Genomic DNA, 123,383 nt, shown 5'->3' with positions numbered 1-123,383 from the left:
GTTTATCTATTATAAAATTCGTCTACACAAAATATAGTAGTCTAAATAAATATTAGATTAAACGACTATTGCCAAATTTGAAGATGTAGATATTTTTGAAATAATGTCATATTTACAATTTCTTTTTTCAAATGGTATACAACATTACCACTTTCTTTATAAACAACGCTACGAGTTCCACGGTCCACATAAAGATACATTTTTAATTCAAATTGTGGGGTAAGTATTAGGCTACGATATACTATCGAAAAATAATATTATTATTATATTAATACAGTGACCCAACTCTTGCAAGAACAGTAACATAAATATTTCTGTACTACAAAATAAAACGAATATCTTGGAATTAGCATCATAGACAAACAAACTGTTAGCCTGCAAATCTCACTTTCAAACCATGAGAAACATAGCAGCAAACTCTAGATTGCATACTTTTCGTTCTTCTAAAAATGTTTAATTAAATCTTGAAACCAAACTATTTCTGTACAAAACCGTGATCAAACACGTTTGGTTATATATATAATTTTATAAAATATTTCGCTCCTTGTTATTGCTGATACTCCATGGTATTTAATTATCATCACGTTACACAAAGATCTACAAATTACGACCTTGCCAAACTTTATTACAAAGTTTTCATTCCAAATAAATCTCCCGTAACATTAACCTTTTAATAAAAATATATGATCTTCATTTCTATTCCCGATAACACTGATAACCGTAATCCTGTCCGGATAATACACCATTATTTAAACCTCGATTTATTTAACTGATAAGCAAATAAGATTTAACGAGGTATCACCAACTACCCGTTTACACCACTTAAGCCTCTTACAATATCATGTATCATATTGATTACTAATAGTAGGTGTAGACAGTTTGTTTAGATTTTAATATTAGAAAAAAAAATAAACAGTAATATAATATTAAAGTAGGCACGGCATGTGTACGGAATAATCAAAGAAATCAAATCCGTATTATGTTAAGCCGTTTAGGTAACAGGTATTAATAGATATTTGGGCGATCTGGTTTCGAGAGAGAAAGAGTAAGAAGGAAGGCGGAATGGCTCCTGCGATGATTGATGTAAAACGTAAGTATAAGATATGCGTCATGACGTTTAATAATGTTAAACTAATATATATTATGTAATATGTACATAGACAAAACTAAATTTAAAAAAAGTCGTCGGAATATTTGCTATAGTTACTTTTGATTTTTGGCATCAAATATCTGTCGACGGGTTGGTTTTAATATTTTAAAAACGGAAATGCACGTATTTACACACGACCGGCACACGTTTATCTTGATGGTTCGTTTCATCAATCGATTTTTATGTTTTTCTTATAGTGAATTTCATAATGTGTTATTTTTAATAAAGTTCTTTGATATTTGTTCATCTAATCTACAGTATAAAATTATACATAAGACACTCAAAACGCTGAATTATATAAAAAACTGTTTATAAGATATATTTTAATATAGGTTAGTTACATAAAAACGATATAACGTTCGTTGCAATATTGGCTATTTTTTACGCTCGTCTCAGATTCAAATTCAAAAAACTTAGAAGGTATGTGGATATATAATTACGAACTGTTTAATAGATTACAGAAATTTATTCCAAATTAATTAAAATTAATCAACTGGATAATTATTAATCCGGTGTTAGTATATATATAGCTAGGTAGATCATTACAATTATATAGCACTGAACTAAATACTATATATACTGTATTTAGTTCAGTGCAATATAGCCTATAAAAATACATAAGTGAAGCTTTGATATAAAAATAAAATCTGATATTTAAAGAAAGTGAAAGTACCTTTAAGTTATAGGTATCGATTGACAAAGATAAACGCGATAGAAGTGACTTTATTACCATAATTATTGCGATAGATGAACGAGTTCACGGTTATGAACATTTTATCGACCCACAAACGTCTTGAGCACACTGAAAAATTTTTAGTTTCATCAATCATCGTTCACGGTACTTATGTTTAAAAAGAAAATTCGGGATTCGAATAAATTAAAAACTTAAGTATACATGCTTCCGCAATAAAAACTCGAAAATTTCGAGAGCAATGTTGATGTCCCCATTAAATCAAAAAGACGATACCGCGATATTTAGATGGCGAATACCTATCCCCAAGAATTAAAAACAACATTCTCGTAATAATATAAGCAATAGTAGTCACAGGTCACCGTCAATTTTAGTTAATCACATATATTGTTATACCTATTATATCATTGCGGGATCGTGATTGAATATTAAATTGTTTTGTTATATCAACGAGTTCGCTTAGAAATAAAAAAGGTCCTACTGTAGAATATTATCACATTTAAATTGTCCATATTTACCTACTCGTTTAATGCATTTTGCACATAACTAAAGTAGATATCTATATACGTTTGCATCTTTTCAATACATATTATGGATATATTTTTTTAAATAAGTACTAAGAAAAACTTATAAATTTTTAATATAAATTTGGATTGGAGAAAAGTATAAATGGTACAATTTTCCGAAAATCAAGGAAATGCGATCAAATTAATATACAGAGTGCTTCACCGCGCAAGCTCACTCCCATTTCTTATTTAATACCTAATGCATTTATTTAAATTCTGATATTTTTTTTTCAAAAATATTTAAAGACCATATTTTAAATTCTTGAAATGTATTTTATCATTTAAGAAGGACGTCTGTTTTTCAAACAAAAACCCGCCTTTTTTTTTTTGTAAATTATTTAGTAGTTATTTTTTATTAATTATACTAAAGTATAAATATACTTCAATAAATAATAATAATTAAAAATTAATAAGTACAATATCATATACTTCATATCCTTGATATACACACAACACTATAGTTTTTCAGTGTCTTACTGCGTTAATTATTTAAAATATTATAAAAATTATCAATTACTAAATAGTGATCCTTATATGCGAATTATAATAAACAAAAAATGATCAAAATATTGTTCGCATATGGGCATGATGATGCGTGTCAATATATTAGATTGTAGCAGTAGAATGTTTGCTGTTTTCATAAAAACTAATTTATATAAATTTTTTTTGGTAGTTTCAGTGCCGCCTTTGAAAATGGCAAAGGTGCCATCAGGCACATTATCCTCACGCCGTCCAACATGTTAATATTTTATATTGAAAAAAAGTATCATACTATCATATTATCTAATTTTCATTTTTTTTAAATAAGTGTCATACACAAAGCTAGATAAAATTATTTTATTGTAAATCAGGCACCAGCAAACCAAACCTACGACGTAATTTTATAGTTGTTCGATACGTATTAAGTTGGTCTTTAAGGCCAATAACTGTCCATCCTAAACACAATATTATGTTACGTCGAAAAAAAAATTAAATCTTCTCACCTCGCATTTAAGTATACGCGGACTCGACAATGAGAAAGGTGCGGTATGTATAATAGTTTAACAAGTGAAATCGGCGCCGCCAAAGATAATACTACATTAAATATCGTCCAGGAGACGTCGTCGTCGCCGTCGGCTGAGACGAGTATATGTCCGGGCTCGTCTGGGCGGTTTGAAATGTAAAACATTCGTCTACCACCACCCCGACCCAATGGTCTCGTTTCCGATTTCAATCAACGCAGGAAAAAGTCCGTCGTCGTACGTTTTTGATTTTTGTTTTTTAATCCGTTAATTCTATTTCTCTCTCCTCCCTCTTAATTTCTCAACACACGACGATATCGTTCCGCGAACAAGCGCCGACGCACGTCATATTATTATTATTATCGTCGTGTAACAAACCGTGACATGTGCAGTCGTATATACAAGTGTATTATAAATATTACATATGTAATCACACGTAAAGCGAGTATAAATAATATTCGTTAAACCATATTTTGTAGATTTTAACCATTACGACTACATCGATTATTTCATTCGGTGTTTACGGTTTTGGAAAAAATGGTTTGAGTATATTATAGTAGGTATTTATACATGACCGAACAGGGGAACACCGATATTATAGGTAGGTAGTAAGTGGAAGTAATGCGATTATAAGCGATACTGTATAACGTTTTTACATAAGAAAAAATACAATTATTACTTTTACTTGTTTTTAATAATTTTTTTTTTTACAGGTCTTATGCAATGATCTGACCGATCGGTATTTTTAATTTCATGATATCAATTTAGTCCAAATTAGTTCTATTTTAATGAAAAATTTTACTTTACCCCTAAAATGTATACAAACAAGTTATTTTTAAATGCTGTAAAACAATATATCTCAGACCTCAGTATTATAGCTGCAGCCTGCAGGTATTTGTTGCTCAAACGATTGAATCTCCTATCGTTAAAAAAAAAATTACCATTATATAAAAAAGCATTGAGCAAGCCGGTATTACCGCTCTGCTGTACAGTTATTTAGTGTTGAGTGGGTCACTGTATGAATGTGTTAAAATTATTCAATGATAAATCGTTATATACGAAAAACGATTCGAAGCGGAGACAGCCCATCAGCCTGCATACTATCACTAAGTATACTTCATGATACATTCTACTAATTTTGCTAAAAAAATATTTTATTTTATCAGTCGTAATACAGTAGTTGAAGAACAATAACATCATTGCAAAATTAATATATTCATCGCTTATCTCAGGACATAAAAATGCCATCATACGTATTATATTGCCTAAATATGTTAAAATTTTTATTTAAAAATCAAAAAAAAAAAAAAAATGATTGATAAAACGAGTGTACAGGGTTAAATCGACCACCCTGCGTTAGTTGCATATATATATATGTGTATATCCTAGGTCATTGGGTCATTAACCGCGTTTTTAAATGCCGATTTTCTCCATACAACATAATTTAACTATAACTACTATGCCACAACACGTGTGCTAACTTAACGACAACTGTCAATTAAATGTTAACTTGCATAGCATAACCTATAACCATAACATATATAACCTATACGTCTATACAGTAATTATGATTGAAAAAAAATACTGTCGGAAAATTTTCCTTGAAAATATTTGTATGTACACCTATATACTGTATTCCAACGCATGGTCGTATACTGCGAATATTTTATAATTTTAGTACGCGGTGGGGGTGGGGGAGGGTAATGCACCCACAAAATATAATATGACATATTATATATATATATAGGTACATCATGCATAGTAAAAGGGAGATCACTATAATAATATATTGCATTAAAAAAATTAAATATTCATATACCTAATATCCTAAACTACGGTTACTAACTTTTAAATTAATTAACCCATTGTCTATAAATAAATATGTACACCATCATATTGTATACATTTTTGATATTGTTTCATCGTATATTATATCACAACAAATATCGTTCAATTGGAACAGGAATAAAAACCATACTACAATAATATATGAACCCAATCTATACAAGTGACATCTCGGTTTGATTTATTAAAATTAACATGCCCACGTCTAACAGTTTTATATTTTGAAATCGGGTGAAATACATGGAAAGGTAATTTTAACAGCAGGGTTTGGGGTATATATCTGTTGCACGGATGTAGTAAAATGGATGTAGTAAAACGTATAGCTGCGATCTTAATAGGTATGCAAATACGCGTTTTAATAAGTATTACTGCTGAGAATTTAAACGAGAAATTGCATTTGAAATGTTTAACGATTTTTTTTCGCATTTACTGTCCCTGTTATTCATGTGAATAAATTGTCAAAGATAAAATAATATTAACTTCCATTGTATGATTAACTTTTTTTTTTTAATGCTGTAACGCATAACCAGTTTCTAGGAAAAGAAAATATTTTTTGTTATATTCATATCTAAATAATAATATATAGTATTTTATTTTTTTTTCACATTTATATTAATGGGACTAAAAGTAATAAACTATATGATGCGTTTTTTCGTTTAATTTCCTTACTAAATTCCAACACCTTTCCCGGAATTCCAACCAGAAAACTCCAACGGTATAAAGCCTCCATTAATAATACAAAAAAAAAAAATACCATTGGGCATTGGGTAACTAACACAAATCTTACAAACCGTTTTCGTGTTTAAATCTACTTAAAGTACTCTTATTGTAAAAATAATATTTACTAATAAATGTTAAAAAAAATACTATATATCCACCGCACTAAAAGTAATCCGTGTACGTAGTGTAAATAAAAATCTTAATTTCTCAGTGCACAAAACGAACAGGTTCCATTTTCGTGAAGTGGACAAAACGATTGTACACGTCGTGTTAATATTATAATAACGTCATCATCATAATATTCACGATACGGATATATACTTGAAGTCCACTTGTAACCCGTAGCGCAATACAAATGTATTATTAATGTTTATCTGTCGAGGAGTGAAAATATCGAAAGTCTTGATATCCAAGACCGCCCGCCTCTTCAAGTGAATTGTACCTATGATAATATATACGCTAGCCGTATATTGGTGTGTATACCTACGACTGTAACTATAACTATATGGACAATTTATATGTAAATTTCGCACGATCCGAAGGAATGACTTTGTTAAAAAATAATATTTACAGCAATAATATTACACAATAATAAGTCACACACACGCGGACGTATAGTAATATATAGCAGGTACACTCCACAAGTGTATGCACTTATTATATATTTATTATAGTAAGAGTAAAAGTAGAATAATATGCGTACCTATTACATACGATGACATAAAATCTTTTACAATCGTATGGTATTTCGTATCGAGCCTATCGAGGTTATATCCTCTGAGTATAATATTTAGATATATTCAACACAGCAGCAATATAATATTGTGGTACGTTGAACTCAGAAATGTCTGGTTCTAGTGATACATAATATTATAGTTTGGGTAAAGGAAGTCGATTAACCCGATCGGTAACTTGGTAATAAGGATTGGCTCTAACCGATATCGCGTATAGTGAATTTGATTCTAGATCGTTGCAGAACAATAGCAGATGGATCGCATGTGTCTCCGGTAGCGAGCTTGTCGACTGTCGTCATCGGCAGACGGTGGAACCAGCAAGTTTCGGCAATATGTCTGTTTGAATTTGTTTTTCTCAATTATTTAAAATAAGTTGTTGACAACCTTAACTTTGATCACTCAATGTTATTAAACGTTTTATTCAGAATCTAAAACTGAAATATTATAGAAAATAAATTGCCTCCCCGAGGTACACGGTAGTCATACGTGTATATAGGAATTAACACTATAGATTAGATGAAACATATTGAGCATTTTACTAAAAATCGATGATAGCATACGAAATTGCTGGAAAAAAATGTTGAACATCGATCAATTAAACAAACATAAAGGTAATCTCATTCACTCAAAGTCTATATTATATTATATACATCATTTATTATATATATAATATCAAAAGTGGTGTAGATAGGTGTATTTTTTTACTCGAAACGTTTTCCCAGAACGTTTGGCAATAAGTCGTGTTATTTCAATATTATTATAATAATATAATACACGTACATCGTTCACGTACATTGACATAATATTATATTATAATATTATAAACCGCATAAACGCGCATTATACATTATGACAATCTACATTTATTAGTAAACGATTAATCATTGGTACAGGTATATATACTCGGTTCGGATACAATGGACTAATCGATGATAAATCGCATTTAATAAATCGACGCGTTCAGCGTGTGTGCATATAATGTGTATGTATACGCGCGCGTATATATATATGTATATGTATGGGCACCTATATAGCACATTATTGTGTACCTACATATTATTATTATTATTATTGTGGTTTTTTTTAAACCATTACGGAACGGGCGTCCAACTGAAATGGTGTTGAAGGTTAGACGACGCGATAAGAACGAACTGCTGCAGCGCAGCGCCGTGACAACGACATTATTGTTGCTGACTGTTGTGGCCAATGTGTTTTGGCGGCCGAAAATTACCAAACAATAATAGACGGCCGTGTAATACCGCATGGAATAGTTTTCAGAAAAATTGCAGTTCGTGTGCATACCTAAAAATATTAAAATACAGTCACGGCGCGATCGGCGTACCTACCTTTATAATGCTTTGATTATTACGCAGCGACTGTAAAACACTATATAGTATATTTACCTATATAAAGACTAAAGAGTTATTTTGTTTACGCACAAGACATAAACAATTCCAAATCTATTAACGTTTTGGAATAAGTTTTTAAATAATTTTAAGTAATCACAAACATAGGTGTGCGCAGAATTTAAAAGTAGGTAGTGCCCATATGTTATTATCGGCCTTCTATATTAAAACTATTTGACTTTTTAAACTTATAAATAGGTACATAATAGAAAAATACAAGTTGCATACATCACATATTATTGTTTCTGAAAGAGAAGTCGTGGACTCGCGGTGGATTGACATTAAAGTGAAAATAAAATCAAAGAGGGGAAAAAATGTATAATGTTATCAATAATAGATAATCACAAGTAAAACATCGAACAATTGGTTTCTCAATGCATAATTACAATTAACTCATAACAAATAACAATGTTTATAATATATAATACCATTGAATACTATAGTATTTATAATCAATGATAATACTATATAGTAACTATACACGTCTATACGATAAATTGTGCATAAACTTTCAACTGCAGAAACTGCTTTCAAATTCGCTTTATAAATATTATCTAGAAATGTCTTGATAATTTGAGTATATTTATTACAATAGGTTATTACAGTAATTTTTTTTATTATTTTAATTGTATAAATAAACGTTTTATATAGTTTAAGTGTTAAAATATAATAACTTTTTTTTAAATCTCATTAAATAAAAAAAAAGTTTCATATTCCAAAGAATAATATTTTTCAAAGTATATCATCGATACATAAAAACCAAATTTCGAAATAATAGTCATAATTAGGTTCTTAACTATAGGTATTTAAAGTTGAGTTGAGCGAAGTGGTATGACACAAGGATGCTCCGCAAAATGTCAGTCCATTACTCTACTCACTTAAATTTAATTAAAATACTTCAAAAACTATAATTTTGTTTCATCAATGTTGTTGTATTGCCGTGACTTCCAATTAAGTCAACACATATTTTCATAAACAATAAATAACGATTTTCTTACGTTAATGGTAATTATTAGGTAGCACCTATTATTTGAAGGTATTTGAAAGGTAAATTTTGACTAAAATCAGCTGACGTGACTACAATAATATTATACGCGAGATCATCCGATCCGATTAATACGCCGAATGTTTTAATCGCTATACACGATCACGTCACCTTAATTTACTGTGCACCGAGCTCGGAAAGAGCCTAAAACGATAGATGATTTATGTGTCGGACAACGGTTTTAATAAAAACATTATGACGGGCGATAGCATAAATAATATCGAGCCCGTCGAATTGGCGAGTTTCCAGCGGAATGACCGCCGCGTGTGTATATTATAATCTATTACACCTAATAATAATAATAATAATATTATTGCTTATTGGTGGCGATGGCACGTAGGTGCTTAACACACCTATAATATTTTAACGAAATACCAATAATCGAGTGAGTAAATTAAATTCTAACGCCGTTTTCGGGTGCGTCTGCCATAATATTCTATGTATAATAATAATATATAATACGAGTAATTATATTCTTTATACCTATCTGCCGATTGTATCGATTGATTTGTTACACTGTTACGTATCTATTTTATGTTACCTACAAAGAAAAAATAATTTAGTTTGGTATTGTAGTAAAAATGATTGGAAACATTTAAGCTGGACCAGAAGTGAGTATATTACATACGTTAAATCTAATAAAATAACACTGATGACCAATTATAAGTATTAAAAAAATAGCTATTGTTAATCCATTCTATTTGTTAAAACGTGTACATGGAACTTATAACCATAATATAAAATTACAATAACATGTTATGCTAAAGGTACAGACCAGATTCAACATTTTTAGGTTTTATTTTATTTAATATTATAATTATTCATATAATTAATTGAATCATATACTTTTATTGACTATTATTAAAAATAATATCATTTGCTTTAACGAAGTAATCAAATTTCCTGTTATACTTTTTGTCAATATTATTATTTTTAAGACTGGGAAAGTTACTACCTATATAATTATTTTAACTCGTCGAGTTATGATAATATACGAAAATATTAGGTAAGTTTAAAGTTAAATCTTACTTTATACATTGTAAATGTTACAAGATAAATAGCAAAACAAAAAATGTATAACCTTGATACTTAATTAAGTATCAAATAATCCTTTTTTTTATATTGTAAATAAAGCATAACAAGAAGTTAGTGTTGATGAGAGGCAATAATAACAAAAAGCTAAATACCAAGTATATAAAAATATGAAAATTGAATATAGGTACTCTTATTCTATATTGCCACTTATGGAAATTCGTAAGGATGGGCTAATTAGCTAATTTGATTAACTCGTCGAATTAAGATTAGAACCAAGTAACTTAACTACATAAGTAATAACTCAATGATATACACATATATATTATTTTGTTATTTGACTATTTACAATCTATATTCTATACCAACATAACAATATAAACAACTTTAATAAATGTAGGTATATAAATACATACGAAAATATTAATAAACAGTAAAAATAATAATAATACTTATAAGTGTGATTTACAGAAAATAAAATAAAAGATCCAATGGTAGATTCCTTTAACCCTACTAATTTAACTTTTAAATCATACAGGTTATTAATTATTAAAAGATCACGACACCGACGTATCTTTAATCGTCAAACTGGGATACCCGGTATCATTGCCGTTTTGGGAATTCAAATTAATATAATATATGCTTGAGTGAGATTAAAATTTTCTATAGAAATTGTTGTATTTATGTACGTTATTTTGATAGTCTAGTACCGTCTACTATTTTTTTCCCAATTCTCTGTATTATAATTTTTGCAAGCTTATTTTAGTCAGCGCTCTATCTTAGACCATTTTCTACAGAAGACTTGATTAAATGGCCCTCTCACAGACAGCCCGAATGATTTATATTGTCTTTGTTCGTTTGGCTGCATGCGAATTTAGATTTGGGTGAAATGTGCGTTCCTTCTTTCGGTGTGACGGCCGCCGCCGTTATATTGCGATCGCGTTCTTCTGCTCCGACACACAGCTCTTAATCGAATTTCGAAATTTTTTAAACGTCCATCGTATCGTGCACATGTGTATAATATAATATGTAATTTACAAAACTGCGGGGAATCGTGTCGCACATTTCTCACGGTCGGTTCGGCTAGCTCTCGAAATCGGCTATTTGTATACGCGTATAATACGTCGCACACATGTTTTCGTTTAAAACGCATTTTTCGTCATCCCGCCACCGGCCGTTGGCGATGCGATGCGATTCGATTATATTATATATAATATAATGTGCTACTATTATACGCGTGTACGTACATCATGACGTTATATATTATATACCATCCGTCGGTCGAGCGTTCGGCGTTTCGATTTTACAATTGGACGGGTTTTTTTTAATTTTAAATTTAATATCCCGCCGCAGCTCGTATTTCGTCGGCGGGCGTATAACTTGTCCACGTTACACCAACCCTTAAATCAGGGGATGAGAAGAGGTAAGGGTAGTTTTGGGGCGAGAGAAGTTTTTTAAAATTTTAATTGTACCGTTAAATTGTTCACACGCAATTGGCGCGAGAGCTATACAGACACACACACACACACACACACTATCGTGTAACACTATATATTATATTGTGCATGATAATATGATATACCGAGTGGGTGGCGGACAAGGCATTCCGCGCGCACACGGTGTATTGGCCGCTGATTAAATTCCGGAGAGATTTAAAAAAAAAAATCGCGTTTTAAAATCGAACGACTTATCGAGTGGTGATAGGATGGGGGTCGTCAGGTCCGACCCGGTTGGCCGTATATATATATATATATATTATATTACGACCGCCCGACGGCCGCTTTAAATCGACTATAATGTATATGTATATATATAATATATACACACACGAGTATACGACGACACGGCGGCGACGGCTGCAGCCCCGCGGATAGTGTATATATAATAATATAATACAGGCGAAACGTAATTCGCGTGAAAGCGATTTTTATTTCGACGGCGTTTCTGGGGTGGGTAGTGACGGAGGGGTTAGCGAGGGTGACTGCTGTCGGAAATTCTTTATACAAAACAACGTCGTCTATACATATATATGTAATTGTGCATAATATATATGTACGAATAAATGTATATTAGTATACATTCACACACACTTGTGTACATTGTGTCAACAGTAGTGTATACGCGACACGTACCGTATAGTTATTTTAATCGACCCCACAGTTGGCGGGAGGGTGTGGGTAGGGGTGGTTTTGTGTCGGAGACGAGAGCTTTAACTGTTTTTATTGCACATCACTTGCTGCATTTAGAGCGAGCGCCATAAACTGAAATCCGCCGACGACAGTGGATTTTTTCGCGCCGTGACCGAAGCGCGTCCGTCCCGTGTCACTCGAAGGACGTGTCGCGCATTTTACGACGACAATAATATTATTATTACACAGCAGATACCTTCGGTGTGCCGGATGAGATGCGCGGATATTGCTCGGTCTCGGTCTTATACTTCTTATCACTATAGTAAATAATAATATTAATTACGCTTGTTGTTTATCTAGCGCGTGTAACTGCTGATGGTACGAATAAATATTAAAAAAAAAATACACTTCTCAAATTTTGATGACCAATTATATACCGAAAAGCTAATTTTAAATATGAACAAAAGGAATAAAACATGAAAATTACAAAGAAAATGAATAATATATAAATAATATAATTTAAAAAAAATATATATGATGATAGGTATAAATATTAATATAAACATATTATTATATATATATGTTTAAAACATACAATTCAATTGGACAAAGTTGGCTAAAAATTAAAAATTAACTTGCAATAATTTGGTGGAATTTTGAAGTAAATTGGATACAGAAAAAAATTGAAAAAAATTATATTATAAATTGCAATAAGCGTAGCTTGGCTATGAAATTATGATCCAAGGATGGAGGGAATTTGAACAAATGTGATTTTTACGGTTTACGTTTGCTTATGTAATATGGGCAAATAATAATCTTTTTTAAATTTAAAAAGAGCTTCATTCAGTTGTTAATATTTTGCAATGTTAAAGTATTCAATCCAAATTATCTAGAATTATTTTTAAGGTACCAATGTCTTAAGTCATTTTAAGATGCAGTTAATTGTATTCTTTTAGATTAAAAATAATATCTCATGCAGCGTAGGTAAACGGTGCGTGAATTATAATTACAATTTACAATATTGTGTAAGTTACGCGAGATGAAGATTATCGCTATCCGTCGAGGGGTTATTATTACATGATAAAAATAAGTGTGTCTCTTTTTCTTATATTATTTTTTCGGAGCGCCACTTAATAAAAATTGAAAATTTCGTAATTGTCAAATGACGCATCAAAATAAACATACACAATTCATTCAAACAACGGTAGTTACTTTATCTATGGTTATACAAGACTAGGATGGTTTAAATTGAATATAATAGTTAGGTATAGCGTATGGACATTGATTTGTCAACACTGAATACTGGTTGACATTTTAACCTAGAAACTAACAATATTTCCTAGAAAAATAAAGACGTTAATTGGCTAGACACTGCCTATATTTGGAGTTGTCTAAATTACGTCTTTGATGGTAACATGTTCCTATATGTTTATAAATACTCCAGTTATGCAGACGACGATTTCCGTGATGCGCATACATCATATTATCGATCTAAAACAATTGCGATACATTAGTTATTAAATATAATGAAAATTATTTTATTTAAGTTAAAGCTTAAAAGTAGGTGTATACTTATGTAGGTAGAAGTATCTAGGATGTAAAATATTCACTTATAGGAAATTTAATAGTTTTAATTAATAGGTATGTTAACTGAATATTATAAATGTTAATGCGCCAAACAATTACAATTTCTTTTTAATTCTAAGTTTATTATAAAGTATTAGAAACTATCAAAATTATTCAATAATATATTAAATTGAAAATATTGGTGTGGCGTCGTCGTAAAACCTATCGAGTGCACAACCCATGGCCCTTTTATACAATAATTAGTATAATTGTGATTTTTTTTTCAAAAATTATAATCAAATCAATATCTTGGACAAGTAAATAATCATTCATATTTATGCATTTGAAATTTAATGTTGACTAAATTAAATATATACCTAATATATTACTTATTAAATAGTTCAATCCATACACAAAAATGCTGGCATTTCTTAGCATATGTATATAATATATGTAGGAGTACTTTCCAACTTTCCAAGTAATACACTTTTCGAAACTCACGCTCAAAAATATAAAGTTGTACCACGTTGTCACTTAGTTTTTGCTTATGACTTGATTATTTAACATAATTAAATACCCGCGGACCACAGGTTAAGAACCGCTGTATTATAGTATAAGTATACTTATCGGGTTAATTAGTAATTGTATTATATCAATATTTTAAATACCATCACTAATTGTGCGTACACGAAAAAGGTAAGACAAGGTAAAATAAATAAAATATACATAAGTGCAAATACGTATATATTATATTCGTTCAGCACTCAAGCATAATTCGTTTAAAAATAAGAAATATTTATTTAAAAAGGTACCCACAAATACTACCTATTTGAAACAAAATATAATTTATAAAAAAGTTAATGGTAAGACTATAATATTAAGTTATATTACGTAATTGTTATGCTTCAATGGTTGATTTTTTTGATTATTATATAAATTATATGATAGTGATAACATTAAAAGTTGGCCTGAAAAAGATAGTTTAATGTCATCAAAAATCAAAATGAATAAAAAATAATAACAGTAGAGTTTTGATACTGTAACACTACGTCAGTCTATCATATTTTTATCAAAATCCAACTACAATTATATTTTTGGATTATAGCTATAATAATTCAATATAATTCACCCAGCATTTGTAAAGTTGACTTTTTGCTCAGATTAAGTGTATAAAACGTAATACTTAATCTTTCCAACTACCTATATATAATTATGTATACAAATTTAATTTTGTTTTATTTATAGTATTGGCAAAATTCGGATTTATTTAGTAGTAGTGAAATTTTGGGATCAAAAAATGAAATGTGGTATCTACATGTCATAAATTCCGTTTCGTCCCATTTCGCCGACAAAAAAAAACCAGATTATATATGGATTGATAAAAATCCCATCGTTTTATACTCATCAGCAGGGTTTGGATTTTATAGCATTTGCTACTTATTATTGTATATAAATCAAAATAGCAGAGTTGGCAATAAATTTGTTTTATGAACCAGGGACTCCAATATGAAATTTTATTTTGCTGTTTTTTGGATATTTGAAGTATTTTAGATTTTTAGTGCTATTTTTGAAGTTTTAGTGCTATGTTTTGCTAATATACGAGTACATCATTTAATGCTTTATTTTGTATTTTTCATAAATCTCATTTATATTGAATAAAAAATAGTATTCATTCATGTGAATCCATAAGAAAAATTCCCACATTTTTGTTTCATATTAATAATTTATAAATAATATGATATTTGACATGTTATAATTGTATGCATTCAAGGTAAAAGCATAGGTATATTAACACATAAGTTTTTTGAAACTGTAACAGAAAATAGTCTTAGTTTTTTTTATAAATGTATAATTTCATAAAATTATTAAATAAATATAATACAATTTTGATTTAAATTTTTTGCTATTTTTAATATTTTTAGGACATATTTGTAAAACATATTTTAAGGTATTTTGGGTAATATTATAGGGCATGTTTTAGTATTTTTGGTGCTATAAAATTCGAACTCTGCTCATCAGAGTTTGGACAGAATATTAACAATAAATAAAGTTATTAATATAGTATCTAGGCGCAATTATCTACCATTTCCATCCCGATTAAAAATAAAAAATGTTGACGAATGTTTATTTAATTTTTAACCTGACGATACAAATAATTATTAATATTTTTTTTTAACAAAAATGATACAAAATTATGATATGGCCTTAATCCTTAAATTCTACCAAAAAATTGGCAAAATGTTCACATGCACAAAAATCACCTACGAGTTTTAAGCCTCATTCATAAATATTTCTAAATATTTCTAATCGTAAGGAGAAAATTTAATTTTAATTATTTAGTTTTTTTATTATTGTATACCAGTAGCCAGTAGGTATATTATATTAATGAATAAACATTTTTATTTTATTTATAATAGGTACAGCAGAATTTATATTAATTTATTAGTAGTGAAATTTTCAGATCAAGAAAATGATATGTGGAGCTTACATGTCACAAATTCGACCCAAAAATTAATGGAATTCACATGCACCAAAATCACTAACAAGTTTAAGCCATATACATATGTCCTATATTATCTAATCGTAGTTAGAAAATTTAATTTCAATTTTTTTTATTATTATTATTGAAAGTATACACCTGTATATATTTATGCATACTTGATTTTTTTTCTATAATATCGTCGGAGTTCACATTATTTTAGTAGTAATGAAATTTTCAGATCAAACAAATGAAGTGTGGAACCTACATGTTATAAATTCTACCCAAAATCAATTAATTGCCTAAAATTTGGTGGAGTTCATGTGCACCCAAAATAATCCATAAGTATATGTTATGTTTATAAGTATTCCTAACTACATCTAGTATATCTAATCACAACTGGAAAAAAATTTAATTTAATTATTTTATAGTTATTATTGAATATCTTGTAATGAATCAAAAATAAGCTTATACATTGTTATTGATGAAACTTTACCGTGTAATAATATATTAACCTGGATGTTATATGGTCAAGTGCTTTCAACGAATAATAATCGATGAGGTTAGGATTAGCTACAATCCTAACTTTACTTTTATTATGAGTTTAAGCCTATATATTATTACGATAAGTCGGGATCGTGAATATAGATTTATGAATGTTATTTACCTTAACACTTTTTTATGTTACACCTTAGTCTGCGTTATCTTAATCAATAATGATCTAATTAATCTGGATGAATATAATTATATATTAATATATTTTCTTACCTGGTAATCGTCCGTGGACAAGATGATTAATAAGATCTAAACGAATACTTCAGTATTGAAAGAGATATTTTGAAATGAAGTTAAAACAACTATGATTTGGTTTTAAATGTTAATTTATAACTTTAAAACAAGAAAAAAGATTAATGATAGTATTAAATTAAATAAGCTTGTGCTTAATGAGTAAGATGGTGTAGAGTTTCGCTGAACTGGCTGGCAAACTATGCTGCTGGAGATCCGACTCAGTTGATGGAAGCAGACTAATTTTTGAGAGTCGAAATTGGGGCTCTACTTATAGTATTGACCTTTTAACTTGTTGTACCATAATACATTGTTATTGTTTATTTTTACATTGGTTTAATCAAAATATGTTTTTGTACATTTTAAGGTACATGGGTACAGGTATATTAAGTTTTAATAGTGATGACATTTAATGTGTTATGATGATATCGTATCATGAAGCCGTGTAGGGCGTAATGATGTAGATAGCATTACAATCTGTACACATTTAGGCATACAAATTTGATTTTTTTTTTTTATAGCATCGGCGGAATTCACATTAATTTAGTAGTAATAAAATTTCAGATCAATAAAAATGAAATGTGGAACCTACATGTTATAAATCTACCCAAAACCAATCACTTGCTTAAAATTTGGTGAAATTTATGTGGACTTAAAATACACCCACGAGTATAAGCACACACACATCAAATCATTAATATACTCATCGCAAATTTAAAGTGAAAGACAGACCTAAGCCTGTTAAAATAAAAAGGAAAATGTGTGCAAAATACGAGTTGTAATACTAAGGATTTTCGTCATCATAGCCAAATTATAGTATGCGCAATCGAGTTGTGTTTTTTTGCGCAAACGAGTTGCAAAAAAGGTAAATGTGCACAAACGAGTTGTAGCCAATCGGGTGGTGACAAACTCTCCCGGTCAACATTATGCAAGTGTCATCTGTAGGAAATGTGTAAACTTTTCCTAGTTGTTTTAAATTTATTGCCACACTATGAACTAGTGAACCAGATTTTCAGACTGAAGTGTACATAAAACATAATAATCCAAAGTTGCAATAAACAAAATAAAATAAGTAAAAACAGTCATACCAAAAGTAAAGAGAAAACCATATCACAAAAAAATAATAGACTATACAGACCAAAATATAGATACCTTAAGTTTTTTGAAATCTGTATAATCATATATCATAAAAATAATAATTATTATTATATGATTGATTGTTTTTTAAATGAAATTTAAATGTACATTCAATTTATTTTATTTGGATTTTGACTATAATTATAGACCACGGTGACATTTTAAAAATTAAATTAGTAATATTGAGTAGACCCGGAGAGTTAATATGTTTTTCGTCAGGTAGTACGGGAGTAGACCCAGGAAAGTTTACAATGGGAGAGTTTACAATCACCAACATTTTCAAATCAAAAAAATGAGTGTGGAACCTACATGTCACAAATTCGACCCAATCGATTACTTAACTAAAAATTTATAAAAAAAAAAATCATAATAATAATTTGTATGAACTTAAACGGGCTAAAATCACACACAAGTTTAGGGTGAGATGCGTTGATGTAAGTTATTTCAATTATTATCTTTAAGTAGATTAAGTACAATCAAGTGATTTTTAAAACATTTAAATCTGCATGATTATGCTTTTTTCGTAGCGTCTCTACAAACATGAGGTAATCTTCAGACGGAAAATATAGTTTGAATAATACTATTATTATTACATACACCACATTAAAGTTTTGGCAAAACAAATGTGCAAATATTATTGGTCTTGTGTTTTACATTTTATACTTGGCAACCCATTAAGGGGTAATTATAAGATTTAAAGTTCCTTAATTGGCATTATAATATCAAAGGTAGGTAGGTCGTAGGTATGTAATATATTTCAATGCTGTCTTGATCTGTGCACGATAGTCGTTTAACAAGCTCAACAATATTTGTTACCTAATAAATAATTTTGAAATTTATGGGAAGTTCATATTCACGTTTCAACCGATAACAATCAAATAATACGCACGTTATTGTGCGTATAGCCTTGATAACGTCGTTACGGTCTACAAACAACAATATAGATGTTAAAAAATAAAAAATAAAATTATAACGAGCAATCGAAATGCTAAATAATAATTATTTGTTGTTAATTTTTTTAAACGCTGTTAACAGTTTTAATTGTATCTTTTGTTTGGGCACACTAATAATTGCCATCGATAAAACAATTGACGTCATCGAAAAGTCTAACGTATGAATATAAACAAAAAAAATACGCTTTACATCACCAAAACGAGAATGGCTGGCATTGGAAAGCTTTATTAGATTTATTCTTGAAACCGACGATAATGATTTCATCAGACACAAAATATACACTACTAGCAGCCGTCGCTGTTGAAAGAATTTAAAACCCAATTAAAATTCGTTAATTTTAACTAGTTCAATATTTGTCGTAGTAATTAATTGAGCTGGTTATTTTGTTTTATTTTTGAATTTGTCGACCAATTTATTTTAGTAGATATATGTAAGTAGATCGTGATCAGTAATTATTCAGTTGGTATTTGGAAATATAATAATAATAATAATGAGCAGGTACTTAAATATATACATAATTAAAAATCCATGTAAAAATATTTGAATAAAATGATCTATGTTAATTATCCGATAATTGTATTATTATTATTATTATTGTACAATCGAATTAAAACACCAGGCTAAGGATTGTGGCGTATAAGTAAATTGGTTTTTTCAGCAGCCGTCCTGAATTAGTCGGTTCAATACATGCGCAGGATCTGGACTCTACGCGGAGCGGATTAGAAAAGTATACCTATTACTAATGATTTACTACAAAACTATACAATCCGTATAGGTAGAGTGGTGCTACATACGAGTACTTAAAATCAACCCCGAACACGGCCCGAATATATGGGCGATTGTAGTGTTTTGCAAATCTCGAACTATATATACGCTGTGTATATTATTTATTTTATACGCGACGTATTTCGGGGGTCGAATAATATACCGATAAATAGATCACGCCATAGATATATTATATTATTATTATAGACACGGCGTGCGAGGCCGATACGCGCGTATAATAATAATAAACACGCTCCCCGCACGACGACATTTGGGTAATTCAGTCGAACCAACCCTATATTCGGGAACGAGATATATTGCACTCGGTCGCTGAGAAGGGAGTGCTGAGGACGAGAGATAGATAGAGAGAGAGAGAGAGAGAGAGAGAGAGACGGGCAGGCGCAGAGCAGAACGAGTGAGAAACACGAAAACGAATGACCGGTGAGAGGAGGGGAGGGGACGGGAAAACGGTCGCACCGACGCAAAGGCCGTCGTGTGTATAAGGCGGTACACACAATATATACGCGTATTGTGTAACGTACATTAATATATTCACAAAGGCGCGGCCGCCGTCGATTGTTGCCTTTCCGCGATAAGCTCTCCCCGCGAACGAGTACGTGTGCAGCCCTTTCATGCACTCGGACGGTTTTATGTACACACGCGCACGCACACACACACACACACATATACGTAAATACGCGTATACGTATATATTCATTTATACGGTCGTCGGGGTCGGTTTACACACGACATGACACTATATATACGCGATAACGATGTTAAGTGTTTCTCCCCTTCTTATATACACACACTATATATATATATATATATACGTATATGTATGAACTACCACTATACGTGTATGTATATATATATCATTATTATTATTACTATTATTATCGTGTGCGTGTTTTATGCGTTAAATTACGAATGCGATCTGTCTTCAGCGCCGCCGCCGCCCCTTTCTCTTTCCCCCCCCCCCCCCCCCCGCACGGTCCACACCCTTTTATTATTCGATTACCATACCTTAGCTGCTGCTGCTGCTGTTTTGTATACGATGGTCGCGATGAGGAGGACGAGGACGACGTGCCTTTTGCGTCCCCCCCAGCCCCACCTCCTCGCCAGCTATTCGCATTTATTCCAGTTACAAAACGAAGTGCTACAGTGGTATATTATACTATAGTATAGTTGTCGTGGAGTAGTATTATAGGTACTGCCGCGCCACGCTAATTCAATTCATCACGGACGACAATCCCGCACTGACACACACACACCACACAGTATTATAATATGCCGGCGACGATATTTTGTACATAAACGTTTTTAATTAACGCGACCCCGTTTCGACTTGTATTATTATTACAATTATTATTGTTGTTGTTGTTGTTTTCCTCCGACGGGCGCGACAGCTCCGACGACTACTCTACGGCGTGATTATCGCGTTATATTATAATCGTCCGGGAAACGTTTAGCTGGGATATTTCGCGGAATTCCGGCAGTCCTCCTTCGCCGTCATCATAATCATCGTATCCATAATAATTATAACGATGTCGTGTCCATCACTCGTTGATCGCTAACACCGCGTGAGCGTTGTATTTTTTTTTTTTTTTTAATTACAGCCAGTGACGAATCGCATTTTTTCACTCCGGTCAAGTCGTTGTTCGTATTGGAAAACCGGCAGTTCTCGTTTGTGATCTCTTACCATTGCAGTGAAATGTAAAATACCGTGATGAAATTTCAAAATATACAAAATACAAAATTTTAGTGAACAATTTTGTTATCCAACAACGACTGATGGTCTAATAATTGAATGATATATTATGTAATATGTACATAAGTCACCGGTGCTAAGAAACATGTCTGCGTTTATATTGTTTTATATACTATATGATTTTATCAGGCGACTGTGAACGACCGTTTTTCGTGTTTTTTTACTTGAACTAGGAACACGATTTTGAAATGTAAAAATGACACACGAAACGAGTTCTAAAGAAATTTTAAATAAAAGAAAATATCTTAACGATACAAACTTAACGAATAGGCGGTAGGTGTAGTCAGGTCAGGTTTAGGCTATTAAGGGTTACAATGTATGTAAAGCGCATATTGTATGCCAATAAAAGCTCGAATAAATAATAATAAAAAAAAATATTATCAGTATTTTAACCAATATTTGCCGTTGAACACATACCTAAATATCTATTCCCAGACTTCAATCTAGTAATTCTCGGCTAATATTGTATCATTAACTTCACAATATTTTTGCTTGATCTTCAATCATAAGATAACCTACCCATATCTATCACCAAATAACTAATAAAATCTCGTAAAATCCGAAGAAAATAACAAATAATAATTATTATTATGTTTGAAACAACATAAATCTGCAAATTCTCACCATGTACAACTTTGAAAGTTATTTAATACTATCTTGTTTAACTCTGCGCTGATTCATCGTTAAAGATACGAAAATTACGCATTTCGCTTGGAACACAAACGACTACTTATATAGGAAAGGGGACGAAATAAAATTTAGGGTAAAACATATATAATGGAAAATTACCAGGTACTTATGGGCACGTTTAAAAATACTTCAAATAACCTACCGTCTGTCTACACATTCTAAAAATATTGTTGACATTAATTCGTAGGACGATTTATTACTACACCCTTAGTAACAGGGCTTGAGACTTTCAGCCGGATCATTATTCTGATGTCACGGGATACAGGACTGCTTTAACGACGTTGCGTGAGTCATTATTACAGAATTAATATACAAAGAACCATTTAATTTAGCCTGCATATACCAGGTAGTAAAGTACTATTTTTTTGTAAAACTACAGTAATAAAAAAATATATAAATTAAATTACATTTTAAACGTCATTATTCATGAAAACTTAACATTAGTCGTTAATACACATTTTTCAAAAAGTTCAGTTATTCAGAGTTGTATAATCGCATTTGTTGTACCTAATTATTTACTTTACATTTTATAACATTTATCTAGTGACAAATGACAGTTGTAAATAAAAACTGTAAATTGAATAACTCAGGATCGTATTTTTAGTAAGTACTTATATTTTATTCTGCGTGGGGGTACAAAATTATGCACAAGTACACTTGTTTATGGCGGTAGTTTGTTGCTTGCCACAGTTAAAACAAGACGATAACGATTTGGTATAAGTGGGGTAATATATTTTGTTGACCTTAAAAGACGTCCGTGGTAGACTTTTCACCCATAGAGTTATCTATACATACATTGTAATAGTTGAGACATTTGATTCAAAATTTTGAAATTTTGAAATTCAGAATCAATGATACAATATACCCGCTGAGGAATATCTCAAGACAGCGTAAAGATACAATGAACGGCCAGGAACAAGCCAGTAAGTGGCAGAAGGTGGCAGACCTCATCGCGCAACTTGGGTTGGTATACAGAGAACAGAACACATCACGGACAGCCAGCCAAGTTGCCAGGATGTCGATACGTCATCTGCTACAAAACCCGGTACGAGCGGCGATCTACTACCAGAGCTGGGCAGATCATACTACCGAAATCCAGCGGACGTTACAGCTCCAGCCACTAACCAGACTACTGCAGTCGCACTCACCGAAACCGGCCAACTACCCGACACCGAAGCCGCCGCGGCCAAAACGGTTAGTGGACGCCCAGGGAGTCTGCAGATTACCCGCACCAGGGTCGAGGAAGAAGACGAAGGCGCAGTTGGCATGGAACAAACGTAAGTGCCAACAGCTAAAAGAGAAGAACAAGGCTAGGGAACTTACAGCAATCCAGCAAAATTATAATATTTTTATCATTATAATATAAAAACTATTTTAATTTTCAATTATATGAATGTTAGTTCCAGAAATTCTATGTAGATATACTAGTGCGTTCAAAAATTAAAAATAACTCAACAATATAATCAAACAAGAGTCTGACAAGTTATCTGTCGAGATTTATTGAAATTGGAGGGAATACGAAGAGAATATAAAAATACACTATTCATCATTGTGCTGACTGTAACTTTACTGCATTATGTTTTTGTGTCTTAATCGTTGCAAAGTTATATTTTTATTCAATATTTAATATATTGTAAAATGTGAAAATTATTAAATAAAATAAGGGTGCAGATAAGATTTGTTACAAAGGTTATATGTAAGCTTTAAAATATGCCGAAATAGAATATTATACATGGAGAAGAACAAAAAAAAAGTTTACTTAATTCTCCAGTTATTCTGAGAACTTCTATTTTAAAAACCGAACCTTTGGTTACAACGCCTCATGAGTATCTAGCTGAACCATGGTAAGTAGAAGTGACCAAATTTAATGCTAAGATTAAAATTAATGCTGTTCATTAGAGTGTTGATTATCTTATAATTGTAGTTTTTTCCGTGTACCCCAAACATCTGTACTAATTGCAATGTATCACTAAATTTGAGATTTTATTAATTTGCAGGTTATTCATACTTAAATTTAAATATACGTGTAAACACGTCTTTCTGATCTTATTTTATAATTTATACAGTCCATGCATACAAATAGAGAGTTATCGTGATGACAATCAACATTTTTACAAACAGTAGGTATACAGTAACTGAATACAACACGCGGTTGTTTGGATTATGTGGATGGAACGACAAATGAAAGACGTAAGTACCTACCTAGACCTACATCCGGATTGTACAAAAGAGAGATAAACAAACGGTTAAAAACTATAGAATAAACACGAAAAGTGAACCACCGACATGATTGTACTGACTCTAGTAACTCGAGCCAATCCAATCCATTGTGGAAAACAACAACATTTAATTGTGGTATTCAAGTAAACAGAGTGTTACATAAGTAAACGTTGTACCTTCAAGAAGTGTTCCGTTTTAGTGTAGTGGTCCTCTGGTCCGCAACAAGGGAAACAAATTTTGAAGAAAATCTCTTAGATCTAAAACATATAGTAAGCAAATAAGTATGTACCTAAATGATAAGTAGTTTCTAAATTATAAAGAAATACGAATATAACAAAATTAAATTATTTTTTTTATTTATATAAATATCTTGGTACTTATTACAATACATAGATACCAAAAAATGCACAGCATTAAATATATTATATTCTAACACTCACTTTATTGTTATGTATCTGATAACATCGCTATTTACTGCATAAACCAATACAAATTGGTAATCGTAAAAACATTTTAAAATTGGATACGAGTAGAATCACACAAAAATGACTATAGAGTATATCTTTGCGTAAGATCGCTGTTTAAAAATCTCTCTTATTTTCAAAACAAAACACATTCTGTAGCTGTTCGAGTAATTTTTACCTTTCTAATATATACCGCCTGCTCGTCAAGTGTATTGTTGTAAAACGTTTTTTTATTTTTTCAGACGTTTTCTAGGGGTTGTTTATTACTGTTTAAAACGTTAAATGGCTGTAAACTCTCCGGGCATACATGCGCATATAATACAACGACGTGTAATGTATACACGACTGTAGCTGTTAATGTAGAAGAAAACATTGATATATATCAGACATACGCACGGAGAACCCACACGAAAAAAAAGGGTAGGTATATTAGGTATATAGGTACCTCATATAATAACATAATGGTCGGACAAATGGAAACGAAACAAAAAACATCGACCATGTTGTATTCGGCGCGGCGCGGGTGTAATGTGCCCGTCGTCCTCGGGTAATCGCCACCGAAATCAGTCCCTCTCGTTTTATGATTATTACTTTTTTTTTTTTCAATTATATAAAATAAAACTGACTAATAGTAATAATAGACGGCGGTGGTGGCAGAGGAAAAATAATCTACGTTCTTCGATGGTATCCATTTTAATTTACGGTATGGAAACGAACGTTGACAAATATTATACCTACATTATGTAATATAGTTTACGTTTTGGAGGTTTTTTTTAAATTAATATTATATATATATACATAGTACATTTTGAATAGCGTGTGCTATCCGCCATGATTTGAACGTATTGACGTGAGCTTAACGGAAATTATGATTTTTTTTTATTATTTATATAACATCAGCGGTAATGGGACGAGGTTATACACGGCCAACAATTCCACGACCATAGTTATGCAATAGTTCATTTTCGGTCTAAGTTTTATCGTTTGATTTTCACATAGATATATTCTGCTAGCGTTTATAGCTGCAGGTAATATTAGTGAAAAACCAATAAAATTGTCATAATGTAATTTATGAATTTTGATAATTTTCAACACCAACAAGTGATAGCATCACTATAATTTTAACTCTTAACATTTAAAAAAAAAAAACTTATTTATCGTTATGTGGACATTTGATACTTAGACAGTGTCGTATTTATGGAATGGGATGGATATGAGTAGATAGACCCCTCTCTTGGTTATTTTTTTTTCACTTATATAGGTACCTATAATATTATTTTATAAATTTGTGGTGATTAATTATAATATTACAGAAACACAAAATAAAATTATCAGAAATATTACACATTATAATATTGAATATTGATATATATGATTACTCAAAAACTACTTGGACAAATGTTGATCAATTTTTTGAATAAATTCATTATTAAAGGAAAAAAATTAAGATGAGCCTGCTGGGTGAATCATCCTGTATAATTTATTTACATACAATTACTATACACAGTGTATCATATTTTTGTATAACTGTAGGTAGGCAAATAATTAGGAAATTGAATGACGTGATTTTCTATTCGTAACGAAATTACGTTTACTCAGCGCAACGTGCAAATACACAAGTATTTTTCAGTAGTAAAACACGAAACAGCGATAAATTTAATATGGAAGCCATTTACTAAATCACTGCAAAACGTGTATAAATATAATAATTTTCATAAACGGTGGGACTGATTATATATTAATAAGAAAATTAATGAACAGCAATTTATATATTTTCACGTCACGACGTTATAATATGGGTATGATTATTTGCATAATATATACGTAGGTAGGTATATGTATAAATATAATTATAGTATGTACCTACGTTATGATTTATTTTATAAACAAATGAAATGAATAAATATTGAATATGATAATTATTATCGGCCGCATAAATAAAGTGTATATAATATATCTATAACCCTCCTGTTCTATAGACATGGAAAAATAAAAACAATTATTGGAGGGATATATTGATTATTTTTGTATTTTTTACAATGCTTTCAAAACAAAAAGACGAGTATCAACATAGTATACAAATCTAAATAACCAAGGTTTATTTTTCACTTGTAATTTATGGTCATAATAATAAACAATTTTCCACTAGAATCAGAAAAAAATCACAAGTTGTTTTTTCATTTATTTACGATTTATGTCGACGTTTATACAATTCTACAATCAGGTATACTGCAAAATACGTCATTACGATAACGCAAAAAAAAACTTTTCAGATTGTCACCGATATCGGATGCAATAAATTGAATAAATACAAATAAATGTAATTTTATTAAATTTATAATCTTCACTGATATGGTGCAGTTAAACGTGAATGCAAGTTCTATTATATTCGGTTTCGGGGACGACTGTGACTCTCAAAAGTGTCGAATTCAGTCGATGAAAAAAGTTTGAAAAACATTATCTACTTGACCTGAATTGTCATCATTAAATTTAATTTTATACCGCGGTATCTATTTTAAGTTTAAATTACCTGGGACTTATCGATTCTACTTAAATTTATTGATTTGAAAAAACCAAATACACATCAACTCTCATCCTACTATGACATGGTATCTAACTTTGGGGTGCTTTCAAAGTATCTGGTAAAGTATTATCATCCCCAAACATATAAGAATATTAGTGCTGTGGTGACCTGGCCCCACACTATCTCCTGATTTATTATCATTGTATATTGTCGTAATTATTATCAATTATTGTGTATTATATTTTCTTGTTACCGCAACCTTGTTCTTAACCATTTGTACTTTTACTAATAATTATTGTACCAATACGTTAGGTATATATGTTCTATATTGTCGAGTCATTGTCAACCGCGGTCCGTCTAACGACACGCCCGAATAATAAAACATATTTTAATATTTTATTCAAACACTTAAGACGGTTTACAACTTATTTATTTCAAACTTAAACCTTTCTGATAACGTCTGGGGAACTAGTGTCGTCGGCAAATAACTATTTAGCCACGACCACCAAATTGGTGACCTCAAAATTTGACAGCGCTACGACAGGCATCTGGAGACGTCTATACACACGCATTAATTTCGCGTCCTCAAGACCAACACGTCGTCGACAGTATCAACCCATCGCGTACTCCTGTTTCGACCGAACACGTGGTACAACTCTCCGACTTGGTTTTAACATGGAAAACCCATCGTCCAACGACGTACCCACCGACGCTGCAAACAAACCAGCCACTTCGCAGGCGTCACTCTGGTAGCAGAACTTGCGCCAGTCTAGCAGCGAGCCGGCACGTGCTTGTGACGTCAACACGCTTCACGCTCGCATCAACGCGCTCTCAGATCTCGTTTTCGACCTGCAAGCGGAAGTACGCCGCCTCACCAACGCGGCTTAAACCACGTTCCAAATAATATTTACTATAAAAAGTGAATAAATTGCAGTAAATCATATTGACAAACTTCAAGAATTTCTTTTCGTTTTTAGGTCACCTAAGGTCTAAATGCATTTCTTACGGCCTCAAAATTCGGTGTCTTACAAGTCAGAAAAAAAAATAGTGATGATATCTCGGAAGCACGTTCGTTATAATAATATATTATAGTTATTGCACGTTTGTACATAATCGCAGAGGATGCACGCGAACGTCAGACGATAAAATAACGATAACCGCATCATACACGGTTGTACACTAATAATTATTATAATATACGCTAAATATTAAAGCACTGGCTCCCCGGCCTACATTACATTATAAAAGGTAGGTAGGTAGCCGCTCAGTTGAATACCTGTATCTGTGTTTATATACGAGTATAACGCTAATGAGAACAACTGCGGCAGTCGTATACAATGTCATCGGCTTGCATGTATATGGGTATTGCAATATCGTTATAAATAATAATATATATTAAATTATGCGTATAGTTACCTCCTGTATAATGCACGTTATAATATATATTCACATTTTTACAACGCGAACACACAATATTATTATATTACGGAAAACGGATGCCCATTAGTATTAAGTGTATCGTAAATACGTTATATATATATATTATTGTGTGTGTATATAGGTACAACATATAGATATGGCATAGGAACATTATTTTGCCCGAACGTATATTATTATTTGTGCGGCGGTTTCGAGCGACAGATACCCGATATAGGTAGAATGAAGTGCAAGTATGCAACACACCTCCCTCGTTCTTTCGAATAGAGTGGCTGTCGATACTCTATATGTATTCCTAATCATATCCAGTTATAAAGGAATAGTTGGTATGGTTGGTACGCTAATTACCTTTATACGAACCGGTCTTGCCAATAGGACTTAGAAAACAAAATTAGAAAAATTAATTCATAATATGTTTTTATGATATTTATTTGTTTTTATGTTCTAGAAACTTATGACCTGCGTTTTAACTAACACGATACATAGCAATGTATACGGTGGTCGGTGGTACACATCCTATATAGATTTATTTAACGCCCGAAGTTTATGCATTAATAGCTTTAAAACTAACAACTCTGGGCTCTTGCAATATATTATAATAATTGACATTCCAAAAATCCATTTGAAGTTGTTCTGAAGTAGAAACAACAAATTAAAAATAAATAGCACTAGATTGTTATTATATTATTTTATACACGTAACAGCTATAAAATAAAAAGTCCGACTGTTTTAAGTTTATAACGTTAGTTCAGAAAAGTATAATAATACTTAAAGCCAATTCTGGGAACTATTTTGATATAAATAGTTGATTATTGAATGGTGTGTAAAACCCATACCCAATGGAACGTTGAAATATAAATAGAAATAATTGCAAAATTTGTCACTAAACTGCATTTGTTCCTTAGTTGTATTCATATTTATTTTTAATTAATATTTCGGATAATTCGGTGATTTTATAGTTAATACAAGTAATTATTTATTATTGGCGATTATAATAATGGTGAAAAATTACTTCCAAAACGCACGCCGACCAAAACCGATTGCCTCCAAGCATCTGCTCACGACAACCTTACCTTATACCTTATAGTTATAGACTATAGTAAGGCTAAGGCAAGTCGATTTAAAAACTGTAATAATAATTTAGGTTTTGTAACTATGTAAAAGTTCCACCCACAGCTTAGCAATTTTTCTAATACGCATCTAGACAAATTTTAAGAGTATCTAAAAGAGACTAATATCTTCATAATTTATTTTATTTTATACTTCAACATTAATTGGCAAAACAATTTCCAATTTACAATGGTTAGCTATTTTGCTCAGTGTCCTTTTACAAGAATCAGTTCTTTAACCATATTTATTTAAAAACATCAATTTATTAATTCTTAAATTACCAATTGTAATAGTAGGTACACATTACAGTCAAAGGCCCAAGTGTCCAAAAAGGCTGCATTAGACACATAAATACAGCGATATAATTATTGCTATATAAGTAACTCTTAAGACACGTGTTTTCACGTAGATGTTATATAATATATTTTTGTGTACGTATTATATAAAGTACATTCATATTTCATGTGTATGTTATATGTGTAATGTTATATACTTATATAGATACTTAATAATATGTACCTATTAATTATCTTGAACTTTAACTTTTAAGTAACAAATTGTAATATTATTTATCTACTAATTAACTAGTAGAAGTATGTAGATAAAATTTACCTCGAAGTATAATATTTTTTATTGAGATAAATTTCATGCCGTTAAGAAGTCAGGCAAGTCAGTATCACACATTTTTAACTATGATTTGTGCTTAAGAAATTAAATAATATAAACAACTAGAAAAAACTGAAAAACTGATGAGATGTTACACGTTAGGCAGTCGTTCGCCAAATAAAGATACGGTAATTCGGGCAATCAGGCCCAGCGATGGTTCGGCGACGATGACGTCGATAATACGAGTGTGTGTATAAGTTTTACAGTAAAATCCAGTTATTTTTAACACAACAATTTTGACGAAATATAATATCAATTTTCTGATGGCTATAGTACCTACGGTGCTATTACGGAGATTTGTTATCTACACCGATCATTTAGTTACTTAGATCCAAGTTATTTTATTTGAACACAGGTTTGATTGATTTACAAATCATTTTGTAAATATTACGATACAATCCATACAATATTATATTATTATTATTACAATATTTTTTTTTCAAGTCAAAAATATATACACTTTTCAATTATTCAAACTATTATAGCAAATGTGATACTATAAATTGTGTAAAAGCCGTAATTTTATTTATGCTCAAAATAAAAGTTAATATTACAGATCTTATTTAGGTATATACAACAAGCCAATTAACAGTAATTGATATATGCGTAAAACAAATTGTCGAGTTATACAAATCGATTAAATATACTTATTAATAGTATTGATACTTCCACTTAATATTTTTGTTAATAGAAACAGTAATATTGTTTTCAGTACGGACATGAACATTTCACATTGGTGGCAATAGTTAATTTTTTTAATGCTACATTTTAACATTAATTCCGATAAATATTTTTAAAAAAACAATAGTTTAAAATAATAAATTTTTTTCATACAAACACAACCAGTGAAACACCAATATATTACATTTTTAAATTGTATAAAAATAATAACTTTAACATTAATAATCTTACTTATCTAATTAATTTAATGTTAACTCGTTTAATACATTAACTTGAAGTTCTAAATTTTAAAAATATTATATTTAATTCTGTGATGATCAATCATTAGGTATATTTACACAAATTGTTTATTTTGGTTCAAATTTACAAAAATCAATGGATTACAATGATTTGAAAATAATTTTGTAAATTAATTGGACTTTGTTATAGAGATGACACATAAATATAATTTCAATTAAAAACAGATTTTTTCAATTTTATTGTTATTATATAGTATAATATTTTGAAAATTAATTTAAAGAATTATGTATCATAAATATTGTTTGATGTATGGATGATGGATCCAAAAACAATAACGCTAGAATATTATAGAAATTATTATTATAATATTATATATTATAAAATCAAATTGATTCAATGTACCTACATATTGTATTTTATTTTGTATTATCAGTATTATCACAACTATTTATATTAATTATTATTATCTGCTAACAAATATTTTTGTAAATAAGTTCTTATTATTATTTTTAAAAAAAATTGTTATTTATAATTATTTATTGTAGTGTTCCATATTTTCAAAAATGAGTTTCACGAGTAATTTACTAATTACCTTAAATTATGTTATATAGATAATTAGATGTAATTATTTTACATTTAGAAAACATAAATGTATAGTATTACCATACGTACCATACTTTAGGGGGAATTATATTGGTTTCGAAATCTATATCTCCCTTTTTAAATGTATCGATTTTGTCACACATTCACAAAAATTTAATTTTTTATTCAATTTTTATGTATTTTTAAATATTTTTATCTGATAGGTATCGGTTATGGTAAATAGGAATCATAAATACTTTTATAAAGTATCCAATTTTTGGACAGAAAAATAATTGTGGTCACCCTATCATTGCTTTTTAAGGGATGTTGAAAATAGTTAAATATATATATAAAATATATAAGTCATCGTTGCGGACTAAAAACAGTTTTAGAGATTTTATTTACACCACTGACGCAGCGTAAAATCGAGTAAAATAAAATAATATTATAACTATGCGACGGTATTTACGGATAAAATCGCATTGTACGATAAAAGGATTGTCGTATATGTAGGATATCGTTTACGAAAAAACGGAAAAACATCTGCGCACACGTACATAACTAGCCTACAACTAACTCGCATACACGACAATAATACACGTTACAGAGGAATAGAGGATCTAAATAATAATAATAATAATATAATATAACGATGGGTGTGCGAGTTAACGATCGTTTTTAAAAACGCGGTGTGACACAATATTGTACCTACCTATACACACACACACACATTATATAGTTTATACCCGTATATCCTATAGGTATGGGATATTATAATGAATAATAATATGTAATTCTTCTACCCGTACGATATTTTACCTATACCTGTGCAACAGTATTGACAACTTGGTCGCGGTGCGTTATTTGGCGAGGGACCGATTAACGGCGGCGGCGAGCGTATCACATCAATATTTTGGTGTGGAAGAAACCCGTAAAAACGATTTGACGCGGTGCGCGCATGACGAGCGAGAGTCTATACAAGTATGAGGCTCGCAAGACGTCGATGTTATAACGAACAATATCGTAAAAGGTCCGCGAAGTCGATCCACATACGCTAATAATAATAATAATGTATAATGCGTCCGGGGCCGGAGCGGTCGTCGTTTACCACCCGGTGAGCGGCGGCGGCAGTTATACATATTATTATTATCTTTGTGCACATACATGTATGTACGTATATTATGATCTGAGCAAAAGGGGACTTTTTGGGGAGAAAAAATGTAAGACGGCGTGAGCGAGAGAGAAAACAGGGTGACGCGATTAACACGCCCTGTGCCGCAGGTTTTTGGGTGGCCGCCGCACCGCCGATAAAGTGAGCTGATTACGCGTTCGTATATAATATAATGTGTATACACGAGTCAGCGGGTGGGTAGCGGCGGCGGCGAGTGTGGAAAAAGGCGATCGTTACGCCGCACATGCACACACACACACATACACAAGTGTGTGTATACGTAACATCGGGTCGGTCATGGATGTGATGACCGTACGTGTGTGTCAAGTACGCTTCCATGTGCTGGGTGGTGGGTGGGTGGGGGGTATTGTGTTTTTGAAAATTCGGATCGTTCCCCCCCGCTGGTGCGTAACAAATCGCCACCGCCGTCGACGACCAACACACACACGGAACACTCGTACACAATGATAAAATTATATACGATATTGAGCCATTAACCTTGGACGATATCGATACGCGAGCGGACCACCTCACATCACACACTAACACACACGCGCTGGCATACCTTTGCACAATGCTCGGCGTACACGGTGTTTTGACACCTGGTCTCACAACACGGTATTTTATTATTGTTGTATGATATAGGTTTACGATAATAATAACAATAATGATAATAAGTGTAACATATCACATATATATTAATATGTGTGTGTGTGTGTGTGTGTGTGTAGACACGAATAATGTGTTACGACGAGCACTTCAGTGGTCCCGCGAGATTGAATCGGTTTATAATTATTGTCGTTAGTGATTATTATTGGGCGGAAGTCATAAAAGTGCTTAACATGCAAGGCTGGGCTATTAACGAGTTAAAAATTAAGATTTGTAAAAACGCCGAGTTACATTTTAACACGATTAACTAACATTTAATCAGCGAATTATACGAGTTAACTTCAAGTTAATTGTTCCCGTAGTAGACTATAGTACATCTTTCTGTATACGTTTTTTATACATTGACCGACTCGATTAAGTGGCCTCTAGATGATGAGTCAATAATCAACATAATATTGGTAGTATTTTTTCGTGTATAAAATTCAAATTAGACTGCAGTATTATAAATTATAATTATACTTCTTAATAATTACATTACATTTTTTTTTATTATTATTACTTCTTAATATGCCCCTTCGGGCGCTCATGTTCTATCAACGTTTTTCTCCATTTATTAGTGAACTCAATCTAATTTTTTCATATACAAAATGTATATTTTCTAAATGTTTATAAGCTATTCCTGTTAAGGATGGCCTCTGAATAAATTCATTAACGAACTAAATATATAGTTACTAACTTTGGGTTTGAATCTGACTAGTTTCAAGTTTGCTGCAACTGCAGCATATTATGTAACTGTTATAATATAATATTTTAATTGAATTTTTTTTTTTGCTTTTTAAAACGGTTTTACCCACAGGTGTCCATGCAGTGGTGACGCCAAAGACGGTTAGCGGGCTATACCTTCCCCCTCTTGAAATTTTAATTGAACACAAAAGTTTGAATTGACATTTTTAAATATTATTACATAAATAGTTTTAAAAATATATGTGTAATGCCAGAGTTTGGTTTTTCTATATTATACGTAGTTACACAGACTGTAGGTTGTTTACGAAATTACGAATTACCTTTTATATATTTTGTGTCGTTAGCGGAAATGGTTATATGGTTATTGTAGTACAAATTTAATTTTAGATAATTCTGAAAAATGACCATATAATATGGTCTATGGGCATATAGCATGTAGCGATTAGCGGCTAGAGCTATCAGCGTCAACGACGTCAATAAAGTATATATTTCAGGAATGTTATTCGATAATGAAAAAATACTAAATTAGTATCATTTAATTGCAAGCAATGTGAATGGATTTAACGTCGTTAAATTTCGGAGAATACGTTTTATTTTTATAGTTGATTTAGACCAGACAGTGTATAGTTTAATATTATTAGTATATAAACATTATTTAACAAATTATTTTAATACTGCAGGGCGTATAGGCTCCAGTTTATTTACCTACTATATTTGTTTGCTACTTAAAATGCTTTAAAATATACCGCTATATCCTATAAGTGACCTCTGAAAACATTTATTAATGAACTAATTACATTTTTCTATTTTTAGCAGGGTTTTAAACTTGGATTAAAGTGCTAACTCCAACATATAATTCAATTCTACCCTACTTTTCGCTTCTTAAAATGGATTTAAATTTCCAAACGTCTTTCCATTAGGGCCACGCCACACTAGAGCGAGTTTAACGCGCGGTGAAAATAACGCTCCATTTTTTCGAACGATTTTTGGCGTCACCATAGCGTTTATTTCGCCTTTAATTGACTCGAATTTGGTGAGCAGTACAGTTCATAAATTATGAACAATTATTTGTGAGGACATCAACTTATAAATTATTATATTTTATACTTACAGTTATATTTTAAAATTCAATGTTTTCGACAAAAATTACTTTAACCTACTGTATTATGAATTATATAATATTCATCAGCTGCCAAAGATAACCCTGAATAATTCTGAATTAATAAACTAATTAGAGTTGATAATTATTTGAAATTTAGAATTAGATTAGTCTGCATTATCGAGCTCATATGCTTCTACCTATATAATTTTATTAGTGTTTTTACTGTTTTTAGATTCTGAGCAAAGCAATTGAATGTATTGATTTTACAATAATGTTTTTTTTTTATGTAGGTACACAATAAGAAGTCAATTTTTATTTTACCATCTATTCGTATACTTTAGTTCGCCAGTTTGTATGCACGAATTTACATTATTCAAAAACAACATGAAACCCAGAGCAGTTAGCAGTTGGATACCCGAACTATATAATATGTATTACCCGTAGGTAAGACCCGCGTGTCAAGACCCACACTTTTTAACCAGTCATCGAAACGCGTAAGGAAAAAACGGCATTCGTGATGTCGATATTATTATTTTTCCGATACCTATATAAATCGCATGAGTAGCGTTACCAATTTCAAAAAAAAAAAACACGTGTAAATCCTAAATTGCGATACTTAAAACGTTAACGATAGGTAGACAAGATAATAATATTAATCACGTCGGACTTGTGTGTTTTGTTATTCGTCCTCATAAATATTATTATTATTTGTTAGTTGACTTTTTGTTTCTACGACATTTCATAGGTAGACACTTAAAACTATATTATATTTAAGTTCATCGAAAGCGTGTAGTGGCCTGTGTACATGTGGTTTGGAGGGGGAGGTACGAAAACTCCAGTGGCGATTACTGCTTATTTCGGAGAATCCAAAGACAAAAATTTAATAAATATAAGCATTAAAAATATATAGGTACATCTCAAACCAAACCCATTGCGTGCATATGAGCGTCATGATAGGTGCGTAGTTATAACTATCTAGGTGCACGGCTACACCAGTTACATTAATAATAATTTACTATATTTTAATATGTTATTTAAATTATGTTCGGTTCGTTATCGCGGTATCGTGCAGTTTTAAAAAACATAAAATAAATATATTATGTTATGTTTATATATTTTTAATGTTTATGTATTTTGTGCTCTGCGTTTCGAAGAAGAAAAACCGCTTTTACCGCCGTTGACTATTTATAATTAGTTAGATACTACGAATATTATTTCGTTTGGAGCCAAAATAGCTATTATATTATAATTTGAGTTTTGAAATGTTGAACGAGGTCTGACATATCATGTCACGTACTCACGTTATTCCTAGGCAAAACACAAATCTTATCTATAGAATATTTATATTTACTGTTCACGAAGTCTACACTGAAATAGTTATTTATATATACACACCTAAATGTCTAACAATTTCCATGAATCAGATCTACGCTGTAAAACTTAATACTAACTCGTTTAGTTTGTAATTATAAAAATTTAAAATATTTCTTCTGAAGAGAATAATACGAAGATTTAATAATTTGAAAATCGTCATTATTCATATTGCTATTATAATATTATGATATCATCTTATTGGGTACTTATAGCTAAATATAGTAATTATTATATATTGATTTATAAGTATAATTTATTACATTTTTCTTTTAAAAGGCATTAGGTATACAATTTAATTTTTCTTCACCTACTCATTAAAATATTAAAATATATAAATGAATAATTTGTATTTTTAACAAATGTCATAAAAATTTTAAGGGTGTGTTTTTTAATAAAATTAATTTTTTATGATGGGTACAGAGGGTACCTATAGAACGGAATTTAAAAATCTGATCCCTGCAAGCGGCATACTCGTTAATCTATCACTGTATAATTCAGTTTATTTATAGCATAGGTATTTAATATAATATATATTATATATATATATAATTTCATACATACTAACATACTACATAGTATATATTTACTAATCACTCTTCTGTATTGTATTAACCAAAATAAGTGACCCACTTAAATGTTAAAATTATGACGTTGAAAAAATTCTTGATAGATCATAGCTTTTACATAAAAAGGACAAGTGAAATACAAGAATAAACCAAGTAGTTGGGGCAATGGGGCATATTTGAAGCAACTATAGGTAATAAATAGTAATAGACAATAGTAGACTTAGCTTAAATTTTTTTCTTTTTATTTCATCAATTATTGAAATGCATACATGTAATATGTAATATACATATTTTAAGTCTCTATATACCTAGGTAATTTTTTTACTACTATATCATTAAAAATTGTAAATTAGTGTACATAAAATGTTAATTAATTGACAACATTACCATCTTCAAATTATATCTAGAACATTTTAATTTTTCTACTTGATACAATATTATTTTATACCTTTTTTTTTTTTTTTTTTTAAATTTAATTTTAATTTAATGCAATATATTTTGAATTTCGTAAAAATATATAAAAATATACAATAATAATCATTAAATATGCAGAAATATGTAAAAAAAAAAAAAATTGGCCAGTAACTTCAAACTATTATGATTAGTAAAGATTACTGACCAAAATCAAAAAATATTCAATTGCATAGAAATACGCGCTCTACTTATAAGACGTTATGGGTAACTAAAAAAATATTATTTTAGATTCAGAGCCGAGCGATGAAATGTATTGATTTTTTTTTTTTTTTGCTTATAAGTTATGAGTACAGAGAAGCCAAATACCTCGGCCTGCTACTCGACAGGAGACTCACCTGGGGCCCTCATCTAAAAAACAAAAGGAAACAGCTAAACTCCCGCCTACACGTCATCAGACCTCTCCTCAAATCAAACATGAACCTGTCCAACAGATTACTTTTATATAAAAGTCTCCTCCAACCAATATATTCATATGGAATCGCCCTCTGGGGCACTGCCAAACCATCAAACCTTAGGACCATCCAAGCTTTCCAATCTATATGTCTTCGCATGGTCGCCAAAGCACCCTGGTATGTCACAAACGCCGCTTTACATCAAGACCTCAAAGTACAATCCATCAACCACACAGCAACCACATTCTACTCAAGACTTCACCGCAAAATGCAAGGCCACTCCAACAAATTAATATCCAATCTTCATTCAAAACATCTTCCCGGCAACCCCACTCGCCGACTTAACAGAAATTGGTCGAGAGACCTTATCCAAAATACTTTACTTACTTAATTAGATTTAAGACCCACTAAAAGGTAGCTCAACTGTGAGCTTTCCTTCACTGCCCTATCACTGTCATCCCTCCTCCAATTTACTCATTGTACATAACTTGTATAGATTGTAAATATTCAATAAACGCTATATTTTTAATAATAAAAAAAAAAAGTTATGAGTACATGATAAATTGTTGATAAAATATTTCAATTTTCAAAAATGGTAATAGTTTTAGATATCAAACTGGATCTAGTTTGTATTTTGAAGGGGTCAAATTTAAAAATTCACACTACTTATTTTTATAATCGGGAATTTTTACGCAAATCCAATTTTTGACCATAACCGATTGAAATATTTATATTATCGTTTTTTTATTAATGATGAAACTATCAAAATATTTCAACTATTTCAACTATTTTAAGCTATTAAGACGAAAGCTATTAAGAAGCTATTAATACGTAAGAAATGTTGTTATAAATTACTTTAACTGAAATTAATATATTAATTGTACAACCACATTCCCATCAATTTTTAGTTACGAGGATTGTTTTATCTTTTAGTATTTCATGGAATTCAACATGTATAATTTACAAATCCATAACATTCAAAATCCGATTAAATGGCAAAGTAACTCGTCGAAATATTAAACTTTTAAATGGAATATATTTTGCGAGGTTATAGAAATTATAAATTTAATATAATTTATAAATGTCCAAAAATGCATAACTTATCTGTGGGACTTCAGTTGAAAGTATGAACGTGGGATTAGTGTTGGACAGTGATCCAGTTGATGATTCTTCAGAATCTTAATTCAGATTATTTTTATATTTTATTCTAAGGAACCAATTCCTTTGAATGATTTTAAGCCCAGTCATTAAGCTGCTGTTACTATAGTCTATTATGTTAATTTTACATTAAATGCTTCAAAGTGATTATAACGATTAATAGTATTAAATACAGATATTAAATAATATTAGTATGATACAGATCATTCTGTATTTCAAGCAATGCGTTGAGTATTATAATATGATTGTTTTAAGGGTTTATTGGTATAAATTATAATGCGCGTGACCATATGGCACATCGTCGTGTGTACCTATTATACAATACGCTCGGGTCATTCGACTATTGTCGAATATACAGTACCTATACAATATACATACAGATACAATATATACGAGTACATAATATTATGTACTTAGTATTTCTATAAAATGTCCTCTAACGTATAGGTTAGATCACAAACCGTGCACGGATACCAAACGCCAGTACTTATATACACACAATTTATATTAATCTACCTATACTTAATATACCTCCACCTCACTCTATAGAAAAGTACCCATATCGGATATACTTGTATAGCATAATATCCAATAATAATACGCATACGTATGCCATACAGAGATAATTATCGTATTATTTTATTATTATTACTGCAACCAGCCGTTTTTAGCACACTGCCGCCTTCTCTCCCATTGTTCGTCGGATCGGGAATTTATTGTCCACGATATTATCATATCAAGTTCACTATGATATTAAATACGCACAAACGTACGCATAAATCCGCATCCCCACGTCGTAGGTACTTTATATAATATTTTTTCGATCTGATGACACGCGTAAAGTATCCGTCTTATCTGTGCATATTTATGTATAATATACTTAAATGTATGAACGTACGTGAAAGACTTGCGTTTAAAAAAAAAAAAAAATATTTTTATGTCATGGATTTATATTCCTATTATTACTTAGTAAATAATATTGCTTATAATGTAGGTACAGCTTCAAAAAATGTATTTCTCAAAAAATAGTAATATTAAAAAAAAAAAATGCTGAAAATAAATAAAGAGATATGAAAGCTTGCAAAAGGAAAACAAATACAAAAAAACAAAGACATACGATGAAAAAGATTCAGTGATAGAATTTGTTAAAGATTTTGAGTGAAGCGATGAACATAATAAATAACAATTTTACAACAATGTGTGTTTATACTTACATGGTATAAGTAGTTGAAAATAGTTTGACTTTCAATTTTGAGGGTGGTCACTGATTTTAGATAGAAAATTGAATTATAATTTGTACTTTGGAGAGGCCAAAATCAAAAATTATCCATGTTCTTCAAAATATTCAGGAAAAACAAACAAACAATTAATAAAAACTATAATAATTAATGAATTGTATTAACTATATTAATAAAATGTTTAAGTAAATCCAATTTTCGACAAAATCGTTATATTAATTTTTTATAACCTGTGACATTGTTACGTATTTAATCAATTTTTAAGAAAATTAAGTAGGTATACAAACCTATATACATGACAGGTATAGTGACATAAATAATTAGGCAATTAGAAATATAAGTATACTTAGGCAAGGCCGTATCAGGGGGAGGGTTTTGGGGGTTCAACCCCCCCCCCCCCCCCCCGAAATTATTTTTCAGTTACGGCCTTGTACTTAGGCCAGTGTAAAGACTAAGTGGAGCACCTATTCTGCGAACTTAAGAAAACAATTAAATGAACTATGAAGACCACATTATATATGTTTCAGCGAAAAAACTTTAGGTGTTCACCAACAGGAAACGGATCGACTAGAATACAAAATATTATACACAAATTATCAGTACTCTACCTAAATTAGTCGTCATAGCCACAATCACCACTCTCATTGAAGTAAATTATATATGAGGAAGACTGACACAAAAGCTCGGCAGACAGTTAGGTGCACGGAAAAAAATAATTACAATATTATTTTAGCTAAGTAAAATACAGTTGAAACAACTATATTTTTACATTTAACAAATATAATTGTATGTTCAAGTAACTGGTACACAGTTGATTTATTAAAAACATATTCAACTAAAATAATGTTGTATTAGGTAACACACTGATTGGTTTAACTACAAATTTAGTTGAAACCATTTAACTACATTTTTTAATTGAATCAACTTCAAATTTTAGCTGATTAATTCTGTGAAAAATAATTTATAGTACCGTTTACTATAAAATAAGGTTATTTTTTTGAGATTATGACGTTATACTAATGTAACTGATATTCTTACTCTCTAACGCGACACGACACATTACGATTTTAAGTGTTCAATGTTCGATGCCTCTGTAATAGTCAATAATTGATGATAATTTACAAGTTTTACAAGTTTTTATAAGCTTTACACCCATTTATTTAAAAAAATATTGTTTGTGTGTCGTCGTTGAGTCGTCCAAAACTCCAGAAAAAAGTTACCTTGGACCTCTAGGTAAGAATATTTTATATTATTGAAATGCAATGAATTATTACAATAATGTTTTGCCTTGACCATAATATATTCACTAGGTTTATTGCCATTAACTACATTTATTATAAGTTGCAACAAATATGATTGAATTTACTATATCAACACTTAAGGAATGGGGTTTTGATAATTTAGTTGACCGTTTTATAGGTACCTGTGATAGTATATTTTAATTTGTTTTAATAGTACCTACAATGTTAAATCTAAATTATCATATTTTCAATCATTTAATTATTTGTAGAAGAAGAAATTGATTCAGAAACTTTTCTCTCATTGGCAGAAAATATGATTGCCAAATTATTACCAACGCTAGGAAAACAATCCAAATTTAATAAAGAATTCAATAAATTAAAGGAAAAAATGAACAAATAAAAGGTATTTTATTATAAGTTTAGACCATCATTTTAATTCTATAATGACTACCTACTTACTTATTTTTATATACTGTAATAACAAATAAATTGGCTTGAGTGTAAGACTCTCAGGTCGTAATTTACAGCCTTAGATATACTTATAGCTCATAGGAAATACTAAATTATAAATTGAAATTTGTTGTAAATAAGTATGTTAAGTTGAATAAACATTTATAGTATTGATAAAACAAAAGCGTTCATATTGGTGGATGATAAACTTTCAGAGATGAATTGTATCAACCCGTTTGAAGTTAAAATTTTAACGGCATTAGATATTTCTAATCGACCTAATTTGTATAATAACAATTTTTTCTCAAATGATTTTTATTTTTTGTAGTAGCTAATTAAAAAATGAATAACTGTAGATACTTGAAAATTTCACTAAATTTTTATATTATCATTTTCTATGTATAGACATATAGTATAGTTTTAAAAATACTTTATACCACGTTTTGAGCAACTTATATGGCATGAGAAATTTTTACTTAAATAAAAAGGATTAAAAACTAATAGTTATGTTACAAACATTTTTGGGTAATTAGAAAAAGTAGCAGATCTTATTGGAAATTTTTATAAGCGTACATCAAAATTGATTGAAAATGTGGAACAATTGCTGAAGAGTGAAGGACGTGAGACAATAAGAAGATTACAAAATATTGGATTTATTAGATGATGGGCTAAAGACAAAGCGCTTGAAACTTTTTAGAGCTGCATTATCATTTTCAACTTCTGTTAATGATATATTACCTAAAATGAAATTGAATTAGAAATCGTGACAATACTATCACAAAAACGATCACGGAAATTCAAAATAATGTATGATGAAACTGCAACAGATGAGTCAGTAAGTGCTTTTGAAAATGATAAATACGAGATTCGTGTTAATGTCTATCAAATTGTAATTGATACTGCATCTAGACAAATCGATGTAAGGTTAGGTGATTAAAATGAAATTATACAAGATGCTTCATACTTAATAATTTTTAGGAGATATTATCAATTCTTAGTGCATATTATAATATACTAAAAATCTAAAACTTAAAAATTGTATAATAAAATTAGAAGATTAAAAATATTACATAAAGAAATATTGTTTTAAATTATTTTTAAACAAATTATAGTTTTTAATATATTTAATTTTTAATTTTTATAAATAACATACATTTTTAAATTCATATTCTAAAGCAGAATATTTTTTATAGTACTTTGATACATATAATTTATTTGAAAAGCAGATGAGTACTTTAAAATTTAAATATTATTGCCTATTTATAATGATTCTCATTATACATACACCTGTATGAAATGGGAGGTGATTTTGATATTTATTGTGTAAACTATGAAATAATAATTAGGTAATTAATATTGAATTAAAAATTTATCAAAAATGTATCAGAATAACTTTTTAATTTTAAATACTATTTTTTGTCAATTTACAAGCAATAAGTACTAGTTTCAAGTTTCAAACTAGGTAATGATTGTTAGTTAATTCAAATAATTTTTTATTTGAAATTAGCAACTATTTACATTTTGAATTACATTCAAGTTGTTTCAAAACTATACACAAGATAGTTGTTAAATCGAAAAACTCTTATATCCAAATGAAATCATTAGGTGTTAGTTTTAAGTCTAGATGTAGTTATTTCAATTACTAAATAAGTATTTGATTAAACTCAGTCATGTTGATTTGACCTCAGAGTTTCTGATTTTAAATATAGACTGAAGTTAAATTGACAATATTTGATATTATAACAACTAATTGAACTAGTTATAAGTAATTTCTTATGAGTGTTAATGATTTTAAACTTAAGAGGACGTAGTACCCGCTTGTGTTGTCTCCGTCTTACACATGTGAGACATAGCAAATTTTCGTTTGCCAGTTTCAATATTGTGCTGTTAGTTTTGATATTAGAGTGAACTGACCTATTATACAATTTAAAGATAAGATTACTATACAGGGTTCCACGAAGCCTTTTAATGATATTATTATTTTTTTGTAAGTTATGAACATTTTAAAAATTAGTCCTCTTAATCAATATTAAATTAACTGCAGATTAGCCTTAGCTCAAAAATGACCCTCAAATGTAAATAATTTTGACATTTTTTGTAGTTGATTTAATCTCAGATTTTTATCCGTGTAGATAATGGGGTTATAAGTATTATTGAAAACGCAGTTATGTCCTAATGTTCTTCATACCAAGACTAATAAACTGCATATCATTTTTAAAATATATTTTTCAATAATATGTAAAATTAATTAAAGTGTGTGTGTAATTTGTTTTGTTTAATAAGCTTTTCATAAATGGCATTTTGTGTTTGTTATTTACAAATTTTGTAAAAATATGTATTCAAATAAGTAAACAAATAAGTAAATAAATAAATAATAATAATAATTAATAATTAAGTATGGATATTGGACATATCCAAATATACTGCATACTTTAATAATCACATCAACAATAACCATATTAATGATGGAATAACAATCTAGTTTGGTGTAACCTGCTTTTATTGTATCTTATGTATTGTTATCACAACCATATTTTATAAAATGGGCATGAAATGATTCACAGGGTACAGGGATTTGTAGATTTTGTCAATTCGGAAGAAGCTTCTGCTCATACTTTTTAGGTGGAAAAATTCCTTGTTCATCAATATATGTAAAAGTAAAATAGGTATACAGGTACACACGCTACACAATAAATAGTAAAAAGTAGATTGACTTTTTTAACAGAGTTAAGTTAAGTTATTGAGTTAAATTTATGATTTATTAACTGTTAACTTCTAACTTATCGATACTCAGATACGGTAGCAAAATGTTTTTAGGATAATTTCAAAATTTTTGCAGAGTTTACAATAACCCGTAGTACATTTAGTACTCGTAATATTCAACAATGAGATTATCTTTATAGGTACAATTAAATACTGTTGAAATACCTAACTAATTTTAAATAGTAACATAACATTCTTTTTCTTCGATGTATTTGACTAATTAAATAATATTTGAGTAAATAATTAAGTTACTTCAGAACCTCAAGGTTAAAATTATAACTTAAACAACGATTTTACTAATAGTTTAACAAATTGAATAAGTGAAAATGTTGAAATTTGTAATAATTTGTTCGAAAATATTGGTGTTATCGATAAAAATATCTATCAATACTTGTGATATTGATTTGATAAATATTGATGATTCAAATTGTAATCTTCTACCTTTTAACGAAGTCCATTTAACGATGTTTCAATAAATAATTATTACAATGATAATATCACTTGAAAGTTGAAACTAAATTTGTTATTGACATGTAAGGGATAAAGTTACAATTTCAACAATCTAAGAACATAGAAGAAGTTTCACTCATATTCTTGTGTGATCAACTTGTTAATTACGCAATAAGAGATGAAATTAGTTCAACAATCTTATCTTAATATGGTTAAAACCGTTGAATGTTGAATTTAATGTTTTAAATGTGAATATCATTACTTATTGAATATCAATTATTTTATAAACATTTTTATTTTTATTAATACAATATGAATCCGTGAAGTTCTTTTGACCCGTATACACGTAGGTATACATTAAATTATAAAAATCATATAATTTGTGTTACACTTCTTATATTGTTTTAATTCTATTATCATAGATGTATTATAGTAATAAAATATTAACATATTTTATATTTCAACAATTTAATGATAATATTATCTTGCTACTTCTCCGTTAGATTTAGAATGAAATTGACTTTTTCCCCAGAAATATAATATGAAGGCAATTTATAAAACCAACAACTGTTTTTATTGTTAGACTGTTCCTATATTATGGTGCTTTTTGCATTGTATAATAATAATTGTAATTGTAATTTTTTTTTTATATTATTCGTTATGTCAAAATAATATTTAAATTTTAGATTCTGAGCGTTGTGATGAATATATTTTACAATAATGTTTTTTTTTGAGTATAAGTACACAAGTACACCACAAAATGGTTCGATTATTAATCGTGAGGGTTATTTATAGTTGTAAATTGAATCTAATTTGTAATTTAGTAAGGTAAAAATTAAAAATTCCCAATATTTATTTTTATAATTGGAAAAACAAACAAAAATCTAAGAAAGAACGGTCATAATTTTTACACTACACCAAATATTGTTAAATTAATTTTTTAGCCATTTATAGCCATTTTCGGGCTGCATAAATATTTTTACAAATTTTATGAGTATTGGTATAAATATAAACATTCGAAACATTCAATGTAATTTTGATTAAGTTTTTAAGTATAATTTTTTTGGTCGTGGGAATAAATCGTCAAATGCTTTTCGCATACACTATTTACTATTTGTCGATTTTTTTTTTTTTTGATAACTATGATTTGATGAAAATTTTTATGTAACACATCAGCAACTATTATTTTGGCTTATATTCTAGAAAGTGATTTGTAATTTTCTACAATTTTTAAAGGTTTTCCATGGAAAATGTCCATAAATATCACTTTTTCAGACACTTGAGAGAAACACAATAACCATACAACACATTCGACGCACGATAGTCACTAGTTGACGAAGAATTCGCTACTAAAAATATAGTGAAATACCCCAGGTCCCCAGATATAGAACACCCGTATGTGTGTTTAACACAAGTCTGTATGATTATGTAATCATAATGATCGGTGAGAACTTTACGTTTTTACAGATAGACGATATAATTTCTTTTCGTATGTTATACCCGTATGTACGTTGTACACGTCTTGTTTATCTTAATTAGGCCTAATCAAACTATAACGTTATAAAATTATCAACTGTTAGCGACTGTTGTCGCTTACTTTATAATTTAATACGATATCCCTCATTAGTTGTTTTTATATCTGTATAAAAATATTAAAAATACATTGGCACAATTATTTTTTTAAATATTTTAAGTAAAAATTTGGACAGAATTACTTATTTAAATCATAATAATAACGATTTCAATTATTTTGTTATAATTTTAAAACATTATTCATACCTTGTGGTAACTTAAAAAGTATAATATATTTTTATGAATTTTACAATACGAAACGATATTTTTGATTAATTTTAACAGATAATATCTGTTTTTATTGTGAACATATTTTTACTGTATTTACAAAAAGATAAAATTAAATTTTCAATTTATAAACATTTTTTAATATGGTAGGTATAAATATATATTATTATAATAATTTAATAAATTATACGAAAAAAAATTTATATCAACTTATATTATACTAACTTAATTTATTTATATTAACTTAATTTATGTTATTTATAGTATAATTTATATTAAGTAAAATAAATGGTTATAAATTTATAATATAGCTTTATCAAATACAAAAACATATCACAAAATATATACTTAGTGATACACTGATACCTATGTCGGCTGACAGACAATATCCGCTCGGAATCGTTTTTCATATGTAATGATATATCATTGAATTCAAATTTAACACACCCTTATATAACTATTATAATAGTGACCCACTCGACATCTACGTACAGCAGAGCGGTACCCATCACCCACTTGAATACTTTTTTCATTCTAATACATTTTATCGTAATGGCCATCTCTCGAATGCTAATTATTAACTTATTTTTATTAACAAGAATATAGTTAATTTACTGATATCTATCAGACATCTAAGATGATTCTTATCATGAACCACTCATTATTTCAAACTCTATTAACGTTTTTTTTTTGTTTTTATAATTTTCACTTATTACGTGTATATGCAGCAGTTAATGCGAATTAACTCAATGCGTATTGAGTTAATTCGCATTAAAGAGCGGGTTTATATATGCACCTAAAATATCAAGATTAGATGTTGAATAAAATTATAAGTCAATGCGAATGTTTTTTAGTCCATGCTTTATGCTTTGGATTCCATGACCAAAATAATTATAATTTGACATTTTAAAATTCCCGTTAAAATATTAATTCGCACTAAAGCGTTCACATGAATTTCTTAATCCCCGGAGTAAGAGATAATTCGATTTGGCGAATCGAATTAAATAATAAATGCGCATCAGTTTAATGCAAATCAAAAATGTGTTTTTTGCACCTAACTCTCGGACTAACTCAATGCGCATATAAACGTAGTAACTATGTTTTAATTTAATATATTTAATACTTTTTCATTACACTTTTAACTGCCAAGATATTCTATTTAATATCCTTTATTATTGTTAATACTAAATATATAAATTGGTATTTCTGGCGTTTCGGAAATTATTCCATTATTCCATTAAAACTACTGTATACCATCCAGATTTAGTAATAAAATAATATTATCAAATTTACCTTGAAACGAATAATGATGAATTAGATATGTATTAATTATTTTGTTTTTTTATTATTATGATCCACATTATATTGGTTTACTTAAACAATTTACTTATGACATCGCCTATAATATTTTAGTAGTTATACCTAACTAAATATATAAGTTTTGTTGCACACAATACATATACACATATATATTATATATTTATATATTATACACAGGTAGGTATTTACGCCTTGTGAAATAATTTGGTGATTAATATTATATAGGTACCTATGTATACATATTATATCTATTGACATTGATATACCTAGTTGTTTTATATTATGTAGGTATATAGAAGTGATTAACAACTATATTGTCTTATACGCATAAATATTATATATGTTGTATAGGAAGTACTTTACCTGCTGTACTTTAAAGTTGTCTTTTAATGTTGCCTTCTGTTTGCGTATATATCTGCGGAAACGATATGGGTTTAAAATACCCGTGTAATTACCTGCACGTTCGAGACTTATTGGATCGTTAATCAGTTTTTATAAACACACACACGTATAATATATTATTATACTTATAGCTACGTATTGGCACAGAACAATATAGAAGCGACACTCGACCAGCTGATCGGTTTACTGTATCCCTACAGTATGAAGTATTGGACTCTAAAAGTTAAAACCGTATCCGTAATCTGATTAGAAGTTGGTAATGTGTATCCCTATTTGTTACGATATTATAAAAACGGAAACAAATTATTTATTATGTTTATTATTATTATACTATTATTTATTATGTATTTTAATAAATCTTAGTAAAATGAATAAGTGCTACTGTAATATTGTTATTTGACATTGGTTTATTGTTAAATAAATAAATAAAAAAATTATAACAAAATATATTTCTCTGTGATAATATTGATATTATTTATTAAGTGATAACGTATGTCACGCCCGCTGGAGACCGTGTTCAAGGCCAGAGACACCCAATTTGGCCAATATCAGACAGTGTCTATAGCCTGGTATTGGCAACATATACCGTTCACTACCTATTTGACTGCAATTGTTTGAAATGTGTTAGTCGATACAGTGAGAAAAAATTTATGGTTGCCATAGTGATATCAAGAAAATCTGGTACAAGTAGAAAAAATAATAAATTAGATTAGTTTAAAAGTGCTATTGAATCTTATTATCTATTACCTATTTAAAAACTAACAAATCATTCGATATACCTTTACATGACCACAGAAACGATACCTATTTTACATTTATATGAAATGATGATAAGTTTTCCCTCCAGTTTGTAAATGATACAGTTCTTATAATTTTTTTTTTTAATTTTGATATGAAAACAAAATTTCATTTAAGCGTCATAGCACTCAAATATTATTTACTCACTATTAATTGTGAATACAGTCATTGATAATAGGCTGTAGATTCAGATTTTATAGGTTTTGGTAAGTTCTGATAACTTAATATAATGATATGCGTTTTGATGATATTTATATTATAATGGTTTCTATGAAATGCGTTAAACCAACATATGTATTGTTTTTACCTTATAAATACTAATATATTACTCTATAGTCTATAAGATAATATACGTCTAACACTATCAATTTTTATTACTTAACTTAAATAATTTATGATTATAAGTTATATAATTTAAAACACAATTAAATTTTAAGGAAAAAGATAAGTTTGTTCATTCAAAGGATAAGTGTGTTAATTTATTAAGAAAGTTCGTTTTATTTATTATTTTTAATAATTTATTAATGACTAATTAAAATTAAAATTATATATTAGAACCAAATAAATCATTTAAACAATGAAATTCCTAATAAATTCGGCATCTTTTTTTCTAATATGGTTATTCGGGCAACACTGCGTGTTGAGCGTTCCAGTTTTTTTTTATAGTTCAATAAATTTATTTGATTATTTCAATATAAAAATTTTGTATTATTATTACATCACGTTTCATATTACCAGAATATACTACAATATAAATCATATCATTATATAAATCACATTTTATTTTTCATGAACTCTTAAAGAGACAGAACAAAATTTGTGAAAAATCTAAGAATTGAATCACTTTTAGTCAAAGAACAAGTACTAATGGTAAGTAGTGCTTTATGATTTGAATATTATACATACATACATAATTTTGATTATTAAACAAAATTGTTAAAAAACCATTTAAGAACTAACATTTAATTGGAAGAAAAGTCCTTTGTATAATTGTAAATTTAATTAGTTACCTTTGTGCAATTTACTAAGATGGTTGATGTATACTATTTTAAAAATAAAACCTCTAATAATTTTTATTTTTAACTTGTATATGTATATTTTTCAAACTATTCATATCAATCCTTTATAAACTTCTAGTTGTCCCCGTGTACTTCATTGACGTACAAAATGCATTTGTAACGCAAATTAAGTTGACTAATGCTAACATTTAACGTAATGCGTGTGGATAAATCATATTTTTGATTACAATATTATAGATTATAGACCAATGAATTCAATGAGTTATCAACTGAAATTGAAATCCTGTCTGTTAGTCTCTAAATAATGTAAAATCACCACTGCGAAAGAGACAAAAAATATTTGATACTTAAAATAAAGTATTTATTTATTAAAAATAATAAATATTAATATTCTGATTATTTGTATCAAAAAGTTTAAAAAATATAATATTTTCATTCATCATACTAAATTAGTTCATGCAGTAATGTGGTTACTGATATGTTATAACTATATATATAAATCGATGATTATTAGTCATATATTTTCATACTAAAACATTTAAATGTATTTGCGAAATAAATATGAACATTCAGAATTTTATTTTTGGGTTTTTTCCGTGGTTGAATTTATTTTAACCGCGATTTGGGGTGCTTATTTTTACGAGAAGGAGACCAAAAAAAGTATGTTTATATACATTGGTCATGTATTAATTATTAAGTATTAGTGTATATTATACTCCAACATAATATTTTAGTACCTATATACTATATCTGCAGTAACTTTTGTATCTTTAATATATTATTTATTTAATTAAACAAAAACATCATGAAATTATACATTGTTCATTATATGTATATTAAAATAATTTATATGTGACTGATACACCATTTAAATTTTTATTAATTTTCTTTTTCAAATGAAGATAAAAAAAGCAAAAGACGATTTTTTTTCAGAAGTGTCTTACTATATATAGTCATTGGTTATACTTATAATATTATAGATGTCGTGTCAAAGAATAAAAATGACAAAATATTATATATTATACATATATTATTAATATTATTATATAAGTGTTTTTTTAATTGAACTGTCAAATAACAATTGGGTAGGCCCGGGCTTAGTCGATGTTCAGTCTTGGCGATACTGTAATCGGTCGCCACAAAAGACAGATAAGCACGCTGGACGCGCTGCGTTGATTAAAGGACACATTATTAATTTTAGTCTGCCGACAACTGCGACCGAATACAGTGTCAATCGCCAAGGTTTCTAAGTGCGACAAGTCAGAACCAATTATAAAAAATATATTTCAAATTGTACGTTTAATAAATAATTCAAAATTTAACCTAGTTTGATTTATATTTATTTTTCTAAACATAAATAATAATATTAAAAACCGTTCAAATTACCGTGCGTTCGATTGTGCAACAAATTACAATTGCCGTACGGCCCGAACAGTCGACCTACCCTGTAAACACGCCACTGTGTAAACATAAAAATTTGTAGATAAATAATGTACATAAATGTAAATGTGGTAATACTATATAATATTATATGGCAAGTTGCTGGAGTTGCCCAATGCATTTACAACGAATAAAATTCCTGCGAGTAGTGAAAAATAATAAATGTAACACTATCAATTATACATTATTGTTATTTCACATAATTTTATTAAGAATTAGTTATACTTACATTTTTCTATAGACCAAATTAATATATTTATTATATTTAACATTATTTCTTATCTGCATGTTACAACGTAATTCTGAAGAACGGCCACTTCGAAAAACAATAAGGAGCTGGGTACCCTTTCGCGCGTTTACAGACTGTATTTTGGTGTGGTATTATCAAAACTATTAAAGTTAAAAGGGTAACAGACATATACCTTAAAACTAAAGCACAATTCACTTCAGAGAGTTCTCTGATGATGACCACCCATCTGACACGCACTTTGTACCCGGTCCACTAGTCGCTCTATTTGAGCATCTAAACTATTGCCAGCCTAGCTCCACGCTATAGACGCAATTATTACACCACACATCTCCGAAGTTAATAGACCAGCTAAACCTAACTCACTATTCGATTTAACCGTAGTTACCGCTCACCAGTTAATGGTACCCAACATTCCTCGACTGCTTGGAATTACATCTATACTGTCACTATACCGCAGCTCCCGTCGCGATACCAGACTACTCGAATTACGTTCTATAACATTTGATGGCCAAAGAAAGATCAGCCCTATACTAACATCAAGAATGCTTTGCCTGGCAGAAACCAACGCTATATGCACGCATGTAGGTGGCCAGTAACTAATGAGTGAAAGCAGTAGCATATAAATACCGGATGTGGATTTTTCGTTATTTCGGTACAGCTTACTGATTATCTATGGTATAAGATTACTTTGTATTACCTCTAATGTTGCATGTATCCGGCCCAACACTCTCGCACTTGAACAGGAACACCGTATATTATATATTCGAGGTTAGAGCGCACAAGGCAAATGGAATAAATGATAACACGTAGCAGATAAAATATTGAAATATATGATTATATTAATTTTTAATGTTATTATTATCGTCATCGTATTTTTACAGTGGATATATAGATATATAATATATATATATATGTATACGAAAGAATCAAAAAGACAACATAATGATAATGTTTAACTTCATAATGATAATTACACATGTGTACCTATATAATTATTATAATGTAATTAGGTATCTATGAAAAAATTGATGGAGTTAAATGTAAACATAATATGATTCTATGGAACATTGTATAGGTACACCTAAACACAAATACATATTATAGAAGTCGAGTACATACATATGTGGTATACATGTGTACACTGTATACAGACAATGTAATAACATATAAGTACATTTAGCGTAATAATATAATATATAATATAATAATACATAAATAGTTATTAATGACTAGAAATACAATTAAAAATAAAAATATGTAATTGTAAAATTCTTAAAAAATAAATCTAAATATTTCAGTCTACGTTATTTCTAAAATGTACATGTCTTACATGCTATATAGAGCCATATATTACTTGACGCGCGGGTTCAAGACGTACATCCTATCTATTACACCTACCATGACCGTTTATAACACGTATCTAAATAATTGCAATATTGTTTACAACTAAACATAATTCACACTGTCTATTTTTCGTCTTTCGTCCTATACTTCGTAGATATCACGATGAGACGCCGTACGATTACTCAAATGATATATTATAGCCTCGAGCTTATTGATCCTATACCTACTTACATTATGTACGTCTACACTATACGTCAACGTGTACCTACACTTTCTGAACTGACCGATAAGGACAGCGATTTTTTGTTTTGCGGGTTATAGGAATTAATTTGTTCAAACCAATCCCTTACCGACGTGAAATCGACATTTTAAATAAGTCGCACTACGGCTATTATAGTAACGAGTTAATCATTATTTATGAAAATTATAAAAACAAAAATGGCGATAGGATCTGATTCACTGGCATGTTATACGCTGTTCGTACAGTAATATTCTATTGCGATAAGACCCGCGGTGATAGGATGATCAAGGATTGCATGAAAAATAAATTAAATATTGTTTTATAAAATAAAAATCACCGATAATAACCATCGCTGCTCCGCGATTATCGTGCAGTAACCAAGTATAAATAAATAATGTATTTACAGCAACAATTAATGATTTCTTATTTATATTCTCAAATAAATTGGTGAAACAATTTTGATATTTATCAAAATACTCTTAACACTCTTTATCGAATCGGCGACTATCACGTGGCAACATAGTCGACTGTACTATGTTTTCAAAATGCATATTATAATATATTAGAATTAGAATTTTAACGGTCGAAAACGCGGCATGGCATGGTATTTACATTTTTGCGCACATAATATTATTATCATATAATACGCGCGCCTAAAGTTTATTGGCTCGCAAACGAAACGCGATTGTTCTACGCACAGAACAAACAGTAGTGAGTTGACTCAACGGTGATACACATATAACATCCTTACAGGTGTACATATAACAGTAGATAGATCATCGACCGACCGAACGACAACACGAATCGCATACCTATGTCGTTCGTGTTACTTACAATAACTATCAAAGACCTACGGAAAGACTGCTATTACCTTAGAGATACCTATATAATCTATAACATTATGCTTTATTTACACGACACGTTCTTCGATTATAATATATATATATATAATATGTACGATGTGTATGAACCCGAGAACGGGTCTTACAATTAAAAATTTCGTATAATTTTAACACGTTATACAACTATACATTGTATATGTGCATGGAAACGAAAACAACGTCTTAACAAAACAAAAAAATAAAAAACCGCGTCAACTATACATTAAAAATAGTATGCCTATAGCATATAATATCGCACGTATATTCTAAAATAAAATAAAATATGCGCAGATCTGAGATGGTCTGCGGGAGAGGAGACATGAGATTTTCGGAAGATGAAACGAAAAAGACACTAAAGGAAGTCGAAGAAACGAGGAAAAAACCGACGTATATACACTTATGTAAGCGGTGGTTATTGGTAGGAATGAGGAAGAGTGATGGAGAACACGTCATTTGTATTCTATACAGCGTGCGCAGTACCGTCGGAAGGAACTCTGGTTGACCCGCGTACAATGATTTTAGAGGAAAAACGATTTACAGCGGAATGACACTGCGTACAACCTACTGGTAAATTAAGAGCATCGGTGCCAGCTGACATTACGAAGACGCGACCGTCAGATGGTCGTCCATCTCTTCGTCGGACATGGCGACCGTGGTGTGGTTGTACAGTCCCTGCGCCATCAGCTGCAACGCTAGCGGATTCTTGGAGCCGCTGGACTTCTTGATCTTGGCACGTTTGTTCTGGAACCATATCTTTATCTGGGCTTCGTTCAGGCCCAGCTCATTGGCCAGTTCCTGGCGTCTGCGTTCCGTCAGGTATCGGTTCTCGTTGAACTCCTTCTTCAACCGGGACAGCTGTTCACCACTAAACGCGGTCCTGGGCCGTTTCTCTTCTGGACACTTGTCCTTCCGCTTCATCCTTCGCGAACGGGGTCCTGAAAATATTCCGAAAAATGTCCGATTATTATTTGACGAAACGAACACAAACTATATAATTATATATTAATTTCAGGTATAGGTATTTTTGGCGGTTGGCCCAACCACCGATGCCAATTTTTTAAAAACGATTATAAATGTCGACTGTTAAATCATTAATAATGTCTTTATTCACGTGATTACCTATAAGTAATAAAAGTAATCAAAGTTCTAAAAACTACTAAACAATTCTCGAAGTGTATTGTCTAAAAATATGTATGGGAGAAGTTAGCAACAGTGAATTGAAATATGAAATGCAATATGCATGATGTACTAAAGTGATTTTATTTAGATACCTAGTTGAATAGCGATCGATTTTTTTCGATCTCATAATCGTAACCCGAATCGGGACGTTTTTATACATTACATTTTTAACCGATAAATGGGTTCTTACGCTACCTTAAATCACCGAAAAAACAACTTGAACACCATTCAACTTCGAATTAATTTTTCAAAAAAACGGTATTCAATCAAAATCTATCCAAATAAACCGTCGTTCAACTTCAGAATAATCGCCCTGCCTACGATATCCGTGGTTCGGTATTTTATTCTTGGCGCACCGATGACATTTTTGAAAATAATACACATAGATCATATGTCATACTGAAACACGCGCGTTATATTAATTATCGCACAACGCGAGGTGTACCTCGTCCACGACTGTTCGCAGGTTTTTGGCCCGGCGCCAAACACGACGGCGGCGGACAGACGATTGTGCGGCAAATGTATATTATCATCATTTACATTTTATACGCGCGATGCACACCATCGACACCGCGATACTAAATTAATATCATATTATATTTCGTCGTACGCGTGCTGGCGCGTATAATATTAATATATTATGTTATTATAAATATGGCGGAAAACTGCGAGGCAGGCAATCTCTGCCCGAAGGTATACCCGAGTACAATAATAATATTGTACAATAATATATTATACGGATGAACCGCCTATAGCGATGTGTACAACGTAGGTATATAGGTACCGAGTTCCCACGTCAATTATTATCATCATAATATTGTATATACGCGTTAGGTTAGCTCTGAGTAGTGCATGTAGCATTATATACTCACTCGTGTAATAAATGATATTGTGATCGCCGCACGATCGCAATTAAAAAAAAAATCTAGCTAGTTTGCAAACATTCACGCAGCGTCGGTACTCGGTGGTAATAAATTAATACATTTTATTAATAATTTAATATTATATTAATACAATAACGGTTGTTAACAGAAATAATTACAACGACGGTAATGATAATACGGCGTTGAAATAGTAAAAATATAGTTCGGATAATTAAAAAAAAAAAAACAAAAAAATATATTGATAGGTAATTTTGAGATGCTCCACTCCGGAAAAATACCTTCTACCTTTTGGAACCCAAAAACCATAAAATCATTGAAAACTGAATAGGAACCATATTTTTAGATGAAAGTAATTGAGTTTAAACAATTTTAACTCGCAAAAGTAGTCTATGCCGGCCTGACTTGTAAAGTTTTCGCCAAGTCTGTTAATGATTTTTATTATATCAACACAGAAAGAACTTTAAGACCGGCTATTAATAAATTATAATTTTTTTTTTCATTTAATTGAATTGAATAGTTTATTAGTTTTATCAGTTATATGTTATATGTATTCTATCTTATGTTAAACTTTACATTTGTATTTTATTTTGATATTTGTTAGTACTTATGTGTGAATAATCAACATTGTTTAGGTAATGTGACCTAAACTCGTTCAAATTCCTTAAAAAAATAAATTTTGTTCTGCACGTTTACGAGTTGTTTGCAAAATAAAAACGTGAACACGTTTTATCAAATTCCAAACACTAGTTAACAAGGTCTTCATATATGGGCTACGGATAAAGAATATAGTTGAACCTCGATAGTCCGGATCCCCGGAAGTCCAGTGAACGCGGTAAATCCGGACGACATATTATTCCATAGTATATAACTTGTCCAAATTCCCGGAACACTATAATTGACCTACATCAAATACTTTTACGATTTATCTACAGCAATTCCATTATTTGGGATTCCCTATGTCCCTCTTTTGCTTATTGTACCGTGTCTATTAAATATTTTTTTTTAAATAAAAGTTAAGAGCACTAACTATTCCAAAAAAAAAAAAAATTACACATTGATTTACAACAAAGTATGTTCTACAAAGTAAATAATAATAGTATAATAATATAATTTTAGTACTAGAGTTCAAATCCGTGCATTTTTCCACACACAAAAAAGTTTAAGGAGTATATTAGTGTATTGAAATAGAATTGGGAAAATTTATCGAAATACGCGGATTCTCTTACCTCCTGCAGACTTCGGAAAAAAAGTTTAAGTCGATTCGCGTGTTTAAATGTTAAATAGTCAGTAATCAACGGTGAAAATAAATTTTCACGCACACAACTAAACCTACCAAGTAGGCAACCCAACTACGTTGGATCGTAGACAATTATCGATTTATTTTATTTATGACTAAAAGAGTTACCTAATTATGGCGTATTCAATTGTACATAAATGCATGATACACACATATAATTAATATTAGTATGTAATTTGCAACTTATAAGTTATATAAGTTATATAAGTTGAAATGGTACGACGGCGAAATGAAACGACGGTAAAATGATGGGAGTTGACCGGTAAAACCTCCGGATGGATATAGCCTGAATTCGTCCGGACTATCGAGGTTGGTATAGACTCATTATATATTATTTAACTGATATAAAATTACACAGCTGTAAAGAAGTTGGTCAAAATTCAAAGAACTTCAAAAATAATGTTACAAACGTTTAAAATATAAGCTACAGTAATTTATATTAAATAGTTTAAACTTGTGATATATATAAATGTGAAATCTATTTTATTTTTCACGGCCAATCTTCGAAACTACTGAACCGATTTAAATAAACGTTAAATCAATAGATTTGTCGAGAATCGGAGAATGTTTTTGGTCTATATAAGCTGTATTTATCTACACAAAGTGAGGCATATATCAACATGCCCATGAACTGAGGTAAACACTTAAATCGAATAATATACCGGATGTCTGGATGTCGTATTCAATAATTAAATAACTATAATAATATGTTAATAAAAGTAAAAATATTTTATACAAATATTTTGAGCTTTATAAATGTAATATTTCTATACTCACAACCATTTATATACTCTAGTTGAAACGAATCGTTAAATTTATACAGTATATATAATATATTAAAATTATTTCTTTGATTAAAATTAGTACTAGCAATAAGCAACAAATCAGTTAAAGGATGCTATATGCCCTTTGGTTAGGTCTTATTATACAAATCCAAAATTACATTTCATGGAATCGTACAAGCCTATACATATATTTGGGTACGAGAATTGGGGTTCAACTCAGCCATTCGACCCTTCACCAGCATCGCGCCGCGCACGGATATTCACGTTAAGTATACGTCCGACTTTCCATCCATAAGGATAACGGAGTTTTCGCGTCCCACCGCAAAACGTCAGACGTGTATGTATACTTAGTGCTTACGCATAACAAATGTAGGATGCCGAATATAGGTGGGTATATATAATATTCATGAGCTGTAATGAGGGTGTCTCTGCGCAACAGCTATTACACGGAGTTGGCTGAAACGTCAACTTGAATGCCTCTGGTTAATATATATAATATCTACCACAGCGAAACGTTTGCAAAACTTTGCGTTGTACTTACGAATCGTATAGGTTCACGGCTAACTAATCAAGGTAAAGGCAACCGCGCCAAATGACTGGGGAAAATATGTTTGGCCGACTTGAGGCGACAGTGATGATCACGCATAATAGGCGTGTAACATCTATACAACTTGCGCTCGACTATACTGCTCATTAGCATTATATCCACTTTACTACTTTAGTAATAAAATTGACACAGTTATACGTTTTTATAGCAATGAATAATATTATAATGTTTTCTATATCTATCATATTACTTGAATGTGAACTTTTTTCTATACTTTTTAATATTTGAAATCACTATAGTTCTTATAGTTCTTTTCTTTCCTTTTATGATCTAAAATTAATACAAAACCCAGACGTGTTTGTAATTTTTTATTTACATATACATAATATTATATTACGTATGTACTACTGTATACGATTTTCATTGTAATTATTCGACAATAATAATCCATGATGTCTATTAGATATACTCGTAATATAATTCATATCTCAATAACACAACAATATGTAGACATTGTATTTTAAGATCGTTCCCTAATAACAAAAAAAAAAAGAAAAGATGATCTTATGAAGAAAAAAAATAGTCATGATTTTATAACCGAAGACTTTACTCATTGGTGCATACATAATATATTTTAAACAAAGAACAAATTATAAAATAAATAAATATGCATAGTTAGTATAGTTACAATGGTATATAACAATGAACAATGTTTTTTTTGCAATTATTTTATTACGATGTCGTGCAATTTTTTTGTTTTTTTATTATAACATGCTATGAAGAGCAGAATTAAGAAGGCGGAGGTTCATGTGACCATCGAAGCCGTTTTTTACCGTAGCGAATAATAACGATTATTATAGAACGATTCAATATATACATAAATCGACTATAATAGCAACTATATACCGCCCGACGCCAATTTGCATTGATATCCAAACACCGGAAAAACGTTTAACTACGTAGATATTTCTATATACGGCCGAGCTTGCGTGTAGCACGTGTCTTATGAATAAACAAATGTGCGATCGGTCGTGTTTTAGACTTATCGCGTAATTGGAGATGTACCTTCCTAGTATTCATCGCTAAAGCCAATAAATGGTCGTAACCAATTTTTAAAAACGCGTACATCTGACAACGACATTAATCCGTGTAAGCTTAACTTTGCAGCAGATGTCACATAGGTACATATAATCATGCAACAAAGAAACAAAACTAAATAGAAAACCTTAAATTCGTATTCGAAACTACGTTAACCCAATCGAAATCCAGACGTAAAAATGTATAGTACCTACCAGTTCTCATTAAAAAAAAATAGTAGACTACTTACAAAAATAAAAAACGAAAATGATTTATTATTGTTGATATATACTTCGAGGTAGGATCTGTTACTACGTTATATATACTAGGACAGGTAGCTATTACCTTTGTGTGTGCGTGTGTATTTTTGGAAATCAAAATATATGACACCTGGTGGTACCATTATTAGGTAATCAAACACGATTTAGTGTGTCTTATTCTTCATTCGGCAAATATATTTTGGGGCGCCAAGCCGGAAGCCCTCATAGCTCACCACTCCCCGCAACACCGGCATACTATGTCCCCATAAGGATAACCTCATTATATTAGTACGCGCGTTGTATACAACACTGTCTATATATAGAAATGGCGGAATCCGGCTCGGAGTACCTTCGAGTATAATATTATATACCTGACGTCCTGACCTAACCACCGTTGGCCGGGAATTTTTCGATTCGGGTCGGCAATCGCAAGATACGTATAACAATATATATATACCTAACGTAATTACGACGACAACCAACGATAACATATTATGATATTTATTATACGAACCGCCACAAAAGTCGTTTCTACGGGGATGATGATATTATATATATATACATATATACATTGTGTTACACGTATTTACATCGTTATAACAATATGTAGTTCTACCTGATGATAATATTATATACCAGTGTTTCACCTGTGCTCCGCCGCTGCGCGCCGAGTGGGCGGAGCCGTCGGACGAACCCCTCGGCAACCCATAATACTACGAGCCTGTTGCACCGTCGATTATTATTTGGGAACCATCATGAAAAAATCTTACGTACCTATCATCTATTATACATACATATGTTATATGTATGTAAGTACCTGCAGCACCTCATCCTATGATTTTTTTAGTTTTTTCTCTTCTTATTTCCATCTCAAAAATGTTTCATCACAATGTGTGCGCTCATATATATGTATATGTATATGTATGTACGACAGCCGGAAGTCGTATTTTAAGTCTGACTCGAACACATTATTTTAATCACCATCATTCATCGTCGTCGTCGTCATCTCGCATTCATCATCGTCTAGATGAAATTAATTAGTTAAGCAATTAAGTTTGATTGAACTTTTTAACTTGAGGTTTATTCTTGACAGACGACTTTTACTGACGCTCTTAGTCGAATTCAACACCTGCTGTTCTCAATAAACTAATTTATTTAGAAAAAATACCATCAAAAGTAGCAATCAATTTAGAAATAATTTAATTTAGATATAATTATATAAATATACCTTCTATATGTAAAATCCGTCTATTTTTATTGAGATTTTTATTTCCTATTACTGTATACGATTTGTGTAGGTTATAGATAGGTGTGCTCAAACGGCACGCATATTATAATACATTTTTGCAGCATCTCAAAAATCATATTATATACCTACATTATATTATACACAGGAACATGACGTGTGCGTGTGTGTGATGATATCGATTAGACCGAACGTCGGAGAATCACGTTACAATACCGGCACAACACTTATCGCACTAATGCGTTTCCGTTCTTATATACACGTCTTTGAAGCGCGCGTAGGATCCGCGCAACGGATGACTGTCGCAATCGCACAAACCACACGGAATCGCGGTTTCGGAAGTGTATTCGCGGTGCTCGATCGTATAATAATAATATGCGCGTTTCATTAATAACGAACAACGTTTCGGGACGTCTGAAAGGCAGATGCCATTAGTGCGCGATAGTCCGGAAGTGGTCGTGCGTATGTTGTACACACATACACACATACACACACACACACACACACACGGTGTTACGGACGAGCACGATCTTTTTACTGCCTACAACTATACCTATCACTGGGGCGATGAAAAATCGCGTGTATAATAAAATATTGTACGCGCTATGTGTGTGTATGTGTGTGAAGACGACTGACATGTTCGCTATTATGTAAACGGGGGTAAATCACGACGTTTGACAAATGAAAACACCGTGCGTACATAAATAACACGATGACGACGTGTCGACGACGGCAGCGGTGGCGGTTTTCGGGGTGACGCCGAGGACGGATCGTCCCCGTCGCGACTCGAGCGCTCTGTTTACGCGATTTTTCGTCGGTGTCTATCGTCATCTGTTGGCGTTCTTAACGTTTCTCGTCGAAATCCAAACAAAACGTGACGACGTCGTATGTGCTTACGATATTTTTACGTACACCTATATATACCTACCAACCTATAGAGTGTAGTGTGCGATAGAAATCGAGACAACACCTGTCGTCGCTTCCTATTACGGCTGATGGCTTTTTAAACACATCGGAAGTAACTATAAAAAAATAATAAGATAATATATAATGCATAATACACGTACCGAGTAATTAACTAGCGGACTCTTGAAATATAAATCATTATTATTCTAGATTATGCGTATACATAGACGTCATAGACAAGAGGCGTGTGAGGGTAAAAGAACAAAACGTTCTTTAAAACCACAGCTAGGTTCCGCGTATGAATGCACGGCACTGGCCACTCACACACAAATCTATATGGATAATAATTGATAATGAGAATTAGAATGGGTCGGTATTCAAGAAATCGATACAAAAAAAAAATCATTTAATTATTTGCAACCAAAAAATGTTGCAAAAAAAGTTTTATAACTATAAAGTTTTATTCAAGTAATATAATGCACAATATTATTATTTTTTTTATTACAATTATCTTTTGTTTTATATTTAAATACGAGGAATAAAGAAATATGCAAATTCGTGTAAAATAAGTTGTTTTGTTTATGGTTTTTTGACAGTTTAATTATATTTGTATGTTTGGAGTAAATGAATTGTTTTTAAGATTTTGTTAAAACTATTATCATATAAAAGTTTAGATTTAATTTTTGTTATTTTTAAAGTCTTAACAACGCGAGTTTCAACACTTTCTCTCCCTAACAGAAGGTTTTATATCCTATCTATTCAAATACTCAACACCGCAGGGCGACCGTATAACGCATATACATTAAAGACACTGTGCTTAGGGCCTACGATAATATTAATCCGGATCTGGTACATAAGGTGCATCAATAATTTTTTTTTAAATATCCACTTAATATTTTACAGTAAAAATGAGGTTATCATTTGAAAAACGGATGTTTGTACCGCCACAGTACACTCCTTAAGTAATACAAAAAAATATCAAGAATTTGAATATATTAATATATGGTCTTTCAAGTATATTTAAATTAAATTGTATTTTCTTAACATCCAAAACTCATGATAATTTGAATAAATTCATTATTAAATGAAACAATGGCGGAGGGTAGGCGAACACGCTAGGTGATTCACCCTGTATATTAATATGTACTTATATACAACAACGGTAGTAATATATCGTCGACCGGTGACGGCGTAAATACGTTCCCGCGGTGACGGTACGGACAGACGCGCGCGGTTCTGGTATTCTGTTGTACGCACTCGTTGTTTTTAGACCATTAAACACGCGTTGCTGTCATGACGAGCGGTGAAGTGGGACGAAGAGCAATGAAAAAATGAAAAAAATACTAGTCCGTTCCGTCCAAACCGATTATAATCGAAAAATAAAAAATAAATACTAAACAGAAGAAAAAGTAGGACGCGCGGGGTCCATCTTATTACTACATAATATTATATTGTACAGGTTCATCATGGTAGCTATTATATACGCGTTTACGTAATGATACGGAAAAAGTAATAATAAAAGCGCGTCTGCCTATGTGTGGACGACGGAAAGAGACCATCGTAGTATAACATAATATCTATACCGGCTATACCGGACACGACCGACGCGACGACTCGTAAGATGTCCGATTATACGGCCTTCGCGGCGTGCCGTGTAAGCCCGTCGTAGTCGTATTTAATGGTGGGGAGGGGGCTCGGCCCAACTGAACTATGAAAATCTTGTACCGATACACATTAAAACACGACAAAATATTGTCGGGATGTTCGAATCGTAAAAGTGTCTGTTTTTATTAGACAATATAATATGTAAACCTTGGTACTATATAACTATATATATGTAAATAAATCTAATTAAAAGACAACTATGGGAATACAGTAGACATTAGACCTACGTTATACGGTCGATGCATTCTTCTCGTTTGTTTTTTTTCAACTGTGAAATATTATTTTATTTTACAAAAAGTATAAGTGCACGAGATATTTAAAAATAATAAACGTTATCCGAAGACACGATAAACGGTTACATTAGTGTTAACGAAATAATTTTAAAGTTTAGAACTTCAAATAAAAAAAAAAATCCATAGCGATGCGCTATATTGTACACCCCGCCCCCCATAATATTCTATCACCCTACTCCTATGTGGGTGGGTAGATTTTGGACGACGCCGAAACCCGTAAAACCCGACGAGCATAAAACCGTCCGTTGATGACGTGGTATATACCGCAGGTACCACCCCTCTATACCTAGACGGCGATCGACCGAAGCGATATAGTTTTAATTAAAACCCCGTGACGCGAGGATATTAATTTATTACGCTTTTCATCGTTGTTCCGACGTATTCATTTATATCGTATCGATTAAATTCTTTGTTCACGTACACACACATACACACACACTTGGTCGCTGATCAAAATGGGAGATGCGTTAGAGGGTTGTTTTTGTTTAGTATTTAGTGAGCGAAACAAATGTACAGCTATTATGGTCGACATATAGATGTATGGATGACTATAATAATCAAAATGCAGTGGAGGGCGGACGTCACGCGTTGTGAAAATCGCTCGCTAGGTCTAACAAACACAATAACAACTATGTACTTGCAGTGTTTAAAATTTTGAATTTTAATAAGAAACTTCGGCATTTATTGCACTGAATATCCATAAAATATGCATAAATAATTTGTTTAATTTGAAAAACCATAATAATTTGTAATTAATCAATAGCTGTGCCTATGATAACTGTTATAGTCATATGTATAATATTGATTATAATATTGCTATAATATTTAATTTTTTGAAGAAAATAATATGCAGTTAAAAATAAATACTTTATGTGGATAAATACGAAATAACTAGTTACACGACGGCACGACGCCGTGTATGTGCGCGTCAGACTCGGATACGAAATAACGATGGGCGCGATACACGAACACGTACTGATTTTTAATTCTTCGTACAATATAGAATCTAGTTATCATTAAAATTCTAGTCGTAAAATTTACCGCAGGCGATTCGATAATATATTTTTGACGTATTGTATGAAGACCGAAAATACTACGTATATTACCTGCGATAAAATAATAATGAATATTTCGATCTAACTGTGGCAAACAACATGTATTCAATGTATCTGTTTCGGCGAAGCATTTTAATAATTTCACGATTTATATTTTTTTCCACGGGCGAAGCCATCAGGATATTTAGTTAGTACTATATAACATTATAATAGGTATGTTTAAAATTTTAGATGAATGCGCACCGTATATACATGAAGATTATTTTTTTGTTCTATAATAGGTATACCGAAACTAATTATTTAAATGCCAAAACAAATTACATATAAGATACGTTGCATAAAGCGTATATTTTTTTAGAAGGTCAATGGGCCAATAATTTATTATTTAGCTACTTTTTTTTTTTTTTAAATAAAAATTGCAAAACAAATTGGAAGCTGTTCTGCAGTAGCCACTGTTGTATGCACCTCATATCAAATATATGAATTTAGTGTTAATAAACTCTCAGAATATACAGCCCATCATCCAACCGGTGCTCGTAAAGCGCGTGCGTAGCATGAGTCGAAGCAAATAAAAGAGGGGTGGCGAACGACCCCAAAACGCGCGATGGCGCGATTCATTGCATGTAGGGGAACGGTCTGCCATAGTTCAGTGTTTGTTGGTCGTCTAAGTAGACGCGTTTTTAATTTTTTCCAACCTCTCTGCACAAACACAACCCGCGGGTTATATCGGCGCAATAATATTGATAAACGAATTTTCTATGCTAGTCCTTAGACGTGAAATAATAACGTACCTATAGCTATACTCGTATTAATATTTAAAATTATCTTAAGCTAAATTAATTTTAATATCAATACATATTTTATGATATTTACGTGGTCTTTACAACGTACTATAATTATTTACTATTTACTTTTTGTATCGATTGATTTCTCGTAGAAAAACTGAAGGGTTTATGTTACATAATAATAGTTTGTTAAAATAGCAATGGAAAAAAAAAATATTTTATTGAATATATTATATATTGTACGGACATTATTCGAAGACGAACTTAATCGATACACAAGCACGGGCTTGGTGCCAACGACCAAACACCCTCCGTGTCGTCGAACGTGAGAAATAAAGTATTTTTTTCTGTATAGGTACCACCGTTCGTCATCGTGAAATGGGGGAGTAAAGCGCGCGACTGTATCAGCGTATAATACCTGCGTACCACCTATATATGCAGTATTCGGGCGATAAAATCAATAACACGATATACGCACACGAATGCGATCGCGGTGTATATTGTGTGCTCATGTCGTTCAACGCGTATAGGTCGATATGTGTCGGACGTCCGCGTGATATAATTTCGGTACGGTTTGGCGGTTCGTATACACGGTCGCGTCGTCACCGCAATAGGAAAATAAATAGGATAATAATATATCCGATAATATGCGATGCGATGCGACGTAATGAAAAACTGACTACCGACAAGACGTGTACCCCACACTCACGCACAAAGTGTGTGTACGCGTTGCGACGTGTGTCAGAGACCGATTTAAAATTCAAACGTATACGCGCGTACCTACTATACGTGTATTCGAGTGACGACTTTGTGCGGATAATCTGCACATACAGGGTGATCGGAATTCCGAGACGTCACTGCATACGGTCCCCTCCGCCAGCGAGTACACACGACGTACATAATATCATGTTTACCTATACATATATATATATCCCCCGGGACCGTTTTCGTAACACGTATATCATTATATTATATATATATATATATATAGTTACAATACATCGCTTTGTATATATGGACTTGTACGATCGCCCTGTATAGAGATCCGGACGCGCGCGACTGGCAGAGCCTATATTATAACTGCCTATATATAATAATATTATATACATAATAGTACGCGTACACACGCAACAGTCGTGGAATGTGTGTTCTGTACGACACATCGTCAAGTCTTGTCGTATACATTACAACGTTAGACGCACCGTTCTCGTCTATATTATATATTATACCATACAGCCAGGGCTACGGGCTACGAGTGCGTTAGGTACATGTTATAAACCTGTAACCTACACACTGACCTATGCATTGCGTTACCGCTCCAATACATTCCTCCATCAGTCGTATTATAGTAACAATACATATAAGATAATAATATGTTATTAAAATATACGGTCTTGCGTATAGCGTACGTCATATACGTACAGAGAGATTCACTAAATGCGCCCTTTATAAATATATTTAACATGCTGCAGTTCCACTCAGCCGTGATGTGACATAAAATAGTGAGCACGGCCAGTGAATCGTCTTGTAGAACAATATATTATTATGTGTACGTGCAAGTCCATATAACCGAGGGTGGGTTTGCGAAGTTAAACCACTGTCCTATACACGACATATTTTGTTTGAATTGGGTTAAGTAAAAAATAATTCAATAACAATTATTATTCGAAATTTCATTAAGCCTTATTACAGGCTATATCCAAACGAATGTATTATACGTTTATCGTTTATTGGTATTAATGGCATTATTAATTTATAGATTTCAAAATAAAATTAAGTACCTAAATTTGTTGACGTTTTTATTTCGTTCGCAAAATTAAAACCTCTAAAATATCTTCAAAAAAAGAGATGCCGGAAATCAATATAAACTAATAATCTTGTATCATACTCTTTGATGTATGAATCAAAAATATTTATTCTAAACGACTACCCTTGGGGTGCCAAGGAGCTTAATACTTTAACCATTATGAAGGGCCAAAGCCCGCCTTTTCCCTAAATCAATTATATAAGGATATACTTGATCCCTTAAATAGTTATATTTACTATATATATAACGTATAAATAATTTTAGGGGATAGGCAACTTCGTCTCGTATTTACAAAACATCGTATTATACTATTATGTGCACCAAATCATGTCATCATCGCAGCGGTTAATAAAATATCCGAATTATATATGCATTATCAGAAATGATGATTAACTATATCTGTATCCCGAAGGTAAAGGACACAATATTCTTTTTATGAAATTGAGGTAGCTCCGTGTCCTTGTTGAACATTTTTACTTCTATTTCAAAAGAGGTAAAAAGAAATTTAATACTACGAAAATAACGGCAGTCAAAGCAAAGAAACAATAAGTGTTTTAAAGAATGACTTATAGGTAGGTATCTACCTTACAAGTGACGACAAGTTAAATTAATTTACTCCTTTGAATAATGACTCCTGCAGAAAAGTTAAAAACAAACATCTATTGTACAAAATATTATATTCCTTGATGTTCTAAGACTATCGTAGTGCGTCATTTTAATAATGAGAGCGTCAAAAAAAAAATTTAGTTCGTAAATTCAATTAGTCAAATATCCAATCTGCAGTAACGAAGAAGCAATATTAAAAATTACGAGAGAGAGGGAGAGAGAATATAATATCGACGTACAACAAATTATAAAACTTAAGAACTTTTTATAAATAAATATATTTTTTCTTTTGATAGTAATAATTTTTCTAACCGTTGGATAATGGTATTTGGTCCACAACGTCTAACTTCAATAAATACAATATAGCAACACTCTAAATCGTATTCGCGGCGTCTTGTTGCGGCATATAGCGTCACTATAGGTAGTATTCTCTACATTGTATAGTATACACACGACTATCGTCCGTAACGTGCCTACCCATATACTATAATATTGTACCTACGTCTATAATAATATAATACTCGTGCGCCGGTTGTTTACACGACGGAATGGAATTATATAATGTACCATAATACACGTTATATATAAATTATGGGTACGCCGTACAATAATAAAAATAATATTATTATTATCATCGCCGTGTATGGTCGCGGTGGTGTGCGCCGTGCGAGTCGTACGCGGTATGGAGAAAAAAAAAATAGCCGGCCTGGACGTTGCTCCGGCCCGACGGGGCGTGGCCCGTGTCGACGCCGATAGCCCCGAGGGTTCCGAAACGCACACCGGGCACGGGGAAACGTCGCCGCTGGTCGCACACACGGCCGCCGCCGCCGCGCCGCACGTATAGGTATATACCGCGCGCGCGGTACACGGGTAGGTACCAAAGCCGCGGTATAGCTGCAATGATGCCTAGAACGCGCGTATAGTCCGCCACGATGCGGCTTTTTGTCATCCGCTGCGCGGTCGTCATCGTCTGCACAAAGACGCAGTGGTATATAATAGTAAACGCGGGCGCGTCGTGCGGGTCCGTTTAAAATTCTCGCTTTCGGGGAGGATTATGTATGGGATTACGACTGGGTGGAAAAAAGAAAAAGAAAAGTTATTGCGGATCGACAATGGAGGGCGCCGACCTATAAAAAAAAATAAATAAATAAATGTGCGGCGGCCGACAATACTCTGTGTGTGTGTGTGTGCAAGGCAGCAGTTACTTTGTTACCGCAGCCCCGCCACCCCGCCACCACCACATCATCATCGTTTCATATGGCGTTGCGATATTTATTATATCGTACACGTCTTCTGTCGTCGCGGCCAATATTATTATAAGGGGGACCGCGGCGTGCTGCACACAATATTCGCATCTGCCGCACCGTAAAACGTGTAATATTTTACCGCGGCGGACCGTATAGTGCGATGTAACCATCATCGTATACACGACGTGCGCGCGTGTATAAAGTAATATGGCGGCCAGAAAAATGTCTATGCGGCGAACGCAGTTCGTTTTCATTGCGATCGACCGACGATATTTTATATAGGTAGGTAGCGTAATATCGTCTATGTATCGTACGTCGTGTTATAATAATATATAGAATATATTAACACGTGAGACCTCGCGGCGACGCACCGTTGTATAATAAGATAAATATCGCTACCCGTACGTATATTATACAGAGTGTAGCCGGACGCATGAACAATAACAGCCGACGAATCCACCGCGATTAATCAATCATTGCGTTTTTTCATTTTTTAACACAATTGTTATTATAATTTAATATTGATTGAAAAAATTAATTTATAGTTATTACATAATATATAGTTAGTAAGCTATACGGCGTTGTCTGGAATATTGTATACGAGACTTATAATAATAAGAATGTTTATTTAGCTTGCTTTTTGATGGTGGGTTTTTTTAGGAATTTTTCTAAAGGGATGGTTTATTTAATATAAAGTTGTTTTATTTTTTAGTTCTAGTCGAAGTGTATGATTTAGAAATCGTATTACGGTACCATGCCTTCGGTGAGTGTCAGTACTTGCAGGATGGTACCCGATTAGCCTGTCTATTTCCGCGGTGTAGCAGATCATACCCGGGAAACGGAGGAGGATTCGGCAGGATGGGTTTGTTCGGTATAAGTCCCTTCCGCCATAATTGCTTTTCGGAAGTTGTTGCCTAATAAGGTTTATGGCACGATTCCTGTTGGCCGATTTGTACGGAAGCAAATAGCACTGCTGTGGTCAACGCTTAACCTGCATAGACTTCTACCATGTACAGGCCAGAGGAGGTAAGTTATTTTACTTCCTTTCTTTCGATTTTTCATTTTTTGTTCATTGATTTCGTAGGCTGCTAAGAAATCGTCCTTTGTCGCTTCAGCGTTCTCCATTAGGAGTACGACTTTCTGCAGAAATAACCTTGGTCAGGTTGTCGATTTATGGGACAATCAGTCCCGTAGATGTATATGACAGTTTTGTAGCTTCACATTGCTATAGGTCGGCAATTCTTAAAGTGTCATACTTTAAACGTTATGGTTTTAATGTTTGTTTTTTAAAACAAAAACATTTTAGAATTAAGGGTCAGCGGCCAACGGCTAATATTTCCATTTCACGAGTATTGTAATTTATGAAATAGAACCCTACCGTGAAGTTCGCGCTTAAGGCAATTTAGTTGATTTAAGAGACAGTATAAAAAGTATTTTCTAATCGGGTCATATATCACTCACCTCGACGTTTAAATTGTAATCGTAATCAATTGTGAACTATCTTGATATTTTAAAGGTGAAGTCTAAAATAGATCAAGCATTCAGGCGACACGCAACAATACTATCTATATGACTGTAAGAGAGTTATGAAATCTACGCTGTAAAACGTCGTTCATTTCCGAGGCCCAGCTATTTATAATCAGATCATAAATCATATACCTATTATGTACGTGAGATTAAAGACACGTGGGTGAATCAATCAAGACGAAAACCAAAAAATATGTTTTATAATTTCCTACCTCCTGAGTACCTCATCATTAAAAATAATTTTTCTAAAATGTGTTGTAACATAGCCATCGATTAAACGCTACGATTGGCACATGTAATTACAATGTATGTTGATAGTAAAGGCCTTGAAAATATTTTGACGATCTGTCACGGGCCCTCGGCACAACTATTGCAACTATTGTGCACATTTGACTTAATTTTGTGAATATGGCTGGTGCGTAATATAAACATAGTCAAATTCTAAAAAAAAAAATTAATAGCCGAAACTACAAATTTGCATGTATTTCTTTGTATCATATCGTTTATTCTTAAATAACGTTCTAACAACGATGATACCATTAAAAATATTATTTTTATAAAACCAATTTAATTTTACACCGATTTCCCGATAAAACTATATTAAACGACCAAATAATTGTTGTACTGTTTTTGAATAATAAGTAGCTCGAAACTGAGTGCATCGTTTTACATGATGTATAATCGGCTGCAGTTGGTCGATGTGTCAAAACGCGTTACATTAGAAATGTAGGTATCGACATTATAATATTCATAGTGCTCGCCGGCGTATCAAAAATATATTGTCGCCGTTAATAATCGACAAAACACGACTGGTATACAGAAAATTAGTGTTCACTTCATCCCGACTCGAAAAATGTACACTGCAAACGCGCACACATATACGGCCGGCCGGGCTGAAAAATGAATAATATAAATCGCGAACCCGCACACACAAGTACATTGTGCACGTGCGTGCGCGCCGCGTAACCCGATATTATTTTAACGCTTTTATTCCGTCCGAATGCCCCTGATATCAGTCTAAATAACTATATTCGTGCCGCGTGATATGGTACGACGGCGGTGTACCTACGCGTGTTGTGTACGCGGTAATATTATAATAATATTACGGTGTCAATGGAGAACGGCGCACGCACGTGCATATTTCGTATAATTAAGATATTATTATTATTGCCATGTTGTTAGGTAGGCAGGCACCGATAACGACACGCATCAGTGCATAACGTAGACCGCGGCGTATATATAACAACGACCTTGACGGCGATCGTTTTCGTGTGGGTACGTTAGCCGTAAAAGTGTAATAGGTATCGTAATGATATTATTAAATGATTCGCCACCGTCGTGGTGTGTGTGTAATTTTTCGCCGTACACACACACCCGGGGGATAACCTCGAGTCGGTTCAATAGTTTCAAAAAACTGCGCGAATATCGACGTTTTTTTTGTCGAGTACACGAGTACTGAGGGTATCTAACCTAACCAGGCTTATTTATTTTGGGAATACTCGAGTTGGGTTAGTCCTGCCTATTAGCGTTGATGAAGTGACACCACACGAAGGTTGGCAAAAAAGTCTCCAAAAATGTTGTTTTTTCTGTTACCTTACTCTAATGCATAAAATCATTATTCACATCTTCCACATAGCTTACGATAAAAAGTACAAAACCTGCAAGCTTTTTTTGTCCCATAACCATAATTTGCTAGTTACAGGCATGGTATGGTATGTTATGGTGTAATGTAAATGCCACACTATTTTTTCTATTTTTAATTAGGTCGTTAACTTTGAATCATTAATATAAATGGTTAAAATAAAGTAGTAAGTATTTAAAAAACCTTTGGAAAATATTTGGCAATTATTTTGATATCGGACCTCGCGAATTATAAAGACGGCGTTGAGTAGGTATATTTACGGGACAAATAAAAGACTGAACAAATCGCGTAAACCTTAATAATGCGATTTTGATAACTGTTGTATAGATTATGTGCAGCGAGTGTGCCACACCGCGAATAATGCGTTAACGTTAAATGTATCGTTTGTCTACCGTATAACCATATACCATGTACATTCGTGGTAGGCATAGCCATAATTCGAAGGTCATGTAATTTTCTATTATTTACAATACCGCGGTCGGGTGTTGTTTTCATAGTCTGCATGCTCATATAGAAGTGATTAAATGTTTGCGCTATAATCGTTTTATAATTTCGAGAAAATTCTAGGCGAATCATTCATTATAGATTCAATTTAGAAATGGTTTTTTTCAAGAACTGCATTAGTATGGAACACGTCCCGGTTCTGCATCATCAAAACAGAACACGGGTTTATCCAGCATGCAATTAATAATATAATATTTTAATTAATCTTTTATCAGCACATTACGTGTAATCCTCGTCGTGAATAAGCTTATAGTAAAAAAAAATTCTAATTAAAAATAAGAAAAATATATCAAAATATTATATTAAATTTTTTTTGCGGCCATTCGAAACACTTTTATATAGTCATCCTTCGCTTAAATCATGCATTGTCTACAAAAACTATAATATATTGTTATGTATTATATTATACTTATAAATTTGTCTGCAGAATAAAATTATGGACACGTTTCTACCTAAATATAAATTTCAACACGTCGCGTACACAAGTTTATAAGTCTAAGTACACCACGTTGGCATATAATACGGCTTATGTAAATGTTTTAAAATGTAAATCGACAAAGACCGGGGGTGCGTGCGTACGTTATTAACAATAAGGCGGACGTGCACGTCATCGTAATATTATTATTATATACAGTGTGAACCATTTAACGTCGTCATGCTAAGCTAATTTCGATAGATAATAATGTTTTAAAAGTTTAAAGTGTTCGTCGTACAAAATTCATTGTTTTATTTTAACGTTGAACTTTTAAAAATGTAAAATCATGCCACATTAAACTCGTTCGATATTTGTTTCAATATTCAACGTATTGCAGACCCGATTGGATTTCGTACCCACCGATCTGCTGAATTAGAATCAATTCGGATGATATTATCCTTTAAAAAAAAGTCCTATGTGCCGCAATAATCATATTCTGTTAATACTATATATATTATACATATACATAAGCAATATGATCGCCAACAAAGTACGCCTACATGAAATTACGTAGTTTGTAATCGTTCTATTTATATGTATAGTGATGAAGGAGTTGGCGCGAAAATAATTGCTCACTCGACTATAGATATGAACGAGCAGATTAAGAGAATCATATGGAAAAATGACACCTGTAGACGATAATTTTTTACACCTGCATGGCACTAACGAATTAACCGAGTGGTAATTAGCAATTACTAATTGGCATGTCATAATAACCGTCGTATCAAAACTGTAGCTCGGGCTAGCTGCTTTTGTAAATGCTGGCTGCGAAGCTAATACATAATTCAGAGATATACTTGCGCTGGGGTGCAATGGCGCTAGAGTTAGGGCGAATAGGAAACTAAAACCAGGATAAGAGGTTCCGCGCGGGTTTTTATGGGGAAAAAAAACAAATTATTGGTGTTTTCATCGTGTATAGCGATATGACGATATCGGGCCGTGTGGATTTATTTTTTAATAATCGAAATAATTTACTGCGAAAATGAGCGAGGCGCGTTAAATGGATATCACACATATATCATTGTATTATATTATAATAACGGGCGGGATGCAAAAGCGTCAGGCGTTATAATGTGCACGGCGGCGTGAAAGGGTCATGGTGTGGGCGGGAAAATGGGGACGCGAGAAAGGCTTATCTACGGCGCACGCATAAAGTTTGTTCACCAAAAGCAGCCTTTGCGGTCGTCTGCACACACAACGATATATTACGTCGTATTATATATTATTATGCAAAGTACATCGTGCGGTAAACGTCTGTAGTCGGCCGGTGTACATAATGTATACTCGTTGATATATTATATTTATAGTTGTTGTCGTCAACGGTTTTATTTTTACAAATTAATATTTTCGGAATACGATTTTGTGGAAATTCAGAAACTACAGTTTTAGTTTCGAAACTATTAGACGATCGTAAATTATTAAGTTCGTTGTTGTGAATTAATATATTATTATAATACACCATTTGAGGTACCAACAAAATTTTAGCGGACAGATTCAAACTGCTTTTGGGTCATTTTACAGGGCCAATAAATACTAGGCGAGAAAGTTTGAATTGGTAGGAATATAATAATAAAATTATCTGTGTATGATTTTTTTCTGTATTAATTCGAGGTACCTAATAAAACGCAATGTTATAACGTTTCTTATTGCATGATTTTAGTTCTATATATAACATTATAATATAGGAGTTGCCAGTTTGAAAAAAAGAAACTTTTTTAAACCGATATTATGATTTGTTTTTGAAGAACTTAGTCGACGACATTCTGAGCTTTTGGTTTTTACTTTTATTACGCACTGCAGTGACTGCGATATTCGCGCTGTAAAAAACAACCATTACAAGCGGGGTGTATGTCTGCACACGCACACGTCGGGTGGGCGTATTATAAATTGGCATCATAATGTTATATAGGACGCGTCTCGTATATAATAACTACATAATATGATAATTTATAACGACGATGAACTGTGTATAATATGTGTTGTAAATTATAATACACACGCCCGTATTGTATCTATATATGGTTATATTATACACGTTTAGAGGGAGCGTTTCGCGTCACGAAAATTCCTCGGCCATCACATGTAATATCATGTATTGTGGATATATACCGCGCAGTTGCGTCGTTCGTTATAATATTCGCTTTTGGACAGACCCGGTCGTTAGGTTTATACCGCTGGTCGTCGTATACACCGCGATCGATTCAAAACGAAATAATCGCGTGCTCGCTTGTTTTTCGGAAGAAAAACAACGCCGTACTACACGAAATACCAAAAAGTAATTTTGTTAATGCGCGTATAATGTAGTGCTTGGGCACTTTTCCACTATCGCATTCCGCACAGTTAACTCAGTAGTCCTGTTAATGTGCCCCACTAGCTGGATTGAAAATGTCATATTTTTATGATCGACCTGCGCAAAGCCGATATCACGATTCTATTATACCATATCGTACTTTGCACGTGCTAGGGTGTTCCGATATATTTCAACACAAATAATCACCGATTGCGAAATGGCTCTTTTTTTGATCAGCATAAGTTATTTTCCGCATGCACAGACGAAAGAATGCGATAGAACTTTTTTTTTGTTTGCAAATCTACTTTATAAACGTGAGACGGTTATATAGGTCACGAGTGAAATGGATATTTAGGTTCAAAGTTTGAATCACTTAAATGTGATATAAAAGTTGCAGCTTACTGATGAACTTGTTTAAAAGACTAGATATTACTCTGAGGATATATTTTTTTCCTGCAAATTTAGTAAACGTATATGAGTCGTATGACAATACTATATATTTTGTACAGTTAGTGAGTTAATATAATGACTCATTATAGTTATTATTATTAATGAGTTATGTTCAGGTGTTATAGTAAACTGATTGCATATCGTGTGATGTGCATCATTATTGTTTATTTTGATCTATCGATTTTGCATCGTTTACTTAACGTCAAATAATCTTAAATGATTTAAACATTTATACATATATCATAATAATACATATGTTATATTTTAACCGGGATTGATTAGAAGTAGCCTGCAAAATTGCAAGTTGTTTCCTATAAATTTAAAGCTAAATATTATTTGGTTTTCAAATAAAGTGTAAGTATTTCTGAAATTTAAAAGTATATGTACGTAGGTATATTATTACAAGAGTAAAAATATGAAGTGTGCGATACTATGAAAAGTCCATAGATTTTATCATATGTAAGTATACCTAAGTATTATGATTAAGACTATTACTTAAAATTTAATTGAATAAGCAAATTTATTTTAGATTTTATACATATTATAGGTGAATTATAAAAATAATTATACCTATTTTCAAACTTATATATCAAAATTTGGTATTTAATGTTTTTTTTATGACGTATAACATATCAATATTTTTATACTCTTCTATATTGTTTGATATGATGAACGAAGACCGGCAATATAGCCATATAGGTACCTAATACCTACATGTGGTATCATATTCAACGACTGACGACTTACACGGTGGCACTATTTATGTTTTATATAATTATATCTATATAACTGGTACTTTATATATGCCGACATACAGTATTATTATAATACATATATAAATACCTATTTGCATGCATTAAATAAGTCTGGTACACACGTCTATTAATGCATGTGCATATAAAACGTATAGGTATACCTACTCCGCGGGGTAGTGCATACAGGTTACCTATGTATTAAACGGCCGTGGTTGTAGTTCTATACAAATGCAAAAACGGCCATTAGAAGAAAGAAAATAAAAATTACACGAGCTCATAATAAATGTTTAGGTATATATAATAATACATGTATAATATTACTTATGTCCATGCCCATATAATGTTATATCGGTTGGTATACCTACAATAATATGGGATGTAATATTCTCCCTTTGTAAAACGCGCGATTCAGTACCTATATATATATAATATATATAACGCATGGATTTTTTTTTTATTATTATTTTCTTTTGTTTCTCGTGATCGCTTTTTAGAGTTGGCTGCCATTATTATTATTACAGATAGTAATACCTAGATGTACATATATGCGTTCGTACCTACTAATATATTATATAATTCTATACCTACCTATATCTACAATTATAATATACATTATTATAATAAACGTATATGTGTACATATATATTAAAGACGACGGCGAGTAGGTACTACCGCGATGTATATTACGATAATGTAGGTATCTGCTATATATATGTATGTACACATATACACCAATACCCATAGAGTATTATTATTATTTTATAAACTGACATTAAAATAAGATCTCTTCGGAGATTTGCCTGGTTCGTATACCTATATATTATATACATGCACATTGCACATACTGTAAATAGTCTGTTGTATCATCCGATCGGCCTGTACATACTTATACATATTATTAAGGCAAGTAGGTACACGCGGATGAATTATTATCGTTATTAAGCGCATTCTCTCTAATACGCGAGTACCAAAGACAATATTATAATACCTAATATATGTAGGAATATTGTCGTCGTGGCTTATGTATTCGCAATAGTAATTGCCTAAACAAGTTGAATTTTTCAACACTGCTGAATATTAAGAGTTAAAATACGCATTCACTAGCTACATAACACGATATTAGGGGAAAAAACCGAGGTAAAAATGTCCGGGAAAAAAAGTCCCAGAAAAAATTATTTAAAATAAATTAAAATTAAATTAGTTCTTAAAAAAATTATTAAACAAAAATGTTTTATTGAGCTTAGTTATTTTTTTCAAATAGTACGTCGAATTAAAGCATTGTATCCACCAGAAATATGGAACGTGCGCGAATTGACATTAAATGAGGAACATCGAACAAACAATATTTTGTGAGAACTGGAATAATAGATTCAAACATGTAGTGGGGCATAACCATCCTACGATATGGAAGCTAATTGATAAAATGCGACTGGAAATAAGTGTCGATATTGCAAAAATAAAATTAAACGATATTGGGCTAACATCTAAAAGGAAACAAAATACTTTGGAACACTGTCTTCAAATATTATGTCAAAGATCTGCAGATAACGAACCAGTCGAACTGATATTACAAAATATATCACATTGTTTACGAAAAAGGAATAGGGAGTAGTAACGTTAATGGTAAATTACATGTGACAATTAACTTATAATATGTACTCAGTAGTCAATAAATATTATAATCATAATAATTTAATATAATATAAGTAATTTTAAAATAATGATAATATGCACAATTATGTATAGCTACCTATAACCTTTAATAAACCTAAATAACCTAATAAATAATATCATTTTTAAATTATTTTTTTCTTGGACTTTTCCCGTTTTTCCGGACTTTTTTACCGTTTACCAAACAACATATAGGTATGTATTATATGTATTGTATGAAATACGATAATATCTATCATAAAATATGATCAAGTAAGTACCTACCTACATAATCTGTCCTTTAATAATTAATACGAAATTGTATACACAATATCATTATCATATTATGTTTATTTATAACGGATAAAAAATCAAGAAAAATGAACGCAGTGCATGCGTATATGTTTTTAGCCGATTGAATTATATAATTAATATTTTGAAACCGTTAAACATGATTCCCGTAATGGCAATTTGTAAATTTATGATTCTCTAATGTATATAAACCATAATATAATAAATATCAAGATAGAAAACAAACAATAAAAATATAATGGAGTAGGCTAATGTAGTGTGTGCAAGTGTGTAAACAAAATAAAATCACCCAACAGACCCTAACGGTTTCCCACACTTTCGATGTGATATTATTATCTATTTATCGAGTTATTATATGTGTGGTGTGAACATATACGAACCTAATAATGTAATGAGATTTATGAATAATTGACTGCATGGTTATATGTGTAAACGATTAAATGGATATAGTGTATATACCACAACAAGTGCAGTAAAACAAAACCATATAATATGTTTACACACACATCGTTTATATAAAAATGAAGCGAGGGGAATGAGAGATTTGCGAGACACGTGCAGGGGTTTATTGTGAAATCATAAATGGTTTGAGACGAAAAGTGAAATTGAAAAGGGAGCAGAGACTCGGGATATCAGAATGGAACTTTAAAATCGATTTGACCAACGAGGGACTATGTTGTCGTTGATAAACATAATACAGTAAGCTTGACGATTATTACAACACTAAAAATGTATTGCTTGTAACGTATAGCCTTTTATTTAATATACGATGTGCCTAATATTAAATATATATGAATGAATAAGTGTAAATTATGTGTCTTGATAAAATGTATATATTTCAAAAACCAAAAAACAGAATATTGTATATAGATAGTATATATAGTTAAAGAAAGTTAACAAAATTGTATTTCTATATTAGTCTCATACAGCGTATGTGAAGTGAAATTAGTTATAGCGGGACCTCACAGATAAACAGAACCGAATATTTTGTAAATAAAGGTACATGATTGAAATTCGTCGATCAAATGTCATCACTCCGAAGTCAAAATCGTCCGTTCTAATGCATAGAGTTTGTATGGTTTTCACGAATTGATGATTACATCGTATTCGTAATTTATTATTTCTAATTTCTATGATGTTCAGGTAAGGAAAATATTGTATTTTTACCATCATAAAATAACATCCTATATATATTATGTTTAAATAATGTAATTTTACATTCTAATTATTGCACATCCACGCTGGTGATCTTAACAAAATTGGATTTGCGTTGGGGTTTGAGCATCATTTGCCGAGTGTTGTTTTCAACAGTATTTTTGGGTTTACATCGCGGAAAACCATAAAATTATTCATTGCAATCGCAGTGTTTGCATATGATATTTTCAACCGAAGCAAATCGAAAAACGATATACAGAGATAAATTAATTTCGATCCGGCCACAACCGGATAACGCAGCTATATTATAGTGTATCCGTATAAATGTATAAATAAATAGTATCGAGTAAACCGCGGTCGTGGTCGTCGGCCGTGCGCGCGTGGCTAAATAAAACAATCGGCCGGCCGACGCTGTGCGCGCGCGGTAATTGGGCGGTGAAACGGCAGCCGGAGAGACCGTTCGCGTTTTATCGATCATCGCGCTCGTCTCACACACACCCACGCACGCGCGCGTGCAAATAAATGTATATATATTTATTCTATTATTCCGTATTACGCCGACGCCGTTCGGTAATACGTATGAACGTATATATATATACATACGTGTGTGTATAAAGGTCTGACGGCGAGCCCCGCAAAATGGTTGTCGCAGAATGATTATTCGCTCCGACGCGGAAATCACCGAGAAAATTAAATCGCTTAGGTGTACCGCATCACACAAAAGTATGCGTTCGCACAAGTCCGAGACGTGATATTTAGTTTAGCCAATAACGCTTTTGAGAAAAAATAATATGTTCGAACATAATTAATTACATTAACGTTTAGCTTTTGAATTTCCTAACCATCATCTTTTCGTAAATGCACCAACCGCGCAGACCGTGTCGTGCAATTCGTTATAAATATCATACGCAAACGACGCAACAGCGCGCGTGTCGCTCTCGAGTCAAATTTTAAATTGTCTGTTTCGGCTACTCAATCGGACTCGGCTTTGACTCTGGAATTGTATCGTGACGAGACTATACGAGAGTGTTACTACGTATATACAATAATAATAATTATTATATATAGGCTGCAGTTACCTATAACGTACAAACGAAACATGAGATTAAACTGTAGATATGATGAAATTCAATGATCATAATATAGTATTATTACATATAGGTAATATGGTTAAACAACTTCATATTGATCTAATTAATTCGAAACTACAAGAGTGCGCAATCGTTTAAATTGACGACTATGGTCGATAACGTAATGCGAAACGTGAAAGGGGAAAAAAATTGAAAATTTTAGAAAACCGTTTTCCTGTACGTATGACATAAATACCATATCGTTGCGGTTTTACGTCAAATCATAAAATGAGGTCAGGAATAGTGTACACGGTTACACTTTAGGTACGTATACATGACAAAAATGCCAAGAATTTCGAGAGGCAAGAGCTACTTGAGATTATATTATAAGAACGATGCGAAGTGCGACGTATACAACGTGAGTTTAATATACCTTTATTGTTTATACATAATACACCTATATTGGGATCACAAAAAAAAATAAAATCGATCGTCTCCGACCACGAATTCTCTTTGACGATTTAATTTCTATATTGATTTCGATGTATTTCTTTCGCGTCATATAATATACAGGTACATTAAGCTATAGGTAAAGATTAAACATCGGTTATACCGTTAAACGTAATTGATTTCACTGTAAACGTGGGTTGACCTTTTGACAAAATTAATATACATGTATCACACTTATATAGCAATTAACGTTGGAACGCTCTCGATTTAATTGTATACAATTATTTTCTAGTACACTTACGTAAAATTATGACGTGATTATTGCAGCGCGACGGCACGCCGCCGCGGCCACACTAAGATTTTTAAACTTACATCATCTATTTATTTTAATAACAATATTTGTTTTTAAATGGAATTTAAATTAAACAACCTAATTTAAAAGTCGAATGGTGTGTAGTTTGTAAAACATTATATAATATGGTTAATTAATAATTATCATGAAGACATATTATATAGACATAACTATTATGTTGGTTTTCATAATAATTTTTGAAATTAAAATCATTTTTTTTTAAGTTTTATTTCCTCTTAGAATAATGATACCATTAAGTGGCATTTCTATCACAATAATTTCATTTTTTCTTCTTAAAAAACTATTATTGTAAAATGTATATATATATATATATATATATTTACGGATTGTATATATTTAAATAAATGTTGAAAAAGTGTTTGTACATAGGTACTTAGTCAAAAATGTTCTGTTACATATTTTAATTTTAAAGTTTACTTTTATTTTTACCTTGAGGTTATCATAATGAACTTAAATAAAGTTTAAATGTAAATAATATAAAGCGACATTTTCTACATTATTTTAACGATTACATTTTTACATTAAGACTGCAATGTTATTGAATGTTTTCACTTTTTAATTTTTATTTTCTGTTGAAGTTTAACTTAAATACTGTTCAATGGTTATTTATATATTTACAAATAACACAAACAAATTTTAGCCGTTATTATCTTATTTTTTATTTTTTTTTTTTTAAATAGAACTTGAATTAAGTTAAAATATGTAAATATTGATGTTGCTATTCTTAGATAAAATATATATTAATGAAATGAATTATTTAACAAAACATTTTTATTGAACATTAATTAAATATCATTTATAAATAACCATATTTATGGTTTTTGTTTTCATATTTCGTAAAATTTTAAATTACGCGTACCTATATGTAAAGCTGCAGGCACAATAAGAATACAATTTGTTTTTTTTAATGGAGTTTTAAACCGTGAACTCTGAAACGTGTTCGAGCAGGTTCATTAAATATACCCCGTGTATAACATGGACAAATTCAATAACGGGTTCGGGAAACCAGCAGATATCCAAAAAAAAATAAATAATTGTTACCCGAGAAAAACTGGTCCCGTTTTGAATAGCTGCTGTAGTTTTTAAAATGCGTGTTGTGTACAAAAATAGAGTAAAACCAAGTGAACTTGGAAATCATTAAATTTGTTTATGAAATGTTTTTACGCGTGGTATGTTATTAATAAGTATTTGTGTTTCGTGTATAAATGGATAAAAATAACTTTAAAACACAAAAGTTCTTCTAATATCCGTTTATTATACTACATTTTAACTTATTGTAAAAGCAATATTCTAAAATGTTTTCTAATGATAATCACTACGCCATCTCAGAGATAGCGACAATTATTCACTACATTATTATACTATTGCATTATTATTATCTACGTCTTATTAGGGCCTTATTAAAAATGTAGTTTTTTATACTTGCTCAATTGTTTGAACACAAAATAAAAATGAAATATGTACTATATGTACTATACAATTTTAAAATGATTCATTATTAACTCCTTTACGCGTATAGGTACATCTAAGATTTAAATTATTTGTATATTTTTTATGTGTTTTAAAGTTTAATGTAAGCTACATAAAAGTGTTCCGCTATAAAAAAAAAAAAAACAATTTCCTGGATACAATCAAGAATACTATTAAAAAGTAATCAACATCGTGCGAATATGACAAAGTTGAAAAAAGATACTATAAACGGAGAGCAGTTAAAAAAACAAATGTTAAAAACTAGAATGATGAAGAAAAATAATTTGCTGTTATATGTTAGACAATTTATTTAATCGACAGAAAATTAATATTACCGATTATATAGTAAAGTTATTACTTATTAATATTATAAATATTATGCTCAAACTTTATTTTATATCTTTTATACTACATATTTGTATTATGTGTTATAAATCAAAAATACAAATTAATATAAAATAAAGTATAATTTGTTTATTTCAATCTAATAATTTTATAAATTAATTATAGAAGCTCAAAAAGACAAAGATATTTGTTATGGTCGAAAACCAAAAGGTCTGTAGAGGATATGGCATATATACAATAGTAGACGAATGTCCGATTGTTGCGTATATTGACTTATTGTGTAAAAAATAACAATTTTGACATTTTTTTCTGTCAACAATGAACGTGACACCGTCTCGGCGAAACGTGAACATTTTGCAAATTTTACAACGATTTTGCAATGGCCTACAACCAACAGTAAGTATAAAACATAAGCTTATATTATATTTATGATACGGGCGTTCTCCGAATAATAATCGTACGAGACCTGTGAAAACCGGTGTGAAAAGACACGCCAAATTTTTATTGTGAATTTTCTCTGCAAGTTGCTTATAAATAAATATAATATACGTATTCGCTATATAGAAGAATTGATAATAGAATTTATGGTGGTTCGTAAATTCAAACCAAATTATTGATATCATTTTAACCACAAAGATTATTTTAAGAATCTCATAAGATTTATTTGCTTTTTTTAAGTATAAAATACCTTAAAGAAGTGCATTTTTTTCCCAAAGCATCATATTATCATCGTGTTTAATTTGACCGACAATATGTTTATAAATAAATACGCAAACACACATTTTAATATATGTACGATCGTTTTTATCGTAGAAACGAAGAATCTACCTACTTATACAGGATTGTGGAAAAAAAAAATGAAAAAAATGTATTCTCTCGGTTAAAATGACGTGTATCGCTATTCCAAAAGTGTCGGGTGAACTGCATGCACGCAGTAGTCTTCATATTATGACTGCAGCTACACAATAAGACCGCGACTAACCTAACCTGATCAATTCCGCATGCCGTAATACGCCGATTGATCCACGTATACACGACGACTCGGGATCAACGAGGATTTTAAAGTCAATTCTTGACGGTGAAAGGAGAGGGCGACGGTGCGGTGGGGGTTTAAATCGAAAATATCATTATTTTTCAACAACAGTACACGAAAAACCACTATTATATGTATATTGTATATTATGCAGTATGCACGTCAGCCGTCGAAACCGATTCAAAATATGTATACGCGGCTCCCGCTGCGGTTTCGGCGACATAAGGCCCGTATAATATACAATAACAACATACGAGCGAATGCGGAACGGGAAAAAAGATAAATAAAAAAAAAAACCGCCATTGTCGTGAAATAATATAATAATATATTATAGTATATAATAAAATTGTCTTTTGTCGCCGCCGATGTGGTCCCGCTCGCGCCGCCCGGGGACCATTATACGTCGTTTGTGTTATTATTACAATCATTTATTTATCGCGATATTATATCATGTCATTATATTACACATCATATACCGTCGGCGATGTGCGTACATGTGTTAAACACGATGCCGCCGACGCCCACCCCTACCCAACCGAAACGAGGGGGTGTGGTGAGAAGCTGCGACGGAGATAATGTCAAAAAAAAAACACGAGCGACTATTACGCGATTAGGGTGGTTTTGTATACACACACACACACACACACACACGTATTATTTATACACATTTATTGGGTGTGTATCTGTGCGAGAGCGTGAGCGTTTGGGGATTTGTCGCATGTATATAACAGACGGAGAGCGCATAAACCACCCCCGTAGTTTTTATGCACACACCACAACTTCGCGTACATAATACAAAACCACAATTCGACGGCGCATATATATTGTAAACGATCGTCAGTACACACGCGTATTATTAGGCATTATTGTATTATGAAAATCAAACGTTATTTCGTCCTGACGACGTTCACTGCATATTTCCTTTTCTATCGGTTTAATGAGAAGAAACGTTAGCTACATAAATTCGATTCACGTGTATACAATAAACGCAGGTACAATGAAATACACATTCTGTTAAGTTATTTTTTTCTTGAGATTTTTATTTTTTCTACGTTTAAATTGATTTTTGGCATATATTAAATACATTCTTAAACAATGGCATCTGAAATATTTTATATAGTTTAACGTTTGTTTTTACATCATCTGATCTTGTGATTTTTAACCTATATAACTAATTCATAGAATAAAATAAAATTACAACCTAAATACCGCTAAGTTTTAAACTATTTTTTTTTCCAAATTTCTTAGATAATTGTTTGTATACTTCTTTCGCTTTATTTGAAATGCTTTTTAATAGTATCAGTGCTAAACATTTAAGCTGACTAGTGTACAGGGCGGGAGGAAAGCAACCAAAAATATTTGGAGGTGACATAATTTATAAAATTCTCATTTTTGGCTTTAATTACAAAATCAGGACACGCGAGGTTCTTCATTATCTAAGTGGTTAATTATAATTTTGACCTCGAATGACTTTAAAAATTAATTATACCAAGTAGATTTTGTGCATAGTATAATACATTTGACGATTAATTGTACGGCGGTGTCGTTTAAAGAATTCTGCGGCAAATTAAATTACTTAGGTACATCATATTCAAGAAGAGTTTATATATAGGTACTGGTTATTTTAACGGAATCGTGCAGCAAGCATCACAACTCAATACCCATAAATTTATTGTCAAGACATTAACAAACCGCGAAAAACATTTCGGTAGGTCACACAACCGTTGTTTTTATTATAAAAATGTTGTGTTTGCGCGTCAACACGCTGTGATTACTATATAGTATAGGGGAATCGAGTATACTACCTCTTTACATCAGTATTTAATTTATGGTCAGCGGCTATAGATTAAGGGGTTACGTGATGCAATCTACATACGTGGCTCTGTATTGGAACATTATAAAGATTGTGCGCTATTATAGACGACAACGGTCATCACGACCTCCGTATAAATGGTGATTAATTGGAATACGCAAATTTTTGTCATCATTATTGACCACCATAATATAACTAATAATTATCCGAATAGAATATCCGCGTTAGTAAGTATAATGGTATTTATTTTTTTCATTATAGACAAACCAGTTAAAAAAAAAAAATGTCACGAAAAAATAATTTCGAGACACTGCGCGTTTACAAATTCTCTCTACACATGCGATGACAAGTCACGCGATCCCACAATTAAATATTATTTTTCAATTATCACATCCGTAGTGTATTGCGCATATACCCATCATATACCTATATATATTATATTAAATAGGTACATAAACATCGTGAATATTGTGCAGGGCCAAACGCGCGAATATCATTGTAATCTGCACGTTATTCTAAATGTACCCAAACCACACACACAAATTAGGTATATACCGTACGTACTACATGTACTTCAATATATATATTTGTATACACCAAAAACCACTAACCAAGCGATAATCCTCGGTGATAGAGTTGACTTTTCTGCGCTGATGATAATTAGTTAAATCAAAAATTATTTTATTATATACGAACAATAAGGTTAATAAAAGTCAAACGGCTGAAGATTAGCCGAAGCCAGCTGAAATGATGCTAAATGTGCAGATATCACTGCAGAATCGTATATAGTGTCGACTTATAGTATTATATGTACTGTACCGTGGGCGTATATAATATATAATCAATTATTTGATTAGTACGCTTCCCGTTTATTGATCATCGCGGTAAACCTAATAGGAGTCTATTAATCAACTTACCACGAAATTCTAATCACATTGACCAAAATCTGTGACGGACCGCGATATCGCCGGGCAGGAGTTACTAATTATATAAAACATTATAGGGAGGTTTTTATGCTCAAGAACACGATATAATATAAATATATATATGTAAATAGGTACTTGCAGTACCTATATAGTTATAAAGTATTTGGTATTTTCAATTTTTCCATAGATAATAATAGGAAAAATTTCTACCGACATATATATTTCTTGATTTACGGTAAAAATATTTGCACTATATGCTCGGGCTTTGGAAATGTGCGAAAATCAACGACAAGCCATACCAACACGTATACGTTCAAAACGCGTCACACATTATATTGTGGGTCACGAAACACCAGAGATTATATAATGTTAGGTTAGGGTTCACACCGGAATAAGATTTTTTTCCCCGAAAATAACTAGAATTTAATATTGGCATATAATTTTGAATTATAATATTGCGAATGTACGACAATAATAATAATATAGGCAATATAAGCGTTTTAATATATTCTTGTGATGAATTCACGGCCTTCAAAATATTGTATTTAACAGTCGCCTCGCTGAACAACGGCGTCGATTATCGACATATAGACTATATTAAAATATATTATCAATTTTACACATCTTTTCGGTTTCTATATAGAGAGCGCATAAGACACCGTTTCGAAATAATATCGCGAATTGTCGCGTGGAATGTCCGCCACCGCCACAGCACAGGGTCGCGACATTTTAAATACATTCATTGACATGCTTATTAAATAATAGCTGTGCGCATTATAACTTTATAAGTATATAGGCATAATATGACTTTTACTTTTCGCCTACCATTACGCAACGCCGCATGTTTCGCGGGCATAAAACGTTAAATGGCCGATTTATAATAATATATATAATATAATAGGCGAACAACGGGAACAAAAACATTCGAACACACACACACACACACACACACACATGTACACGCTTCGTGTGTATCGGTCGTATTTATGTTAAAGCAGTCGTCAATCATTCGACGACGACAAGTGCAACGAATATATCATTACGAAAATCGGCTCAAGACACGAATGCGAAATATATTATATTAATGTATATAATTATATCATTATGCGAGTGTGTATACATGTTGGTACAATAACACACCTACGCGTATCATATTATATTGTAGACATCTAAACATAATAACGCTGCAGTGTATAATATAATATTATTAAACCAGTGCACATTAATATATTATATATACCAACATAATCGTTAATCGCATTCAACGTGTGCGACAATATAATATCGTACGACCGTATCAACGTGTGTACATAATATTATGTATATATACGACGGCGGCGAATAGAGACGGTTTATTTTTTTTCTTTTTGATTTCTTTCGTATTTATCCGCATAAATTATACGTTATACGCGTATATTATATATATACAGAAACGAACGGAATCGAAAATCGCGCGCGGATTATTTTTTTTTTCCCATTGCGTATACGCGACGAATGACTTAATTTCTCGTATGTTAATTTATGTATTTAAACGCTAATGACTATATATATATTATATATATTATGCGTGTGTGTGTGCATACTTAAGCATAATGTTTAAATATACGATTATCGTACGACGTTTAGAGACGTTCGAACACATTATTATGTATATATAGGTATATAATATAATAGACTATGTGCTATAGCAAACGAATTATATACAATACTCGTAGTATAATAATATGTAATCATATTATGATCTGCGGTCTGTCCGGTCGATTAAATCGCGTTGAAAACGATTTTGCGCGTACATATAAATAATATATATATATCTAATATAATTTACATAATTGAGCGACGGCGGCAATCTGGCTGCCAGAAATAGGCAAACACAGACGGCGAATAAAAAAAAAAAACATCGCAACAGTCGATGACGAGTTCATTATCACATACCTAAATTATAATTTCAGGTATAATATTATGTAATAAAGCCGTAAAACCGAAAACGACCTTTCGAAACCAATAACCATGCGGACAATTTATACTTTTGCAACATTGCAGAGCAGAAAATCGAGTGCAAACTCAACGATGTACATATAAACCTGATAATGAAAAATGTTTTTGCACTTACCCGAAGACGGTCTGTCCGAGTACCGGGTGCAGTACACCCATGCCGGCCACATCTCCTTATCGTTGGATTGCTGGTCGCCGCTTCCCGTCGCGTCCGATCCCGCGGATTCCTGTTCATTGCCCGAGTCGTCCGGCTTGTGGTGGTGGTCGCTCCGGCCGCCATTCGCCGACTTGCTGTTGTCGCTGTCATAGTTGTTGTTGTTATTGATGATGACGGGCGAGCACGCCGGCAACGGCTGCTGTGCCGGTTTACGCTTATTGGCCTTTTCCGCCGCAACAGCGGACACCGGCCGTTTTGGTCCGGCAGCCACGGCTTTGGGACGGGTCGGAGCGGGCCGATGCAGCGACGGAATGGACTGCTGAGAGTGTGGCTTGTTCTGCAGCAGAGTGTTAAAGTGCATTTTGGCCACGGAAGGCGGCGGCGGCGGTGGCGACACAGACGACGGCCTGCCGTTGCGGTAGTGGTGTTGCTGCGGCAAAGGCTGGTGATGATGGTGTTGCTGCTGCAGGTGGTGATGTAGTTTGCTACCGAATTCCGGTCTGAGTATGTTGTCGACGGAAAACGCCAACCGGAACGGGCTGGGCGAGCGGGGTGACGGCGAACGGTAGCTGCCGCAGTTCTTCGTGGTTCCGGCGCCGGCGGCCGTCGGGGGCCCGTACGACGACGATACGTCCGACGAACCGGAAGTGCTGGCCGGCCGGGAAACATAACCGGTGGCCATCATCGGCGGCTGCAGCGAAGACGGTTGTGGCGGCGGCGGTGGAGGCGGTGGCTGCAGGGGTTGGTGCGCTGCCGACTGCACCACTTGCGGCGTCGGAACTACCGGATTGTTATGATGGTGGTGTAGGTTGGCCACCGTACCGGTTAGCTGCTGTTGCCTCGCGAACTCGGCGTGTTGCGACTGTAAGTGCAGCGCCGCGGCCGTCGGACGATCGTCGCTCATTTCAGGCGATCCACCGCCGGCGGTCGGGTGGTGCAGGTTGTGGTGCTGCATTTCCCGGAAATACTCGGCCGCGGCCGGCACGATCGGTAGGAAGTTGAACCGGTACATCCACGAGTTGAACGGAAACACGGGCGGAACGTGACCGCCACCGCCGGCGGCAGCGGCGGCTGCCGCGGCCATGGCCATCGTGTACTCGACCGCAACCGCGGCCGCTGCGGTGGACGGTGGTTGAAGCGGACCGTGATCGCCGTTGTGGGCGGCGTGTTGTTGCTGCTGGTGGACCCACCGCGGCACGTCCGCAGTGGCTTGCTGAGTTTTCTGAACGTTTGACGACGGTTTTTTCCTCGTGGAGGGTTGCTGCAACGGTGGCGGCGAAACGTGACGGTTGTGGAGCGGATCGGCCGTCGTCGCGGCGGCGACGGTCTTGTTCTGGAGCGGCGAACATATGCTCAGCGGCTTGCTGCAGACCAACAGTGACGATTCCTCGGCCACGGCCTTCGGAGTTCGATTTTCGTCACCGTCCACAGCCGCCTCGTCGCGCACCGGACGGAACGCGGACACCGCGACGTCCGGCTGCGACTGCTGTTGCGGCGATGACGTTGTCGTTGACGACGACGACGACGACACCACTTCTTTGGTCTGATCGCTGCAGTCGTCCAGCCCGGGCCGCCGGTTGTTGTCCGTCGGGCCGGGGCTCGAAGCGTTGTTCGGGCTGCAACGTTCCGTCTCCAGGGCCATGACCTGCAGGCCCGGATCCGTCGCGAAACGATAAAAGTCGACAATCGCGGGCTTGCGTATATACGATAACAGGTCAAATCAACACGATCTGACGTCGTCGACAATGCGTACGATAATAATAATAATAATAATAATAATATAAACGTTATAAATAGCGTTTGTTTGGCGCGTGTGCGCGGTGACGGTTTCGCGGTCGGCCGCGCGTATTCCCGAAAAACGGCGGCTACGGAGGCGGCGTGCGACTCGTCTCCGCGGCTCGATCTGTTGTAATCGTCGTCGTCGGAACGAGTCTACCGGCGCGTCTGGTCGCGGGCCGCCGTGGCCGCCGCACAGGCTCCGCCCGTCCACCGTGCCATGGTTACGCGGGGCCGGCGGGCCAACGGGCGCGACCACCGGGCCACGCCCCCCGGACCCGCCGCCCAGTGCTATTGGCCGGCCGATTGAGCTGTTCGTTCACCCCGCCGCCGCCACCTATATACGCGCGCAGGACGACACCACTTCTCCACGCGTACATCTCTCTCACGCGCGCACGCTCGCTATATTGTCGTCGTCGTTGTTGTTGTTGTTATTATTATTATTATTCTTTTCATGCTCTTCTGCTGCTCCTTCACCTCAACACCTCTCGTTCAACGCCGCCGCCGCCACTGCACAGCCGTCTCCTTTTCACAAATATATATATATATATCACACCGATAGATACGTGTGTGGGTAGTATTATATATAAGGGATCCGCAACGTCACGAATGCATATAGAAGACAAAACGAGAAATGTAAATTAATGACTGCGAGTGTGCTGTAAATATATATATATATATACATACCTTTTACACACACACACACACATCTAACGCATAGATATATATTATATTAACTGCGTATACGGAGAAATCGATCCGCCGTCGACAGACTCTAAATAAACATATTATTATTATTATTGTATATTTACAGTGCGTGTAATGTAGAGGGACCTGGGCCTCGGTAAATAAATTAACCAGATTTCCGGATAGAACGCGAGAGACCCAATCGAACGACGACCGACACACGCTGCACGCAGGTTTAATACAGCTATAGGTATATATATATATATTATGCGGGTAGTTAACGCACGGGCGCGCAATAATAATAATAAAAACTCCGCGAAGCTATCGCTTGAACCTGACGGCGTGTGTATGTATGTATATATATTATTTTTAAATAATATAAAAGTATATATACCCGTCACAATAATATATTACATGACTAGCGGCCGGGCGGCGGGCATCGTAGGTTTAATACCTGTTATAACTTTAGCCGTATAATATATATAGGGTATAACACTACAATATATATTATTTAGACAGGTTGCCATAAATTCTACCTATATACAATTAAAAAAGATATGTATAGTAGTATAAAAAATATCTGGGGGTCTATTTTGGAAAACTAAAAAATCGCAGACGAATAAACCCTTTCAATCTTATAGATTATATATGATGGAAGGTATTCGACGGAAAAACGAATTGTTTTCGAGATTATGTCGATAAGTAATAATATACGCGGTTTTTTACTAGGTAAAATTGATTTATTGTCGGAAATGTTTTATTGATACTAATAAAATTATTATCATATTATTATTATAGAGATAATAACAATTCTTATAGATTCTTTACATCTATATGATAACCTGCAATTATATACTTATTATAGGTATATATTATTATAGGCGCACGGGTGAGGTCTATATGTGCGGCCTATAGCTGTGCCGTACCTGTGGCGGATTCTAAACTTAATCAATCTGACAAGCACTGAAAATGATTATGATGCTTATTTGTTTAAAACATTTGATATTAGTATTGATGAATTAAAAAGTGAAATCAGACTATTAAAATATATTCCAAATACAGAATAAATGCTTAAAGGTTCATCAACGGTGATGCGACTATTACTCAGTGGCTTCAATAGCTATAGGTCAATCCGACAGAGCAAATATTTTTAATTATTTCTATAAAACAATAGAATTATTTATTATAATACGCCTGTCCAAGTTGTTCCGGCGAGAGAGCTTTTTCTAAGCTAAATATTTAAAGTCTAAACTTTGGGGAAGTATGAACCAAGAGCGTCTTGAAGGCTTATACTTTTTATGAGTATATTGAACAAGAATTATGTATAAAACTTGATTATGGAGAAATAATTGAAAAATTCAAAATATTAGTTCCGATTAACCTATTATAAAGTAATAACTACCTATGTGTTTTTGTGTAACAGATTTTTTATTTGAAAATATTTTTTTTCTTCTTTAAATGGTTTTTTTTAACTGTAGCGTATTATTGCCACAAAACAACCTCTACCTAAACTGACTACTGAGTATCAGAGTACCTATACCTATTAAGAAAAAAAACTGTGCTATATTTGAATCAAAGTGCTGCGCACGCCTATGATGGGTATTATATATACTATATACTGTTTTCTTGATTTTATGTTAAACTTAATTTCGTCTATTGACAGTTGTTCTCTGCGCCAGATATATCTAATGTTACTTTCTGTAACACTTTACTCGCTAAATTTATTTGATTTAAAATTGAGTGCCAAATTACAACGCAACACACAAAGTTAAAATTTTTTATTTTTTTGGCTAAAGATTCAGCTTCTAATCGGGTAATTTGATCAAAAGATATATCCTGACTTATTTCGTGCGTTCTCGGTAAACGGAGTATCAATAGTATATTATTATTAGTTATTAGTGTTATTACTTATTAGTTATTACATATTTATTTTTCTATATTTTGAACAATGAACATATAATTCAGCATACTATATTATATTATAATAATTAAATTATTTTGGTTCATTCGAAATTTGCCGCCCCCACATTAGTGCCGCCCTAGCCGGCTGCCTATTTTGCTACCACATTGAGCCGACCCTGTATTTAGTTATATATTGCTAAATGCTAATGTCCTAAAATAAGTAAAATAATTAGTTTATTATCTTGAAGCCTATAATAAAAAAATGCATTATTTATTCTAATATTTTAATACAATTTAGGTTCCAAAAACCAAAAGATGGGTTATAGGGAGTTTTACAGATACAAACGAATTCAGTGTTATACCAACACATTGGTTGATTAGGACATCAAGTCTAGCTAGATGGCCGGACTATTATTTATTGTAAATGGCCACCACCACCGACTACTGTTACTAGTGACATCATTAATATAGCAAGTGAACCTCAGATTGATTGGCCAAGCTATAAGATTCATTTGGCAAATAATGGTAAAGAATTTAGTAAGTATAACTGTTATTCATATAATTTACACAGCTCCAAGTCATAAAATATACAATAATAATAACACAATACTAATAATAAATAATGATTTACAAATTTCAATTATAGCTAATTTCAAGAAAGCATGGCATCACAAATTGGTTTTGAGCTCAGACTCATCTGCGAACGAAGTCGATGAATTAAAAAATAAAAAGCCATGTAGTCAAGCTCAAAAATCTAATTTTAATAAGGATTCAGATTCTTTTGAATCTGAAGAAGAAGGTAAAGTATATGTATTATATATATATTATGGAGTATGGGGTATATAACATGAAAATATTTGTAATGACGGTTTAAAAAAACTAAAAATTATATTTTTTTTAGTATATAATATATTGGTGCTGCAGGGTGTAGAGAAGAATACACACAAAATATTATCTACTGCCAACTCCAATCAGCAAATGGTAAATTATAAAAGCTATAATATATTCACATAATTTTTGAAGTTGGTTCAAGATATAATAATCACATGGTTTCTCTTAGTTTCTATATTTTAATTTAGGGTTTACAGTATTTTTTATACCTATTATAATTTAATTAAGTTTAACTTAATTTTATCTTAACATTCTTAACCATTCAAAATTATAAATACATAATATCAAACCTTAACTCGATACCTAAACCATACTTTATTTTGTATATTTTTATTTTTATTATAATTCCAAAGAATTCCAGTCAGATACCAAGTATCCAAACTAATAGAATCCTGGAAGATCCACAGACCGTGGAAGATTATGGCTTTAATCAGTATGACATGCCATGTCCATTGTCCATATGCACTAAGTAATAGTCTAGTAGAAACCACTGATTCACAAGCCTCAGACAAGCAAATGGTAATTACAATATTAATTATTAAAATAGTAATAAATTTACTGATTAAGTTCAGCACCTAATAAATAATACTTAATAAATAATTTATAGTAATTTTAAGTGTTCAACTGTAGTATAATAGGTATTTCTAATAAAAACTAATATGAAAAAAAATAATGACCCAATCTTATAAAATGTACAATTTTGACTAGTTATTTTTTCCCCATTTAAATTTATGTATAATTTATGTATATTATACTGATTTAGTAGATTTTTTGTGGGAAGGAGGGGTGAATGTAACTACTTTTATTATTACCTATTTATGTTTATGTTATAAGCATATAATACAAGTGTTGACTACTTGCACATACAAAATAAATGTGGTAGGCTTAACATAATATGGTATATTATAATGATTAATAAAATATTTAAATGTATATTTGAAAATTTCTAAAATATTGAATAACATAAGTAAATATTAACATTTAATTATTATAAAATTAATATATTTATATACTATATATAGTATTATACGAATGAATACAAATTTAAGCTATAGATAATTTCATAAAACAAATATTGAAACAATTCAAAAACAGCACCCTCGTGGCTCATAGACGATGCAGTAGTTGTTAAACATCGTCGAAAATAAATGAAAAAGTCAATAATTACTAAATTATGTACAAAATATGTATAAATTTACCAAATACGCAAAAATATGTATTATTTATACTTAAATATATGTAAAATAAATTTGGGTTTATTTCAATTAGAATGATCTAAATCGTACACATTTTTTATCAGTTTTAAAATATCTCATTCTAATAAAAATATGTATTTACAATAAAATCCGTTCGCTATACTTATCATACAGTTTTGCTTCTCGTACGGAACTATACCCCACTTTCTCCCCACATATCTTAAAATTAAAGATTATTTTTTTTTTAACTACAAAGTTAAAAGTTAAAGTATAAACATTTATTAATTTCTCATTGTTTTTTTATTTATCCATTTATCAATGTAATATAATATTTCTCGTTAAACGTGTATTTTAATTTATGTTAACTGATTTACTGATTAAGTAAATGTCATCTGTAGTCCTATAAAATATATTCATAATACTAATTTAATAGGTAGGGGATGAGACCCAAATCTGATTCAATCCAATAAATAAAAAATGTATTTACCTTAAAAAAATATTGTTACAATACAATGTTGAGTACCTATATAAAAAAATAAAATATTATATTAAAAGCTGTAGGTATATAATGATATATTGTTACAATATAACAACACTGCAACATTGTGTGGTATAGTACTTTAACACATTTATAGAATGTTAATTTCAATAGTAAAATAATGTATAACAACGTAATATTAAAATATATGCATGTAATTTTTGATAGTCCATACACATTACTTGACCACCACATTGCATTTCAATCGCAGTGAAATAATGTACATAATATATTATATGTTTCAAATTATGTGATTATGCTATTTCTTGGATGAGGTATTAAGTGTTGCATCAATGTTTCTTTTACATCTATGAAACTCGCATTGCGATGTTACATGTTCCAATAAAACATTGCTGGAACATTGATACCACAATGCATTGTACAGTGCGCATGAATTATTCAAATCTGAAAGAGCAAAAAAAAATCAATAAGCTCCGATTTTCAAAAATAGTAAAAAGCTTATATTCTATCTTTACACTGTTAAAATTTAAAATATTTTTATTTAATGTTAATTACAAATCACAATTTTATTATTTAATATAATAAGTATAATAGCTAATTAAATAAGGTACTACCTATTTTTAAATTAATTTATTAATTATGTAAAACATATATTTTAGCTTCACTAATTTGATGAAAGCACAATGTTGAACCAGAATTTATTTTATATCAGCTATGTGTTAAATTATTTAGTTCTATGAATATTATTTTTATTTCAAAAATAATACATTGTCAACTACAGATATCCTTATTATTATATATGCACTGCAGAAGAATGTAAAATAAATAAAACATATTATTTGCAACAACAAATAATTTCTCTGATATTGATAAAAATTACTCTAACGGAGATTTTAAGATTTTGATGGTCAACTAAATGTTGATGTTGATTTAATAAAAAAACTTAGTGGTATATTTTTACTTCTGAGTCTGTAAGACTTAATTTACTCGTATATTTATGTTTACATACTTGAGAAATGTCTTATGGTATAATCAATATCAGAGGGGTGGTAAACATTTATTAACAGTTATCCCTAAGATAATGACTAAAGAAATTTAAATATAATGTATATTATATTGCAATTTTGGCAGTTGACAGGGAAACCAATGGTATAAAAAAATTAAACTTTTCCGAGACAAACACATACATATAAGTACTTACTAGTTAAGTTATAGGTTAAATTTTTAATAATTTAGAATTTGTAAAGTATTAATGATATATATGTATTTTATTAAATCTATGAAGGGTGTAATCCTAAAGATTATTAAAAAAAAACTCTGTATCAAAGTTATTTACTAATGAGTATAATAATGAGTATGCTATACAAAATGTACTTGAACGAGTCGTGACAAAGATGTCGTATTTCCTGGTTTTTAGCATTTTTTAAAGAAACAAGTAGCATCGCTTCAGTTATCATTTTTATAATTTTAATTAGTTTTACGTATTTATAATAATTAACTCATTTTATTTTTCTAGAATTACCTACTTGTTACCAAATACCCTCAAGTAAGAGAGAAAGAATTTTCTAGTAAAATACTTAGTTGTTGGTTTTCTGGAGCAAAAGATAGAGATGGAAGAAAAAAAAGTATGGCCAGGAAAACGACATCCTTAATGAATTATTATTGTATTTTATTCCATAAAAAATATTATCTATGTTTAAACATTTTGTGATAATCTTATGAATTTAACATAATAATATAAAAATATTTAAAAATCTAGGAATCAGTTTTAAGTTTTTAAAAATGTATTGGTTTTATACCTGGTTAACTTTAATAAAGGGGTATTACTATATATTCATAATACTATACACAGAAATAAATTATCATAAAACAGCATTATATACAATTAAAAACACATTTTTAAACCATTGTGGGATACAATCCATGGTTTGAAATACAATAATTATATACTATTGGTATTTTTTTACTTCCTAGTAAAAATATAGATACTTATACTGAAACATTTACACATCTCAAATCTGAATTTCTAAAAAATAATATCAATTTTTCACTTATAATAATATTTGATGAATATATGAAAAAGCAATACACTCATCGTTATTATTAATTGTGTGGCTATCAGTTCAATTGAAAGGATGCAGGTTTCATTTAAGTCAAAGTTGGTGGAGGAAAATTTAAACAGTTGGTTTGAATCAAGAACACAAAAAAAGGTGAAGTTTACCATTTAAGTTTTTACCAGTTTCTTAATTTTTTAATTTTATATTTATAACTTTTTTATTATTTTTAATTTTAATTTTTATATTACACTCCTATAATTTAAACCGGCACATTTTCATTTTGCTTACTTCTAATTGCATAACAACGACAAAAATCAATATGTTTAACCTGTCGAACGCCATAATTTTTTATTGACAGTCCTAATAAGTCTTGGAAAAATGGAAGGAAAATAATGTTTTTACATTGGGACGCAATTTGTGTAGTCGTTAAACATCACCAGGTCGCAATTCACGTGCAGCGATAATTTAGGATAAAATATGATATGATATAATATGTTATCGTGATAACACCGATAACTAATAAGTACGTTTCTATGATATAAATATTTAGGTACTAATTATTTACTACGATAATTTTAATAACTGCCTACACCTATAATTGTAGTATATAATATCTATAAATAAGTATAATACTATGAAATATTTAAAAATTATTTTTTTAACGGAAATGTATATTTAAAAAAAATGTAATTATTTATATACCTACCTATACATATTTATTTATAGTTAGACATTGTTATACAATGATTAATATAAAAAGAGATAATGTAATAATAATAGGTACTTATATAGTACCTATAACAATTTAATTAGGTATGCACGAAGCCTGCAACACGGTATTATATTATTCGAATTTGATTCACGCGTATTATCCATATCACGTATATGTATGTATAATATAATATGGTTAACACTGGTTTATTAAAGTGGGCTGCGACCATATAGTTATATCGATAAAGCAAAAAATCAATTGAAACATAAACGTATAACACAACACGTCCAGATCTCTGTACAAAACAGACGCGCGGTACATAGGTATATACTTATATACCCGCACAATACATTCGGCTCACAATAATATACAGTATATAATATTATTATTTAGAATCGCATCGTAACGAGGGGAACTACTACCTAGCTAACCCATTATATTACACACTTAATAATTACGTCGAACACGTAATAGTGCCTATAATACCTATACACCTATATACCTATATTATAATATTATTATATTCATGCGGGTAAAACGTCGTTGTATCGGTACATTAATTGAGTAATTTTTTTCGCCCTGTTGCTCGAGTCGTATAAACATAGTGGTGTTACATACGCAACATTATATATTATATTATTATATTCGTGTAGAAACACGACCACCGAGCCGTTTTAATAAACTCGTCGAAATCCATAAATAGGCATTGCCGCGCGACGGTTATACGCGTACACTTTATTATTATTATTATTCCCGGTATGCACGGTATTTATAATACATTTCGGAGACGCATGATGTGCGTGACGCAACCACCTCGGGCGAAAAATCATTTAAAAAATTCATAAATAAAATACCATTTTTATTTTTTGTTTATCTTTTTTTAACGAGCAATAACATTATTTTCTCACACCGTACACACAGTACACGTGTGTATTATATGCATATATACATGATAAAATATAATATACTATATACAGATATATATATATAACCTAACCTATATAGGTATACGCACACGTTCGTGATCATATATTTTATATCTCACATTTCAATCGCATATCGTACCCGCTACATTATATTATGTATATATATATACATACACGTATAGGTTCTACGACGGAGCAAAGACTTTGACAGTGTAATTATTAAACATTACGTATTCATCAACAACTCTTATATGGCTAATTATGAGTGAATATATTATAGCATGTATGTGTGTGCGTGTACAAGCTTACAAGTTAGGCACCTCTAGTGGTGGGCAGAAAAAGAATTAAAAATTTAAATTGCTATTTCTTCGAAAATATTATATTTTAAACAAGTATAAAAAAAATATATTTGAATACACGTCACATAATATATGTAATAATATATATATATATGTATATATACACCTATAGGTGTATTAAGTGTATGGTATTCGAAAAATAAAACGTAATGACTAATAAGCATAGTAATCGATATAGGCGAACGAAGATGAAGAAAAACCGGACGATAAAAATTGATAAATCAATTACTTAGTATACCTATATGTTTTATTGTTTTTCTTCGTAATAAAATAATAATTTAATGTTGAGTATTAATAAGCCAAGAAAATGTAATAGGTATAGATGGGTATACCAGATGGTAAAGCTACAACGCGACATTTCAATTATTATAATATTATCTTAATATTGTCTATTAATACATCGTTATAACGTTAAAATGTATGTAATAAGTCATGACGTGTACATGTCTAATTTTAAAACTATATTTAATAAATTATAATTATGTTTTATGTGGGCACTATATAAGTAAAAATAAATAACAAAAAATGGTACAAGTGAACCATGTTATTATACATATTATAGGTACACAGGTACCACTTGAATAAATAAAAACTGTGCGGAATACACCAAAGTCCAAAGTAGATCATCATGTTGTGTAAAGCCTTCACATACAGTTCATACCAATAATTGTCGTAGATCAGTTCAGTCCGCCATTAGAACTTCCAGACTGCTTTCGTAAGAGCTTTACACTACAAAAAATACAACCAAGTATTTAAATTTCTTCAGAAATAATTTAGTTTCATTATTATACATGCTGATAAAAACATTTTTAATTTGTATTGTTTGATTTCATTATATTATGACCAGGACCAGTAAACCTAACTGAGATGTAGCCACAACTATAAATTGTAGTTCGTATAATAGACGTCATATTGTTCTAATGAGCTTTTAAAATTTTTACTCAAATATATACTTACAATAAAACAATTAACTATACTATTGATATGTAAATGAACCAATTTATGAGCTCTGGTTTATAATTGGTATGATTATTTTTTAATATTTTGTTTAAATTTTAGAAGTACCTACTCACTACTAAACATATTACATACAGAAGTGATAATAAAAGAATTTACATGTAACCTAAGTCGTTGGTCCTCAGGAGTGAAAGACAGAGAAGGAGGTAAAAAATTAAGGCTCCGAAATTCGAATTGCATGCCGTAGTGTATCCTCAAGTTTATTTTATCATGCACTTATACATGAATTTTGTGACCATTTCTTAGAAACGTATGTAATGACGGCTAACAATTTGTTTCTACCATTTATTTGGACTGAATTTTCTAATTCTACAATGCGTACTACTAATGTTTTGAACCATTCAATTCCAGACTGAATATCATGATGACATGATTTATTCTCTAAGTCGCTATAGAATATTTCAATTAGTCGATGTGTTAAGAAAATACAGTGTGATATATAGGTATATGTAAAAAAGTATACTTTTTTACATATATATAGTTCAAATTTAAATAATAAACATTGAGAAATATTTGAAAAATAGAAATGTATAAGTATTCAGCGATGACATAATTTCAAAATAATGAAATTAACAGAATTTTATTTTTAGAAAAGTTACCAATCTAACCAATGGTAACTTTGTGTATGAAAAAAATTATAATTGTTTTTTTGTGAACCAACAAATTCATGTTTGAGCTTATCTTTAAAATACGAATCTTCCAAAACCCTTTCTTAATGTGCACTTAATACTAATATTATGAAACGAAAGTTATGTTAAAAATTCGGGTTTCTACCTCTATATATAAATTTTAGACTACGTTGATTTTTTGTCGATCAGAAATAAATACTTTGTTTTGCGAGTATATTGTGTACCTATTGTTTTTTTTCGTTATGTGGTCACTGTGTAAATATTTCGTTTATAATGCTCAAAAGAACATCGATGATGTACTGTCGTGATACGTCTTATTCGAGACATTTAAAATCATAAAAACTTATCTTTTATACTTTATGTGAATGCCCTTCACGAATCCAATAATTTTAAGGTTTATATATATATATATATCGATGTAGCTACTTTAGACCTAAATCCAAGTGGTTTTTTTACCCCAGTCCGCTCCTGATTACGAGTCGCTTACTAATCGCTTATACTTTTTTCTTAATTTTTTTTTCTGTTATATATTATGTTTGTTTGATAAAAAGTGCCTTTTATAATGTAATATTATTATGTCAATCGTCCGCGAATGTTGGTCGTGACTTGTGACTAATTTAATAATGCTGTAGCGGTATAATAATATAATATAGGGGAGTGCATACATATATCTAGTGTATATATATATAATCCACACTGCTGTTGCAGGCTTGTGCCGAATTACAATAATGCATGATAATATGTATGATCATTATATAGATACGAGGGGAATAACCTCGCAGAGCGCCCTCACTGTTCATTCTGAGTCAATTTCCGCTTATGCTCATCATATTAAATTGTATATATTATGCGGAAAACACACGCACACTGCCAATTACAATAAATGCGCGGTATACATAATGCATACACCCTGTAAACAAAATCAATGGATGGCCAAACGACCGACGACCATGAAGGTATTATTATTATAGGTATGTACTAAACGATTGTAAAGAGAAAATATATGTTACTGATATATTTTAAGTTATTTTGTTTGTTTGTTTTACGTTATATATTTGATTAATGCAATCCAAATATATGTATTTAATGTAAGTACCATATATTTGTACTTAACTGAAATTTAGTCTGTAAAATAAAGATTATAATTATAATTATTATTATTGAAATTAAAATAAGATTGAACTTTTTAATTGTTTGATACGGAGATGTTTAAATCATAAAACAGTGTTTGTTATATATTAAAAAAAAAAAAAACTAAAAAAATTGCGCGAATACTAAAAGAATTTATTTTAGCACAGCTCTTATTAACAATAGTGGCCATTAAGATACATTTGATGGAGTCTGAATCCTGAACGATTAGGCCAGTTATTCCGGATGTTAAAAACTGTATCTTTCTTAGTTGTATGGACGAGTGTTCAGTTAAAATATAAAATTTGATGTTTGTATGAACCCCATAGCATAAATAGGGAGGTGGTTTCTTTTGTCAAGTAGTAGTTGTGTGATATTTTTGTGGGGCCATATTATTCTAAGTCATGTCAGTCATGATTACCTACTCTAAGGTTTAAATGCATTTTGCTAAACATGATTAAATGTTGCACTGAATTACACTGTTTGTGTCATCAGTGTTCGTTTCCACATATTATATTAGACGCACACGACTACACAAGTATTCTAATACAAAGTACAAATTCATATATTATGTGCACACATAAATACACAATAATGTTAAATATACGAATGACGGATGATAACTTCAAATAAGTTAATGTTTTTCATTATTATTTTCTCTCTCTTCTCCTCCCTCTATCACTCTTTTAACTTATTCCAATTTATGTAAATGTATTCGTTATTAATTTGTCAGGCGCGCGCGTTATAATATGCGTCACGACCATAGCGAAGATTTTCCTTACCAGTCTCGCGTTCGACCGTATAGGGCGGTATTACATCATATTATACCAGACACCCGGCGTACTGTTACCTTTACGTGTTGTCATTATTATATTAGATTTTCGAGGCGACAGCCCAAAAACCGACGTGTGTAATAAACGTACGATAGTGTTTGTTTTCGTTTTATTCGAAAGACCATTCGACCGAAAACGTCGTACGAACCCCAAAAAAGGTGTTTTTTTCGACCGAAAATACGGTCGAAGTGACGGCTGTAATAGCTGTCATATATTATATTCTAATATAAAACGTTTATAATAATAATATACTCACATTTCTGTTTATTAAAATACTAGGTGCTGTAGGGCCTCGGTATGAGTGAACATCGCTTTTTTAAGAGTACCATTAATATGGAATGTATTTTGATTTCTAATCCCATGTCTTTAGCGAGGAGCACGTTTTGTTATTATGGTTTCAATGGTTTGGTAAAATGCAAATCGGTATTCTAATTTAAAACAATGAAATATATGCGTATAGGATGTACATTTAATATATTTAATGCATTCTTCACTTCGCTGTTTGATGATTACCTACTAATAATAGTGTTAAGAATATGTGTATGGACAGTAATAGTAGGATATTTTGTTATATTTTTAATGTTAGAAGTCTCAATGTTATTTAAAATTTAAAATTTAATTGTTTTTAAAACTTTCTTAACTAAATATATTTTGTTTTCAATGAATAATACCTAATAGAAAAGGAAATTCCTATAAACCTATTTATGTTAATATTTTTAATTTGTTAATTTGTGAACAGTTATAATTATTTTGTTATGCTATGTTGGAAGTCACAATGTTATTTTTTATATATAAGAAAAACAATGATTAAATTAAGTGTTATTATTTTATACTTTGGTATTATATATTGAGATATCACCAAAGTATGGTAACGAGTTCTTGATAATGTATCTCATTAGATACAAGTCTTATACTACGAGCTTTAAGTAATGTATCTCACCAGATACGCAATACAATAATTGTTGATATGATTGATACTATATCTTATAGGAAACTTCTTATAACTCAAAAAGTATATATCCAAAATTTTTTTTGTAATTTTTGAATTAAGTCCTCAAAATATGAAAAAAACGTACGTTTATTTATAATGTCACCAATATTCTAGTCTTGCTGAGTTAAGGATTAAAGTGATAACTAATAAGTACCTAAGGATGTGAGTACGGATTAATAGATGAATAATTTATAAATATTAATTAATTAATAAATGGATGTATAGAATATTGTTTATACGAAAATTACACTCATTAAACAACATATACTTAAATTAAAACTTAGACGTATTATGGTTTTAACCATGGTTAAAAGAAAAGCACTTGGATTTTTTGAATATGCATATTCAAAAAATCCAAGTGCTTTTCTCTAACATTAGGCCTTCTTATTGAATCTGGTGATATCGACGCAGTCGTAATCAAAATTCTTAACATATGGATGAGTCAAACTGAAAGCAACTTAAAGTACCTTCAAGGGTCTTACCAATTGAAATCATTAATAAGTTCTGCCTTTCACACGAAGAAAACAATAGACTTTGTCCTATACTCACGCGTTCTAAACGTGGATGAAGACTAACCAGTCGGGATAGCATTCCGAGATTGTAATACTGTCATGGTTCCAAAATTTTGAACCGAAGCCGTCTGATCAAATATTACACAACTATACGATGTAAATATTACAAACTGTAATAACTTAGAAACGGATTTCATATACCTATGCAGCTTGGCGTGCATCAGATAAGCTACCACAAACCTACACTAATGTATGGTCATCATACAGGCACGTAGCCCAATCCAATACCAAGAATAAGAAAATTAAATTTTATTATACTCTAAGACAAATTTACGGATAGAACGTTACATTACCAAGAACAAGAAATCCAGTTCTACTGTTACCATAATCTTATATTAACCTAATTTAAGGTAACTTTCTTAATACGTATAGATTTTGTTTTATTCATTTATAAATAAATTGACCCTACATATCGAGAGCAAGTTCGGTTTTTGTCTATGTTACTAACTTTATCTATAATGGGAGGATATGGACGCACCAACAAGTTGTTAGCTACGCCTCATAGTGAGAGTGACGCCGGTTATGGAGTGTGTTAGTTATGAGATGTAGAAAAACAGTTACATTGTAATGCTTTAAATAAAGGCTTCCTTTGAAGCGTGAGGAATGGGAAAGAGCAACCCTTAGCTTTATGAAATCAACTAGTGCTGCTGAAAAAGTTAGAATTCCGAAGTCAATGACTACCAGGTAACGAGATGTAAAGAAATGTGAGTGAAGCGTGCTTTTCGTATAATCCAATATACTTGAGTGAGTTTTTAGTCTTTATATTCCGAAGGCTTTTTTAAGAGTTAAGGTAGCATGATGTTATAGTCATAATAATCTGTTGTTAATGAATTTATATGGTAATTGTCAAACTTTTGGCTTTTGACAAAGTCTTCTATTGATGCGGGTTCGTGATGCTGGGGATGTTAAACAGTTATCTAATTCGACGCAAGTATGAGAAAAATAAAGGATGCATCTCAGGACACTTGTTATGTATAATTTTCTTAATTTACATGATGAAAAGTGGTATGATGTGTGGAGGTGGTTAATATTGGCATTAGGAAATATTCTTTTTTATAACGAAAATATCAATAAGGTTTTTCGAGTTAATACTCAGTCTGAGTTGTCGTTATTTCGGAGTACATACGCTAGATTCAATCAAGTGCCAGTGGAGAAATGTAGTGTTCGAAAAATATGGCACTCCGTGATAGAGATTGAGAATGTTCTTAATTTTATGTCAGCATACGCAAATATTACCTCTATTTATCATAACTTCGTAGTTAATCCTCAGAGTTATCTCCGGTTAGTTCATCAAAGCGGTGAGTATATGATTCTACGCCACGGGTTCGAGTCCATATTATGAGGTGATGAAAATACGCCCCGTGTACGAATGTTTTTTCGTTATAAAAAAACAAAAATAGGTTATATGAAAAATAAAACAAAATAAACTATTTATAACCATCAATTGTATTGCTTTAACATCAGTTTCATACAAATATATATATATATGCGCGTAAAGATGAACCTGTTTTTTTTTTATTATTATTATCATTATACGTTCTCAGATTTGTATAAATTTTAATAGTCGCGCGTAAAACATATTATGTGAAAATTACACACATCCGACACATATATTCCGTGTATCTGGACACTTGTGTGTGAATGTTTTATGCGCGCGAGTTGTTTTATTACACGGATAATACTTCAAATGTATTGACAGCCGTTTCATCGGGAATCGTTTTACACGAACTTGTCGAGGTTTTAAATATTTTAATGTGTAAAAATGCATATATATATATAAATAAACATAAATAATACGCATACTATAACCGAGTGTGTAATGTGTATACATAGCCACATTGGTATCTACACCTTTATTATTATTATTGTACCGAAAGCATTATACTTCACGTCGAATCGTGTGTGCGTGTGTGTGTCATCGGGGGGTAAAATTATTGCGCGCAGCACAAACAGAGAGACGTTAAACAACTGCCGAACCGAACAGATATGACCGTGTGTATTGTATGGGATATAATATTATAATATTATTACGACGACGATGACCGGTTTTTATAGCACATCCTCTGAAGACTCGGAGGTTTAGTGTGTGTGTGTGCGCTCGCGCGCGCGTAATAGAATACTAAATAGTTTTAACGTATATGAATAATAATAAAAACAACCGACCGCGACAACGATTGGCCGGTATGGTCTTACGGAACGCCATTTTATATTTCGTGTAGAGAACCTTTAAAAACAAAAAAACAAAAATCGATTAGCCCACCGCAGAGAGTGGAAACGAGTAGATATTATTCGTAGAAGACTAGAGCCCATCACAATAGCATATTTAAGAGACATAGTTTCGAAAAGGTTAAATTTGGTCATTCTCCGCCGCCGGGACCGCACGTTAAAAAATCACAATGCTCGCCCGCGCCGTACACATATATGCGATACGATATATTATAAAGACTTTGCTCTTCGTATAGATATCTGTACACTCGTTGTGAATATAATATATATATATATATATATACATGTGCCCTGCAGTGTGCGCGTAAAAGGCGTGAGTGTGACACATGAAAACGTGTACGTATACGCGTATATAGTTTTGGGTCAGTTTGGGTGCGTGTCGAATTTTCTGTTATTTTTATTGTTGTTTTCAATTTAAACTGCGCAGCAGAGTCCGTCGGCGACGCAAAGGGGTGAAACTTATTGCTGTTTAACGTTATTTAGTACATGCACACACACACACACACACATAGGTACTGCAGCACGCTGGAATACATACATAAACTGGTATGCAGGCCACCCCATTCGCGCCGACACCCTTTTTAATTTTTCACGCGAACGCAACAAAGACAAAAAAGGTCACACTTAATTACTTACGGACATGATGACGTAATTCTTTTGCCGACACAACGAAATGAAAAAAAGTACATTTTTAAAATGCCCTAAATAATATTACACAAACTATTAAATTCTTAAACAAATACAGCATGCTTATGCCATCTATTCACTATATATATAGGTATATTATGCAAGACATAAAGCATTAAAAAGTTAAAGTTTAGTCACTTTAAACTAAATCACATAACGGGTAGGAATAATTCTTTTAAGCCTATAGAAAGTTGAGTGTCCATATTTTCTGCAGACAGCGGGTAGTGGTTCACCGCAAATTCTCAGATAATATACTATAGTATAGTGATGATGGTAAACGACACGACTTTTGAAAAAGTACAAATTGCAGTCACCGCGGGTTCAACCTTGATCTGGCGGTAGCTACATCTTTTCAATGTCTGCTGTTATTAGTACGCTGCAGTATTGTAAATTTAAGCGTGAATATATTATCTGATAATAATGTTGGTTGAACAGTGGCCCTATGCGTCTTTTTGCCAGAACTGGATGCGCCAAATGCATCAAAAACTACTTTAATTGTTGATAGGTATATAGTTACCTTTTTTTACTACAAATTAACGATTGTGACAAGTAATTACAGCGGTTTATGCAAGTCCTTCTGCAGTTAGGTTAATCTTTCTCTATAGTTGCTGGCTCAGCTGTATAGTTTGCGCTCAGAAACTTTAATTCAGTCATTACCTACTGAGTTTTTAAATACATTACGGCGGGTGTCTTGACAATAGCAATCTCATAAAAAATCTGGTAACAAATACAGCCGCCTACCAACGTTTTTCTTCATTTTTGAATTTTCATTGATCAGTTTTATGTTTTTCACGTCCTTCTGTTCGTGTGATTATGACGAGCGATTTGGATCGCGGACGCTGATCGACGTACGAGCTATATATTCTGTACTTTTTGATTTTCTATACTTGATATATAGGTATATGGGAATATTATAGGTTTATAGGTTACAGTTGTTGTATACGTGAATTATTGAATAAATAACTCGCAATCTATATTTAATATTTATTACCAACGCTCGAGTGTAGGTACATTGCTTTGATAAACGTACAGTGTGTTTTGTAGTTTGATTTATATTATTTATTGAATAAATCATAAAGATACCTGTACTTAATTAATGATAAATCAAATATTGAAAATTGTGGCCCTACAATATGTATATAATATGGAAATAATATTTTATGTTTTTACACACCAAATAATGAAAATGTTATTAAACTTAAGACATTAAATAACAACATTTTTCTGTGGTAAGGTTTATATTATATATAAATTAATTATGCTTGTATTGTGAATAGTCACCTGTTACTCAATCTGTAAACAAAAGTATACCTTATATACAGTTATTTACTACAATATTTCAATATTTATGTTTTTATTTTATTTTTGAATCGAATGCACATTATATTGCAAATGTTAAATATACATTTTTCTATCTGCGTTGTTAGGTATAATGTTTTTCATTGATAATATGCAATATAGTGCAATATATTATGTAAGGTCATAGTATTCATTAGCTTCAGCGATATGTGGCCTCAATTGTTTATGTACTATATTATATATATTTCAGTATAATCGTACAGGTTTGAAAGGATTGGAAAAAATTAATTGATCATATTTTTATATTATAAAATGCATATTCATCCAATCGTCAGGCATTGAAACATGTAGGTACCTACGTTTTCATCGGATTTTTGCGGTGATGGTATACATTTAAATTCTATAGGTATACACAAATACATTTTAATTAATTTACAGCAGTGTAGAGAACTAAATAAAATTTACTGGTAGTGTTTTACGAGCGTAGGTTTGAAAATTTTAGTTTCTATCAAAATCCAATATTTTTTTTTATACTATTATAAAAACAAGAATGAGAAAATAATATCGTTCTCACCAACTATACTATAATATAATAATAATCATATAACTATGATGACATATTTTATTTTGTGTACGACACACAGAAAGTTGCTGCCAACCATCGTTAACAAACTATTATCGCTGTAGATGTTGTTATTGTCATATATTAATAATAATAATATTAACGATGTATAATTTGGAAAATATTTCGTTTTAAGTGATCATATAATAATATTATGTCGTTGCATCCGTGCACAACAACGAATGCCGGGAAATACATATAGGTATACAATATATATTATGTTGAAATGCATAATATGACGATCGTCTTCGGTCCACAATATTATTATTTATACATTTTTTTATCGGTATATGTATATTATATTATTGTTATTTTTTTTAAGGTTCACAGCGTAGTGGACCAATAGATTTACGATAATGTGTCCAGTAAAGAAGTATCGTCATAACTTCGTTTAACGCCACAAACATTTAATGATAATGTTTATAGTCGTAAAATTAATATGTATTATATGAGGTAGGCATATATGTATGTATATAAAAAAAAATACTCAGTAGAGATCAGTGTTTGAATATACGATTTATGACACGATCAAGCTAAGACGGCCGTCCGGCACTTTAAACCAATAAATTCACACACACACACAGGTGCGTACACTGTATATAATCTGTATATATTAAAATAATAAGTAATAACGATGGACGATGGTAGACGTACCTACGTCTCTATAATATAATATGATTTAGTGATTTTAATAATAAATTCCCACATTACAAACCTATACATATTGCCCCAAGTATAACAATTTTCAATGATAAAGGTTGATACATGTTTAATTTTGATTTAACAGTTAATAATTAATTTTAAGTATTTTCATGGCAATAATTAAATATTTAAAAATTAATATTTGTAGTTCATTATTTAATAAATAAACATATTTAGTATGATGACTATTAAATGTAATGTATTGAATTCAATGCACATTAAATATTTTAACAATGATTAAACATAAATATTTATTAATGTTAGTTAATAGTGATTAAATAAATAATTAGAAAAATATATTTAATAAATATTTACAATATTGTATATAAATAACAATATTAAAAGTTAATTATTTGATTAAAATTAAAATTACTTTATGTCTATATACTTAGGTGTTCGCGCGGGAGTGTCAGAATGGGCAGCTGCGAACTTTGAGACCATTGCACCTCACATCATTACCTACAGCTGTAAAATAAAATGAACTTCTTAAATTGTATATAATATTTTATAATATTTTTCTATATAATAATAAATATGTCATGTTTAAATGTTTAGAATTTGATACAATTATGTTTGATTAACATATATTCTTTTATGAGGTAAAAGTAGAAAATAGTAATCAATTTGCTTACCGTCATATGCTGCCTTCCTTCATTCCAAATAATATTAATATATTTCCAGATGGATGTAAATATGTAACAGTACGAAGTAACATTTAGGTATATTTTGTTGCACTGCATTATATTGTATACATAACCATTGAGTATATATAGTACTATATATACTCAATGATATAACTTACAAAATACCCATATATTTTGAACTATTTTGACAAATTTAATAATTAAAACATAGTTATTTAAACTTATTGTTTGATAAATCCTCTAAACTATTTATGTTTAAAGTATTTAATGAGTAATATTGTAAATTGTAATTGGAATTGATAAATTAATGTTTTTATTTATTTGTTTATAAATTGGTGTGTAAATCATTGACACTACTAAAATGTTTAACTTTTTAAAGTTTAACTGAAATTAAATACAAATGTTTTTTTATTAGGTTGTCAAACAATTTAGCATTGATTTCTTTTTTAAACCGTGTAATATAAATGGTATCTATATATTTTGTTTTATTTTTGTTAAAATCACGCTGATTCAATATACTTAAGAGAATTTACATATATTTTTTATTTATTTAAAATTTATTTACTATAGTATTTATGTTATTATTAGTATTAAAGTGCTAATAAATGTTTTCTACAATAAATTAATATTAATTTCCAAAAAAATGTGTTTTATTAGTATTTATTATAAAAAGTTCAATGTTCAAAAATAAATTTGTATGTCTATTTTTTTTTTAATAAAACGTCCATATTATAGTTATCTTAAACATTACATAGATGTATTGAGGGAAGATTACTTTTAAACATCTTGGCGACAATGACAACTTTAATTTATGTTATAGAGATGTAATTATATTACGTTTATAAAACATTGATATATGATTTTTGGAGGGATGTTAAAAAAAGATGTTGATAAAACGTATTTTAAAAGACATAATTGCAGAGTAAAAATAGTTTAACAGAATATATTATTCATACGTGTATCCTGTATATGTAACGCAATCTATGATGTTTCAGAAAAACAACCCAGTAACATTATTATTGAACAAATAATTGTTCAGTGGGATATTAGCACATAATACAATGCTTATGTCTTAAAATGTTTTGACAAATTTAAGATAGTTGATAAATATAATCATCTCAGTCTATCAATCACGTGTGTGTAAATCTATTGCTTAGTTAATTCCTTAAACCTAACGTTAATTATGTATGTTTGAAATTTGTGATAAGAAATATTGTAATTAAAAATTAAGTTTATTTTCTTATGATATTTATAGTATAATAATATTCTGACTGTAAATGTATAAAAAAAAAATGAATTAATATTATTTTATTTTCAGTAGCCAGAAATTTTGGCATTTAGTACAACTCATTTTGTAACAACATAAAGCTCGTACTGGTAGGTAGTACTAAATTATGTAGTTGAACTTAATAAAAGTATTGTAATTTGTAGTGCCTGAAGACTGAACTACAACAAACACGCTGGACTATATATACATGGTTGCATTTACATTTTATTGTTTGTATCAACCAAACTAATAAGGTACCTACAACAAATCATATTGTATGGTCTACAAAAACAAATAGTTGTGGTAAAAATTTGTTTGGTATTCACTATATTCTTATTGATACCTATCTATAATTTAATTTAGTTGTAACCACTACATAGCTCAGTTAACCAAATGGAACTAGTAATTTTAACTAAATACATTGTTGTCATGTGAGTAACCGAAAATTCTGGTAGTAGCAATCATATTCTAGTAATCATTGTCCCTAAAACACGTTTATATTAACAAGTTAAATGTTAATTTTTGCTTTTTATTATATATCTGAAAGTAGCTAGATACAAATTAAAAATCAGCGTGTGTTAAATACAAATATTGAAATTAATTAAAAAATATTTACATTACACTCGTGTCACAAGCGCAATATCAATTATAAGCAAACTTCTTATCAATTGTAATCCTAGTATCATCGAAAAGTATTAAGTGTTTTACGGATGATATAGGGTGGTGATATCATGATATATTATGTTATCTAATGATTACATAAATTTACACAGTTTAAAACTTACTATTGTATTTTAAATATCAATTATTTTATAAATTATATTTTTTTATAACTATACACTACAGATTGTGATTTTAATTATTTATTTATTATGTTCAGATTATATTATTGGTGTACTTGAGAATTGATTTATTTTTTATAGCATTGTGCCTATATAGCTGCTCTACCTATATAAACTACGCCCGACCATGGATGCGACATAACCAGAGCAGTATTTCGTCAAAGAAATTTGACAAATTATTTAATAGCTGCATGCATATGGTGCAGGTGTTAGAATATAATTCTCCAAAAAACAATTCCTGTACAATTTTTTTATACCAGCAGCAGTAGTAGAGTTTGACATGATTATTCTATTACAAAAAATATTTACAATTATCCACAATTTAATTCATATCGTATTTTTTGTAACCGGTGCCCATTTTCAAACAGAGTACCACCATCCACCCATTTGTATGCCCCGTCCACACTAATTAACATCTAGAAATTGATATATTATGATATATAGTTTTATGCAAATTTTACAATATATATATATTTATATTAGACTATTTTATTATAAAAGATACAATATTAGATATACATAGAAAAAATACCATAGTTCAACTCTATTGGGAGGGAAGAATCCAACCATTGTTCTCTTCAATTAAAAATTACTTTATCACACATCATAATATTATGAACCGCAGCGTATAATATATATACATACAAACCGGTGAGTTGTTCATATTAAATGTCATCGCATTAAAGTAGGTATATACAATACCTACGTGAAGATACCGGGAGAGATAATGATATAATATCCATCATTTAGCGGTATACATCTGTAATACCTACTGCTAAGTATATTATGGACACGTGGACCAAAAAAAAAAATAATAATAATAATAATAAATAAATAAAAGAAAATGTCGAGATCAAAGAATATGCCTCCTAATCTTGCGTGCGCACAGGTATATTTTATCTGCTGTAGAAACACTATAGGTAGTATACAGCAGTATTATAGAAATTACGACAGGTGCAGCGGATACCAATATCTACATGGCTGTTTGCGGTTATAATATAGGTACCTATACCTAACGTATATAAACAGACTGACGTGCAGGACGACGACGAGGCCTACGCAGCGGTGATCGTATCGATTAATCAGTATTCTCGATTTTTTTTTTTTTTTTATGGATCGTTCCAAAAAAACAAATTGGTCGACCATTAATGTGACCGGTTCGCGCGTCCGTGTGTTTTAAATTTCCAGACGGTAAAAAAAAATCGTACACACCCAATTAAAATTCGGTTTTTTTCTCCGTTATATAGGTATTATAACGCAATTATATGCATGTCTTAAATTATAATGCCGAATGATCTTTTGTTTATAACTATTCACGAAGAGACGAGAGACAGACAAAATAAAAAAATAAATAAAAAAAAACAATACTACTAGGTACCTATTATATTATTATACCAACAGTTGCAGCCCGCGGTTATTATATTATTAATTACTTGGTCGGATAGTGGATACATAGGTAATACACTCACACAACTCGCAGGGTCGTTATGACAATATATTCACCTAAATTATGAGATCCGTTTCGAAACGGAAAGAAGATAAAATTGTTTATTTTTTTAGTTTAAAGTTATTATGATGTATTTAGGTAGTACCTTCATCATTGAATTTCACTCGAATTTCCGCGTGCATTTTGCGATATTTTTTTATTAGGTCATGAAAATTATTTATTGTTCCCAATAAGTGGAGAAACTAAATATCAACCAACTATAATAATTAATAAATATAATTGCATAAATCTACACATATTTTTTCTTTCATTTCTGTAATTTTAATAAAATGATCAAATCACATAATTTAAAAAATATTTAACTAGCCAACATTTTAAGTTATAAAATGATGAATACATTTTTCCAAACAAATCTAAATCTTTTAAAAAAACGTATCAATAAATGAATCGCCTATTTGAGAATCTACGTAAGTCAATAAAAGATAACTCGATGAAAACAACAATCAACTGTTTTTACGCCACCGGTTTTATATGGTGAATAAACAAGAGGTCGAACAGAAAACTCGGCGAGATACATAATTTCAAAAATAAAAAACTACATTTTATCCAATATCACATCTAAGCGGTATAACGATTTGAATCCACACAAACGTCGGCGTAAACAGTCCCAAAATTTCTATTTTTTTTTTGAACTTTTCTCCAAAAATATTATAGCTAAAAAGTTGGTTGATAGCTCATTAAAAATGGATTATCGAGTAGATACAAAATGTGAGATTAAAAATTTTGAAAAAATTTATTTAATTTTTCACAGTTAATAAAATAGTTATAGTTATTTTTTTGCTAAATTTTTATTTAGCGTGGTAGATTACCGAAACTGGAGAACGGATTTTGTTATTTGGGGTCTTGTTACTTTCATATTGGTTAGGAGAAGTGCAGTAAAGATTTTCAAAACTTTATCTTCAATCGTTAACTCACTACAAAGCCATAAAGCCGAAAAACATAAAAAAAAAGCCCAATAAAATGTGTTTTAATTTTTAGCTCTGTAGTGAATTAACTATAAAAGATAAAGTTCTGAAAATCTTCGCTTCACTTCTCCTAGCCAATGTGAATCTAACAAACAACAAAATCCACTCTCCGGTTTCGGATATCTATCTCACTAAACGAAAATGAAAATAAAATACATTATACATACATACAATTAATACATTTCTAAAAATTGAAAATCAAGAAAGTTTACAAGCCGATCTCTGACTTGGAGCGCGTTTTAAGGCGACTTTGCTATTATTCAGTTTCTCAAATTGATGGTTCAACAAGAGTTAAATACAAATCGTACTGTCTGATGTTTTTCAAAATATTCAAACCAATTTTAAACTCTTGATAGTCATTTAAAAAGTTAATCTTTTTTTTAATGTGGTCAAACAGAGAATAATATATACTCAACACTAAACTTTGACAAAATTAATTTTATTGTAATTAAAAACCAATATTATCTAAACTTGAATTTCTAACTAAACATTTATAATATCATTTTCTATACAGGGTACAATTTATTTTGTTGAGCACTTTATGAACATTTGAAATTTTAGATTTTTTTAATTTTTTTCTATCAAATATATTAAACATATTTTTATGCAGATCAAAAGACTTGAAAATTTTAGACTATTGTACAATGATTATCATAAATAAAATCTTGTCCAAGAGTACACTAAAGGGTTCTTACAAAATAAAAATAAAAAGCAGGATCTCCGATTAATGCAATTTCAGTGTTTATTTTTCTCTTATAACCAACGTTATATTTTCCGCACAGTCGATCTTTATTTTCTTCAAGACCTATAAAAATGATAATGATTATAAATATGCTAACAAAAACATAATTAATAATATAATTTTTTTTTAAAGTTTTCAAGATAAAATGTTTATGATTTGTAAGTATTTTCTAGGAAAAATGATGGCATTTAATTATATCAAAAAAATTATAATTTCTCAAAAATATTTTTAATTATTATTAATATATTAATATTTCATGTTTAATAATTATAATAAAATTATAAGTTACATATTATTGTTTATGATAGAATGTATTGCTAGATAAATATTAATCAGATTCATCATACCAAGTCACTTATGATATATACCTAAATAATACTGCTGTCTATAGCTTCAATATGGAAAGTTTTGTAAAGGTTTACTTGGACATATAATGATGTAAAATAAAAGAATAATGATGACAGTTAAACTAAGAGGATGCCGGATGGTGATTTTCCTAAATTTAGTAATGGAGAATTGTACCATCTACAAATATTAAAATTACGCTATTACCTTTCTATAATGGTTCGAAAGCCTTTCGAAGTCATGTATTCGAGAATTTGATTAAACTTTAATTTGGCAGAGTATCTTTTATGATACCTACGTCAAGTTTGCGAATTTTTCATGCAATGATATTTAAAGATATTTTTGATTAAACTTTTTAGATGCACTACGTTAAATATAGTTTGAATAGAGAAAAAATTGATATTACTGTATCAACACATTATATCTAATCAAATAGTATGTGCCGACGATTTTAATACGTAATTGATTATATATTTTTGAAATAACGTATTGGTAAGTAGTATTACAATATTTATGTATAATATTATATAATTAAATAAGTATTCAAAGTATGTGTATCTTAAAAGATATATTACTATGAGCTTACCATTTTAATAATTTTGCCAATTGTATCCTATAAGATACATCGCCAATTACTGATTAGTTTATATATTATACTATTTTATAGATATTCATATTTCATAAAATATTATAAATTATTTATTACCATTACATAAATTTATTTTTATATTAATTTAGTTAACTTTCACTATGCAATGAAGAAGATCCCAAACAATATTAGCAATGATTCCCCCAAAGAATAGTGAGAGTTCTGGAAACAAAAAATCTACTGACCAGTGACCATAGTATATATTTGACGACAATAATGATTCTTTTTCTTTATCATCTAATGCTGATGAGAATGAGTTGGATGAACTTTTAAAAGATTTTGAATTGAATCTAGTTGAAGAAGTAAATATCAATACAGTTTGGAAATATAATTAATGTATCTATATTATAATGATAGGCTACTGCTATTAGAGGTTTATTTAATAGCATTGAAAAAAATATAACAGAAGAAGAAATTTCTATCACCAATTTTTTACCAAATTCGTGTTGAGATATTCCGATGCCAACTATATCTGGTACGTCTTTACGTTTATAACAAGTTTCCAGAGGACATGGATGGGAAACATTTTAGTTTTAAAAATTTTTTTTAAATTGACAGAAATTTATTTAATATTTAGTCGAAAGGATAGACAGAACAATTTTTAAACTCGATTATATGTAGTTTGTCAACTGTTATTAATTATTCATTGAAAATATGAAAATATTTCAAATCTATTTTAATTATTATAATAAAAAAAAAGATTTTTTTTCTACAGATCGATATAAAAAAAAAAACTATAAACCCAAATTTAAAATAAATAAAATAAAATAAGAAAAATCAAATCTAAATATTGATTTTTCGCTATATACATGAAAATAATAGCCCTTTCTTTTAAGATACAATTGATAACTTTAAATTGTCAGCTCTAAAATTTGTTGATAACATTTTGGAATTCAGCGACCTTAAGTTAGTTTGAACATACCTACTTTAACATTGTCATTCTAATATTTTGATGCTTGCCAAGTTAAGGGAATACACCGTACAATAAAATTTTATATTCTTATATTAATTATAATGTATTATATATTTTTAGACTTGCATTGTATTTACCAAGTTTATTTCATATCCTAGGGATTATTGTTTAGTTTATTACATGGTTCTGAATTTTGTTCTTTGAAATTACAGTTGTTTTTATTTTTATTTGGAAGTTAGGGTTTCCGTGTAATTTCATAAACTATATCATCTGTATCGTTCTTGTTATAGCTGTCCTTTATAATTTTTTCAATATTATAAAACTTCATAACATTTAAATTGCTATTTTTTGTTGATGATTTAGCTTTATCTTTACAGCATAGATTATCTGATGCAACGAGAGTCTCGTCTCGTCTTATCCATTCTGGAATTGGCTGAGACGAAAGAAAATCACAAATATTGTTTGTGCAAACTGATTTTTTTTTAATCGGTTGGTTTGACTTCTTTGTGTCGAATTCAACACCAATTTTTGATAAATGACGGTAGGATTTCTTGGGACCTAGAGTTAAACGATTAATTTTTTGTTCTTCTTCTTGTTTCGTGACACCATTATTTTTTAAATGGTTTAATTTTTTTGAACATACTGATAAATGGCTGGATTTTTTGTCATCAATTTCATTTCCAACACAACTATTTGGAAAATGGTTTGGTTTATTTGAACATACTGATAAATGACTAGTTTTTTTGTCATCAATTTGATTTCCAACACAACTATTTGGAAAATGGTTTGGTTCATTTGAACATACTGATAAATGGCTAGTCTTTTTATGGTCAATTTGATTTCCAACACAACTATTTGGAAAATGGTTTGGTTCATTTGAACATACTGATAAATGGCTAGTTTTTATGTCATCAATTTGGTTTCCAATACAAATGTTTGGAAAATTACACGATTTTTTTGAACAAACTGATGAATAACTATTTTTTTTGTCGTTTATTTGATTTGTTAGTCGATTTAGCTGTACTACTTTGGGTTGATACTGGTCTTGTTCAATCTTCTCTAAATCAATTAACTTTGTTTTTAAAAATTCACTTAAAATAATATCACCGTACTTAATTTGATTATTATCATCGTGTGATATAATTTTTGTACTAGCAGCATTAGTGTTATCTATTAATTGGCAAACACACCGATTAATTTTACATGCGTCATTGAAATGTGTGTTCGTGATTGGACCATCAGTAGTAATACATGGTTGCGTTTGTTTTACAATAATTGGATTTGATTTTATAAGGTTATCAATACAAACTTTAATATCGTCTTTACTTTTTATTTCGATATTTGATTGGTTTTTCATAAAGTCTTGTTTAACAGGATCGTGTAATTTACTTAGGTATTCAACATTGGACATTAATTTATCCATTTTCGTATAGTTTATGTTCATTTTTTTCTCCAGTCTGGATAAATTAACCATAATTTCCGATTTTTCTTTTTCTTGGTCAATTTTGTATTGATTCAAGGCTGATTGTATATTTTTATAAAATGATTCTAACTGACCATCTAAATTGGTCAATTGGTCAATTAACTTAACACTGTACTCGGGTACATTTTCTTCAACCGTATTTTGATCACTTTTATTAATAATTTCCGTGGAATTTATTTTAACTTTAACCTTTTTATGAGATTCTTTTTTTTTCATTATAACACTTTGTTTGTTTTTATGCGTTTTTATATTTTCTTCAGGATCTATTCCAAGTAAAGTATCTTTACTTGGTGGTGTCGTTTTATTAACAATTCCGTTCAATTTGTTTATAGAGTTTGAAGCACTATTTACACCATCAGAACTGTTCGAAGTAATATTTTGATCAGTTATAATTGTAGAATTGAGCTGCTTTTCATCGAATAAGCCAGAAAGACAAGATACCTAAAATAATTCAAAAAGAGCAAAAAAAAATTACTATCACATATATTTTGTATAATACATGAATTTACTTTTTCAGTAAGTATTTGTAGATTTGATTCTATAACTGGTATAATCTTTAGGACATCATCTATTTTACAATTATTTATTTCTAAATTTTTTTCATTTTCATTCGTAGATGTGCACTGGTCGTGTTTTTCGTCTACAGTATTCGTACAGTTGTTGTTT

At 31.1% G+C, this 123,383-nt stretch overlaps 1 protein-coding gene and 1 long non-coding RNA gene across 2 annotated transcripts; one reads left to right on the top strand and one right to left on the bottom strand.

The window, feature by feature from the left end:
• Nucleotides 1-53,966: 53,966 nt before the first annotated feature.
• Nucleotides 53,967-93,564, bottom strand: LOC132924271 (segmentation polarity homeobox protein engrailed-like). Its single transcript, XM_060988474.1, has 2 exons — nucleotides 91,611-93,564; nucleotides 53,967-56,553 (listed from the first exon to the last, which is right to left on the bottom strand). The coding sequence occupies exons 1-2, from the start codon at nucleotides 93,289-93,291 to the stop codon at nucleotides 56,216-56,218; spliced, it is 2,019 nt and encodes a 672-aa protein (XP_060844457.1). The 5' UTR covers nucleotides 93,292-93,564; the 3' UTR covers nucleotides 53,967-56,215.
• A 2,725-nt stretch (nucleotides 93,565-96,289) lies between these two features.
• LOC132923829 (uncharacterized) lies at nucleotides 96,290-96,987 on the top strand. The gene is made up of 3 exons (XR_009661262.1): nucleotides 96,290-96,551; nucleotides 96,661-96,813; nucleotides 96,916-96,987. It is a non-coding gene; the product is annotated as an uncharacterized LOC132923829 (long non-coding RNA).
• The last annotated feature ends 26,396 nt before the right edge of the window (nucleotides 96,988-123,383 follow it).

The sequence above is a fragment of the Rhopalosiphum padi genome, chromosome 3 (genome assembly GCF_020882245.1).
Source record: "Rhopalosiphum padi isolate XX-2018 chromosome 3, ASM2088224v1, whole genome shotgun sequence".
Classification (NCBI taxonomy): Eukaryota; Metazoa; Arthropoda; class Insecta; order Hemiptera; family Aphididae; genus Rhopalosiphum; species Rhopalosiphum padi.
The sequence above is the reverse complement of the archived record's forward strand: the minus strand, read 5'-3'. Positions and strand labels throughout refer to the sequence as shown.

Coding starts and splice junctions, on each gene's coding strand:
- LOC132924271 (XM_060988474.1), bottom strand. CDS start 93,291: ATGGCCCTGGAGACGGAACGTTGCAGCCCGAACAACGCTTCGAGCCCC. Junction 56,554..91,610: donor CTCGGACAGACCGTCTTCGG/GTAAGTGCAAAA, acceptor GAATATTTTCAG/GACCCCGTTCGCGAAGGATG.